The sequence below is a fragment of the Coregonus lavaretus genome (assembly GCF_964263955.1).
Source record: "Coregonus lavaretus genome assembly, chromosome: 1".
In the NCBI taxonomy this organism is placed as follows: Eukaryota; Metazoa; Chordata; class Actinopteri; order Salmoniformes; family Salmonidae; genus Coregonus; species Coregonus lavaretus.
In genome coordinates this window covers 13,878,470-13,986,185 of record NC_139988.1, presented here as the reverse complement: position 1 = coordinate 13,986,185, position 107,716 = coordinate 13,878,470, and the positions used below count along the sequence as shown (strand labels likewise).

The following is a 107,716-nucleotide window of genomic DNA, read 5'->3' as shown; positions in this document are numbered from 1 at the left end:
TTGAGAAAAAAATATCCGTATTTTTCCCAAATGTTTTTCACCGTGCGCTGTGTAGTAGTCCTGTGTGCTGTTCAGTTTATGTCGTGTGAAACCAGTGAATACCTTACTGCTGCACTCTCTCTCTCTCTCTCTCTCTCTCTGTCTCTCTCTCTCTCTCTCACACACACACACACACACACACACACACACATACACACACACACACATGCTCACACTCACACTCACAATCATGAGGAAACACAGGGGTTAAGGGGATCGGGTTACAGACAGTCAACTCTGTCCTATGTCAGTCTGCTGAGGCCACCTCGAGCTGATAATCTGTCACAGTGCAGTCTGTGTACAGTGGGTCTGAGTAGTCTTTATCCTGTGCTGTTTTTGCAGTTGACCATGATCATTATAATAATGAATAATACATTATTCAACCCAAAGCTGCTATAAAAGTGTATCCTGGGACCTTAGGTTTGATCAGTTCTTTGTCTTGTCTTTGTCACTCTCTCAGGTCTTGAACCAGAATGGTGGTGGGTGACTCCATGCTCCTATTATCTGGGACCCTGCTCTGTGGGCTACTGTTCCATACTGTGAGCCAGAATGAAGCCAGAGACAGGACCAGCACCAGGAGACCCAACACTCTACTCAGCAAATTGGATGTAGTCTATCACAGTGCCATCCGTTTTGTCTCCAAAGCCCCATACACTACCCACCACTGTGACCTGTACGCTCTTGTTGGCTGGTCCTCACTACATGTTCGTCGTCAAACCCACTGGCTCCAGCCCATCTATAAATCACTGCTAGGCAAATCCCCGCCTTATCTTAGCTCATTGGTCACCATAGCAGTACCCACCCGTAGTCTGCGCTCCAGCAGGTATATCTCACTGGTCATTCCCAAAGCCAACACCTCCTTTGGCCGCCATTCCTTCCAGTTCTCTGCTGCCAATGACTGGAACGAACTGCAAAAATCTCTGAAGCTGGAGACTCTTATCTCCCTCACTAACTTTAAGCATCAGTTGTCAGAGCACCTTACCGATCACTGCACCTGTACACAGCCCATCTGAAATTAGCCCACCCAACTACCTCATCCCTATATTGTTATTTATTTTGCTCTTTTGCACCCCAGTATCTCTATTTGCACATAATCTCTTGCACATCTAGCATTCCAGTGTTAATACTATTGTAATTATTTTGCACTATAGCCTATTTATTGCCTTACCTCCATAACTTTCTACATTTGCACACACTGTATATATATTTTCTGTTGTATTTTTGACTTTATGTTTTTTTACCCCATATGTAACTCTGTGTTGTTTTTATTGCACTGCTTTGCTTTATCTTGGCCAGGTCGCAGTTGTAAATGAGAACCTGTTCTCAACTGGCTTACCTGGTTAAATAAAGGTGAAATAAAATAAATAAATAAACTTCATCATCATTCTGGGAGATGGTCTTGGTTGGGGAGACCTGGGAGCCAACCAGCAGGCGGGTCAGAGGTCAAGCAAAACCCCTCATCTGGACGTGATGGGAATGAGGTCCAGCTCTTGGGACAGCTCTTGGTAGCCTGTTCACTAACCAACTAGCCTAATTTACATCAATATATAACTGTCATGGATAACTGCTACAGGAGGTTGAGGCTTTAGTTCCAGCCCTAGTGTCAAATACATTTTTCTTTTGTTGCAAGATTTTATTTTATATTTTATAAACAACACAAAACATACACATACCAACGACAACATCATACAAACATCAACTACATCACACCTGCCCAGACCCACTAGCACACACCCCCATCTCCAGCGCCTGCATCACTTTAAGCCACATGGCCTCACACTGCACCATTTTGTTTCTCTCCATAGCCCACACACTTACATTTTTAGATAATTAGGCATTTGACCTTTCCATTGCGTTAATGACAGAGGATTGGTTGATTTCCAGTTTTTAAGTATACGTTTTTTTAAAGATGATTGACAAGAAAATTATCGTCCAACCCATCTTGTATCTCACTGCATCCTCATATGCCATGTCTTGATTATACTGCGATATTTCGGTTATTTTTCAGTTTATAAACAATTTATTGACCGACATCTGTTCAATTATTTGAATTCCATTTCCTTCTGGGTTTTTCTGTGAGCTGAATGCGCACATTGAGTAGTTTCTCTAGAGATAAATCAGATCAGCACGAACTGTGCGATTTACCACAGAGTTTAAGTTTCCAACAAGACAAAATTCTACATACTTTACCGCAGAAAACGGGGTAATTAACTACAATGACCATAATCCATTGCGTGCCGGTCTGTGTGTTTCGTTGATGCGTGCTACATTATGTTAGTGTCGGGCAGACAGAGAGAAGAGACAAAAGAAAGCAAGATCAAGAGAGATAGAAAGCTCTCTATAGAGATTAGATGATGGTTTGGAATGAAATAATAAAGTCATCTAATAAAAAAAGTAATATACAGAACAACTGAAATATTTTATGAAAGTAGGCCTAAAGTAATGTTAATAGGTGATAAACAGTAATGAGCAGTTACTTCCATCATGGGACTTTTATTAATTGTTTTATTCTGTGTTGTTACAGCATTCAACCCACATAAAACATAGTGCATTTAATGTTTAGAAAAATAATCGAAACCGAAAACATGATTATTATTTTTATAATCAAACCACCCTCAAAAAGCACTAATTTTTCAGCACTAGTATTGAAATATGCAGACAGATGTATTAAAAGTACATTTACATTGTAATACTTCTGACAGCCAACTTTCTAACTCTGCTCTTAACTTTTGGACTTTTTAACATTCCCAGAAGGCATGGATTATTTAGTCATTAGTTTTACACTTAAGACATGACTCTGCCTGCCATTGTGCTGTAGAATTTGTGAATTTTGTCTCTTGTAATAAATAATTTACATTAATTTATACTGGATTAAACTTGCATTTTCATTAACTGTAATCTTGTTAGTTATGTTCCAACATTCCCTCCATCTTGTGCCAATATCAGTTCTTTTTAAGTCTTGGTTTATATTTTCTTCTAAGAGATTGTCAGTTGGATAGGCTCTCTGCAAGGTTTTGTATAGCTTACCTATCATATGAATATTCTTCTCTGACTCAAATAGGATTCCCTCAAGATTGCTCTGATGTCCAAAAGATTTCAAATCGGAATGGAATGTTTCATAAGGTTGTATTTTTAGGGAGTGATATTGGTTCTTGTAGAATACCTTTCATTTTCTTCCATATTGTTATAGTGTTCTTAACTATGAAGTTATTCATCTTCTTAGCTTTATCCTTTGGAAATAGACACTGAACAATATTCTGGGGATGAGCATGTGCATCTTCAATATGTACCCATTGTTCCTCTTTAGGGCATTTAACTATATGTCACAAGTAAAAGCCTTGGGTAGCGATTTGATACATTTCCAAGTCTGGAAGGTTAAAACCACCCTCAAACGTTCCTTTTTATTCTATGAATTTTTAAAGAATGTCTTCGGTGAGGTAATTGGCATTACCGAAAATAAATACAAAAACTTTGGGATCCATGCCATTCTGAAGAGGTTTATTCTACCTGTAAGATTTATGGAAAGATGGTTCCATTAAATTAGATCTGTTTTCATATGGCTCAATTATGGAATAAAGTTATCTTTATATATGTGTTGTTTGTTGTCACGTATTAAGCATCCTAGGTGTTTAATATTTTTGTGGTCCACTTATTCTTTTTCATTTTGCCATTATTAATTTTTTTCCACGTTCATTTTATATCCTGATATTTTAGAGTATTCTGAAAATATTTTTTTGCAAAGGAGGGCATTGAGTTTTCAATATTGGGCAGGTATATCAGGAGATCATCTGCAAATTAGTTTACTTTATATTCATGTTTATCAATACTGATACCTGTTACATTTGGGTCCTGTCTAATTCTTTCAGCAAGCGATTCAATTGCCAGTGCAAACCGAAGTGTGGAGAGAGGACATCCCTGTCAATCACGACTTCCTCCGAAGCTGCCTCCTCTCCTTGTTCGGGCAGGCTTCGGCGTTCGTCATCACCGGCCTTCTAGCTACTGCCGCACCTCATCTCATCATTCCATTTGTTTTGTCTTGTTTTTCCACACACCTGGTTCATATCCCCTCATCAGTACCTGTATAAGTGTTCCCTCTGCCCCCATGTCTTTGTGTGTGATTGTTTATTGTGGAGGTGACTATTGCTCGGTGGAGCTATATTGTATTTTGTATCGCCGGGAAATTCACCCGTGTGCCTTGTTTTCTCCAGTGCGCCGTATTACCAGACTGGAGTGTTTTACGCATTGCTGCGTACCGCTGTATTGCCGAATAAACCATTTATTCTGTGACTTACCCTCCTGCGCCTGACTCCGTCCAAAATCACCCGCTACAGAATCATACACCCGAACAGCATGGAGTCAGCAGGAGCAGGGAAAATGTCTGGAGTTGTGGAGCGGGTCCGGGAGCATTCCAACATGTTAGCCAGCTTGGGCGAAGCAATGGATCGGGTTCTCCAGGTCATCCAACGCCTGGAGATGACCCGACCCTTCGGGACCAGCTGAAAGACCAGATCCAGCCACCCACACCCCAGCACCCAGAGGTATTCACCTATCCCGACCGAGGGAGTACGACGGCACAGCGGCCCGCTGCCAGGGATTCCTCCTGCAGCTGGACCTATATTTTTCCACCATCAGCCCGGCTCCATTGGAGCGGGAGAAGGTGTCCGTCCTCATCTCCTGCCTCTCTGGGAAAGCCCTGGAGTGGGCCTACGTGGTCTGGAGTGAAGGAGGAGATGCGTTGGACAACTACGGGGAGTTCGCTCGCCTCTTCCGGGCAGTCTTCGATCACCCTCCCAAAGGAAGAGAGGCAGGCAAGCGGCTGGTCCATCTGAGGCAGGGGATGAGGACCACGCAGGACTTTGCCCTGGAGTTTAGAACTCTAGCGGCTGGGTCCGGGTGGAACGAGCAGGCCCTCATCGACCGCTTCCGGTGCAGCCTGCGAGAGGACGTCCGAAGGGAGCTAGCCTGCCAGGATACCACGCTGACTTTCAACCAGCTGGTGGACATGGCCATCCGGTTGGACAACCTGCTGACTTCAAGAGGACGTCCTGGAAGGGGCCCGTTTCACCCCCCCTCAACCCGGATTACATTCCGATGGAGCTGGGTGGTACAGCGATCTGGGAGAACGGAGGACGACAGCTCCAGTGTCACTCTTGTGGCAAGAGAGGACACTCTGCTGCACGCTGTCGTCAGCGTACTTCTGGGTCTGGAGACGGCAGGCAGGGCACTCTCGCGTCACCCCAGGTAGCGCAAAACCACACTCGTTCAGAGCCCTCTGCTGCACACTTCCCCATACACGTCACCTTCCCTGATTACACATTAGTTCCCCAGTGTAAGGCGCTGGTCGATTCAGGCGCAGCTGGGAACTTCATGGACAGGTCTTTAGCTACTAGTCTATGTATTACATTGGTTCCCCTACCCATTCCATTGCCCATCAAAACACTTGACAGTCGACCATTAGGGTCAGGCTATGTTAGGGAGGTTACAGCACCCATTTTGATGATTATGCAGGAAACCCATAGGGAGCAAATTACCTTTTTTATTATTGAGTCCCCTGATTTCCCTGTTGTGTTGGGTCTTCCCTGGCTCTCACTACACGACCCCACCTTTTCATGGCCGCAGAGGGTTCTCAAGGAGTGGTCATGAGAGTGTCAGGGTAGGTGTCTAGCTGTTTCCGTTGGTGCAACCACGGTGGAAAGTCCAGACACTACCTCCACCGTGCGCATTCCCCCCGAATACCCAGAATTGGCGCACACGTTTTCCAAAACGCAGGCGACCAAATTACCACCCCATCGGGCGGGGGATTGCGTGATAAACCTCCGGCAATGGAGACATACATCTCTGAGTCCCTGCGCCAGGGGTTCATACGTCCCTCCACTTCGCCCGCCTCCTCAAGTTTTTTTGTGAAGAAGAAAGACGGAGGTCTGCGCCCTTGCATTGATTACCGGGCACTTAATCAAACCACCATTCGCTACAGTTACCCTCTACCCCTCATCTCCTCTGTTATCGAATCAATGCATGGGGCGCGCTTCTTCACGAAATTAGATCTCAGGAGTGCGTACAACCTGGTGCGTGTCCGGGAAGGGGACGAGTGGAAGACAGCCTTTAGCACAACCACGGGCCATTATGTATACCTGGTGATGCCGTACGGGTTGATGAATGCTCCATCAGTCTTCCAGTCCTTTGTGAACGAGGTGTTTCGGGACATGCTTGGTCGCGGTGTTGTGGTCTACATCGATGACGTTCTGGTGTATTCCGCTACGTGCGCCAAGCATGTGTCCCTTGTTCGCAGAGTGCTGGGCCGACTGTTGGAGCATGACCTATATGCCAAGGCAGAAAAGTGTCTGTTCTTCCAACAGTCCATCTCCTTCCTCGGATATCACATCACCACCTCAGGTGTGGAGATGGAGGGATACCACATTTCCGCAGTGCGGAATTGGCTGACCCCAACCACGGTGAAGGAGGTGCAGCGCTTCAGTTGGCTTTGCAAATTACTATCGGAGGTTTATCCGGGGCTTTGGCAAGGTCGCTGCTCCCATCACCTCTCTGATGAAGGGTGGGCCATCCCGGCTCCGCTGGTCTGCTGAGGCTGACAGGTCTTTCAGTAACCTGAGGGCTCTGTTCACCTCAGCCCCGGTACTGGCCTATCCCGATCCTACTGCCGTTTGTAGTGGAGGTGGACGCGTCCGAGGTAGGGGTAGGCGCTGTCCTATCCCAACGCTCGGGCATGCCACCCAAGCTCTGCCCCTGTGCCTTCTTCTCGAAGAAGCTCAGCCCGGCGGAGCAGAACTACGACGTTGGTGATCGGGAGCTGTTTGCTGTTGTCAGAGCCCTGACCGCGTGGAGGCACTGGCTCGAGCGGGCAAAACACCCTTTCCTCATCTGGACTGACCAACATAACCTGGAGTACATCCGGGCAGCGAGGAGGCTGAACCCTCGCCAGGCCAGGTGGGCCTGTTCTTCATCTGGTTTGATTTCACACTTTCCTACATACCAGGCACGTGAAGGCAGACGCACTGTCACGGCTGTATTACACAGAGGAGAGGCCCATAGACTTGGGCTCTCGAGTGGCACAGCGGTTCTAAGGCACTGCATGTCAGTGCTTGAGGCGTCACTACAGACCCCCAGGTTCGATTCCAGAATGTATCACAACCGGCCGTGATTGGGAGTCCCATAGGCCAGCGCACAATTGGCCCAGCGTCGTCCGGGTTTGGCCGGTGTAGGCCGTCATTGTAAATAAGAATTCCTTCTTAACTGACTTGCCTAGTTAAATAAAGGTTAAATAAAAAATTTAAATAAAATAGACAACACCCCTGTACTCCCGGCTTCCTGCATTGTGGTGCCAGTAGTGTGGGCGGTGGACGCAGACATAGAGCGGGCATTACGCACAGAGCCATCTCCACCTCAGTGCCTGGCTGGGCCGCGGTACGTGCCGTCTATTGTCCATGATCGTCTTATCTATTGGGCATACACGTCCCCCTCCTTTGGTCACCCAGGCATCGGCCGTACAGTGCGCTGCCTGACCGGGAAATACTGGTGGCCTAAGGCTAAGGACGCGAGGGTGTATGTCTCCTCCTGCTCGGTGTGCACCCAGAGAAAGGCACCTAGGCACCTTCCAGCGGGTAAGTTACACCCCTTACCAGTTCCACAACGGCCATGGTCCCACTTATCTTTTGACTTCCTAACCGATCTTCCCCTCTCTCAGGGTAACACCACCATCCTGGTCGTTGTGGACCGCTTTTCTAAAGCCTGCCGCCTCCTTCCTCTGCCTGGTCTCCCCACGGCCCTGCAAACTGCGGAGGCTCTGTTCACTCACGTCTTCCGGCACTATGGGGTGCCAGAGGACATCGTGTCTGACCGGGGTCCCCAATTTACATCCAGGGTCTGGAAGGCGTTCATGGAACGTCTGGGGGTCTCGGTCTGCCTGACCTCTGGGTTTCACCCCGAGTTTAATGGGCAGGTGGAACGGGTGATATGGGTAGGTTCCTGCAGTCCTACTGCCAGGACCGGCCGGGGGAGTGGTTGGTGTTCTTGCCGTGGGCCGAATATGCCCAGAACTCACTCAGCCACTCCTCCACTAACCTAACTCCCTTTCAATGTGTCTTAGGGTATCAGCCGGTTCTGGCACCGTGGCATCAGAGCCAGACCGAAGCTCCTGCAGTGGACGACTGGTTTCGGCGTGCGGAGGAGACGTGGAACGCTGCCCACGTCCACCTCCAGCGCACCGTGCGTCGCCAGAAAGCCAACGCTGACCGCCACCATAGTAAGGCCCCGGTCTTTGTACCGGGTGATCGGGTTTGGCTCTCGACCCGGAATCTGCCCCTCCGCCTGCCCTGCCGGAAGCTGAGCCTGCGGTTTATGGGACCGTTCAAAGTCCTGAGTTGAATAAACAAGGTTACGTATAGGTTACTACTCCCTCCTGATTACCATATTAACCCCTCATTTCACATGTCTCTCTTCAGGCCAGTGGTGGCTGGTCCACTCCAGGAGTCTGAGGTGCGGGAGGTCCCTCCACCCCCTCTGGACATCGAGGGGGCCCCGGCGTACTCCATCCGTTCCATCCTGGATTCGAGGTGTCGGGTGGGGGGCCTTCAGTACCTTGTGGAGTGGGAGGGGTAATGTCCGGAGGAGCGGTGCTGGGTCCTGGTGAGGGATGTCCTCGATCCCTGCCTGTTGCGGGATTTCCACCGTCGCCATCCGGCTCGCCCTGCTCCGTGTCCTCCTGGCCGTCCCCGAGGCCGGTGTAGGCGCGCTGCTGGAGCTGCGCGTCAAGCGGGGGGGGGGGGGGGGGGGGGGGGGTGCGTACTGTCAAGAATTCCTCCGAAGCTGCCTACTCTCCTTGTTCGGGCAGGCTTCGGCGTTCGTCGTCACCAGCCTTCTAGCTACTGCCACTCCTCATCTCATCATTCCATTTGTTTTGTCTTGTTTTTCCACACACCTGGTTCATATCCCCTCATCAGTACCTGTATAAGTGTTCCCTTTGCCCCCATGTCTTTGTGTGTGATTGTTTATTGTGGAGGTGACTATTGCTCGGTGGAGCTATATTGTATTTTGTATCGCCGGGATATTCACCCGTGTGCCTTGTTTTCTCCAGTGCGCCGTATTACCGCACTGGAGTGTTTGACGCATTGCTGCGTACCGCTGTATTGCAGAATAAACCATTTATTCTGTGACTTACCCTCCTGCGCCTGACTCCGTCCAAAATCACCCACTACACTGTCTTGTGCCCCTTTCTAAAGCAATCAAATAATGTATTATTTGTGTATATGTTTGCTTTAGGACATTATATAATATTTTTATAAAATGTATTATTTCAGCTGGAAAGTTGAAAGATTTCAAAGTTTTGAATAGAAAATGCCATTCAAGACGGTCGAAAGCCTTTTCGGTATCAACAGCCATTATTGATAAATCTATATCTTGTTTTTTTGCATATTGTATTAAACTGAAACATGTTCTTGTATTTGTTTGTAAGTATCTATTTTTAATAAACCCTGTTTGATTGATATGTATACCTTTATTGAATCATGAGCTACACATATCTTAATTATGTCCTGCAACAAGTATATGCTCACCCTGTAACTCTAGACCAGAACCAGGGTTGGGGACCACACTGACCAGTAACCACCACCACATTTGTTCAAAACCTATTTTGTCCTCCATAAGATAACCCCTCTCATCGGTATCCATCCTCCAGGTTGACAGATTTCCACTCTCCAGCCTCCACCTGCTCCCTGTCCCTCGCTGCTCTCCTCACAGGCTGACATGGCCTGAGCAACAGGGTCACACACAACTTCGCTGTGGGGTCCGTGGGGGGGCTACCCCTTTCTGAGACCACCCTGGCCGAGATACTGCACCAGGATGGATACTACACAGCCATGATCGGTGAGACGCAAAGAGACCAATTATATTCTATTTTATTATATTATATTCTGTTCTATTCTGTCCTGTCCTGTTGTGTTCTTTTCTGTCCTGTTCTATTCTGTCCTGTTCTATTCTGCCCTGTTCAATTCTGTCCTGTTCTATTCTGTTCTATTCTGTCCTGTTCTATTATATTCTGTTCTATTCTATTCTATTCTGTTCTATTCTAACCTGTTCTGTCCGGTGCTATTCTGTTCTATTCTGTCCTGTTCTGTTCTGTTCTATTCGGTCCTGTTCTATTCTATTCTGTTCTATTATATTCTGTTCTATTCTGTTCTGTTCTATTATATTCTGTTCTGTTCTATTATAATATATTATGTCCTGTTCTATTCTGTCCTGTTCTAATCTGTCCTGTTATATTCTATTCTGTCCTGTTATATTCTATTATATTCTGTTCTATTCTGTTCTGTTCCATTCTATTCTATTATATTCTATTATATTCTATTCTGTTCTGTTCTATTCTGTCCTGTTCTATTCTATTATATTATATTCTATTCTGTTCTGCCCTGTTCTGTTCTATTATATTATGTTCTATTATATTCTGTTCTGTCCGGTTCTATTCTGTTTTATTCTATTCTGTTCTGTTCTATTCTGTCCTGTTCTATTAAATTATATTCTATGCTGTTCTATTCTGTTCTGTTCTGTTCTGTTCTATTCTGTCCTGTTCTATTAAATTATATTCTATGCTGTTCTATTCTGTTCTGTTCTGTTCTGTTCTATTCTGTCCTGTTCTATAAAATTATATTACATGCTGTTCTATTCTGTTCTGTTCTGTTCTATTCTGTCCTGTTCTATTCTATTCTATTATTTTCTGTTCTATTCTGTCCTGTTCTATTCTATTCTGTCCTGTTCTATTCTATTCTATTCTATTCTATTCTGCCCTGTTCTATTCTATTATATTCTGATATATTATATTATGTTCTGTTCTATTCTGTTCTGTTCTATTATGTTCTGTTCTGTTCTATTATATTATTTTCTATTCTGTTCTATTCTATTCTGTTTTATTCTATTCTGTTCTAACCCGCTGTCCTTTCTCTGTTGTAAATGCAGATTACTAGTATCTAGGGTACAATGGTCCATACAGTCCCACCAACATAGGTAAGTGGCATTGACTTCTTGAGTTAAATGGTTGACATATTAAATGTACTATATCTATATACATCTGCATGAAGCCACAGTAGTGCAGATGTTACAGTGAATTTGAGGTCCAAAACAATGAGACTGTCTTATTGCTTTCTGTAGGCAGGTTTTGACAACTACCTGGGGATCCCCTACAGTAATGATATGGGCTGTACAGACCTGCCTGGTTACGACCTGACCTCCTGCCCTCCCCTTGACCCCGGACAACAGATACTACACAACAGATGGGGGCTGTTTGCTCGGTCTGGATCATAGGTACCGGAGGCCTTTGTTTCCTCTCATAGATAGATGAGTTTATACAGACTGGGCCAGATCCTAACTTAAGATCTGCGCATATAATTGTATGATTCATATAACTGCATAAATCATACATTTTCTTGTCAGAACTCTGTATTCTCCTAATACTGAAGATTTGTGTTGCCTACTGAACCAGATTGAAGAGGAGTGGTCACAGCAGCTCTTACACCAAGGTGGCTCCGCCTCTGTTTGAGAACAGGACCATCGTAGAGCAGACTCTGGACCTGTGGAGGCTAACACAGCGATACAACTCCAAAGCACTCAATATTATACACACAGCCAGGTAAAATATGCCCATAAAAAAATGACGGGGAAAAAGATAGACATTTAATAGAACACAACTCTCATGTACTTTAACTTGGGTTGCAGCTGTTGATATAGCCTACATACTCAGTGAGACAGTTGTATGTTGGTCATGGTGTGAGAAGTTTACAGGTTAGTGCAAGGGGAACATAGTTCTGAACAAATGTAGCCCTGATCATTAGAACAGAAATGTCAACATGTTTTTGTTAGTGGATGTGTGGTTCATTTTCAGGACCGCATTTCAGAACCTTCTTTCTGTGTCTGTGGCAACATTCTGATTCCCAAGGTGTTACGAACCCCGTGGCTTTAAAAGTCTAGGGTGGATGGAACAGAGACCCGTAACATAATTAATGCAAATTAGAATCATGACATGGAAACAGTGAGAACAAAAAATACACCGACAACCATAAACTACCGTCAAACACAATATGTTTATTTTGAACACACAGTAAAGGTTTGGGAAAAAGGGCTGAGCAGGACCCAAGAAATGAAACAATAGTGTAAAAAAACCCTAAACTGATCTTGCCTGCCTCAAGAACCGCTAAGCTACTGCTAATCATACAAAAATTACAGTGGGTGGTCCGCTCAGGTCTAACTAGTGTTTTTAGACAATTTTCTTCCTACGGGTAATGTATGCCCAGGGGCAACTTGCTTAAATCCCCCTTTTCCCAGAAACACACAACAAAGTTACCAAACAGAGTAACCAGCAAATGAGTGAGTACACAAAACACAGGACACCACAGTATCCATACTCACATACGGAAATAGTCTCTCCCAACAAACACAACTGACTGGCTTTTAAAACAATGGGAGGTGTAAGTGAAAAACCAGAAACAGGTGGTGCAATACAGAGGAATGTCCACTGATTGGTCCACCTGGGCAATCAGCAGCCAAACGGATGTCGGACAGGTGGGACACCCCAACGACCACCAATCAGGAACATAAAGGACACCTGTGATTAGGGCAGAAGGAGAGGAAAAACACAAAAACACACACAGGATACCTGTATCCGTAACACAAGGCAAAGATGGTGTTCAGTTCTCTCATGTCAGAGCAAAGCTGGCTCTAGACCCGGAATCATCAACTAGATTAAGCCTCGGGACGATTTCTTTTTGAGCGGATGATCAGTGGGCTGGAACATAATTACAAATAATTGGTAGACTACAAATTGACTGCAAGAAGCCCAAAACATAATAATTTCAAACCTTGCTTACATTTGTGTACGATCATATATATCTCTGTGTGGGAATACTTTGGAACAGATTTCCAAAATTAAAATCACTTGGAGCTGATTTGCTGGTGTTTTTACAGTCTTTTATGTCCAACAATAAATAAAGAAAATAACTTGTTGTTGTTGTTTTTGCTTAGAAAACTTAATAAAACCACCTGCTGGCCAAATTAGGCACACGGGCCGCCAGTTGGGGAACCCTGCTCTAGACAGTAAGAAATGTGTGTCTAAACCTAAAATGCTTGAGCAGAATTAGTAGGACCGCTAAACTGTCCATTCCTAGGGGTGTGAGGTGTTGGGGGGGGGGGCTGACCCATGTACTGTAAATCTGACCCTCTTGCACCTGTTTGAAGTGCCCATCGCATACAATATCAGGTCTCGTGACGGCTTTAATACACTCTGTCATAGAGAAGAGCATGCCCTTTCTCTAGCAAATGTGATTATCTATAGGCATATACAGTACAGTGAGGGAAAAAAGTATTTGATCCCCTGCTGATGTTGTACGTTTGCCCACTGACAAAGAAATGATCAGTCTATAATTTGAATGGTAGGTTTATTTGAACAGTGAGAGACAGAATAACAACAAGAAAATCCAGAAAAACGCATGTCAAAAATGTTATAAATTGATTTGCATTTTAATGAGGGAAATAAGTATTTGACCCCCTCTCAATCAGAAACATTTCTGGCTCCCAGGTGTCTTTTATACAGGTAACGAGCTGAGATTAGGAGCACACTCTTAAAGGGAGTGCTCCTAATCTCAGCTTGTTTCCTTTATAAAAGACACCTGTCCACAGAAGCAATCAATCAATCAGATTCCAAACTCTCCACCATGGCTAAGACCAAAGAGCTCTCCAAGGATGTCAGGGACAAGATTGTAGACCTACACAAGGCTGGAATGGGCTACAAGACCGTCGGCAAGCAGCTTGGTGAGAAGGTGACAACAGTTGGTGCGATTATTCGCAAATGGAAGAAACACAAAATAACTGTCTATCTCCCTCGGCCTGGGGCTCCATGCAAGATCTCACCTCGTGGAGTTGCAATGATCATGAGAACGGTGAGGAATCAGCCCAGAACTACACGGGAGGATCTTGTCAATGATCTCAAGGCAGCTGGGACCATAGTCACCAAGAAAACAATTGGTAACACACTACGCCGTCAAGGTCCCCCTGCTCAAGAAAGCACATATACAGGCCCGTCTGAAGTTTGCCAATTAACATCTGAATGATTCAGAGGAGAACTGGGTGAAAGTGTTGTGGTCAGATGAGACCAAAATCGAGCTCTTTGGCATCAACTCAACTCGCCGTGTTTGGAGGAGGAGGAATGCTGCCTATGACCCCAAGAACACCATCCCCACCGTCAAACATGGAGGTGGAAACATTATGCTTTGGGGGTGTTTTTCTGCTAAGGGGACAGGACAACTTCACCGCATCAAAGGGACAATGGACGACGCCATGTACCGTCAAATCTTGGGTGAGATTGGACCTCCTTCCCTCAGCCAGGGCATTAAAAATGGGTTGTGGATGGGTATTCCAGCATGACAATGACCCAAAACACACAGCCAAGGCAACAAAGGAGTGGCTCAAGAAGAAGCACATTAAGGTCCTGGAGTGGCCTAGCCAGTCTCCAGACCTTAATCCCATAGAAAATCTGTGGAGGAAGCTGAAGGTTCGAGTTGCCAAACGTCAGCCTCGAAACCTTAATGACTTGGAGAAGATCTGCAAAGAGGAGTGGGACAAAATCCCTCCTGAGATGTGTGCAAACCTGGTGGCCAACTACAAGAAACGTCTGATCTCTGTGATTGCCAACAAGGGCTTTGCCACCAAGTACTAAGTCATGTTTTGCAGAGGGGTCAAATACTTATTTCCCTCATTAAAATGCAAATCAATTTATAAAATTTTTGACATGCGTTTTTCTGGATTTTGTTGTTGTTATTCTGTCTCTCACTGTTCAAATAAACCTACCATTAAAATTATAGACTGATCATGTCTTTGTCAGTGGGTAAACGTACAAAATCAGCAGGGGATCAAATACTTTTTTCCCTCACTGTAGCCTACAATACTCGTAGCTCAAATCTACCTTTATTCTCAGTGCTCAAATGTTTAAGTGTAGGATCTTTTATGTTATCAATATCATGATGTCATGCTTTTTATAGGGAACGGGGGCAACCCTTTCTGCTCTATGTAGCTCTGACATATATGCATGTCTCCCTGTCACCCCCTTCCCATGCCCCCCTACCCCCTGCCCCTTAGAGGGCGATGTGTGCGCTAACAGTCTGCGGAAGATTGACGGCCTGCTGGGGGCAATAAAAAACACCTCTGATGCCTCAGACAAGGACAACACTCTCATCTGGTTCACTGGTGAGATCACTGACTACCAGTGATCTTGTTTCCGTTTGGATCATAGAACGTGGTGTTTCCGTTTGGATCGTTGAACATTGTGTTTATGTTTGGATCATAGAACATTGTGTTTCCATTTGGATCATAGAATATCGTGTTTCCATTTGGATCATAGAACATCATGTTTCCGTTGGATCATAGGTTATAATTGCCCCTGGGAGCAGAAGTGCCAGTATGCAGGAAGTGGCAGACCAGCAGACGTAAGTACTTCCTGGGTCAGCACTTGCATTCTAGTGCATTAGTTCACTAAACTAAATTATGAATCTTATTGATACTGACATCAGTGGTCCACGTATCTGTCTGTTACCTATCTGTCAGGTGGGGACCAACTGGTTTGGGGGGCACAGGGTGCCCACAGTGTCCTACTGGCCTGGTAGGGCACAAGCCACCAGCTCTGACCTGCTCAGCGTGGTCATTACAGTACAGATGTATCTGAAGCTACACCCAGCTCAGATCCAAAACACAGGTCTATATTAAAAAGAACTGCTAAAGTAAATGTACAGTCCCCAAATCCAGAACAAATTCAGGAAAGCGTAGTATTATATAGAGCCATTATTGCATGGAACTCCGTTCCATCTGATATTGCTCAAATGAACAGAAAACCTGGTTTCAAAAAATAGATAAAGCAACACCTCACGGCACAACGCCTCTCCCCTATTTGACCTAGATAGTTTGTGTGTATGTATTGGTATTGATATATGTAGGCTACGTGTGCCTTTTTTAAAATTTATTTTTAAATTGGTGTAGTTCTGTCCTTGAGCTGTTCTTGTCTATTAATGTTCTGTATTATGTCATGTTTCATGTTTTGTGTGGACCCCAGGAAGAGTAGCTGCTGCTTTTGCAACAGCTAATGGGGATCCTAATAAAATACCAAATAAGTAGGATGAAGTGGCCAATACACACTGATCTAAGACCAGTTTAGTTTGTACCACTAATAGTTAACCTTTCTTCCAAGGTTAACTTCACTTTAACCTGAGACATTTCAATGAAATGAAACACAGGAGACTTGTTTGATTCACATTCCCTTTAATTTGTGGTTTAAAATCTTCAAAATCAAAACTTCCAAAGAACATTAGTGTTCTCAAAGCTCCACCCTTTGACAAATCAGTCACAAGGTAATAACAATGGGCATACTGTTTACAAACGATATATACATGTATATATATACACACATTATACACAAACAATAAAAATCAAATTTCCGCCAAAACCTTCACTTAATTTAAGTACTTTAGGTCTAATGCATTGATGAATAATTCTAATTTCATATTCCAAAATAATATTTAATACAAGTCAACATAATTTTTTACAAAGTAGTAACATCTACGTAATGTCTGAAATTTTACAATATTCAACATTATTTAGTCAATGGTGTTAATAACATAATCACTGAAATAAAAGGACCTGTAAGAATCTATAATACAGTTCTCTCTATCAAGTTTTTCACATTTCAGTATTTTATTATTCTTCCCACATTTTTCTAGAGATAAAAAACCACCTCAAGACATATGATAGAAGGCCCTCTCTCTCTCCTTCTCTGTTCCACCATCCCCTCTCCCCCCCCCCCACTTTCAGCACTTCTCAATAGCTCTATATGAATGCAATTCAATATTAAAGTCCATTTTTAACCAGTTTAAATATTGGTTAATATTAGACTAGAGGTAGGCTACAACTTCATAGTCCAGACCTGCTTCCCTTCTGATAGTTAGGGAATGGATTTTAATTGTATTCATATTGACCTTTAGGGCCAGGTATAAGACAATGTACAGAGACAGGCCTACTGTCTAGCCATACTCTACTTCTGAATGGCACATGAGAGTAACCAATCACCACTGTGGCATCTACATTTCTCCCATCTGATTGGCTCGTTGGGGACATGGGGGGGGGGTTCTCATCACTGATATCCTTCCTTCTAGCGTGAATGGCTCTAGTTGATTGGTTCCTAGGAAGTGGTGGGTCAGAATGGCTCCAGTTGATTGGTTCCTGGGAAGTGGTGGATCAGTTGGTCTGGTTGCTGACAGGAGGAAACTCGTTCTCGTCATCCAGACAGACGGGTCCCTCTGCAAACTCATGTTCAGGGATCACATCTCCTTTCTCAGCCCCTCCATCCTCTGAGTAGCCTGGGAAGAGGATAGAATGAGAGGAGAAGAGAGATTACAGAAGGGCACGTAATCAGACTAAGCTGAAGAGTTACAAATTCCACGATAGACATTTAAAGGTCATTTCCCATTGAGCCGACATATGCAGCGTCTCCGCTAAAGTGGGAACATTGCCTTTAAATTTCAATCACGCTGTAAAGCTGAAATTCCGTGATGCGAATTGAATAGAGCCCTTAATCACACAAGGTAAGACACACTACATTCATAAAGCAAACCACACACAATACCTGTGAGAGTGGTAGAAGAGGGTGGGTTCGAGGGGAGGGCCACAGTGGCAGCGTATGATGGGCTGGTTGACGGTGGGAGGGACCTTCCATCCTCTGGCTCCTCCTCTTCCGGTTGTGCTTCCTGTGGCACCTCATCTCCTTCAAATAGCCTGGAGAAAACACAAAGAGAGCCTGATTACACACACACACACACACACACACACACACACACAAACATGCTTAAGCACACACATATGCTCACCGGGGTTGGGGTCAATTTAATTTAAATTCCAGTCAATTCATTTTCCTTATTGAAAAGCATTGAAAATAATTGGAATTGGAATGTCATTGTACTTCCTGAATTTACTGGAATTGAAATGGAATTGACCCCAACTCTGAGGCTCACACAAACAGAACACAGTCCCTCACCTGTGATTCCTGACCAGAACACAGTCCCTCACCTGTGTTTCCTGACCAGAACATAGTCCCTCACCTGTGTTTCCTGAACAGATCCCAGTCCCTCACCTGTGTTTCCTGAACAGATCCCAGCCCCTCACCTGTGTTTCCTGACCAGAACACACTCTCCTCCATCCTGTGGGTCGATGTTATAGATGTAGAGATGTCCATCTGATGAGGCCACCAGCAGACGAGGCAGCTTCTGAACCCTGAAAATATACCAAGTAATAGGACTGTAAAATAAAGAGACCCAACATTGAATCACACACAGACACACACCACCCCGCCCTGCATCCACCCGCAAACACACAAACGTACATGGACAAGGCGCAGACGTTCTTGAGTCCGAACATGTTGAGTCGTACGGTGGCGAAGGCCCGGTCTTGGTGCATCATGTCAGAGACCTGGGAGGGAAGGTAGGTGCTGGCTGCTGTGAACATCTTTCCCACGTACGCACCCCACGTAGGAGACTCACCCTCTCGACTACAGACAGGCAGAGGAGACAGGCAGGAGTCAATCGCACTGCTCTTCCTGACTGACTGACTTCAGAGACAAAACTGTAACACAAAGCATTTTACACTCCTGACAACTAGCCACTGAGGACCAGAAAGGGACAAGACGTAAGACGATCAACACAACAAAATCAGGACAGTAAACAGTGTGTACCTGGGGCTGTGTTGTAAACAGTGAGTACCTGGGGCTGTGTTGTAAACAGTGAGTACCTGGGGCTGTGCTGTACATAGTGAGTACCTGGGGCTGTGCTGTAAACAGTGAGTACCTGGGGCTGTGCTGTAAACAGTGAGTACCTGGGGCTGTGCTGTAAACAGTGAGTACCTGGGGGCTGTGCTGTAAACAGTGTGTACCTGGGGGCTGTGCTGTAAACAGTGAGTACCTGGGGCTGTGCTGTAAACAGTGTGTACCTGGGGCTGTGTTGTAAACAGTGAGTACCTGGGGCTGTGTTGTAAACAGTGAGTACCTGGGGCTGTGCTGTTCCAGTTTGAAGATATGGACCGTCTCTGTGTTGCTGGAAGCACAGAGGAACTGGGCGTCTGAACTAAAGGACAACGAGCTGATACTCACATACCTGAAACACAGACACACATGGTAAGAGTCATCATCCCCAAGATACCAAACCTACCCCTACAAAACCTTGGAATAGTTCTGTAGTCTGTCTACATATGTAGTGTCTGTAGTATATGTAGTGTCTGGTAGTGTCTGGTAGTATCTGTCGTGTCTGGTAGTGTCTGTAGTGTCTGTAGTGTCTGGTAGTGTCTGGTAGTGTCTGGTAGTGTCTGGTAGTGTCTGGTAGTGTCTGGTAGTGTCTGGTAGTGTCCGGTAGTGTCCGGTAGTGTCCGGTAGTGTCCGGTAGTGTCCGGTAGTGTCCGGTAGTGTCCGTAGTGTCTGTAGTGTCTGGTAGTGTCCGGTAGTGTCTGGTAGTGTCTAGTGTCTGTAGTGTCCGTGGTGTCCGTAGTGTCTGTAGTGTCTGTAGTGTCTGTAGTGTCTGTAGTCTGGTATAAACTGACCTCTTCATCCCTCTGCGGAACTCAAACAGCCTCTGTCCCTCTGGGATGGTGAACACTCTGATCACTGTACCCTGGAGTGGAGGAGGAGATGGTCAGACAGAACCGTTGTAGACAGAGATGTACACTGAGTGTACAAAACATTAGGAACACCTGCTCTTTCCATGACATATTGATGTCACCTGTTAAATCCACTTCAATCAGTATAGATAAAGGGGAGGAGACAGGTTAAAGAAGGATTGTTAAGCCTTGCTTGAGACAATTGAGAAATGGATTGTGTATGTGTGCCATTCAGAGGGTGAATGGGCAAGACAACAGATGTAAGTGTTCTTAATGTTTTCTACACTCAGTGTATATATAGTGAAGACAGTTGAAAGGCAGGAAGAGAGAGGGAGGAACAGTCAGACTCACCCTCTCAGAGGCGCTGGCCAGTTTGGTTCCTGAAGCGTTGAATGTGAGGGCTGCCAAGGGACTGTCATGGGCTGGGATCCTCGTCACCGTGCTCTAAGGAAAACACGGGTCACACATTTGTGACATCATCAACCTGCGACCACTTCAACAGCCGTGACATGCAATGACTGTACTTCATGTCCTCAAAGGTATTAAGGCAGTTCAACTACCACTCCAACCACTCTACTAGCTAACCCACAACCTGCCATTAGGATCAACATGAATATCCCTGCGTTGTGCTCTGTAGACAGTGGTTGAATAGCAGCGGTGGTAGAAGTCATTTCAATATCATGTCTTACCAGGTTGTTGGCGTCGTAGACAATGATCTCTCCGATGGTCTGACTGCCAGGGTACGCCAGGTAGGAGTTACCATGGTTCACAGAGAGGGCACAGAGACCTGACGGGTTGGAGGGTGTGTCTGTGTTTAAAAACTGAGCATAGTTGAGGGTATGATGAATTGTGTGTGTGTGTGTGTGTGTGTTATTGTGTGTGCGTATTCAGTACCTGAGGGGTTGTGGGGTGTGTTGAGCAGTGTCTTCAGCAGCTTCATGTCTTTGATGTTGTGGATGTAAACAGACTCCTCCAGACACACCACCAGCCTCTACAGAGGACAGAGAGGGAAACGTTGCAGCAGAGCTGAAAGGGGGGATAGGTATGGAATGGGAACTGACCTCAGGATAGGTGAGAGAGATTGGATTGGAATGGGGCCTCAATCTGACCTAAGGATACACTCTTAGAAAAAAGGGTTCCAAAAGGGCCCTTTGGCTGTCCTATAAGAACCCTTTAGATTCTAGATAGCAGTGAGGAATGGGTTTGGAATAGGGCCATTACCTGTCTGTTGAGACGGACTGAGAGGATGTTGTTGGAGTAGCTATAGTTGCAGATCTCTGTTCCCCTCTTGAAGTGGTAGACGTTCATACGTCGGGGCATGGAGAGACTGACCACCACCACCAGACTGCTGGAGAACAACCGCTCCACGACGTACACGTCTGGACACTCCGCTGGGAGAGAGAGAGGGAGGGAAGGAAGGGGGAGGGGGAGGGGAGGGGAGGGGAGAGGGAGGGAAAGAAGGGGAAGGGGAGGGGAGGGGAGAGGGAAGGAAGGGGGAGGGGAGAGGGAAGGAAGGGGGAGGAGGATGGGAGGGGAGGGGAGAGGGAGGGAAAGAAGGGGAAGGGGAGGGGAGGGGAGAGGGAGGGAAGGAAGGGGGAGGGGAGAGGGAAGGAAGGGGGAGGGGAGATGGAAGGAAGGGGGAGGGGAGAGGGAAGGAAGGGGGAGGGGATAGGGGGAGGGGTGGGGGAGGAAGTGGGGGGGAGGGAGGAAGCGGGGGGGAGGGGGAGGGATAGGGTTGAGGGAGGGAGGGGTTAAATCACATACATGTGCTAATATAAAACACACTGCATAGAATACACACACACACACACACATACACACACACAAACACACACAAACACACACACATACACACACATACACACACAAATACACACACACAAATACACACACACACAAATATACACACACACAAATATACACACACACCCACACAAATACACACACACACACACAGGTAAACATGTATATAGAGCACACATGCACAGACACCCAAACACACACACTCACGCAGGCACACATTCCATCATTCATTCATTCTATCATTCATTCCATCATTCATTCATTCTATCATTCATTCCATCATTCATTCATTCTATCATTCATTCATTCCATCATTCATTCATTCTATCATTTATTCCATCATTCATTCATTCTATCATTTATTCCATCATTCATTCCATTAATTCCATTCATTCCATTAATTCCATCATTCATTCATTCTATCATTCATTCCATCATTCATTCATTCTATCATTTATTCCATCATTCATTCATTGTATCATTTATTCCATCATTCATTCCTTCATTCATTCCATCATTCATTCCTTCATTCATTCATTCCTTCATTCATTCCTTCATTCATTCATTCCTTCTATCATTTATTCCATCATTCATTCATTCTATCATTTCTTCCTTCATTCATTCCATCATTCATTCCTTCATTCATTCATTCATTCATTCATTCATTATATCATTTATTCCATCATTCATTCATTCTATCATTAATTCCTTCATTCATTCCATCATTCATTCCATCATCATTCATTCCATCATTTATTCCATCATTTATTCCTTCATTCATTCCATCATTCATTCCATCATTCATTCCTTCATTCATTCCATCATTCATTCCATCATTCATTCCATCATTTATTCCATCATTCATTCCATCATTCATTCCATCATTCATTCCATCATTCATTCCTTCATTCATTCCATCATTCATTCCATCATTCATTCCATCATTCATTCCATCATTCATGCCATAATTCATTCCATACTCAAACTAAAACATTCATAGGCTCACACACTTTCTTCTCACTGTGATGTGAAACACTGATAATATACTTGCAGAATGCATCACTGGGAACAGGCTTGTGGTGTAACATACTACTCTCTACCATTGTTTACATATGTGGGAGAGGGAGGGCTATATCAGCTTAGAACAACTTGTTGTCTGGTTACAGACTACTGTTTAACCACGCTGGTTGACCTGACCGCAGCTTACTGGGTGTTTGTTTTGTCCCGGTGCTAGGATACCAGCTTAGTGTTTAACAGTAGCTACCAGTACACACAGGCTTTAAGGACACTCACTCACCTCCTTCGTGGATGCAGTCCATCTTGTCCACCGAGGTGACAGAGAAGAGTCTGTAGCCTGACTTAGTGCCCACTGATAGAGACCTGAAACACACAGAGACCCAACTGTTGTTAAACATCCAAGATGGCATCCACTACGTGTGTAGTCTATAACCCACTATAGGGGTGTAGTGTTGTAAACCGCCATAATGGTTTCATCATAATCCCCTCTCAAGGTTTGCTTGAAGGTTACAGTTTGTTAATATGATATAACCAAAGAGGCTGGATGTTCACTTGTTGTGCCATAATCTAAGTAATCATCTACCTCTTAAACTAAATGCACATACAATGGAAAAACCATACAATAAAATAGAATGAGTTCAGTTCCAAACAATCCAGGCAGTTGTAAAAACCTCTCCAGCATTTATCTTTTTGTTATCTGTGCGTCCAATATCAAAACCACACAAGTAATTCATGGAAATAAAATGGATTTTTGATTGGAGAAAATAAACGGAACCTCAAGCCTCCCTCCCTATCCTTGTTCTCTAACCAGGACACCTCTATCCCCTACTACCTTTACCCAGTGCATTCTTAAAATTACACTACGTTTATGAGTGGAAAGGCTGATTGGACCAAGGCTGATTGGACCACTAAAGGCAGAGGATGTTGTTTTCTAAGGAAAGCCTTAGTACACACTCCGCTTACCAGGAACTGTAGGGGATACATGCAATGCCTCACTACCCAGTGAGCTATATATAGCAGTCAGGGGAAATGAAGGATACAGTGTGCTGTATGGTCAACACAGCAAGAGTTGACTAAGGTCATGTGATCACCCTAAGAACTTCAAACAACACTGATAATCAAGCACACTATCTATGGACATATACAGATATACTGTGTAGAGAAAAGGAGGGGCAGGTGTCTGTCAACAGGTGGAATAGGATAGACTAGGAAGATATAGGATCATATTCATTCTAGAGTAGACACTGATCTAAGATCAGTTTAACATTCCCCCCCCCCCTTATGGTTTAGGTTATGCTATGTGGAGGGTGAGCTGATCCTAGATATGTGCCTGAGGGCAACCACTACCCAGTGTTGAACAGGTGTGTGGTTCAGTGGGATATAGGCCTAGCCCAGGTAACAAATAGCCTAACTGCTGCTTGTCTTATCATGTCTGAGGATGATTGAAAATGGGAGAGAGCTAACGTTAACATGTGTGTTTGACCATCTGGCTGTCACTACACCTTTAACCGACCTGTAGATCAACAGTGTCTGGCTGCTCCTCTATCACTCACACTCAAATGTTGCCTAGCATGGGATTCCATTCCCAAAGACCCTTTGTCATAATGCAATACATCCAACCGCCCCATGCATGCAGTGGTAATAGCCTAAGTGCTTCAAGAAATCATGACAGTTCGACAACTCATTCCATGTGTCATCATCTGAGACAAAAATCTGACTTGCACAATAGTCTGCTGTGCTGACCAGTATCTCTACTGTAGGTCAAATCTTGCCTGGATACTTTTCTCTGGCCATCTATCTATAAGCCTTCGTAGTGTGGTGGCTTACTTCACAAGGTACTAACCTATATTTTAGGAACTGTCTTGATGAGACACCATTTGACAATTGGACTAACATTGATAAACCACATGCACAAGTGGGTTAGGTAGGAAGATACAATTCATACATTAACATATATCTGCTACAGAACAGCAGACAGACCATATTACAGCTAGAAGCACGCATACAGATTTACTACCTAGATTATACAAGAAGAATCTATATAACAGTGCGACAAGTTGAATTCGCTAGAACTGCCCCGAGTTGGCAGACAGGGCGCTTGCTTACGTGGTGTCCTGGTTGAACGAGGCGCTGATCAAGCCTTGAGGCCCTCCCGGACCGTCGGATGTCTCCCGGTCCTCCATCCCGTCCACTGTGATTCTCCTGCTCCACTGCCCTAGTTCGGGGGCCTGTGTTCGGATCGATCACTCCGAAACCCAGCTTCTCAACACACGTATGCGCTCGAGATTAGTTATTACAATGTTATAAATACTATACAAATTAGAAACAGCTGGCTTGAATCCTGAAACTAAAATGATTAGTTGTTTCTTCTACTTTAGAACACGGCGCGTGTATTGTTCTGTTCTGTTAACCCTAACTTCTAGAGTTAACAGGAGACAGACAAAAACAAAAACAGCTGAGGGCTGGATGCGTCATTTTGTGCCATTTTCTATTGGCTGATTGGATCATTGGGAGACTACCCCTGCACCACTCAGATTGGCCAACCTTTTCAAAACCTGTATCTGATTGGGCGGATTCGATTATGCTGAGCCGCGCGGCACTGGGTAAAGGCCCTTACGTCATCGGGCGAAAGCGGGGAGGGAGGAGTAGGAGTGCACTTCTCAAATGGAACAGTAATCTGTGCTGCTCGGTCATTTTGTCAACAAGGCAGCATGGTTCATCGTCCAGAAACATACAACGTCTATTTAACATCAAATAAATGTTTTAATGTTCTAACTTGTTTTCATTGATATGGCAGATAAAGCTAAAAAGCGATCACTTTTGCATGTGAAAACACAGAATCTTACTCATTACGCCTCGTGCACACCTGTTGTGTTTACTGTCAGTGTTCAGGCAGAAATCCATTAATTTCATTGGGAGGCAATCAGCACCACTGCAACTCATCTGCAGGACTAGGTTGCGGTGCGTGGCACTGTGTGCAGTGTATCGCATGGTTGGATTTTTTCAATGTGTGCTTTGCTTTGCCTCCACGTGCTAAACGTCACTTTGTTTTGAGCCGACTTCGCTGTGGGTTTTGAATGGGGCAGGCTCACACCCCGGAGACAGTCCGGTTCCAAAACGAATGCAATCAACGTTCACCCCGTGCAAAATTAAACGATTGCGATTAGTTAATTTTCCTTCATTCTGGGCACGAGGAATTGTTTTGATCGTTTTGATTGGTTGGAGTGTGCTGCACCAAATGGATGGACCCATTGAATGTTTTGCTGACCATCTTTGCCACATCTTTCTATGTGAAGCTTTGCAAAGTAAAACATTTAAATAAATAAAAACCTTTGCAGAGTTTGCACAAAAGCTATGCATACAACAATGTACTTTACAACTTCCTTGGCTGATCAATCATGAAACACAAATCTAATCCAATGGCACTGCCATCTGCCATCTATTGTTTATTATAAGGCTAAACTGCTGAGGCATAGTGCGCAGAAATTAATCTTCCTAAAACAACAATCTCCTCCCAAAAATATTCCTATATTGAGTATTCTTTGAATAGAGGACGCTCCACTCACTGTTCATGGGAAATGTTGAATAGGAGACTATCGGGTCCTTCTATCTGCTATCACTTTAATCGATTTCCCATTGACGTCATGATTTCCATGCGTTCCCCTTTAATGTTGCCAAGGGTTACGGCTCACATGACAGAAGGAGGCGAATTGACGTCAATGACGGCTTGTGATTGGTCCTAAACCCGTATCCGGTGGGGCAGCCGTCCAAGGATTTGGAAAAATCGAAGCGAGAAATTTGGTAAGCTTGTGGAAATAACATCCAAAACCGAGTCAGTGTCGAAGGGCTCGGTAAGAATTCGCGGATTCTTGTAAGTATCTACATGCTTCATCGTTGAAAATTGATGCCCTTGCAATTGCGGGATATGTAGCCTCCGCCTCACATTTGTTTACGATAGAGCTCAAGATGGCGTCATTGGCAAGAGGGCTTTGCAGGCCAAATGCCAACTAGTTAGCTATATTTCATATCAATCAATACAGTTTTACCAAGCTAGCTTCGTCATGAGTATGTTTAAGTTAACTAACTAGCTAACGTACCAGTAATCTGCGATCAAACAGCGATGTGATGCGTACTACCTTTAGTACCTAGCTAACTACGTATTATAGGCCTAATTTAGCTAGCTAGCTAGCTAGGTCTTGAATGCTGTCAACTGTTATACTCCCAGTTGTTTTTGACGGCTATAGTTAATATAGCTAACTAGCATTGTAGCCAACCAGAGTTTGCCTTATAATTTACCCATCCAACTGGTAAACGTTACTGCTCCAATCAACGGTTTGAAAGCAAGGCCATTTTGAATGTTGTTTTTGTAATATGTAATCTCATATTATTCCAGGGGACAGTTCATAAGCAGTATTGAAAACGCCATAGTAATAAGTATCACAAGATAGCAGGAAATTCAGGAACTGTCTGAAATCCTAGTCAACATTATCTCGGCTAGATATTTAGTGTCTTGATGTAAATGGTTGTTTCTATCATTTATATCCCCATGATCTGTCTTTAGATTGATGCCACTGAGAACCATATGATCAGTACAATGTAACCCTTTGGTGGAGGACCTAACTTTACCAATGCACTAAATCCTGTCTTTAGTAGTAAAGCAGCATGGCATGCTTGCTATCTGGCTCCTTCTTTGATAAAGATTATTAAAATAATCTATTTTTGTTAGATTAGGAATGACATGGTCCTATATACTGCTTATGATATACAGTAATCCTGACCTCTGCATTATGAAACTGATAAGAAATGTCAGACGACATCAAACAAGGATACAGTTGGTTTACCACTTAGTAAGATGTAATCACATATGACCAAGTTTCCATGAAGCATCCCTGCAACACCTCTATTCTCTTTATTTCTGTCATACTCCCTTCCTCCCTCCTTTGTTCATTTTAGTCAGTCATCAGATGTTAGAAGACAATAACAACCACATTAGAAGAGCATTGTAACCCTTGATTTTTTTTTTTTGAAGTAACCATCCAAGTTGTCTCTCCATCTCTAGTTCAGAGGTCAGAGTTTGCGAGTTTACCAGGTGGTAGCGGAGCAGGAGCGCATCGTGAATCGTGATGGCGTCGAGCAGTACGAGCAGTGAGGAGGAGAGGAGTCTGAGGGAGTGTGAGCTCTACGTGCAGAAACACAACATCCAGCAGCTGCTGAAGGACTGCATCGTCCAGCTGTGTACCTCCAGGCCAGACAGACCCATGGCATTCCTCAGAGAGTATTTTGAGAGGCTGGAGAAGGTGAGTCTGGGCGGGTAGGGTGGTGTGTGTGTGTGCGTGCGTGTGTGTATGCGTACCGTCTAGCTGTGTACCTCCATTCTTGACTGACCCATGACCTTCCATGAAACTAGTTTTATCATTGTAGTGCCTTTATATTGTAAAGTGTTCCCCTGGCAGCTAATTGGATGTTTGTGACCTGTGACCCGTGCAGGAGGAGGCCAAGCAGATCCTGAACCAGCAGAAGGCCAGCAGCCGTTCTGACTCCCGGGATGAGGAGGTGTCTCCTCCTATGAACCCTGTTGTCAAGGGTCGCCGGCGGAGAGGAGCCATCAGCGCTGAGGTCTACACAGAGGAGGACGCTGCTTCCTATGTCAGAAAGGTGAGGACACACATAAAAAATTTAAAAAAGTAAATCACCTTGAAACACATGGCTCTACTAAAACAACAAAGCATCAGACAAAACAGTCAGTTAGACAAGCCCACAAAACAATGTCCTCTACTTACAGTCATATCTATGGGCTGACTGGAGATATTGTGAATACCTAGGGTGAAGTGCCTAATCTTGGATGCGTTTTGTTTTCAAGGTCATTCCTAAAGACTACAAAACAATGGCTGCCCTGGCTAAAGCTATCGAAAAGAATGTGCTTTTCTCTCACTTGGATGACAATGAGAGGAGGTATGTTGTTAACAGGCTATGATTTGTCTGTAAAGTTTGGTTGTCAATGTGAGTTTATCAATCCCACTGATCAAGCCACAAACTTGAAACTTTTTCAAAAACGTAACAAACACAATCTTTATTCACAGTGACATCTTTGACGCCATGTTTTCAGTTACCTACATCGCTGGAGAGACTATCATTATACAAGGTACTGTAGGCTGGGATTTTCCTTTAGATTCAGTAGAAATTCAATTAGACCTGAATGCCTTTTTATTCCAGAGAAAATATGAACAATATCCTCTCTTCCCCGTCAGGTGATGAGGGGGATAATTTCTACGTCATCGACCAAGGAGAGACGGATGTACGTCTCTTTGATGTATTTTAGGAACCAACAACAACTATTTTTGACTCTTGTGTTACACACACACACACACACACACACACACACAAGCTTGTCTTGATTTTTTCCTCCTGAATATGACAGGCTTATTTTTGCAACTCTCTTTTTAGACCGTTTATATCTTATTTTTTGTCATCTGTTACTTCCCTATTCAGATTCCTATTATCTGATACCTTAGCAATGCCTATTCTCATAGAAATAGGATTCTAATTAGATGGCTAAACCTCATTATTTCTGCACAATACAAGAAACAACATGCACGTAGACAGAAACAACAACATCTAATAGAGACAGTAACACACTGACCTTACCTGGTCTTCATGTCTAAACACCCCCTCCCTTCCTGCCAGGTGTATGTCAACAATGAGTGGGTGACCAATATCGGGGAGGGGGGCAGCTTTGGAGAGTTGGCCCTGATCTACGGGACCCCGAGGGCTGCCACCGTCCGAGCCAAGAGCAACGTCAAACTGTGGGGCATCGACAGAGACAGCTACAGGAGGATACTCATGGTGAGCCCTGCTCTGCTCTGCCACTTCCATCTGACTGACATGATTTGTTGAGTTACCTTCAATAATTTTGGAGTGATTAACGATGAGTAGGGACAGGTGGAATTGCTATGATTTTTGTAACTGCTGGATTTTATGAATTGAATATACAGACAACCCAATGTTCCCTCTAAGCTGCGCGCGTTTGCACGCAGTACCCCCAGGACGTGCCGCGCAGTACCCCCAGGACGTGCCGCGCAGCTCCCCCAGGACTGCCGTGCAGAAATATCAGCCCACAGAGAGAAGCACGAGATTGAACTTCACTCAACTTTTTAGAGCAGTGGTCACGTCGATCTCCAAGGCATTCCTAGTCGAACACCAAACATTTCTGTAAAAAACACAACAAGCCTTGTTCCTATATATTTTTTTATTAGTCTTGGGCTGTTGGCGGTAGGTGCACCCGATTCAGCTGTCCTGCGCGCAGGGTAGGCGAACTGTTGCCATTTTGAACCATTTCATGTGTCTGAAGGTACAAACTCTTTCTTCACGGTGGGCCCAGAGAGTAAATCAAGTGCACTATAGGCCTACCGCTGGCCAATCAGATGGCTCAGATGACCGTGTCTGCAGTAACGTAGCAGGCATAAAAGAAAGCCACAGCAAAGTTGATACTGTGAGATTTCAAAATGTTTAAAACCATGACTAGAGAGAGACTGTGGTCTAAGGCACTGCATCGCAGTGCTAGCTGTGCCACTAGAGATCCTGGTTCGAATCCAGGCTCTGTCGTAGCCGGCCGCGACCGGGAGACCCATGGGGCGGCGCACAATTGGCTCAGCGTCGTCCAGGGTAGGGGAGGGAATGGCCGGCAGGGATGTAGCTCAGTTGGTAGAGCATGGCGTTTGCAACGCCAGGGTTGTGGGTTTGATTCCCACGGGGGGCCAGAATGAAAAATACAAAAAATAATGTATGCACTCATTAACTGTAAGTCGCTCTGGATAAGAGCGTCTGCTAAATGACTAAAAATGTAAATGTAATGAATACAGCAAAGAGATGCTGTTTTTGAGTGAGTTCATGTTTGTTCTTACTCAGCACTGTCAACACTTTGTATTCAACACTTTTTTATAAGCCATAAAATGCGCTTTCTTCCCATTTCCACTCAGCGCTACAACAAGCAGTGCAGCAGTAATGAATGAGTAGGAAAGTGGATATATAGACTTGCGTCGTTATTATTAGCGGCTTGGGTCTTTTTTAAATAATGTAATAATTCACTTTTCTCATAGGAGTAACAACATGAATTGTGCATAAGGCAGAAATAATGTGGTGCGACTCGAGTTTGCCATCAGCTGGAAGACGGTGTCGCTTTTTGGTCAGTGTCAGTGGAGGAACGGGAGAGTAGAGGGATGTTGAGAGGCGGACCCTCAATCTGCTGCTCTCTCCCTCCGCTGAGACTGACCATCAGATGCAGGCACCATCAGCCCAGTAAAATAAAAAGCAAATTATTTAAATGTATGCTCACTCAGCTGTGCCTCACAAGTATCACATTTTGAAATATAATTTTAAAAAATGGCCTGAACAACAATGCATTGGCAAGGCAATTCAAGCAAAGCAAATATGCGGTGATAATGTATTGGGCCTATAGCTTACTGCACAAACCTCATTGCTACAGAACTGTTTTTAATTGGTTAATGTTGCATAGGCTTATGTTTTTTTAAGTAGTGTTAAAAAAAAATTCTGAGAGGTAGATCTCGGCTTGCATTTTGACTAAAAGTGATCTTACATTTACATTTAAGTCATTTAGCAGACGCTCTTATCCAGAGCGACTTACAAATTGGTGCGTTCAAGTTATAGCCGGTGGCACAACCACTCAAAGTTATTTTTTTTTTATGGCTCAGAAAAGTTGGTGACCACTGTTCTACAGTTTTCCCTGGTAACACTATTAACGTTTCCCTTTTACTGTGGCAATTGTGATTGGATCACCGCAATATTAGCCACTTTCAATGCAACAAAACGAATTATGCAAGAGATTTTGTTGTAGGCAGAACGCATCCGAGTAGGATTCTATTGCATTGACACACGACTCAGCCCGTACTTTACACAGACCGGTGTGGCATAACCAATCAGAGCTGCAGTAGGCCTATATGCAAATAGACCATTGCCGTATATGGATCTGTGCCATTTACTTTGAACTGGACTGTGTTTACAGCATGAGCGGTCGTGAGTAGATGCGCTTGTTTTGAGATCAAAGCGAGAATTTGTAAAGTGGTTTCTTGCATCAAACACAACAGCATTTTCAGTCACCTCATTGTCTGAAGGACAAGTGGATAAACAGGTTAATGTCAAGCCCTGCATGTTTTTTTCAAAAGTCATGGAATGTAGGCCTACATTGAACACCACACATTGGCTGCTACTGTAGCCTGAATGAAAGAACCACTACACTACTGGTCAAAAGTTTTAGAACACCTACTCATTCAAGGGTTTTTCTTTATTTTTTATTATTTTCTACATTGTAGAATAATAGTGAAGACATCAACACTATGAAATAACACAAGGAATCATGTAGTAACTAAAAAATTGTTAAACAAATCAAAATATACATTATATTTGAGATTCTTCAAATAGCCACCCTTTGCCTTGATGACAGCTTTGCACACTCTTGGCATTCTCTCAACCAGCTTCACCTGGAATGCTTTTCGAACAGTCTTGAAGGAGTTCCCACATGCTGAGCACTTGTTGGCTGCTTTTCCTTCACTCTGCAGTCCGACTCATCCCAAACCATCTAAATTTGGTTGAGGTCCGGAGATTGTGGAGGCCAGGTCATCTGATGCAGCACTCCATCACTCTCCTTCTTGGTATAATAGCCCTTACACAGCCTGGAGGTGTGTTGGATCATTGTCCTGTTGAAAAACAAATTATAGTCCCACTAAGCCCAAACCAGATGGGATGGCGTAAATAAATAAATCAGACAGCGTCCCCAGCAAAGCACCCCCACACCATAACACCTCCTCCATGCTTTACGGTGGGAAATACACATGCAGAGATCATCCGTTAACCAACACCGCGTCTCACAAAGACACGGCGGTTGGAACCAAAAATCTCCAATTTGGACTCCAGAACAAAGGACACATTTCCACCGGTCTAATGTCCATTGCTCGTGTTTCTTGGCCCAAGCAAGTCTCTTCTTATTGGTGTCCTTCAGTAGTGGTTTCTTTGCAGCAATTCGACCATGAAGGCCTGATTCACACCTGTTAATTGAAATGCATTCCAGGTGACTACATCATGAAGCTGGTTGAAAGAATGCAAAGAGTGTGCAAAGCTGTCATCAAGGCAAAGGGTGGCTATTTGAAGAATCTCAAATATAAAATATATTTTGATTTGTTTAACACTTTTTTTGGTTACTACATGATTCCATATGTGTTATTTCATAGTTTTGATGTCTTCACTATTATTATACAATGTAGAAAATAGTGAAAATAAAGAAAAACCCTTGAATGAGTAGGTGTTCTAAAACTTTTGACCGGTAGTGTTAAAATGCTATGGGATGCATTTTCTCCATTGTTTTTGATGGTAGGCCACTCCTGGTAGGCCTACATTATGATCAAATAGCCACAGTAGCCTATATGGCCACTGTTAAAACTGTAACTTAAAGGTGGTACAGCCTCAGTGTTAACAGTAAATGCGCGCTGAAAGTTGCAAAGAATTTTCACAATGGTCAAGTTTTAGCTCAGCAGACCTGAAATTTGCTCAGTGCCGGAAAAAATTAGAGGGAACATTGGAGACAACTACAAAAGATTAGCCCTATGAGCAGTAGATACATGATGATAGCAGTAGATACATGATGATAGCAGTAGATACATGATGATGTTTGAAGGCTTACAACAAATGTCAGAACTCGGGAATAAACATTAGGACTGTTGTTGTTTACAGGGCAGCACTTTGAGGAAGAGGAAGATGTACGAGGAGTTCCTCAGTAAAGTCTCCATCTTAGGTAAGGCTCACTGTTTCTTCTCATCTTTGACTTTTCCCCTGTAATAATAATGATTATAGCAACTTGCATACAGTGGCTTTCAAGACGCTGTTCATTGCCGGAGGGGTTAACAACTCTACTTCCACCACCTAGCTGTACTGTACAGTGGCTTCCTTTTGGTTCTGTATTGTGATGTCACTTACGCCCCTGCCTCGTGACTCCACCCCCTCAGAGTCTCTGGACAAATGGGAGCGTCTGACGGTGGCTGACTCTCTGGAGCCGGTGCAGTTTGATGACGGACAGAAGATCGTGGTGCAGGGAGAGCCTGGCGACGAGTTCTTCATCATACTGGAGGTATGTACATCACATTAGAGTACCTCCCCGTTTCTTTTTTTTTTTTTTCAAAACCTTTTCTCCCGACTGAACACTACCCTGATGTTGGTGTTCTTTGTTCTGTAGGGTTCTGCAGCTGTGTTGCAGCGTCGCTCTGAGAACGAGGAGTTTGTGGAGGTTGGGAGGTTACAACCGTCTGACTACTTTGGTAAGAAGAACCTCCTCAGGCATCAATCAATTTCAATCAATTTTATTTTATATAGCCCTTCTTACATCAGCTAATATCTCGAAGTGCTGTACAGAAACCCAGCCTAAAACCCCAAACAGCTAGTAATGCAGGTGTAGAAGCACGGTGGCTAGGAAAAACTCCCTAGAAAGGCGAAAACCTAGGAAGAAACCTAGAGAGGAACCAGGCTATGAGGCCTCTTCTTCTCATCAAGTTTCTTTCTCGATTCATTTTGTTTATATATGCACTATATAACCCTGAATCTCACATTTTTAAGGCGATATGATAAAAGCACGAAGCTCTAACCTGAGTTGTGAAGCCTCACATATGGAGGTTAGATTAGAATAAATGAACCAGATTTGTGATGCCTGTTTTGTATTGACCATGTATGCCGTTCCTCCAGGTGAGATTGCCCTGCTGATGAACCGTCCCCGTGCTGCCACTGTGGTCGCCCGCGGTCCTTTGAAGTGTGTGAAGCTGGACCGACCACGGTTCGAACGTGTCCTGGGACCCTGCTCGGACATTCTCAAACGCAACATCCAACAGTACAACAGCTTCGTGTCACTGTCTGTCTGAGGGGTTTCCCCCACCCCCTGTATCCCCCTACCCCCTATTCTCCTGTGTAACCCCATAACACCCCCTATGTAACCCCATAACACCCCCTCCCCCCAATCCCCTAATCCCCTATGTAACCCCATAACACCCCCTCCCACTGTACCCCCCCTACCCTCAATCCCCTATGTAACCCCATACCACCCCCTCCCCCTGTACCCCCCCTACCCTAATCCCCTATGTAACCCCATACCACCCCCTCCCCCTGTACCCCCCCCTACCCCAATCCCCTATGTAACCCCATAACACCCCCTCCCCCTGTACCCCCCCCTACCCTAATCCCCTATGTAACCCCATACCACCCCCTCCCCCTGTACCCCCCCTACCCCAATCCCCTATGTAACCCCATACCACCCCCTCCCCCTGAACCCCCCCCTACCCCAATCCCCTATGTAACCCCATACCACCCCCTCCCCCTGTACCCCCCCCTACCCTAATCCCCTATGTAACCCCATACCACCCCCTCCCCCTGTACCCCCCCCTACCCCAATCCCCTATGTAACCCCATAACACCCCCTCCCGCTGTTGTACCCCCCCCTACCCCAATCCCCTATGTAACCCCATAACACCCCTCCCCGTGTACCCACCCTATCCCCTAATCCCCTATGTAACCCCATAACACCCCCTCTTTTAAACCCAGGGTCCACCAATGCAATTTTGCTTCAATGTTACTTCATTTTATCTTCCATTTGCTTAGGCTTTTTTTTACTCATAAATGTTATGCTACCCGTCACAGTCATCTATACGAGCACAGTTATGTTACAGTTTATGTTACATGTACCTGCTTCATATGGTATGCTTTCACTGCATTCACTGAAATCTATAATTGTTTTACTCTAGTTTAAACACGAGCAGTGATTAGTAGGGGATTGGCCGAGGTTAGGACAGGCCAATGATAAGATGGGACAATCAAATGTAACATGGTGAAGTAAGTATCCATGCTCAATATTGTTCAGATATTTTTGAACTAGTTTGGTTCCAATAAAAATGTGTCAAAGTTGACATCCTCACAAAATAATTCATCAAATTTTACCTTTCAGAATTAAAAGAATGCTGGGAGCATAATGATTATGTAGCTTTCATGCTATGATAATCAATGGTTATCCTCCATTGTTACAGTACAGTCAATCGCAGACATTTTTTCATTTTCTCATATTGTTTCCATTGATTGGTCCATCAATCCAATTCACTATTATTTTATCTAGTTTGAGAGAGTTTGTACAACTTAATGCAACCAGAAAGTTTTCTGTTGGACAGCTACCAAACTAGTGCCAAATGTTGGTAATTGTTTTCACAACTCAGAACCCATAGAAGATTCTCATTCTGTCAGAAGCAGTGGAACTCAAAACAGGAAGTATCTATCGCCATGTTAACACTCACCTCTGATTGGTTGGTAAATTTTTGGCTACAATAGGGGGGGAAAACATGGAGTATTAAAGTGTGTTTCAGTATTCAGCATTTTTCAGTATACACCAAATAACTTCATCACTATACTGCTATGTTTTTTAAAAACATAATTATTATTACATAGTTCTGACAATTATTATCGAAGTTATTGTTCTCTTTATTGACTTAACGAACTAACGTTATGGGTTGGAGTGATGGTAAAGTTAAGTACGTTTAAATGTATTTTTGTAAATGCTTATTTTTCCATAAATTCTATTTTAGGTGTTCAGTGCCACGGCGTAAATAAATGCTTCTTCTTGTCAACCGACAAAACAGTATGTAGTTGTATTGTGACAAATGTCATGGGTTAACCTCTAAAAGTAGGCGAAAGGGCTTTAAAGTAATTAACATATAAATCTCAATTGTAGATGGTTTTATGGTTTTAAGACTTAATTATTTATGTATTTAAGCGCAAAAGTTAAAGCGTAACAAAGAATCCCAACGACTGGTGATTCAGACATCAGATTAAATTGTCATGAGTTTTAAGATGATATATTTATTTTAAAGCAGCTTCGCTGTTAAAGCGTTGTGAAAATTATTTGAATGTCTTTTTGAAACAATCTGTGATCTACTCTATGCTTACCTACAGCATAATGTAAAGTGATGAGATGGTGTGAATGAAATAGTATTCTCAAACTGCCCCTGTGTTGGTCAAACAACAGTTGGTCATTCGCTAACAGCTTCACCCCTTGAATCTTAAGAACACACGTCATTTTTTTTTTTTTACTACCTCCTGCAGAAATCTATATTCTCTAGGTCGTATTCCTGTTCATTCCTGCCTCACAGCTTGCCCCTCAGACCCTTACATACAGTAATGCTATTATCCCTTTCTGAGGTATTCTGTTTGTTTAGGCTCTGTCATGTTTCCAATGTTAATCTTATGTACAAAACAGTATGGCTGACTGGATGGATGGATTGACTTGTGTAACCGTATGTTTGTATGTTCAAAACCAATCAACATGATACTGAGTCGATTGCAGTGTTGCCTACTTGGTCCAAAACTTTTGTATTGCTTTCAGATTGTTGATGTTCTGGAATATTGCAGGTCTCTATTTGCTGACAGTTCATACCCCCACCAGTGGTTTGCTGGTGTTTCTTCACATAGAAGTATTGATATGGTAAAACACATCACAAGATTACTACTCACTAGTAGGCACACTGCAATCCACCCAGTTTGCCTTAGCTTATGTAACCCGGGCGTAGACGCTCCTGCTAGCCTGACCTTCAGCAAGTTTGCGGGGCCTGCAGCAGGCTCTGAGAGCTGCAGGTCATCTGAGGACCATTCTTTTTCTATTCTACCCAATGACTACTCTGTTTGACTTTCTGTATGTGCAAAGACGTTTATCCTTTTGGTATAGATTGTTCCAGATGGCAGTTTAAGCAATAAAAAGGTAAAATGACCTGTGAGTCCTATACGTCTTTACTCATTGTGTCTGAATATACCCGAACTATAATAATGGAGAAATAGTCCCAATTGTATTCTGTAGTAAATAAGGTGCAATATATTCTCTGAACTCTGGAGGGCAGTGCAGTACCTCTTCTCAATAGACTTCAGTGGTTTCTTTTAAGATTAAGGTCACTTTATTGGTCAATCGCCCACAAGGTCCAACTGAAATTTGACCCAACCCCTCTGAAAGACACACATATACAGGTTTTAGAGAGGTGTCTGGGGCTGGCACGCTGGGTGCCCGGGCAGCTGCTGTTGTGGGGGGTTAAGTGCCTTGCTCAAGGGCACAACTGCAGGCAATGGCATCTAGGATTTAATACCAGCAACCTGTCGGTTGCCAGCTCACTTCCTGCCAGATTTTGCCCATTATTCACTACACCCACATCAACCGAGAGAACAGGACAGGACAGGTGAAGGAAAATCCCCAGGAGGGCCTCACATTCTGTTTTATTGGTTCAGTGCATATGAAGGAAGGAGATGAGGAAAGGAAGCCCCTTTAGATTATTGAGATGCACCCCATTGATGGTGGTCACTGAAATGAGATGTTTAACTGTCGGTGGAATACTGTTTTGTATGAATAGTCTTTTGAACAATTACCAAGCATGATGGTGTTGGATGATGTGAGCAATGACCACAAAAAGGCTTGAAATAGGTTGAAAGAAAGCGACACACACTTCATCAGAGAGCTTATAAAGTTAGTAAACCCAGAACCCACTCCTGCATGTAGTTAAGATCAGTCACAGAGCCTTTATTGTTGCTGACACCTTATAAAACGGTCAAACATAAGCTCCATCCAGTAGTGTTGGACAGAATCCAAACTTCATTTGGGGTGATTTCACTTTACTCTTTAAAATAGTAGTGGTTTTTCTCCCTCTCTTCTAAAACATCAGGATGCCATGGATTTGTAGTCAGGACAACAATGAGAACAGCTCAGAGCAAAAGGTCCAGACATGTTGAGATGAAATGGCATCCAACAGAACGTTATTTGAAGACAAAGCTTTGATTCAGACTAGTTAGAACAAAGTATAGCTGGTGGTGACATGATAAGTTGCACGTCCTCATACAGTACTGTAGCTGTGATGAGGGGGTATCTACGTCAGGGTGTGTTATGGTTGGCTTGGTGTTGTGAAAGCACTTAAAGGGCTGACACATCCTGATGAGACAGTCAGACGGACACCTCCTGATGAGACAGACAGACAGATACCTCCTGTTGAGGCAGACAGTCAGACGGACACCTCCTGATGAGACAGACAGACAGACAGACAGTCACCTGATGAGACAGACAGACACTTCCTGATGAGACAGTCAGACAGACGGACACTTCCTGATGAGAGAGAGACAGCTCTTGATGAGACAGTCAGATAGACAGACAGATGGACAGACAGACAGACACCTCCTGATTAGACAGAAAGACACCTCCTGATGACACAGACAGACAGCTCTTGATGAGACAGACAGACAGACAGACAGACACCTCCTGATGAGACAGAAAGACAGACAGGTGAACAGACAGACAAACAGACAGGGATTAGATGCTGCCTTTCTCCACAACCCCTCACCCCCTCCTCTGTCACAACCTCTTTTAAATCGCTTTCTCTCTCTTCCCCCCAAAGATGACATGTCTTGTTTGTACTCCAAAGTACCCCGCGGCCCATGGTCAATGACTCCTCATCACTCACCTATTCACAGTCTAATGTGGATCTAGATCAACCAAAACAACAACACAACAGAAAGTGATCACTAAGTTCATCATATCAGAGTTTTCTTCAAACAATCACCCAAAATTAGAACTTTATTTAGTCATTTATATTTGATAAAACATCTGTTGGCACATTATTACTTTACCAAACCGATGTGAAATCATTCTTACATAGAACTCAAAGCAATTTAATTTCAAAAGCTGTCCCTAAATGTCTTTATTGATGTCACATGACTGTTGGATACTATAATAATAATAATAATAATATGCCATTTAGCAGACGCTTTTATCCAAAGCGACTTACAGTCATGCGTGCATACATTTTTTTTTGTGTATGGGTGGTCCCGGGGATCGAACCCACTACCTTGGCGTTACAAGCGCCGTGCTCTACCAGCTGAGCTACAGAGGACCACAGAAGGGCATGAGGCTGAAATCATCTTACATTATCCAGTGCTTCTTCCACAGTAATTTGGCTCATTGGATGCAGTCATACTGTAGGTCCATTTCAATGCACTGCAAGGCAGAGGGGATCTCCAGAGAGGGTGCAATGCCTGGGAGGACTGGGTGACATACGGGTGACCACATAGCCCAAGGCCACGGGTGACATTTTGACAGTGCAGGAAAGCAGTGCTGCTGTCTATTGACAAAACAGGCTGTATAATTTCAAAGGTTTGACTTGAAAGACTAGCAGTAGCAGTGTAAAATCACTGGGAAGCCAAGCCAAACCAGAATAAAAGCCATATTCCAATAAAATAAAATGTTATTTGTCGCATGTGCTGAACACAACAGGTGTAGTAGACCTTACTGTGAAATGCTTACTTACAAGCCCTTAACCAACAGTTCAAGAAATAGAGTTTTACTAAATAAACTAAAGTAAAAAATAAAATAAAATGTTACACAATAAAATAACAATAGCGAGGCTATATACAGGGGGTACCAGTACCGAGTCAATGTGCGGGGGTACAGGTAGTCGAGGTAATTTGTACATGTAGGTAGGGGTAAAGTGGTATAAGGGTAAACCTATATTGTGATAATTGCGTTGTTTGCTCTATAACCCATTAATTCATACGTCACCGTGATATACAATAAGGCCAAGGCCGTGACAACAAAAAGACAAGTCACACAGTGGCGGAATACATTTTACTACACAATCACAAAACCGGAGAGCAACATCTGTCTGGTGAAGTCCACAAAGCAAATATTGCATGTAAAAAACAGTTCTATGACCTGCAGCATGTTCAAGCAAGTTAATGTTTTCAATAGTTTACTAAACAACTACTGATTTAGAATCACTGAGTTACCGCAAGTCAGCACAAAGACAATGGGAGCACTGCCTCCCCTATTCCAGCACCATTTCAACTTAAACATGATCAAATCAACAAGGCTATATATGCTTAGTTTAATACACTGAAAACAAACTTAAAGATGCCAAAAACAATTTAGTCCAATCAATGTTGCTAAATATCATGTGGCTGTCCATGGTACTGATTTCTGTCCGTGTGTGAGTGCGTGCTTGCGTGCGCACGCAAGTAAAAAAAATGTTGGGGACTCACCCTACTTCTAGATTAGTTGAACGCTGTCCTCCTCTCTTTCATGTTGGCAAAACGGTCTACGGTTTTGTACGCTTTTAGTTTTAGTTTTCATAGGCTACCTAGCTAAAATGCTTGCTAGCCTAACTTGAACCAGCTAAGTTAGCTAGCTAGTTAACGTGAGCCTACTAGACTACATCTGGGCTACATATTGAACTCCAATCGTTTCAGGCCAGTGGCACAACATATGGATCTATGGTTAGATCAGAATTGCCGTCGTAACCAACTGGCCTGTAAAGAGAATAAAGTCATCACCACAAGTCCAAATCCCCATCTCCATCCATGGCTTAGGAAATGGCCGATTTAGCAAGCTAGCTACTGCAGGACATCAACACAAGCAGACCAGAAACAGACGTTTTTCTGACAGTAATGAAGTTTTGCTCAGGATGTGATTTGATTGGTGTGAACCCAAATCCAAACTGACCTCCCTTGGAGGCGTTTTGCTGCGCCAGGACAACCCACAGTTGAGCTCAGCTCAATGCTGATTGACTGATTATTTTATACTTTTTTATCAAGGGAGGTCAAATGCTTGCTGGCATCAATCAATCAAATGCTACGGCGGCAACATGTCATACACTTTTGGTCCAGACAGCATCAGATACATGGGCTACACATACTGAGACACAGTGTTAAACAAATCAAAATGTACTTTATATTTGAGATTCTTCAAATAGCCACCTTGATGACAGCTTTGCACACTCTTGGCATTCTTTTAACCAGCTTCATGAAGTAGTCACCTGGAATGCATTTCCATTAACATGTGTGCCTTCTTAAAAGTTAATTTGTGGAATTTCTTTCCTTCTTAATGTGTTTGAGCCAATCAGTTGTGTTGTGACAAGGTAGGGGGGGCTATACAGAAGATAGCCCTATTTGGTAAAATACCAAGTCTGTATTATGGCAAGAACAGCTCAAATAAGCAAAGAGAAACAACAGTCCATCATTACTTTAAGACATGAAGGTCAGTCAATACGGAACATTTCAAGAACTTCAAGTGCAGTCGCAAAAACCATCAAGTGCTATGATGAAACTGGCTCTCATGAGGACCGCCACAGGAATGGAAGACCCAGAGTTACCCCTGCTGCAGAGGATAAGTTCATTAGGGTTACCAGCCTCCGAAATTGCAGCCCAAATAAATGCTTCACAGAGTTCAAGTAACCGACAGATCTCAACATCAACTGTTCAGAGAAGACTGTGTGAATCAGGCCTTCATGGTCGAATTGCTGCAAAGAAACCACTACTAAAGGATACCAATAAGAAGAAGAGACTTGCTTGGGCCAAGAAACACAAGCAACGGACATTAGACCAGTGGAAATGTGTCCTTTGGTCTGGAGTCCAAATTAGAGATTTTTGGTTCCAACTGCTGTGTCTTTGTGAGACACGGTATGAGTGAATGGATGATCTCCGCATGTGTATTTCCCACCGAAAGCATGGAGTAGGAGGTGTTATGGTGTGGGGGTGCTTTGCTGGCTACCACAGCATTCTGCAGCGATACGCCATCCCATCTGGTTTGGGCTTAGTGGGACTATCATTTGTTTTTCAACAGGACAATGACCCAAAACACCTCCAGGCTGTGTAAGGTCTATTCACCAAGAAGGAGAGTGATGGAGTGCTGCATCAAATGACCTGGCCTCCACAATCCCCCAACCCCAACCCAGTTGAGATGGTTTGCAATGAGTCGGACCGCAGAGTGAAGGAAAAGCAGCCAACAAGTGCTCAGCATATGTGGGAACTACTTCAAGACTGTTGGAAAAGCATTCCAGGTGAAGCTGGTTGAGAGAATGCCAAGAGTGTGCAAAAGCTGTCATCAAGGCAAAGGGTGGCTATTTGAAGAATCTCAAATATAAAATATATTTTAATTTGTTTAACACTTTTTTGGTTAGTACATGATTCCATATGTGTTATTTCATAGTTTTGATGTCTTCACTATTATTCTGCAATGTAGAAAATAGTAAAAATAAAGAAAAACCCTTGAATGAGTATGTGTGTCCAAACTTTTGACTGGTACTGTATATATTTTTCTAATATTCTGGGAAGCTTGGCTTCCCTTGGCATCCATGAATACACGCCACTGAAAACTAGTGCAGAATGCATTACTCTGTGAGAGAGACCAGACCCTGTGCTTCCGGCTTTTACAGGACGGGGTGACCTGCCATCATGATCCTCAGGCTGTCCTTGGTCTATAGTTACCTTCCCTTGCAGGACTTGGGGATACCTCCAAAATGTCAACCTATTCCTCTATTATAGTGCACTTCTTTTGACCAGAGCCACATGCCTCAGTTTGGATTCCTTAGGAACCTTAGTTACCTCTCCTTGTTGGGCGTAGCCACTGGTTTGACAGACTCAGGCATGGTGGAGGTATCAATAAAGTCTGTCGTGATCACCTGAGCTTCTCCCAGCCTGCGGAAACACCTGTGGACTGTCTTCAGGACGCGGTGCAGCCGGCGGTCTAGGGCCTGCAGGTGGGGCTCAGCGAGAACCGGCTGCAGTGCGTCTCCTCCCAGGGATTCCCTCATCACGTCACTGAGCCTATAGTGGTCCTGTGAGAGGAGCTGCAGCCGCAGCAACGTGGAATGCTTTATACTGAGAGGTGAGGAGTGGCGGGAGAGGGGGTAGAGGGGGAGAGAGAATGTGGGAGAGATGGGCGGAGAGTGAGACTTGACTCGACAGTTGCCATGCCAAGTTTTTTCAATAAAGGTTAAATATTGGTGTCAGTTAATCTGTGTTAGTGACTAGTGTATGCTCTCCATATTTACATGCAGCACTGTGACAGTGGAGCCAGTATGGACATCTCATCATGAGAATGCTTCCCAAACCTGAAACACAGGAAGTGATGTCATCATAAGGGAACGACAAATATTCCATGGTAGAATGACTGAAGTTATATATAGCAACTCTAGTACCCACCCTTTGGCGTTGTCAAAGTGAAGAAGGAAACCTTCATCGCCAAACTTAGTGAAGATCTCATAATGATGCCTATCCATGTTACCTGAGGGAGAGTGCCAAGAACAAATATTCACTCACATAGGGCTACAGACAAAATTAGAGCACTGTAATTGGAAGTCATTTGGGACACAACATGATTATTCACTGTATAGACAAAGATAGTGCACTACATAGGTAATAGGGTGTCATATGGGATGAGGACAGGGGTCCATCAGGGGTGATGGGTGGTAGTACGTACCAATGAGGAAGTCAAAGATGGCCATGTCTATGATGTTGAGCAACCTGTTCCCTGAGTTGTAGGGATACAGCTGCTTTATGGTGTCACAGTAGAAGGGGTTCACCTCCCACCTGGTAGAGACAGACAGATTATAACAAGATATTATAACATTTACATTTACGTCATTTAGCAGACGCTCTTATCCAGAGCGACTTACATTATTATTTTTATTTTTCATACCCCCGTGGGAATCGAACCCACAACCCTGGCGTTGCAAACGCCATGCTCTACCAACTGAGCTACATCCCTGCCGGCCATTCCCTCCCCTACCCTAGACGACGCTGGGCCAATTGTGCGACAGAGCCTGGATTCGAACCAGGATCTCTAGTGGCACAGCTAGCACTGCGATGCAGTGCCTTAGACCACTGCGCCACTCGGGAGACCATAACAATATATTATAAGATATTATAAGATATTATAACAAGATAGTATAACAAGATATGAATTGTAACAATATGAATGTTCAGTCTGCAATATTGACTTATCATAAATGAACAGTAAAATGGAGATAGGAAGAGATGTGTAGGTCTCAGGGTTAAGGTCTCAGGGTTAAGGTCTCAGGTCTCAGGTTTAAGGGTTGAATGCTTACTCCTCCCTGCCAGTGAAGGTGTATGATCGTATCCAGGGGTTGGGGATGGAGATGCGAGGGGCGATGCTGAGACCGGGGAGGTAGGCAGACATGGAGCCCTCCAGCAGGTCAGGGTTCCCACACACAGCGTACTCTGTCTTACACACGTACAGACACTTGGCAAAGAAACAGGTGTTGTTCGCTGTTTGGAAGAGAATATACATAGATATAGATTAGTTTAAACCAGCATTACGCCGATTTCATCATCGCCTTTTAATCATAGACTGATTATTTAAGACCTAGGTAGCAAGGTAATGCATACATGGAGGGGTAATGCCTACCTGGAGAGGTAAAGAACACACTCCTTAGGTCCTCGTTGTGAGTGGTCAGGAGAATCTCCCCCGTTACGTTCACCAGCCTGCCCACCACCGGCGGTACCCTCCGGAAGTCCAGGATTCTAGAAGAGAGAAAGAGAAGAGTTCCATTCTGATGAACACAAACTCAAACATCTTCTACGACTCAGAGTTCTAGAAGAAAGAGTTCCATTCTGATGAACACAAACTCAAACATCTTCTACGACTCAGAGTTCTAGAAGAAAGAGTTCCATTCTGATGAACACAAACTCATACATCTTCTATGACTCAGAGTTCTAGAAGAAAGAGTTCCATTCTGATGAACACAAACTCATACATCTTCTACGACTCAGAGTTCTAGAAGAAAGAGTTCCATTCTGATGAACACAAACTCATACATCTTCTACGACTCAGAGTTCTAGAAGAAAGAGTTCCATTCTGATGAACACAAACTCAAACATCTTCTACGACTCAGAGTTCTAGAAGAAAGAGTTCCATTCTGATGAACACAAACTCATACATCTTCTATGACTCAGAGTTCTAGAAGAAAGAGTTCCATTCTGATGAACACAAACTCATACATCTTCTACGACTCAGAGTTCTAGAAGAAAGAGTTCCATTCTGATGAACACAAACTCATACATCTTCTACGACTCACAGTTCTAGAAGAAAGAGTTCCATTCTGAACAGAAGACACAATAGAAAGTTAGATGAACTCATAGCTCCTGCAATCTCTCACCTCAGTTGACACACACAAAGTCACAGGAAATTAATTAAACTTGAATTATTTGTATACATAATAACGCCTATGTGATTGTCTCTGTTCTCCGCTGTGTAATCTAGCAGGTGTTGATGTGTAGCAACAGCCACTTCCCCCAGGGCCATATTAACAGTCTGACAGGCCTGTGTGTCTCAATAACAGTCATCAGTCAGTATCTGAGGCTGGATAAAGAGATGTTATTGAGGTGCTGTCTGGGCTGGCGTATCTCACCTGCTGATTGGGTCTGATAATGATAAGGCCTCTGGCACAACACAGAGACAAAGAGACAGAGACACAGAGACAGAGACACAGCACAGAGACACAGAGACACAGAGACAGAGACAGAGACACAGCACAGAGACACAGAAACACAGAGACACAGAGACACAGACACAGAGACAGAGAGACAGGGACACAGCATAGAGACACAGCATAGAGACACAGAGACACAGAGACACAGACACAGATACAGAGAGACAGGGACACAGCACAGAGACACAGCACAGAGACACAGCACAGAGACACAGAGAGACAGAGAGACAGAGACACAGAGACACAGAGACAGAGACACAGAGACAGAGAGACAGAGAGACAGAGAGACAGAGACAGAGAGACAGAGAGACAGAGAGACAGAGACAGAGACACAGAGACAGAGACTGTGGTGGGAACACACAGACAGACCAGACATATTCAGTGCTAGACAGTACTGTAGTGTAGAGTCACAGTGTTCAATGAAGGTATGATAACAGAGCATGTAGTGTAGAGCCACAGTGTTCAATGAAGGAATGATAACAGAACATGTAGTGTAGAGCCACGGTGTTCAATGAAGGAATGATAACAGAACATGTAGTGTAGAGCCTCAGTGTTCAATGAAGGAATGATAACAGAACATTTACTCTTTGCTTTTCTTCTTTGCCACTTCATTAAAATGTGAATTTACAAAACGATATATTGTGAGTAGGGGTGTAACGATTCGTTTTAACAACGATTCGATTTGTATCACGATTCGTGGTTGTCGATACGATTCAAGGACGATATTGGTTCATTTAGAACGATACGATCCGAAACGATTCAGTGACTTGAAATCGATTCAGTAACCTTTTAGCCAAAAATTCAACCAGTGTGACTGAAATAAATACCTGGATACTGGACAGTGCAGGTGAAGTTTCCTAGATTCCTGTTTCTTGTAAGGACCGCAATGGTGGCTTGATAATTTCTCGCTCGTCGGCTTCTCCTCTGTCGTCCGCCATGCTATGTTTTGTTGTCTTTGCGCCTTTGCGCTGCTGCTGGCACGGGGCGATGACGTCACGGATAGGCAGACTGAATCGAGTAATGTTTAAAGCCTTTATCATTAAAAGTGCTAAGAAAAAACATCCATATAAAGTCTGACGTGCTTAAATCCAATGGGTTATTTCCTAGTATCGATACAATCGATTTATTACATTTTAAAACGATGTTAGATTGATATATGTTGTCCAAAAGGCCAACTCGCCGAGCACAGATCGATGTAGTTGGATCATAGGAATATAAATCGATACATCGATGTAGTAGATGGATCGTTACACCCCTAATTGTGAGGTAAAAATGTATTTGACGTAATAACTTAACTTATTTGAGCTTTATTGGTGGTTTTTAGCCTACACCCAGTTACACCCTTCCATGTTGTTGTTGTGTCCCAAGGTATAACAACCACATTGACTTGATGTCTCGTGTGGTTCTAGGTTGACAAGCTGTGACTGTAATGACTGTATTTGACTGATGACTCACTTGAGTTAATGTGCAGTAACCTGGAGGTATGGAGGTTAGAGAGACTTTACAGTAGACAGAAGTAATTACACCTATGTGTGTGGAAATCAAATGCCTTGCTGGGGAAGGAGACATGTTGAAATAGCGGAGAGACTATAATCTCCCAAGGACACTATCTTTCACAATCACAGAGATGGAGGTAGAAGTTTCAGGCTCTGTTTGTTGGAAGACCACTTGGCGTTACAATAGGGAATACAGTAGGAGTACAGTAGGGCCTACAGTAGGAGTTACAGTAGGAGATACAGTAGGCAATATAGTAGGAGATACAGTAGGGGATACAGTAGGAGATACAGTAGGAGATACAGTAGGGGATACAATAGGAGATACAGTAGAAGATACAGTAGCATATACAGTAGGGCTACAGTAGGAGTTACAGTAGGAGATACAGTATTCTTGAAAATCATTCCATTTGAAGGGTTCTTATGCTTTTCCATAACTGAATGGAAAAGGAATGTCTTTGTCAAAAAATAGGTTCAATCCTTGAGAGATTTCCTGGTAAGATAAAGGTTGAATAGAACAAAGTAAATATGAGGAGAGTACAGGTTGCCAAGGTTACCTGTCCAGGTGAAAAGCAGCAATCTCAGCGTTGTGTCTCTGGAAGTCGACAAAGTAGAACACATCATCAGGAGTCTCCTGGTCTCTCTGCTGTCTGAGGAACAAATGATTCATAGAACTACAGTACTGTTCAAAATATCACTACAAACCAGAGCACTCCCCCTGATTGATTTCCCCAGAAACATTCACCTCATGGGTTTGAACATGGCCTTGCCAAAGTTCTGCATCTTCAGGGCCAGCTTGAGGTGGTGTCCACTGGGCTTTACCACTAAGAGACAGGGAAAGAGAGAGAGAGAGAGCAAGAGAGAGAGAGAGAAACAGAGAGAAACAGAGAGAGAGACAGAGAGAGACAGAGAGAGAGAAAGAAATAAAGAGAGAGAGAAACAGAGAGAGAAACAGAGAGAGACAGAGAGAGAGATAGAGAGCGATAGACAGAGAGAGAAAGAGAGAGAAAGAGAGAGAAACAGAGAGAGAGAGAGAAAGTGAGAGACAGAGAGAGCGAGAGAAAGAAAGAGAGAGAAACAGAGAGAGAGATAGAGAGCGATAGACAGAGAGAGAAAGAGAGAGAAACAGAAAGAGAGAGAGAGAGCGATAGACAGAGCGCGAAAGAGAGAGAGAAATAGAGAGAGAGAGATAGACAGAGAGAGAAAGAGAGAGAAAGAGAGAGAAACAGAGAGAGAGAGAGAAAGTGAGAGACAGAGAGAGCGAGAGAAAGAAAGAGAGAGAAACAGAGAGAGAGAGAGAGAGATAGACAGAGAGAGAAACAGAGAGAGCGAGAGAGAGAGAGAGAGAGAGAGAGAGAGAGAGAGAGAGAGAGAGAGAGAGAGAGAGAGAGAGAGAGAGAGAGAGAGAGAGAGAGAAAGACGTTTACGGATCAGACAGGAAATGAACTAAATTAATCATTTTGTCTAACCGACCACTCCGCCAACCACCTGCCCTCAGCTGCTGTGTCTGGCGTGTTGGCCAACCTTAGCTCACTAAAAAAACTATCCAAAAAACACATAGTTGGTCAGGAATCTGACCCAAGTTTATTTTGAAACTCCAATCCTTGGGGTTTATTGTTGACTCTGTTCGATATTATTTTCTCTGCTCTACATCTGTTTCAGCCTGGACCTGTTCCCAATGATAAGATAATGACAGAGGCTGTAATGGTTCTACAGATGGAGGACTACCCTCAGCAGGGTTTCTTCATGCCTAACCAGTATCCATAAAGACACACGCTTCTCCTCCTGATTCCAGCTGATTCAGCTCAGTCTTCTGAAGCTGTATCTTATTAATAGTTTACAATCTCTCTCTGCTGTGTTTAACTGGAGGGGAATCAAACAGACAAAAACAAGCTTTGAAGAGCAATGGGCACATTGTTGCTTTTCAGCAGTTCAAGAATAATTGGTTGAAAAAGCCATATAATAATAAAAGTAGGACGGAGGAATAGAGGATTTGTGTGTGTTGTTGCTGAGGTTGGAGCCATCAGTGTGTTTTCAGAGAGTGTGGTTGAAGGAGCTACAAATCTTAGAATGCATCCGGCTGCTGTTAGGCGAGATTGGTGTGTGTGTGTGTGTGTGTGTGTGTGTGTGTCTGTGTGTCTGTCTGTCTGTCTGTCTGTTTGTCTGTTTGTCTGTGAGCGTGTGTGTGTGTGTCCATATTCTGAGTTGTTTGTTGCTTGAAGGTATAGCTATGCTGTGGAGACTGCCGGTGTGTAGGATTCTGTGGCATCACCCCACTCTCTGGTGTGTAGGATTCTGTGGCATCACCCCACTCTCTGGTGTGTAGGATTCTGTGGCATCACCCCACTCTCTGGTGTGTAGGATTCTGTGGCATCACCCCACTCTCTGGTGTGTAGGATTCTGTGGCATCACCCCACTCTCTGGTGTGTAGGATTCTGTGGCATCACCCCACTCTCTGGTGTGTAGGATTCTGTGGCATCACCCCACTCCTGCTCTCTGAGATAAAGCTTTTTAAAGAACACTAAATGAGCCTCTCTCTGCCTCCAAGGATGTGACTTATGAAGATCCGGAGAGTCTGAGAAATTAAAACGATGCTAATTTATGGGGCTTGGATGAAAACAAATGTATTGTCAGTGGTGCAACAGGGTGTTCGGCTCTGATAGCACGACTGAGGAGCAAAAAACAGGGAGAAAAAACTACAAAAGAAGCAGTCATGAAGAGGACTGTGTCAACTGATTCTCTCTTCCCTCTCATTTTCTCCCGGTCCTCCTCAAAACAACCATTGACACGCCAGAGCATAATGGAAAACATTTGAAAAGGAATGTATGTTAAACACAAAACACACAAATCATGCAGACACAAAACAGAGCAGATACGTAGACAAGACAGGACCTTACCCTGGGTACAGTCACACGCTCCTTTGAGGGCCTTTTCATCTTGAGTGTAATCTGCATAAAGACATTTCTGCAATGAATACCTATAACAATTATATAGATGGCTAATTATTAAAGCATGAGGTCCTATAGCACCTACATGCACTGTTGACAGTGACTTTAATGCTCATATGAATTGTTATAACGCTCATATGAATACCGCTTATATGAATGGTTATAACGCCCATACAACAAGTCATACCTGCGCTGATGACAGTGGTGGCCTGCATGTCTTGTAGCAGGCGGGTGATGGCGGGGTTGTCACGGGCGTACAGGGCATAGCGGTTGATGCCCAGGTGGAACTTCAGCCAGCTGGCCTCAGGGTCAAAGGTCACCTGGTGTTCCAGCATTGTCATGTTGAGGGCTGCCGCAGCCTTGCTGTACAGCTTCATATGCCTGAGGGGAAGGGACGGGGGTGGGGAGGGGGAAGATGGGGAGAGAGAAAGGGAGAGCGTGGGAGTGGGTTTAGGGTTATGCATAGCCTTGCACTTGCTGTACGACGTCATATTGTATGCCTGAGGGGGAGAGAGAGGTGGTCAAAACGAGGTCATAGTTAGGGTATGCCAAACAGAGTTATCCTTGAAAATCTGCGATACACACTGTGAAACTCATACAGTATCAAATCAAATCAAACTTGATTGAAAGCACCTTTAAAAATCGAACTCCCATGGTCAGGACAAGTGTTGCTTCAAAGGACCAACAATCATCCAAACCTTTAGGATATTTCCACAGAGGCGAACAGACTGAGAGGAGAACAGACTGAGAGGAGAACAGACAGAGGAGAACAGACTGAGAGGGGAACAGACTGAGAGGAGAACAGACAGAGGAGAACAGACTGAGAGGAGAGCAGACTGACAGGAGAACAGACTGAGAGGAGAACAGACTGAGAGGAGAACAGACTGAGAGGAGAACAGACTCACAGGAGAACAGACTGAGGAGAAAAGATTCACAGGAGAACAGACTGAGGAGAACAGATTCACAGGAGAACAGACTCACAGGAGAACAGACTCAGAGGAGAACAGACTGAGAGGAGAACAGACTGAGAGGAGAACAGACAGAAGAGAACAGACTGAGAGGAGAACAGACTGAGAGGAGAACAGACTCACAGGAGAACAGACTGAGGAGAACAGATTCACAGGAGAACAGACTCACAGGAGAACAGATTCAGAGGAGAACAGACTGAGAGGAGAACAGACAGAAGAGAACAGACTGAGAGGAGAACAGACTCACAGGAGAACAGACTGAGGAGAACAGATTCACAGGAGAAAAGACTCACAGGAGAACAGACTCAGAGGAGAACAGACTGAGAGGAGAACAGACTGAGAGGAGAACAGACTCAGAGGAGAACAGACTGAGAGGAGAACAGACAGAAGAGAACAGACTGAGAGGAGAACAGACTGAGAGGAGAACAGACTCAGAGGAGAACAGACTGAGAGGAGAACAGACAGAAGAGAACAGACTGAGAGGAGAACAGACTGAGAGGAGAACAGACTCAGAGGAGAACAGACTGAGAGGAGAACAGACAGAAGAGAACAGACTGAGAGGAGAACAGACTGAGAGGAGAACAGACTCAGAGGAGAACAGACTGAGAGGAGAACAGACAGAAGAGAACAGACTGAGAGGAGAACAGACTCACAGGAGAACAGACTGAGGAGAACAGATTCACAGGAGAACAGACTCACAGGAGAACAGACTGAGAAGAGAACAGACTGAGAGGAGAACAGACTCACAGGAGAACAGACTCACAGGAGAACAGACTCAGAGAAGAACAGACTGAGAGGAGAACAGACTGAGAGGAGAACAGACTGAGAAGAGAACAGACTCACAGGAGAACAGACTCACAGGAGAACAGACTCAGAGAAGAACAGACTGAGAGGAGAACAGACTGAGAGGAGAACAGACTGAGAAGAGAACATACTGAGAGGAGAACAGACTCACAGGAGAACAGACTGAGAGGAGAACAGACTGAGAAGAGAACAGACTGAGAGGAGAACAGACTCACAGGAGAACAGACTGAGAGGAGAACAGACAGAAGAGAACAGACTGAGAGGAGAACAGACTGAGAGGAGAACAGACACAGAGGAAAACAGACTGAGAGGAGAACAGACAGAAGAGAACAGACTGAGAGGAGAGCAGACTGAGAGGAGAACAGACTGAGAGGAGAACAGACTCACAGGAGAACAGACTCACAGGAGAACAGACTGAGAGGAGAACAGACTGAGAGGAGAACAGACTGAGAAGAGAACATACTGAGAGGAGAACAGACTCACAGGAGAACAGACTGAGAGGAGAACAGACTGAGAAGAGAACAGACTGAGAGGAGAACAGACTGAGAGGAGAACAGACTCACAGGAGAACAGACTGAGGAGAACAGATTCACAGGAGAACAGACTCACAGGAGAACAGACTCAGAGGAGAACAGACTGAGAGGAGAACAGACAGAAGAGAACAGACTGAGAGGAGAACAGACTCACAGGAGAACAGACTGAGGAGAACAGATTCACAGGAGAAAAGACTCACAGGAGAACAGACTGAGAGGAGAACAGACTGAGAGGAGAACAGACTGAGAGGAGAACAGACTCAGAGGAGAACAGACTGAGAGGAGAACAGACAGAAGAGAACAGACTGAGAGGAGAACAGACTGAGAGGAGAACAGACTCAGAGGAGAACAGACTGAGAGGAGAACAGACAGAAGAGAACAGACTGAGAGGTGAACAGACTGAGAGGAGAACAGACTGAGAGGAGAGCAGACTGAGAGGAGAACAGACTCACAGGAGAACAGACTGAGAAGAGAACAGACTGAGAGGAGAACAGACTCACAGGAGAACAGACTCACAGGAGAACAGACTCAGAGAAGAACAGACTGAGAGGAGAACAGACTGAGAAGAGAACATACTGAAAGGAGAACAGACTCACAGGAGAACAGACTGAGAGGAGAACAGACTGAGAAGAGAACAGACTGAGAGGAGAACAGACTCACAGGAGAACAGACTGAGAGGAGAACAGACAGAAGAGAACAGACTGAGAGGAGAACAGACTGAGAGGAGAACAGACTCAGAGGAGAACAGACTGAGAGGAGAACAGACAGAAGAGAACAGACTGAGAGGAGAACAGACTGAGAGGAGAACAGACTGAGAAGAGAACATACTGAGAGGAGAACAGACTCACAGGAGAACAGACTGAGAGGAGAACAGACTGAGAGGAGAACAGACTGAGAGGAGAACAGACAGAGAAGAGAACAGACTGAGAGGAGAACAGACTCACAGGAGAACAGACTGAGGAGAACAGACTCACAGGAGAACAGACTCACAGGAGAACAGACTCAGAGATGAACAGACTGAGAGGAGAACAGACTGAGAGGAGAACAGACTGAGAGGAGAGCAGACTGAGAAGAGAACAGACTGAGAGGAGAACAGACTCACAGGAGAACAGACTGAAAGGAGAACAGACTCACAGGAGAACAGACTGAGAGGAGAACAGACTGAGAGGAGAACATACAGAAGAGAGAACAGACTGAGAAGAGAACAGACTCACATGAGAACAGACTGAGGGGAGAACAGACTCACAGGAGAACAGACTGAGAGGAGAACAGACTGAGAGGAGAACAGACTGAGTGGAGAACAGACAGAAGATAACAGACTGAGAGGAGAACAGACAGAGGAGAGAACATACTGAGAATAGAACAGACTCACAGGTGAACAGACTGAGGAGAACAGACTCACAGGAGAACAGACTCACAGGAGAACAGACTCACAGGAGAACAGACTGAGAGGAGAACAGACTGAGAGGAGAACAGACAGAAGATAACAGACTGAGAGGAGAACAAACAGAGGAGAGAACAGACTGAGAAGAGAACAGACTCACAGGAGAACAGACTGAGAGGAGAACAGACTCACAGGAGAACAGATTCACAGGAGAACAGACTGAGAGGAGAACAGACTGAGAGGAGAACAGACTGAGAGGAGAACAGACTGAGAGGAGAACAGACTGAGAAGAGAACAGACTGAGAAGAGAACAGACTCACAGGAGAACAGACTGAGAGGAGAACAGACTCACAGGAGAACAGACACACAGGAGAACAGACTGAGAGGAGAACAGACAGAAGAGAAGAGACTGAGAGGAGAACAGACTGAGAGGAGAACAGACTAAGAGGAGAACAGACTCACAGGAGAACAGACTGAGAGGAGAACAGACTGAGAGGAGAACAGACTGAGAGGAGAACAGACTCACAGGAGAACAGACTGAGAAGAGGACAGACTGAGAAGAGAACAGACTGAGAGGAGAACAGACTGAGAGGAGAACAGACTCACAGGAGAACAGACTGAGAGGAGAACAGACTCACAGGAGAACAGACTGAGAGGAGAACAGACTGAGAGGAGAACAGACTCACAGGAGAACAGACTGAGAAGATAACAGACTGAGAAGAGAACAGACTGAGAGGAGAACAGACTCACAGGAGAACAGACTGAGAGGAGAACAGACTGAGAGGAGAACAGACTCACAGGAGAACAGACTGAGAGGAGAACAGACTGAGAGGAGAACAGACCGAGATGAGAACAGACTTAGAGGAGAACAGACTGAGAGGAGAACAGACTGAGAGGAGAACAGACTGAGAGGAGAACAGACTGAGAGGAGAACAGACTCACAGGAGGACAGACTGAGAGGAGAACAGACTGAGAGGAGAACAGACTGAGAGGAGAACAGATTCACAGGAGAACCGTCAAAGACAAATGCAGATTATTCTGGAAAACATTTGTAGTGGCAAAGCCTACACACTGTTACCACCTCCCTCTTGGACTCTCTGACTCCCTCTCGGAGGTTCCGAGCTGTTCACCCTACCTTCTTCTCCTCCTTTTCTGACACCTCTGTATACATATCTCCACAGAAACATACAGTATGGGCAGGAATCACTCTGGATCCAAAGCAAACATTCAGACCATTGAGGAGGCTGGGGAAGCATGTGGCATTGTTGCACCGTTGTGCCAGTTCTGAATGTGGTAAGTGGGAGGGTTGATTGTTTCACTGTGTTTAAGCATCATCAGCTGCTGTGGTCAGATGATATGAGGGGTCGTCAAAGCAAGTACATTCATTCAGAGTATTCCTGACCTAACTGGCCCACAGTGACAGTTCTGTATAATCAGGAAGGCTCACCACAGACCACAACCAGAGACCACAAACCCACAGACCAGAGACCAGGGAGCAAGCAGCTGGCTGCAAAACCACATCACCCTCCTCTTTCAGTGCTCTTGATTCAGACTATTGATAATGTATACCACGCACGCACATATGCACACACACACACATCATAAACCATAGTGATTGACCTGTAAACCCCACAGTATACTATAACTGCCTATTTTCATCCTCCAGATTAAACAGTCCAAACTGTCCCCAGAAGTCCCCCTAAAAACCATCCATCCTCTTCTGTTAACAGGCTGTTGCAAGATTTTGCAAGACACTCCCACTAAGCCCTGGAGTAACCATTGTTATGTGCATATTTAGAACGTAGCCAAGGGGGAGAAATCTCCTCTCTTCATATTTCTTGTGTTTTTCCACCATTGGAGCCCAAACAGGATCTCTCTGAGGGGAATGCACTGGGCTGTGATTGACAGGGTAAGACAGGAGCCAAGACAGCTACAGTCTGTTCAGCTCTCACAGGTTTAAAGGGTTTGATCAGGTTTGAGAGTCTTGTTTACCTAGCACAGCGAGATCCAGACATAGGCTCTCAATGACGTGTGAGTGTTGGTTGCAGCCCTCCATTAAATGCTGTTTATGACATCGACTTTAAAGACAGTTCATAGGATTAGTCTTTATGGGAAAATTGCTTGCCTAAGAGAAATAGTTTTGAGTTGTTGACGTGCTTATGCTTGAGTGTCTGTGCGTGTGTGTGAGACAGAGAATGCGAATCAGAAGAAGAGTGAAAATGGCGTGTTTATGCATGTGTCAGGGATCCACGGCCGTGATGTCAGTGACCCATACGTGTCTCTTCAAATGTCTAGTCCCACCAAAACTAAATCACAACCATAAAACATTGAGAAAGGTCTAAACTCAGGGCTGTGTGTACTGTACTCACCTCTCCCAGCGCGAGACCTTCCTCCTGTAATACTCCATTAGCTCTTCAGACTGCATCAGTCTCTCTTCCAGCCCGAGCTCCGGTGTCTGAATGTTATACAGGGGGTGAGCAAACAGCCTCCCCAGCTTCGAGCCCCAATCTGTGGAGTCGTCCGTAGCTCCGACCCCCTTACCCTGGAGGTCTACGGAGGTGGTGTTGGAGAACCAGGGGGTGGTGAGGCCACTGTACCCAGCAAGGGTGAAGTTAGTCCCCCTGGAGGAGGGACAGAGGCAGCCTCCATCCGCTGGTCCTGGTTGTCTGTGGCGGAGCTTGGGGACCAGGACGAAGTAGAGGTCAGCGGCAAAAATGGCTGTGAGGGTCACAGCTAGGAGCAGACGATCTCTCCTCATCATCATACTGGAGGATGGAAGGGTGAGGAGACAGAGAGAGACAGCGAGAGAGATGGAGGGGAGAGACAGAGACAGAGAGAGAGATGGAGGGGAGAGACAGAGAGAGAGGTGGAGGGGAGAGACAGAGAGAGACAGAGAGAGAGGAGGAGGGGAGAGACAGAGAGAGACAGAGAGAGAGGAGGAGGGGAGAGACAGAGAGAGAGGTGGAGGGGAGAGACAGAGAGAGACAGAGAGAGAGGAGGAGGGGAGAGACAGAGAGAGAGGTGGAGGGGAGAGACAGAGAGAGACAGAGAGAGAGGTGGAGGGGAGAGACAGAGAGAGACAGAGAGAGAGGTGGAGGGGAGAGACAGAGAGAGAGGTGGAGGGGAGAGACAGAGAGAGAGGTGGAGGGGAGAGACAGAGAGAGACAGAGAGAGAGGTGGAGGGGAGAGACAAAGGTCAGATCCGGGTCTCTATCTGTGTGTAATCCTCCTGGATGAAGGTGGTCAAAGCCCCAAACGTGTTGGACACAGTCAATTTTCCAGGTTCCAGGTGCTTGGTTCTGTTCTGGCTCAGACCAGATGAGAGACAGTGTGTTGCTCACTCCAAGTGATAGGTTGCAATTTGGCTCCAAGCAGAGGTCCGCTTGGCTTTGTGAAGAGAGTGAGTCCACCTCCTGTCACAGCAGTATGTAGAGCGCAGTTCAGTTGGCTTCTGTCTTCCTGGTCTTGCCTTGACGGTGTGTGTGTGTGTTTGTTGCAGGTTGTCAGTGGGAGGTGGCAGGTCTAAGTCCAGTGTGTGTGTGTTTGTTGCAGGCTGTCAGTGGGAGGTGGCAGGTCTAAGTCCAGTGTGTGTGTCCTGGCTGCCTTTCGTCCTCCTGAACACATTCCTCTTCATCTGGAACTGGCTCTGGCGAACAGTGTTCTCTGAGAAAAGAAGTCTGAGTGTGTGTTTGTGTTTGGTTGTACATGTGTCAACAGATTTACAAGTGTTTGTGCATGTGTCTGAGTTGGTCTCTTTGTGTGTGTGTGTGTGTGTGTGTGTGTGTGTGTGTGTGTGTGTGCGTGCGTGTGTGGGGTGTGGTGTGTGGGGTGTGGGGTGTGGTGTGTGGTGTGTGGGGTGTGGTGTGTGGGGTGTGGGGTGTGGTGTGTGGGGTGTGGTGTGTGGTGTGTGGTGTGTGGTGTGTGGTGTGTGGGGTGTGGGGTGTGGTGTGTGGTGTGTGTGTGCTAGGTCATCCGTCTCATTGTGATTTCCTCTCAACACCCTCTCAACACCCTCTCTTCTTCTGTCTTCTCCTCTCCTCCATTCTCTCTCCACTCCTCCCCCTTTCCACTTCCTTCCACCTCCTCTATTTTATTATTCTCCTGTAATCTCTCACCTGTTCCTCAATCAGATTCACTCTCTCATCTCATCTCCGCTCTGCTCTGTTCAGCTCCCAGGCACTGTTCCAACAGCACTTTCCTTCCCGTCCCACTTCCCATACAGACACACACACACACCTCCCCTACTCCGTTAACACTTGCCAGAGGGAGAGAGGGAGACAGAGAGAGAGAGAGAGAGAGAGAGAGAGGGAGCGAGAGCATGGTAAAGAGATCTAGAACAAGTAACACCCATGCACAGAGTCAGACAGTGTCTACAGACAGACACTCAGCCTTTCTTCTACTGTTTCAGTGACAAGGTCCTTCAATGGCACTACTAAAAGTCACTGTAGACTGCATTTGTTATTCTAATTCCCTGAGCAGCAAGAAACTCAGAGGGTATTTCCCAGACTCCATCTGTGTTGTTGTTACCGTGGTATTTTAGAAACATCGGTCATGTGTTTGGGTGTGTGTAAGGAACTCTGGCAAAGCTACGCAACGATGTCTCCAACTCATTCTCAGGGGTTCTCTCTCTCTCTCTCTCTCAGAAGGAGAAAATGGACCCAGACATTCCTTGATTGATGTTGGAAATTAGCGAAAGGCGTCCATAACCTGACCTTTTAGCTGTTAAAGTGCTTCTGTGTGAAGACACTCAAAAGTGAGTGAAGTGAACACGCCCTAGAATGGCTAGGAATACCACAACTATGGCAGTTAAGAGCATTGGGCCAGTAACCGAAAGGTTGCTGGTTCGAATCCCCAAGCCTACTAGGTGAAAAATCTGTTGATATGCCCTTGAGCAAGGGACTTAACCCTAATTCCTCCTGTAAGTGGCTCTGAATAAGAGCATCTGCAAAAAAAATATTAAATATGAGCAGCTATTGATCTAACAACATAAATGCTTGATGTAAAAATATGCATTTTATTTAGACAGGCGACGACCACACTTTTTCACAACTGTCGTTTGCATGTGGCTCCTTAAAATGCCGTTATCACAGTGTTCATTTAGCGAAGACAAAGTCGGCCTATTCTAAACGCCCCCCCGAAAAACAACCTTGGTAGGCTAACACTGATAGAGAGAAATAATTTTTTAAAATTATAATACAAATTCAATCCATAATTCCTCCAGATTATCTGATGTCTGTGTTATGAACCATGAGTTGTTTACTTTACATTTACATTTACATTTTAGTCATTTAGCAGACGCTCTTAACCAGAGCGACTTACAGGAGCAATTAGGGTTAAGTGCCTTGCTCAAGGGCACATTAACGTCATTTAGCAGACGCTCTTAGCCAGAGCGACTCACAAATTGGTGCGTTCACCCTATAGCCAGTGGGATAACCACTTTACAATTTGGGGGGGGGGGGGGGGGGGGGGGGGTTAGAAGGAATACTTTAGCCTATCCCAGGTATTCCTTAAAGAGGTGGGGTTTCAAATGTCTCCGGAAGGTGGTGAGTGACTCCGCTGTCCTGGCGTCGTGAGGGAGCTTGTTCCACCATTGGGGTGCCAGAGCAGCGAACAGTTTTGACTGGGCTGAGGGGGAGCTGTGCTTCCGCAGAGGAAGGGGAGCCAGCAGGCCAGAGGTGGATGAACGCAATGTCCTCGTTTGGGTGTAGGGACTGATCAGAGCCTGAAGGTACAGGGGTGCCGCTGTGAGCTAACCCCACGGGGGTTGTGTGTTGTAAAAAATAATGTATGCACTCACTAACTGTAAGTCGCTCTGGATAAGAGCATCTGCTAAATGACTAAAATGTTAAATTTAAAAATGTTGTCCTATTGGTGGGAAGGCAGGCAGTCCGCTTATCGCTGTATTCCAGCGTGGACAGATTTTGACAGGAGTAGACCGTCTCGCTTTGCCTCTTTCTCTATGGCACAGGCAATCACCATGACACCATGTCCCTCACTGCTAACTCTCTGGCAGGCGAACAGAGTGAGTCCCTCACTGCTAACTCTCTGGCAGGCGAACAGATTGAGTACCTCACTGCTAACTCTCTGGCAGGCGAACAGAGTGAGTCCCTCACTGCTAACTCTCTGGCAGGCGAACAGAGTGAGTCCCTCACTGCTAACTCTCTGGCAGGCGAACAGATTGAGTCCCTCACTGCTAACTCTCTGGCAGGCGAACAGAGTGAGTACTTACCTGTCCACTTGTCTTTAAACGTCATTACCAATTAATACTTTTTACCCAGACTTTTGCACATCTTGGACAGTTACTTTTGCTTTGTGGACGTAAGGAAAGGGAATTAGTTTTTGTGTCAGTGTAGCTTGGGGATTCAAAACCGACCTAGTGAAAAGGTTAAACTAATATATCTTACTAGATATAAAGTGATATGTTGTGTTTGCTATTTAGTTCTAAATACACTACATGACCAAAAGTATGTGGACACCTTCTCTTTGAACATCTCATTCCAAACTCATGGGCATTAATATGGAGTTGGTCCCCCCTTTGCTGCTATAACAGCTTCCACTCTTCTGGGAAGGCTTTCCACTAGATGTTGGAACATTGCTGCGGGGACTTGTTTCCATTCAGCCACAAGAGCATTAGTGAGGTCGCTCCTGATAATTAGATTCATCACTCCTGAGAACACGTTTCCACTGCTCCAGAGTCCAATGGCGGTGAGCTTTACACCACTCCAGCCGACGCTTGGCATTGCGCATGGTGATCTTAGGCTTGTGTGCGGCTGCTCGGCCATGGAAACCCATTTCATGAAGCTCCAGACGAACAGTTATTGTGCTGACATTGCTTCCAGAGGCAGTTTGGAACTCAGTAGTGAGTGTTGCAACCAAGGACAGACGATTTTTCGCGCTACGCGCTTCAGCACTCGGCGGTCCCGTTCTGTGAGCTTGTGTGGCCTACTTCTTTGCGGCTGAGACGTTGTTGCTCCTAGACGTTTCCACTTCACAATAACAGCACTTACAGTTTACCGGGGCAGCTCTAGCAGGGCAGAAGACTCAAGGCTGTAATCGCTGCCAAAGGTGCTTCAACAAAGTACTGAGTAAAGGGTCTGAATACTCATGTAAATGTGATATTTCAGTTTTTTATTTTCAATACATTTGCAAACATTTCTACAAACCTGTTTTTGCTTGGTCATTATGGGGTACTGTGTGTAGATTGATGAGAGAAAAAAACTATTTAATCCATTTTAGAATAAGGCTGTAACGTAACAAAATGTGGAAAAGGTCAAAGGGTCTGAATACTTTCCGAATGCACTGTAGGTCTGATATCTGATTGGAGGTTAACTTTACAGTAATGCTATTCGTCAACAACTCAGATTTTGAGTTCAAACAACTCAGATGCTTATAAAAGGGTATTAGATTAATTGTTCATTCTCTTATGTTCCTGACCTGCTTCTCTTTCTTTCTCTCTCTCTCTCTCTCTCTCTCTCTCTCTCTCTCTCTCTCTCTCTCTCTCTCTCTCTCTCTCTCTCTCTCTCTCTCTCTCTCTCTCTCTCTCTCTCTCTCTCTCTCTATAATGCCTTGTAATGCTTGTTAATGCTTTGTAACTTAAGCTTTATGCCTTGTATAATGTTATCATTCATTTTACAAAGTTATTAACTAATACTTTTATTTAGAATTACATTCTCATGACCATTCCTTGATCAATCAGTTAAACGCATAATACTTGTTTGCACATGGTTTAACTATAGTGTTCTTGCAAATTGTTATTGATCTTATGGAGTCAGATAATTCATTTAATGGGCTAATTGCTTAGTTTTATTATGAGTCGCATGTGAGGTATAAATAATATCATGCATGTTAGATATTATTACACTACAATCTGATAGGAGAAGAGGAGGAGGAGGAGGAGGTGGAGGAGAAGGAAGATGATGGCGGAGAGGAAGAGGCGGAGGTGGAGAAGGAGGAGGATGAGGAAGATGAGGAAGAGGAGAAGGAGGAGGAGGAGGCTGGTCAGGTGGCTTCCTGTTCTTGCTCTGAGCTGTTGATTGACAGCTGTAGGGAGCTAAGCCCTGCATCACTCACACAACTCAGAGCCTGACGCTGCATCCAGGGGCTCATGGGTAAATCATCCAGCAGGAACACCTCCTGACAGTCCTGGGAGAGGGGGAGAGGGAGAAAAGGAGACCAGAGGAGAGGAGGGTCAAGGAGGTGAATAGTGATGTGGGGATGAGAGGGAATGGAAGAGTTAAAGGAAGAGTGTGAGGTTCAAAGTTCAGGTTGAGAATACATTTCTCATGCAGACTTCCGACTGATGCTCCAAGAACAAAACATTTCTGACGTTCTTTGTGAAAATAATTCCCTCAAGGCCTGAGACTCTTTTAGACCTCTTTCTTTATCATGCTCTTTCCATCCCTTCCTCTCTCCCTCTCCAACCATCACTGAGTCAGCAGGCCAAAATCCCTCACTTCAGGCAGAGCATGGCAACAAACTCACTACAAAAACAGGGAGACAGACAGAGAGAGGGATTTTAGTGGAAGAGAGCGGGAAATAGAGAAAGAGAGAGGGAAATAGAGGAAGAGACAGGGAAATAGAGGAAGAGACAGGGAAATACAGGAAGAGACAGGGAAATACAGGAAGAGACAGGGAAATACAGGAAGAGAGGGAAATACAGGAAGAGAGGGAAATAGAGGAAGAGACAGGGAAATACAGGAAGAGACTGGGAAATAGAGGAAGAGACAGGGAAATACAGGAAGAGACAGGGAAATAGAGGAAGAGAATTAAAAAGAGATAATGAGAGAGAAGAAGAGAAACTGCATCCAGACTATCGCTATGTAACCGTGCAGACAAATACATTTCTCCCCATAAACCTCTCTGAAATAGAACAGCAATATTCCTCCTGCTCTGCTTTTATTCCTCTTCCCTATCCATCATGTATTTTCTTGGACTACTCCAGTCCTTCCGACCATGGAATGTTGCAGCCACACTGTCTTTGCCTAAAGGATGTAGAGTTAAGCTGTATAAGTCATTCTGCATTGATCACTGTTCTTTTTCAGTTATATTTACTGGCAATTACTATTATAATACTGGTGTAAGAAACACAGATTTGAAGGTCAAGTTCCTTAGCAACCAAATGTGTATAAACCCAGTAACAATACAATGCAATACAGTGCGTGCATCAACAGTAGTTTAAATCGTTGTGTAATTTTTATTTATTTTTTATTTCCTTTTTTTTAATCCTTTTTTTGTTTGTTTATTTTTTTTTTTTTTTGGGGGGGGGGATGGATCAGCTTAATATTGCAGATAGATTGTATCTTCTATCAATGTAATTGTCTGCATCACTTCCAATCCCCCATGTTTTTTTTTTTTTTATATATATACTCCCCTTTATTACTTTTCAACCCCACCATCCTTTCCCTACTTGGAGTAAATTAGTGAACAACAATGCCCAGGCCTCTACTTCCGGTCTATACTATATATACTTCTGGTCTATATTATATATATTTTTATTTCTTTTATTTTTTATTGCTCCTGAACTTCTTCTACTCTCAACCTCTCCGATCATTTTCATGATGTCCATCCGGTTTGCTTCTATATGCCATATCTTTCTAACTGTGCTCTTTCCCAAAAGCTCCCAACATACAACCTATATACTTATTATGGACACAGTATGCTTACATTATTAGCTATCTTTGTTATTATTTGTTGTTATTTGTTATTAGTCCCATCCTTCAACTCTATTCAATACCTCCCAACTATCTCTTAACACCATCCATATAGGATTTCTATTTGCCATATATATTTCAACCGTACTGTGATGTTTTACAAAAGTTCTGAACCTTTCTATTCTCATTGCTTCTACAGATTGTGAATTAAAAATAAACATTTTTGCTAAAAGTATTATTATATTATTGATTGATTGACTATGACTTTTCAGATCACCCAGTAATGCTATCTGCAAGGTTAGTTCCAGGTAAATATTGCAATACTTTAGCCATTCCTGGACCTGTGTCCAAAAACAAGCTACAAATGGACAGAACCAAAACAAATGATCTAATGATTCTGTCTCTTCACAGCAAAATCTGCAGAGCTGGGAAGATTGTATCCCCCATATAAATAACATTCTATTGGTAGCAAGAATGTTATATAATAATTTAAATTGAAAGATTCTAATTTTTGAATCCGGTGTCGTTTTGCGTGTCAGTTCATAAACACTATGCCATGGGATCGGAACGTCAAAGATCTCTTCCCAACTATTTTGCAATATATATGGGACGGCTGTCAATCCTTTGGTCCTTAAGTGAAACTGATATACTTTTTTATTTATCACAGTTTTCCTTAACCAATTATGTTCTTTAATGCAAGGCCGACAGACAAGGTCCTTACTTTCTCCCCCTTCCACTTTCCTCTTCCACTTTTGCGGTAAGGCTGCAATTATTTGCTTGTAATTTTGGATAGAGCAGACATTTCCATATGTTTTTGTCAGCTGCATGTGCGACATAACTCCACCAGTCCTACCGATGATATCATTTACGAAGATTATACCTTTTTTAAACATTCTGTCAAAAAATAAAGGTTTTTTGTCAATTAGTATATTTGAATTTAACCACAATATTTGTTGCATTATTTGTTCTGTCGTTTCTGGAGGATTAAATTGAAATTGCAGAGATTATTTCATTTTCAAACAACTGAAAGTGAGTGGTTGTAATCTGAATAAAGGGAAAAAGGCATTTCTTGAACATTGGGTGAGACAATCTTACTAATTTGCTTGAGAACCAGTTCGGATTTAAGTATAACTTTTGTATGACTGAAGCTTTTAGTGATAGGTCTAATGCTTTAATATTTAATAATTTCTGTCCTCCTAATTCATATTCATTATATAAATATGCTCTTTTAATTTTGTCTGGCTTGCCGTTCCAAATAAAATTGAATATTTTTTTCTCATATAATTTAAAAAACTGTTCGCTAGGCGTAGGCAAGACCATAAGCAAATAGGTAAACTGGGATAATACTAAAGAGTTAATCAGGGTGATTTTTCCACAAATTGACAGGTATTTTCCTTTCCATGGTAGTAAGATCTTATCTATTTTTGCTAACTTTCTATTAAAATTCATTGAAGTGAGATCATTTATTTCCTTTGGGATATGTATTCCGAGTATATCCACATCACCATCAGACCATTTTATTGGTAAACTACATGGTAATGTAAAAATTGTATTTTTTTGTGATCCAATACGTAATATAGTACATTTGTCATAATTTGGTTGTAATCCAGAGAGGTTAGAAAATGTATCTAGATCCTCTATGAGGCTGTGGAGGGATTCTAGTTGTGGATTTAAAAGAAAACATGAATCATCAGCGTACAATGACACCTTTGTTTTTAAGCCCTGTATTTCTAATCCTCTGATATTATTATTGGATCTGATTTTAATAGCTAACATCTCGATGGCCACAATAAATAGATATGCCGATAGTGGACAACCTTGTTTCACTCCTCTTGACAGTTTAAAACTTTCTGAGAAATAGCCATTATTTACTATTTTACACCTAGGGTTACTATACATGATTTCGACCCATTTTGTAAGAGATTCTCCAAAATTGAAATGCTCCAGGCATTTATATATAAACCCCAGTCGAACTTTATCAAATGCCTTTTCGAAGTCTGCTATGAATAGCAGGCCTGGTTTCCCATATTTTCCATAGTGTTCTATTGTTTCCAATACTTGCCTTATATTATCTCCAATGTATCTTCCATGTAAAAAACCTGTCTGATTAGAATGAATAATATCCGACAATACCTTTTTAATTCTATGCGCTATACATTTTGCTAGGATTTTTGCATCACAACACTGAAGTGTAAGGGGCCTCCAATTTTGTAAATGGACTGGATCTTTATATTTTCCACTTGTATCCTGTTTCAGTAATAATGAGATCAGACCTTCTTCTTGAGTGTCAGATAATCTACCATTTACATAGGAGTGGTTAAAACATGCTAATAACGGTCCTCTTAGTATATCAAAAAAGGTTTGGCATACCTCGACTGGTATGCCATCCAACCCTGGAGTTTTCCCAGACTTAAAGTCTTTAATTGCATCCAGAAGTTCCTCCTCTGTAATTTCACCTTCACATGAGTCTTTCTGTGTGGCTGTTAATTTGACATTATCAATAGGAAAAAAATCTCTACAATTAGCTTCAGTTAGAGGAGATGGAGGCGACTGAAAAGAAAACATATGCTTAAAGTACTTTGTTTCTTCCTTCAAAATATCATTTGGTGAATTATGGGTGACTCCGCCTATTGTAACCAGTTTCATTAAGTTATTTTTGGTAGCATTCCTATGTTGAAGATTAAAAAAGAATTTTGTGCATTTTTCCCCATATTCCATCCAGTTTGCTTTATTTTTATAATATATTACACTTGATCTTTCTTGAATAAGTTTCTCCATTTATTTTTGTTTTTCCTCTAATTTATTCTGAGCCTCTATGTTACAGTTTTTATTGCCATCTATCTGTTCTGTTAGACTTTCTATTTCCTTTCTTAGTATAAACTCTTTTGACCTAAATTGCTTTTGTTTTCGAGATGAGTACTGAATTACATGGCCTCTAAAGGCACATTTAAAGGTGTCCCATACAATAAGGGGATTCACTGTACCTATGTTATGTTGGAAAAAGTCAGTTATAAATTCCTTTGTTCTAATTATAAATAAATTATCATCCAATAGGCTTTGATTAAATTTCCAATATCCTCGCCCACGTGGAAATTCAGTAAGAGTAATGTATATGCCTATTATATGATGGTCCGACCGCATTCTGTCCCCTATCAACACTTTTTTTTACTTTTGGTGCCAACGAGAATGAGATAAGAAAGAAGTCAAGACGACTAGCTTGATTCAGTCTCCGCCATGTATATCTCACTAGATCAGTATATTTAAGCCTCCATATATCTACTAGTTCTAATGTATCCATGACATTCACAATTTCCTTAAGAGCATGTGGGTGATTGTTTGTGGTGTGATTTCCTTTACGGTCCATTGAGCTATTTAAAACAGTATTATAATCCCCCACCATAATAATATTGTCTTGAGTTGCTTGCAGGCTTGATAATTTATTATATATATTGTCAAAGAATTGTGGATCATCATTATTTGGTCCGTAAAGGTTAATGAGCCATATCTGTTTATGGTCCAATAACATATTTAAAATAATCCATCTACCTTGTGTTTCTATTTGTACAATTTGCACATTCGGATCGAAATTACTATTATTTAATATCATCACCCCTTTTGAATTTCTTTGCCCATGGGAGAAGTATATTTCCCCCCCCATTCTTTTTTCCACGCTACTTCATCTCGAATTGTTGAATGAGTTTCCTGTAAACAATAGATATTATATTCCTTCTCTTTGAGCCATGTAAATATTGTTCTTCTTTTGTTATTATCAGCTATGCCATTATAATTATAACTGGCTATACTTATTTCACCATACACCATAATGAGATACAAGTTTCAAGTCTATTTATCATTATATATGTTTGTAAATTTACCAATAAAAAATTGCGTAATGATTGAGTGTCCATATAGCTGTACCGTGATATTCGCACTGCTACGGAGCAACCCTTCAATTGTTCTCCACTAATTCCCCCGCTAAAGCCCCTCCCCATCCCAAGTTGAGCCGTCATCCCAGTGATCAGCATCCCACCCACGTCCCTCCGCATCCCTAAGGCCCCGAGAGGCCAGGACCCATCCATCAAAAACAGCACACAGTACCACCCACAAAACAGAAGCAGATTAACCGCCAAAAGCATTTCCAATGCTTTCACCTCTATATATGTATATAACTATTTTTTTTTTAAATTATGCATATCCTATTTCCCATCATTATCAATTAATATGCGTAATAATGTCGGCAGTTCACGCGTAGGATTCTAACATATAACCCGGATTGCCATTGTATTACATTTAATTCATTGACAAGCAATTATGATCCTAGTTCGTTGTGTTAGTGTTGGGCTGCAACAAAAGCCTGTACACGCTCTGATGGACACATGTTTGTTGACCTTTGACCTACACTCACCTGCACAGCCAGGGCCTGGAAGGGCGTGCACACGCCCCCGATGGGGAAGATCTTATTGACGTTGATGTCACCAAACACCTGCCTCCTCTCGCTCCTCACTGCCATCTTCCTCTGGATGCCCGCATACAGCTGGTGACACTGAGACACCTGGGGAAGAGGGGAGGGAGGGAGGGAGATTAGCTTCTGGTAGTAAATGGGTAACAATTGTGCCGCCAGGTCTAGTGTGTGTCTGTGTGTCTGTGTGAGAGAGGGAGAAAGAGAGAGGGAGAGAGAGAGGGGAGAGAGAGAGAGAGAGAGAGAGAGAGAGAGAGAGAGAGAGAGAGAGAGAGAGAGAGAGAGAGAGAGAGAGAGAGAGAGAGAGAGAGAGAGAGAGAGAGAGAGAGACTTACAGTTATTGCATTCATCTTAAAATAGCTAGGTGAGACAACCACATATCACAGTCATAGCAAGTCACCTGTTATTGTTTGTTATTGTTTGAGACTAGTGTCAGTGTCAGACATCTGACCATGTCTGGTAGTCAATGATTATCTCCCTCCTGTCAACTGAACAGTCTGAACAGGCTGAACAGGCTGAAAGTCTGAACATTCTGAACAGTCTGAACAGGCTCTGAGTTTACATGACCTGAAAGCAGAATTCTGCAGAGTGTGAGTGTGTGTTGGAGTGTGTGTTGCTGTGTATTGGAGTGTGTGTTGCTGTGTGTTGGAGTGTGTGTTGCTGTGTGTTGGAGTGTGTGTTGCTGTGTGTTGGAGTGTGTATTGCTGTGTGTTGGAGTGTGTGTTGCTGTGTGTTGGAGTGTGTGTTGGGGTTTGTGTTGGGGTGTGTTTTAGGGTGTGTGTGTTGGAATGTGTGTTGGAGTGTGTGTCTGTGTGTTGGGGTGTGTGTTGGAGTGTGTTGGAATGTGTGTGTGTGTGTTGCGGTGTGTGTTGGGATGTGTGTTGGAGTGTGTGTTGGAGTGTGTGTTGGAGTGTGTGTCTGTGTGTTGGGGTGTGTGTTGGAGTGTGTTGGAATGTGTGTGTGACTGTTGGAATGAGTTGGAATGTGTGTGTTGGAGTGTGTGTTGGAGTGTGTGTTGGAGTGTGTGTTGGAGTGTGTGTTGGAGCGTGTGTTGGAGTGTGTGTTGGAGCGTGTGTTGGAGTGTGTGTTGGAGCATGTCAGCCTTACCTTGGTGTGTTGAGTATGACTTGGAGCACGGCTCTCCTGTGTGCCAACAGGCCCTGTCTGGTTCTCTGGTGTTTGGGCTTCCTCTACAGGCCCTGTCTGGTTCTCTGGTGTTGGGGCTTCCTCTACAGGCCCTGTCTGGTTCTCTGGTGTTGGGGCTTCCTCTACAGGCCCTGTCTGGTTCTCTGGTGTTGGGACTTCCTCTACAGGCCCTGTCTGGTTCTCTGGTGTTGGGGCTTCCTCTACAGGCCCTGTCTGGTTCTCTGGTGTTGGGACTTCCTCTACAGGCCCTGTCTGGTTCTCTGGTGTTGGGGCTTCCTCTACAGGCCCTGCAGGGAGGAAACTGCTTAATGTGTGTTTATACCTCTGTGCGTGTGTGGGTGCGTGTGTGGGTGCGTGTGCGTGTGTGTGTGTTTGTGTGTGTGTGTGGGTGCGGCTTGAAAGGGGAGTACAGCTAATCAATTATTTTGACAGGGACAAGGACATAGGCAGACTGGGAGAGGAACCTGCTCAGTTCTGCACTTTAATTCTAGCCTCTGAGTCCAGACTAGGACGTTTGCCAAACCTACTAACCTACTGCTCCAATTCTACTGTTCTAGAATGTCAAGAATGTCCAGAGTCCTTTTATAACGCAGTTAAATTGAATTATAGTGTCAGGTTTTATTGGGTCTGGCTATGACCTGTCTGGCTTTACAGTGACCTTTCACCTTCCTCAACACTGCCACTGTGTGTCAGATTCCTGTCGTAGGGCCACTGTGTGTCAGATTCCTGTCGTAGGGCCACTGTGTGTCAGACTCCTGTCATAGGGCCACTGTGTGTCAGACTCCTGTCGTAGGGCCACTGTGTGTCAGACTCCTGTCATAGGGCCACTGTGTGTCAGACTCCTGTCGTAGGGCCACTGGGTGTCAGACTCCTGTCGTAGGGCCACTGTGTGTCAGACTCCTGTCATAGGGCCACTGTGTGTCAGACTCCTGTCGTAGGGCCACTGTGTGTCAGACTCCTGTCATAGGGCCACTGTGTGTCAGACTCCTGTCGTAGGGCCACTGTGTGTCAGACTCCTGTCGTAGGGCCACTGTGTGTCAGACTCCTGTCGTAGGGCCACTGTGTGTCAGACTCCTGTCGTAGGGCCACTGTGTGTCAGACTCCTGTCGTAGGGCCACTGTGTGTCAGACTCCTGTTGTAGGGGCACTGTGTGTCCGACTCCTGTTGTAGGGACCCATGGGGCGGCGCACAATTGGCCCAGCGTCGTCCAGGGTAGGGGAGGGAATGTCCGGCAGGGATGTAGCTCAGTTGGTAGAACATGGCGTTTGCAACGCCAGGGTTGTGGGTTCGATTCCCACGGGGGGCCAGTATGAAAAAAATAAAAATAATGTATGCACTCACTAACTGTAAGTCGCTCTGGATAAGAGCGTCTGCTAAATGACTAAAATGTAAATGTAAAATGTAAAAATGTAAAATGTAGGGCCACTGTGTGTCAGACTCCTGTCGTAGGGCCACTGTGTGTCAGACTCCTGTCGTAGGGCCACTGTGAGTCAGACTCCTGTCGTAGGGCCACTGTGTGTCAGATTCCTGTCGTAGGGCCACTGTGAGTCAGACTCCTGTCGTAGGGCCACTGTGTGTCAGACTCCTGTCGTAGGGCCACTGTGAGTCAGACTCCTGTCGTAGGGCCACTGTGTGTCAGATTCCTGTAGTAGGGCCACTGTGTGTCAGATTCCTGTCGTAGGGCCACTCTGAGTCGTCGTTGTAGGGCCGTCTTCGTTGTCGTCGTCGGGTGAGGTTGTGTCTCTCTCTGGCGGGCTTATATGGCTTATATGGCTTATATGGCTTATATACATAGTTTGGGCTTTGTCGAGTAAAGCTTAAACTATGTATTTAGATTGTAGTTAGGTATTGTAGGTAGTTATCGTGGGTTGTTGTATGTAATTATTGTAGGTTAGTATTGTATTCGGCTGAGCCCGGTGAAGCACGAAGCTAGCTAACCCACTACCTGGACTAGCTAGCGGGTAGCTAAGGGTAACTATTAGCAACTGTGGATAGTTGTTTCACGCCTGAGAGTACCTGTAATTACGCCAGCTAGCTGCCTACAATAATTACATACAATAATGCCTACCATTCAGCTGTTTTTCTAACCTCATTGTCTGAAGCGTTAACGTTAGGTAGTAAGTGGCTACTGTGCTTGAAATTTAGCTAGCTTGTTGCTACCTGGATGGCTACTAAACAATAGCTGGAACGACCTAGCGAACAGACGCGAACTGGCTGAGTCAATTCAGTGGCTAGCTTTGCACTTGGCTAGCTAACAGTAGCTGCTAGGGGTAAGTTATAACCTACATTTGTGTTTTGTTTTTACATACTGGTAGCCAGAGTCATTCAAGGGAATTCGGGACATGGGTGACTAGTTAACGTTAGCTTGGCTCTCTCTGTGTGTTCTTGCCGTGGGAGGAGGGGTTTCTTCGTTGTCTGAAAGCAATGGCTAGCTAGTATGCTAACAATTCTAGCTAACTAACTGGCTGAATAACTTGACGACGGACTCGCTCAAGCTGTCGGGACTAACCCACAACGTTAGACATGGACACGAATTATCTGCTTGGCGTGTTGACACACTGGTGGTTTGTTGTGGCCGAGTATTGGTGCTAAACCGTGTTGTTGGAGTCCGGCATGCTAGTTGGCTGTGGCGTCATATGACTAGGTGCCCTGGACGATTTTCACGGAAGAATACTGTACCAAGTTAGCTAGCTGAATAAACTAAGTTAGTATATTCCTAGAAAACATTGAACTGCTGTAGTTTACAACAATTATAGTTTCTGAGGTGGAAGTTGGGAGAGTCATATTTGGGTGTTTCAGTGAAACGTAAGTGAGGGAGGCCCCGCTCTCGCCTTTCCCAGATGTTTAGTTCATTTCATTCCGATCTCCTTTGCATTATTGTAGCCATTTTCTGTAGCCTGTCAACTATGCCTCTGTCTATCTCTGTTCTCTCCTCTCCGCACAGGCTATACAAACGCCTCACACCGCGTGGCTGCTGCCTCTCTAACCTGGTGGTCCCTGCACGCACCACCCATGTGGAGTTCCAGGTCTCAGGCAGCCTCTGGAACTGCCGTTCTGCTGCCAACAAGGCAGAGTTCATCTCAGCCTATGCTACCCTCCAGTCCCTCGACTTCTTGGCACTGACGGAAACATGGATTACCACTGAAAACACTGCTACTCCTACTGCTCTCTCCTCGTCTGACCATGTGTTCTCGCATACCCCGAGAGCATCTGGTCAGCGGGGTGGTGGCACAGGAATCCTCATCTCTCCCAAGTGGACATTCTCTCTTTTTCCCCTGACCCATCTGTCTATCTCCTCATTTGAATTCCATGCTGTCACAGTCACTAGCCCATTCAAGCTTAACATCCTTGTCATTTATCGCCCTCCAGGTTCCCTTGGAGAGTTCATCAATGAGCTTGACGCCTTGATAAGTTCCTTTCCTGAGGATGGCTCACCCCTCACAGTTCTGGGTGACTTCAACCTCCCTACGTCTACCTTTGACTCATTTCTCTCTGCCTCCTTCTTTCCACTCCTCTCCTCTTTTGACCTCACCCTCTCACCGTCCCCCCCTACTCACAAGGCAGGCAATACGCTTGACCTCATCTTTACTAGATGCTGTTCTTTTACTAATCTCACTGCAACTCCCCTCCATGTCTCCGACCACTACTTTGTATCCTTTTCTCTCTCGCTCTCCTCCAACACTACTCACTCTGCCCCTACTCAGATGGTAATGCGCCGTCGCAACCTTCAATCTCTCTCTCCCGCTACTCTCTCCTCTTCCATCCTATCATCTCTTCCCTCTGCTCAATCCTTCTCCCTCCAATCTCCTGATTCTGCCTCCTCAACCCTCCTCTCCTCCCTTTCTGCATCCTTTGACTCTCTATGTCCCCTATCCTCCCGGCCAGCTCGGTCCTCCCCTCCTGCTCCGTGGCTTGATGACTCATTGCGAGCTCACAGAACAGGGCTCTGGGCAGCCGAGCGGAAATGGAGGAAAACTAGACTCCCTGCGGACCTGGCATCTTTTCACTCACTCCTCTCTACATTTTCTTCATCTGTTTCTGCTGATAAAGCCACTTTCTACCACTCTAAATTCCAAGCATCTGCCTCTAACCCTAGGAAGCTCTTTGCCACCTTCTCCTCCCTGCTGAATCCTCCTCCCCCTCCCCCCTCTTCTCTCTCTGTGGATGACTTCGTCAACCATTTTGAAAAGAAGGTTGACGACATCCGATCCTCGTTTGTTAAGTCAAATGACACTGCTGGTCCTGCTCACACTGCCCTACCTGGTCCTGCTCACACTGCCACTGTGTGTCCGACTCCTGTCGTAGGGCCACTGTGTGTCAGATTCCTGTTGTAGGGCCACTGTGTGTCAGACTCCTGTCATAGGGCCACTGTGTGTCAGACTCCTGTCATAGGGCCACTGTGTGTCAGACTCTTGTCGTAGGACCACTGTATCTAGGACTCCTGTCGTAGGGCCACTGTGTCTAGGACTCCTGTCATAGGGCCACTGTGTGTCAGACTCCTGTCGTAGGGCCACTGTATCTAGGACTCCTGTTGTAGGGCCACTGTGTCTAGGACTCCTGTCATAGTGCCACTGTGAGTCAGACTCCTGTCATAGGGCCACTGTGTGTCAGACTCCTGTCGTAGGGCCACTGTGTGTCAGACTCCTGTTGTAGGGCCACTGTGTGTCAGATTCCTGTTGTAGGGCCACTGTGTGTCAGATTCCTGTTGTAGGGCCACTGTGTGTCAGACTCCTGTCATAGGGCCACTGTGTGTCAGACTCTTGTCGTAGGGCCACTGTATCTAGGACTCCTGTCATAGGGCCACTGTGAGTCAGACTCCTGTCATAGGGCCACTGTGTGTCAGACTCCTGTCGTAGGGCCACTGTGTGTAGGATTCCTGTCGTAGGGCCACCGTGTGTCAGACTCCTGTCATAGGGCCACTGTGTGTCAGACTCCTGTCGTAGGGCCACTGTGTGTCTGACTCCTGTCGTAGGGCCACCGTGTGTCAGACTCCTGTCGTAGGGCCACTGGGTGTCAGATTCCTGTTGTAGGGCCACTGTGTGTCAGACTCCTGTCATAGGGCCACTGTGTGTCTGTGCTAGTGCGTGTGTTGAGGCGTGAGGAAACATAACCAGCTAACCCTTGGAGGTCAGTCTCAGCTTTCAACAGGTCTCACAGAGTGTAGAAATAATCACTATTGTAATGTGGTAGTGATTTTCCTTGTGGTTCTGGATTCATCCACTTTTCAGTCCGTGGCCTGTATCAAGGGTTGGAACGGTTCAAGGAACAGAACCGAAAACAACAAAATTATTTGAGGAACAGAGCCCAAACCGAAAGTGATCTATACTTTTCCGGAAAAGAACCGTTATTTTTAAAAACATGGGAACCGGTTAATAACTGCATTTTTTCCCTTTCCCACAAAAATCGCAACAAAGAGCCTATTGCAAAGCCCTCACTCTATCACTCAGAAAGTTATTCCATCGTCTGCCTGCCAGCTGGAACTCTCTGCCAGTGGAGATCGCCGCTTCATTTGGCAAGGGCGTTCACTTCAACACGTTCGGTGGTAATCCTGTGGCTTGTGCCATCGCCTCATCTGTTCTGGATACCATGGAGGAGGACGGCACGCAGCAGATCAGCCATGACGTGGGGACCTATCTGCTGACAGAGCTGGCCAAGATGAGGGACAAGTATGAGATCATTGGGGATGTCAGAGGGAAAGGACTGCAGATCGGAGTGGAGATGGTGAAAGATAAGGCGAGCCGCAAACCTCTTCCACCAGCAGCCATGAGCGAGATCTTCGAAGACACCAAAGACATGGGTGTTCTGATCGGGAAGGGAGGAGTGTATGGACAGACGTTCCGGATCAAGCCCCCTATGTGTATCACCAGGGACGATGCAGACTTCTTCTTGGCTGTGTTTAACCAGGCCCTACACAACTACATGGAAGATCATCATTAGGATGGCTTTCACCTGGTCACTTCTTTCACATAGATCAAAGGAGGAGGAGGGAACTGGTTTTTAGACAATTGAGACAGGCACTTCAATCACCATCTATCTGTCCATCCATGTGAGTAAGATGATTTACTAAGAAAGACTCTGGACTGGAGGACCCTCATCTCTCCCACACGATGCACAATATCATCAACACTCAAAGAGTCCTACATGCATAATACATGAAGATAGCGTTGATGTAGCCTGACCCCAGGTCTGTTTGTCTTGCATGACCACGATCATTTGGAGTTTGTTTTACAGCACCAACAGATCTGGGACCAGGCTAGCGTTGGCGTGTCAGTCCACTGGATATGAGCACAGCCTTAACCAGAGTTTGATATTGCACCATGCCTTCTGTTAAAATTGACTACATGGGGATGTAGCTCAGTTGGTAGAGCATGGCGTTTGCAACGCCAGGGTTGTGGGTTCGATAAAATAATGTATGCGCTAACTGTAAGTCGCTCTGGATAAGAGCGTCTGCTAAATGACTAAAATGTAAATATGTAATGTGTGTCAGACTCTTGTCGTAGGGCCACTGTATCTAGGACTCCTGTCGTAGGGCCACTGTGTGTCAGACTCCTGTCATAGGGCCACTGTGTGTCAGACTCCTGTCATAGGGCCACTGTGTGTCAGACTCCTGTCATAGGGCCAATGTGTGTCAGACTCCTGTCGTAGGGCCACTGTGTGTCAGACTCCTGTCGTAGGGCCACTGTGTGTCAGACTCCTGTCGTAGGGCCACTGTGTGTCAGACTCCTGTTGTAGGGCCACTGTGTGTCAGACTCCTGTCGTAGGGCCACTGTGTGTCAGACTCCTGTCGTAGGGCCACTGTGTGTCAGACTCCTGTCGTAGGGCCACTGTGTGTCAGACTCCTGTCGTAGGGCCACTGTGTGTAGGACTCCTGTCGTAGGGCCAGTGTGTAGGACTCCTGTCGTAGGGCCACTGTGTGTGCAGGTTTTTGTTGTATTTATGTTTGTATGTGTGTGTGTGTTTGTGTCCATGCGTGTGGGCCTGTGTGTGTGAGCACACCTGTTTGTTGCTAATAGTTACCTTCATAAAGACATTGCGCTGGTGAACCATGACCCCCGCTGAAAATAGCAGATTTTTGACCTGTGACCTCGCTGCTCTGTGATTGGTCACTTTCACTCTCACTCTTCTCCTCCCTTTCTTCCTTCTCCCCATCAGCCAGGTCATTTAGCTGGTCTCTGTATAGAAAACAACTAGGTCATTTAGTTGGTCTCTGTATAGAAAACAACTAGGTCATTTAGTTGGTCTCTGTATAGAAAACAGCCAGGCCGTTTAGTTGGTCGGTGTATAGAAAACAGCCAGGTCATTTAGTTGGTCTATGTATAGAAAACAGCCAGATCATTTAGCTGGTCTCTGTATAGAAAACAGCCAGGTCATTTACATGGTCTTTGTATAGAAAACAGCCAGGTCATTTAGCTGGTCTCCGTATAGAAAACAGCCAGCTCGTTTAACTGGTCTCTGCATAGAAAAAAACAGCCGTTTACCTGGTTCTGTATAGAAAACAGCCAGGTCGTTTAGTTGGTCTCTGTATAGAAAACATTCTGGTCGTTTAGTTGGTCTCTGTATAGAAAACAGCCAGGTCATTTAGCTGGTCTCTGCATAGAAATCAGCCGTTTACCTGGTTCTGTATAGAAAACAGCCAGGTCGTTTAGTTGGTCTCTGTATAGAAAACAGCCAGGCCATTTAGATGATCTCTGTATAAAAAACAGCCAGGGCGTTTAGCTGGTCTCTGTATAGAAAACAGCCAGGTCGTTTAGTTGGTCTCTGTATAGAAAACAGCCGTTTACCTGGTTCTGTATAGAAAACAGCCAGGTCGTTTAGTTGATCTTTGTATAGAAAACAGCCAGGGCGTTTAGCTGGTCTCTGTATAGACAACAGCCAGGTCATTTAGTTGGTCTAAGTATGGAAAGCAGCCAAGTCATTTAGCTGGTCTCTGTATAGAAAACAGCCAGGCCATTTAGTTGGTCTCTGTATAGAAAACAGCCAAGTCATTTAGCTGGTCTCTGTATAGAAAACAGCCAGGCCATTTAGTTGGTCTCTGTATAGAAAACAGCCAGGTCATTTAGTTGGTCTCTGTATAGAAAACAGCCAGGTCGTTTAGTTAGTCTCTGTATATAAAACAGCCAGGTCATTTAGCTGGTCTCTGCATAGAAAACAGCCATATACCTGGTTCTGTATAGAAAACAGCCAGGTCGTTTAGTTGGTCTTTGTGTAGAAAACAGCCAGGCCATTTAGTTGGTCTCTGTATTAAAAACAGCCAGGTCGTTTAGCTGGTCTCTGTACAGAAAACAGCCAGGTCGTTTAGTTGGTCTAAGTATGGAAAGCAGCCGTTTAGCTGGTTCAGAATAGGGAACAGCCAGGTTGTTTAGCTGGTCTCTGTATAGAAAACAGCCAGGTCATTTAGTTGGTCTCAGAATAGAAAACAGTCAGGTAATTTAGTTGGTCTGTGTATAGAAAACAGACAGGTCGTTTAGCTGGTATCTGTACAGAAAACAGCCAGGCCAATTAGTTGGTCGGTGTATAGAAAACAGCCAGGTCATTTAGTTGGTCTATGTATAGAAAACAGCCAGATCATTTAGCTGGTCTCTGTATAGAAAACAGCCAGGTCATTTAGCTTGTCTCTGTATAGAAAACAGCCAGGTATTTAGTTGGTCTCTGTATAGAAAACAGCCAGGTCATTTAGTTGGTCTCTGTATAGAAAACAGCCAGGTAATTTAGCTGGTCTCTGTATAGAAAACAGCCAGGTCATTTAGTTGGTCTCTGTATAGAAAACAGCCAGGTCATTTAGTTAGTCTCTGTATATAAAACAGCCAGGTCATTTAGCTGGTCTCTGCATAGAAAACAGCCGTTTACCTGGTTCTGTATAGAGAACAGGCAGGTCGTTTAGTTGGTCTCTGTATAGAAAACAGCCAGGCCATTTAGTAGGTCTCTATATAGAAAACAGCCAGGTCGTTTAGTTGGTCTATGTATGGAAAGAAGCCATTTAGCTGGTTCTGTGTAGAGAACAGCCAGGTCGTTTAGTTGGTCTCTGTATAGAAAACAGCCAGGCCATTTAGTAGGTCTCTATATAGAAAACAGCCAGGTCGTTTAGTTGGTCTATGTATGGAAAGCAGCCATTTAGCTGGTTCTGTGTAGAGAACAGCCAGGGCGTTTAGCTGGTCTCTGTATAGAAAACAGCCAGCTCGTTTAGCTGGTATCTGTATAGAAAACAGCCAGGTCATTTAGGGTTGGTCTCAGAATAGAAAACAGTCAGGTAATTTAGTTGGTCTATGTATAGAAAACAGCCAGATCGTTTAGTTGGTCTCTGTATAGAAAACAGCCAGGCCATTTAGTTGGTCGGTGTATAGAAAACAGCCAGGTCATTTAGTTGGTCTCTGTATAGAAAACTGCCAGGTCATTTAGTTGGTCTCTGTATAGAAAACAGCCAGGTCATTTAGCTGGTCTCTGTATAGAAAACAGCCAGGTCATTTAGTTGGTCTCTGTATAGAAAACAGCATATAGGTCATTTAGTTGGTCTCTGTATAGAAAACAGCCAGGCCATTTAGTTGGTCTCTGTATAGAAAACAGACAGGTCATTTAGCTGGTCTTTGCATAGAAAACAGCCGTTTACCTGGTTCTGTATAGAAAACAGCCAGGCCATTTAGTTGGTCTCTGTATAGAAAACAGCCTATAGGTCATTTATTTTGTCTCTGTATAGAAAACAGCCAGGTCATTTAGTTGGTCTCTGTATAGAAAACAGAATTGTCATTTAGTTGGTCTCTGTATAGAAAACAGCCAGGTCATTTAGCTGGTCTCTGTATAGAAAACAGCCAGGCCATTTAGTTGGTCTCTGTATATAAAACAGACAGGTCATTTAGCTGGTCTTTGCATAGAAAACAGCCGTTTACCTGGTTCTGTATAGAAAACAGCCAGGCCATTTAGTTGGTCTCTGTATAAAAAACAGCCAGGTCGTTTAGCTGGTCTCTGTATAGAAAACAGCCAGGTCGTTTAGTTGGTCTAAGTATGGAAAGCAGCCGTTTAGCTGGTTCAGTATAGAGAACAGCCAGGTTGTTTAGTTGGTCTCTGTATAGAAAACAGCCAGGGCGTTTAGCTGGTCTCTGTATAGAAAACAGCCAGGTCGTTTAGTTGGTCTCTGTATAGAAAACAGCCGTTTACCTGGTTCTGTATAGAAAACAGCCAGGTCGTTTAGTTGATCTTTGTATAGAAAACAGGCAGGTCGTTTAGTTGGTCTCTGTATAGAAAACAGCCTGGCCATTTAGTAGGTCTCTATATAGAAAACAGCCAGGTCGTTTAGTTGGTCTATGTATGGAAAGCAGCCATTTAGCTGGTTCTGTGTAGAGAACAGCCAGGTCGTTTAGTTGGTCTCTGTATAGAAAACAGCCAGGGCGTTTAGCTGGTCTCTGTATAGAAAACAGCCAGCTCGTTTAGCTGGTATCTGTATAGAAAACAGCTAGGTCATTTAGTTGGTCTCAGAATAGAAAACAGTCAGGTAATTTAGTTGGTCTATGTATAAAAAACAGCCAGGGCGTTTAGCTGGTCTCTGTATAGAAAACAGCCAGGTCGTTTAGTTGGTCTCTGTATAGAAAACAGCCGTTTACCTGGTTCTGTATAGAAAACAGCCATGTCGTTTAGTTGATCTCTGTATAGAAAACAGCCAGGTCATTTAGCTGGTCTCTGCATAGAAAACAGCCGTTTACCTGGTTCTGTATAGAAAACAGCCAGGTCATTTAGTTGGTCTCTGTATAGAAAACAGCCAGGTCATTTAGCTGGTCTCTGCATAGAAAACAGCCATTTACCTGGTTCTGTATAGAAAACAGCCAGGTCGTTTAGTTGGTCTTTGTATAGAAAACAGCCAGGTCGTTTAGTTGGTCTAAGTATGGAAAGCAGCCGTTTAGCTGGTTCTGTATAGAGAACAGCCAGGTCGTTTAGTTGGTCTCTGTATAGAAAACAGCCAGGGTGTTTAGCTGGTCTCTGTATAGAAAACAGCCAGGTCGTTTAGTTGGTCTAAGTATGGAAAGCAGCCGTTTAGCTGGTTCTGTATAGAGAACAGCCAGGTCGTTTAGTTGGTCTAAGTATGGAAAGCAGCCGTTTAGCTGGTTCTGTATAGAGAACAGCCAGGTTGTTTAGTTGGTCTCTGTATAGAAAACAGCCAGGTCATTTAGCTGGTGTCTGTATAGAAAACAGCCAGGTCATTTAGTTGGTCTCTGTATAGAAAACAGCCTTGTCATTTAGCTGGTCTCTGTATAGAATACAGCCAGGTTGTTTAGCTGGTCTCTGTATAGAAAACTGCCTTGTCATTTAGCTGGTCCCTGTATAGAAAACAGCCAGGTAATGTTGTTGGTGTCTGTATAGAAAACATCCTTGTCATTTAGCTGGTCTCTGTATAGAAAATAGCCAGGTGATTTTGTTGGTCTCTGTATAGAAAACAGAGATATCTGACCTTTACTTATCATTGATGTAAATCACTTTGTAGAGAGACTTTGTTGAGAACATTTGGATAATGATCTATTTTTTGAAAACCTATGTTTTCAGGGAGATTAATTGGCCAGTAAACATCTAATGACATGTTTTTGTGGTTTACACATTGTTTACTAGGTTTGTACCACAGTGACCTCATGTCCACTAAAACCAGTTCCACACACACTGTCACACACATCAGGTCTGTGAGTGTGATCTGTTCTCAAAGATGGTAGTTATCATGCCCTCAGAGAACATATTGATTAGTGTGTGTGAGTGTGTGTGTGTCTGTGTAAGGGTAACACACAGACACACACAGACACACACACACACACACACACACACACACACACACACACACACACACACACACACACACAGACAGACACACACAGACACAGACACAGACACACAGACACAGACACACAGACACAGACACACACAGACACAGACAAACACAGACACACACACACAGACACAGACACACCATGTATACATCGAGTCTTTACAGTTCAGCCTAGCCCTCTTCTATGCGTCCTACAAATCCTCTTCAACAGTTCAACATAATTCATTTGATGCAAATCTCTCATTTTGTGTGTTTTTCCCAGTGCCTAGAAATACACCCCGTTCTTACAGAAATACTCTCCAGCCCACAGCGACACGCCAGGCCAGACTGCTTAATTCTGTGGTAGCTTTAGATCTATAATGGGAGCCATTTTAGGGTTATACATAAAAGACTACAAAGGAGTAGATTGAGAAAGACTGCGGTAGGCCTAGAAGTTACATGAGGACAACAAAAAGAAGTTAGGAAAAGTCCCATAAAACAGTAGATGTTTAGAACTTTGTGATGTTGATCCAAGTGGACCACTTCTGGATTACTGACAGAAAAGGGACAGTAAAGATGACTTCAGTACCTGGAGGTGTGGTGAGTGGCTGGGTCAGTGAGGCTCCACTGTGGTTCCTGTCCAAAGGAACCTACATGCCCTCCCTCCCCTCCCTCAACCGTCCACATTCTGGTGGTCCCATCCACAGAGCCAGAGAGGAAGAAGAGTCTCTCTGTGTACACCAGAACCTCAACACTCACTATCGCCCCCTCATGGGCCCTCCAGGACTGCAGGAGAGGAGGGCGGCTGGAGGAGGGCTGGGGAGGTGAAACGTGAAGATAGAGTTCAGTGTAAAACACATAAAACAGAGATGAGTACAGAGATGTATCCTACATTAGCATATACTGTACTCAAAGACTCTCTCTCACAAACTCACATACACATACACATACACACACACACACACACTCACACACACAAACCCTCACCTCCTGTGTGATGTTGAGTGCGTACTGAGAGATGTCCCAGACCTGAACACACCCTGCTGTGTCTCCAGTGACCAGGATGTTGTTCTCTTGGTCTGAACTCAGCCCCAACACATACTCCTTCTCTCTATCAGGGGCATAGAACTGACCTGAGAGGGAGGGAGGGAGGGAGGGAGAGAGGGAGAGAGGGAGAGAGGGAGAGAGGGAGAGAGAGAGAGAGAGAGAGAGAGAGAGAGAGAGAGAGAGAGAGAGAGAGAGAGAGAGAGATGATAATACTGTATACTCAAGACAGAGAGATTATAATACTGTATATTCCAGACAGAGAGAGATGATAATACTGTATACTCCAGACAGAGAGAGATGATAATACTGTATACTCCAGACAGAGAGAGATGATAATACTGTATACTCCAGACAGTGAGAGATGATAATACTGTATACTCCAGACAGAGAGAGATGATAATACTGTATACTCCAGACAGAGAGAGATGATAATACTGTATACTCCAGACAGAGAGAGATGACAATACTGTATACTCCAGACAGAGAGATAATAATACTGTATACTCCAGACAGAGAGAGATGATAATACTGTATACTCCAGACAGAGAGAGATGATAATACTGTATACTCCAGACAGAGAGAGATGATAATACTGTATACTCCAGACAGAGAGAGATGATAATACTGTATACTCCAGACAGAGAGAGATGACAATACTGTATACTCCAGACAGAGAGATAATAATACTGTATACTCCAGACAGAGAGAGATGATAATACTGTATACTCCAGACAGAGAGATAATAATACTGTATAATCCAGACAGAGAGAGATGATAATACTGTATACTCCAGACAGAGAGATAATACTACTGTATACTCCAGACAGAGAGAGATGACAATACTGTATACTCCAGACAGAGAGATAATAATACTGTATACTCCAGACAGAGAGATAATAATACATTTACATTTACATTTTAGTCATTTAGCAGACGCTCTTATCCAGAGCGACTTACAGGAGCAATTAGGGTTAAGTGCCTTGCTCAAGGGCACATTTACGTCATTTAGCAGACGCTCTTATCCAGAGCGACTCACCAATTGGTGCGTTCACCCTATAGCCAGTGGGATAACCACTTTACAATTTTGGGGGGGGGGTAGAAGGATTACTTTATCCTATCCCAGGTATTCCTTAAAGAGGTGGGGTTTCAAATGCCTCCGGAAGGTGGTGAGTGACTCCGCTGTCCTGGCGTCGTGAGGGAGCTTGTTCCACCATTGGGGTGCCAGAGCAGCGAACAGTTTTGACTGGGCTGAGCGGGAACTATGCTTCCGCAGAGGAAGGGGAGCCAGCAGGCCAGAGGTGGATGAACGCAATGCCCTCGTTTGGGTGTAGGGACTGATCAGAGCCCGAAGGTACAGAGGTGCCGTTCCCCTCACTGCTCCATAGGCAAGCACCATGGTCTTGTAGCGGATGCGAGCTTCAACTGGAAGCCAGTGGAGTGTGCGGAGGAGGGGGGTGACGTGAGAGAACTTGGGAAGGTTGAACACCAGACGGGCTGCGGCATTCTGGATGAGTTGTAGGGGTTTAATGGCACAGGCAGGGAGGCCAGCCAACAGCGAGTTGCAGTAGTCCAGACGGGAGATGACAAGTGCCTGGATTAGGACCTGTGCCGCTTCCTGTGTAAGGCAGGGTCGTATACTCCAGACAGAGAGATAATAATACTGTGTACTCCAGACAGAGAGATATAATACAGTTTTTTACAATCACTTTGGCACTAATTTCAGAACCTTGACGTAATTTTTCAAAACTCTAGACACAAAACTCACAACCAATGATCAAAATGCAAATTTTTCAAAACTCTAACACTTTTTTTCAATTGCTTGGATACAATACACATAAAACTAAGATCATTTGTTCATTTAACAAAAATCACCTGTTCAATATGACACAACTTAACATCAAAGTACTACTCTTTCAAAAGGCAATTCACACATTACATTTCAGATGAGTGTCTATTCATTTCATTACAATTATCCAACTATCAATTGATACAACTGCTCAAAATGATAAGTAACTGTTGCATTACTCTTAATGCATAGTTGTATGGAAACAGACAAACAATATGCCATGTTTAGATCATGAAAGTTTCAAGATAATGAGATTCATTGTTACCAATTAGCGTGGAGCATGAACCAATTAGACTACATTATTTATGGATGTAATATTTCATCATCATTCTTTATCAGACACCGTTTCTATGGTCCCATGTACCATCTTTTCAGACTATTTACAGTATTGACAGTACTGCACTGTATGGATGCTTGTCCAATTCTGCCAACTCGTTACTGATGAGTTCATATTGTGGAACGAGTATATAAAGAATTGATTGGGATCCACTTGCAACAACATAGCGATACGTACTGTAACATGGAGCCGGCAGGTGATCCAGGTCACAATAGAGGTCAAGCAGTGGTGGGAGGAGGGCGAGGAAGACGTGTTGGTCAAAGGAATGGCAGGGGACAAGCACCCCTTCTGAGAGGGGGTCGTGAGGGAACGTGGTAGAGGACAAGGCCACGGACCAAGACAGCGGCAGCAACAGCAAAGAGTGTCCAATGAAATCATGGCATGACAATGACTGAGGCGGCTACAATGAAACAACCAAACCTCAAAAGGTCAACCGTGGCCTCAATAATTAGAACTTTCCGCAATGAGAACCGGTAAGTAGTCAGCATGCACTAAACATTATGCTTCTCTCAATTGTCAAATGACTGCATACCAATGTGTATCACAGAGTAGGTGATGTGACCAAGTGTCTTCTTACTGTAATGTTTCCTGTAGAATTGAGACTAGGCCAAATAGGGGAGTCAGAGGCAAAATTCTGACTGACCAACAAGAGCAGGCTGTGGTCAATTTGGTTCGGGCCAGAAATGATATTCGCCTTACAGACATTTGCCAGCATATCTTGGACAATGAAGACATGTTTAACAATGTGGAATCCATAAGTTTGCCGACTATTGCACGCATGCTGAAAAGGCACCAGGTGTCTTTAAAACAACTATACCGTGTGCCTTTTGAAAGAAATGCAGACAGAGTGAAGCAAATGAGGACTGAGTATGTTCAGGTATGTTCAGTTTCAAGATGGCTGTTGTAATAAAATTCCCTAATAATTCTACATTGTACAGTAATCAGTAAATATCTTTCAAAATGTATTTTTAGAGGGTGATGGAGCTGGATGCTGATGACAACCATCACCAATTCATATATTTGGATGAGGCAGGCTTTAACCTGGCCAAGACAAGGAGGAGAGGTCGGAATTTCATTGGCCAGCGGGCAACCATCCAAGTACCTGGACAACGTGGGGCCAACATTACAATGTGTGCGGCTATATCAGAAGATGGTGTGGTGGGACGCAGACCTCATATTGGGTCATATAATGCAGCTCTCCTTGTAACCTTCCTTGATGAGCTCGATCAGGTCTGTAGAGCTGATGGCGTGACCTATGTCATTGTGTGGGATAATGTCAGGTTCCACCATGCTCATATGGTGCAAGCATGGTTTCAGGCCCATGCACAATTTACCACCCTGTATTTACCCCCATACTCTCCTTTCCTTAACCTGATACTCAAGACAGAGAGATTATAATACTGTATAATCCAGACAGAGAGAGATGACAATACTGTATACTCCAGACAGAGAGATGACAATACTGTATACTCCAGACAGAGAGAGATTATAATACTCTATACTCCAGACAGAGAGATGATAATACTGTATACTCCAGACAGAGAGAGATGATAATAATGTATACTCCAGATAGAGAGAGATGATATTACGGTATACTCCAGACAGAGAGAGATGATAATACTGTATACTCCAGACAGAGAGATGATAATACTGTATACTCCAGACAGAGAGAGGTGATAATACTGTATACTCCAGACAAAGAGAGATGATAATACTGTATACTCCAGACAGAGAGAGATGATAATACTGTATACTCCAGACAGAGAGAGATGATAATACTGTATACTCATCAGCATAGTGGGAATGAATACAAACGTATCATCATCAGCATAGTGGGAATGAATACACACGTATTCACATCAGCGTAGTGGGAATGAATACACACGTATTCACAACAGCATAGTGGGAATGAATACAAATGTATCATCATCAGCATAGTGTGAATGTATACAAACGTATCATCATCAGCATAGTGGGAATGAATACAAACGTATCATCATCAGCATAGTGGGAATGAGTACAAACGTATCATCATCAGCATAGTGGGAATGAATACAAACGTATCATCATCAACATAGTGGGAATGAATACACACGTATTCACATCAGCATAGTGGGAATGAATACAAACGTATCATCATCAGCATAGTGGGAATGAATACAAACGTATCATCATCAACATAGTGGGAATGAATACAAACGTATCATCATCAGCATAGATGACACCACATTGCCACACAACTGTCATCATAAAGTCACCGTCAGATTTACTACAGTCCACCACATACACTCAGATTTACTACAGTCCACCACATGCACTCAGATTTACTACAGTCCACCACATACACTCAGATTTATTACAGCCCACCACATACACTCAGATTTACTACAGCCACCACATACACTCAGATGTATTACAGCCCACCACATACACTCAGATTTACTACAGTCCACCACATACACTCAGATTTACTACAGTCCACCACATGCACTCAGATTTACTACAGTCCACCACATGCACTCAGATTTATTACAGCCCACCACATACACTCAGATTTACTACAGCCACCACATACACTCAGATTTATTACAGCCCACCACATACACTCAGATTTACTACAGCCACCACATACACTCAGATGTATTACAGCCCACCACATACACTCAGATTTACTACAGTCCACCACATACACTCAGATTTACTACAGTCCACCACATGCACTCAGATTTACTACAGTCCACCACATGCACTCAGATTTATTACAGCCCACCACATGCACTCAGATTTACTACAGCCACCACATACACTCAGATTTATTACAGTCCACCACATACACTCAGATTTACTACAGCCACCACATACACTCAGATGTATTACAGCCCACCACATACACTCAGATTTACTACAGCCACCACATACACTCCCTCTCCCACTTTCATTCTCTCTCCTTCCTTAGCTACACTATGTGTGTCCTGTTTACCGTGTGTGTGTGTGTGTCCAGTGATGCTCCACCAATAGATCCCTCCAGCCTGTGAGGAGAGGAGGAGAGGTCTGTTCCTCCACTGTCTGTCCCCAGCCCTCCGCTGCAGGAACAGCAACGCGTCCACAGGGGGCGTTGTCCTACACATGCACGTGCGCAGGCACACACACAGGCATGCAGATGCAAACACACACACACAGTAAACACATGTTGAATACTTTATTTCAATTTGCAATAAAGCATTGATGTAAAAAAAGAACAACACACACACACAGAAGACTCACAGTGAGTGTGTGGCCCTCTGCAGGCGAACCAGGGGTCTCTGTGTGTCCAAGGTCCAGACGATGACCTCTCCATCATGGCTGCCAGTAGCAATGACCCCCAGGGCAGGGCAGTGGTCAACCACCAGGATGTCAGTTCTGTGTTGCTGACCTGACTTCCACGACATGTCAGCCCTCACAAACATATCCTACACCAACACACACAGGGCGCCATATTGGAACCAGACAATCACCAGAATAATATTCTCAATTGCATCTTGGTGCCAACATTGCATTATTTCAAATGTGAAAACAAACCAAGTTTTCCACTATATATCTACAGTGCCTTGCAAAGTATTCATCCCCTTGGCGTTTTTCCAATTTTGTTGCATTACAACCTGTAATTTAAATTGATTTTTATTTGGATTTAATGTAATGGACATACACAAAATAGTCCAAATTGGTGAAGTTAAATGAAAAAAACTACTTGTTTCAAAAAATTCTAAAAAATAAATAACGGAAAAGTGGTGTGTGCATATGTATTCACCCCCTTTGCTATGAAGCCCCTAAATAAGATCTGGTGCAACCAATTACCTTCAGAAGTCACAAAATTAGTTAAATAAAGTCCACCTGTGTGCAATCTAAGTGTCACATGATCTCAGTATATATACACCTGTTCTGAAAGGCCCCAGATTCTGCTACACCACTAAGCAAGGGGCACCACCAAGCAAGCGGCACCATGAAGACTAAGGAGCTCTCCAAACAGGTCAGGGACAAAGTTGTGGAGAAGTACAGATCAGGGTTGGGTTGTAAAAAAATATCTGAAACTTTGAACATCCCACAGAGCACCATTCAATCCATTATTAAAAAATGGAAAGAATATGGCACCACAACAAACCAGCCAAGAGAGGGCCGCCCACCAAAACTCACGGACCATGCAAGGAGGGCAATAATCAGAGAGACAACAAAGAGACCAAAGATAACCCTGAAGGAGCTGCAAAGCTCCACAGCGGAGATTGGAGTATCTGTCCATAGGACCACTTTAAGCCGTACACTCCACAGAGCTGGCCTTTACGGAAGAGTGGCAAGAAAAAAAGCCATTGCTTACAATGACGGTCCCATAGGGCAGCGCACAATTGGCCCAGCGTCGTCCGTGTTTGGCCGGTGTAGGCCGTCATTGTAAATAAGAATTTGTTCTTAACTGACTTGCCTAGTTAAATAAAGGTTAAAAAAATATATAATGCTGTGGGGATGTTTTTCATCGGCAGGGACTGGGAAACTGGTCAGAATTGAATGATGGATGGTGCTAAATACAGGGAAATTCTTTCAGTCTTCCAGAGATTTGAGACTGGGACCGAGGTTCACCTTCCAGCAGGACAATGACTCTAAGCATACTGCTAAAGCAACACTCAAGTGGTTTGAGGGGAAATATTTAAATGTCTTGGAATGGCCTAGTCAAAGCCCAGACCGCAATCCAATTGAGAATCTGTGGTATGACTTAAAGATTGCTGTACACCAGCGGAACCCATCCAACTTGAAGGAGCTGGAGCAGTTTTGCCTTGAAAAATTATAGAGACATACCCCAAGAGACTTGCAGCTGTAATTGCTGCAAAAGGTGGATCTACAAAGTACTGACTTTGGGGGGGTGAATAGTTATGCACGCTCAAGTTCTGTTTTTTTGTATTTTTTCTTGTTTGTTTCACAAAAAAAAGTATTTTGCATCTTCAAAGTGGTGTTGTGTAAATCAAATGATACAAACCCCCAAAAAATCAATTTTAATTCCATGTTGTAAGGCAACCAAATAGGAAAAATGCCAAGGGGGGTGAATACCCATGTACAAAATTCTAGTTCCAAATTGTAGTGACTGATACTGTGCGTATAACAAGACCCAGAGGTCGTACTTTGCAACAGTCACTGACATAATTTACATACACCCCCTCTTAGCCTAGTTGTTTTAGTAGTGTTCTCAAAACCCCACCAGGTTCCGCTGACGTCTTACAATAAGAAACTTCAGAGTAGATCTCTATGTACAGTATATAAATAGATATCATTCATGAAAGCTCTGTTGTAAGGAAGGCATGTGTCTGGTAGCTCTGAGTGTAACCACATGGAACAGACATGGTCTGGCGGTAGTGGAAGATATCACTGGGGTTGACGTGTGGTGGACTCTTTCACCTGAGAGTGCAGTGTAGGTGTTTATCCTGGCTGGCACACAATAACTTTTCATTGAAAAGGAAAGGGTGTATTTGTTTGTGTGTGTGTGTGTGTGTGTGTGTGTGCGTGTGTGTGTGTGTGTGTGTGTGCGTGCATTCATATGAGTGTGTTTTCTCACCTTAGCCCCTTTGATGTCATACTGAGCGACCTGCTGGCTCCACCCCATGGCCAGCAACTGGTTGTAATGAAGACAGATGACCCCTGTGACCTCTGAGAGGGTGACAGGCTCTAGCTTGTGTAGGTTGAGGCCATTCAGTAGGTTCCACACCTTTTAACAGAGAGAAACACCTCATCACAGTAAACTACATCTGTGTCCATCTAAAGTTGTTCTAACTGAATCATAGTGAAGGAGTTCTGAATCATAGTGAAGGAGGAGGTCTTAACAGATACTTGGAGAAGTACTGAATCATAGTAAAGGAGGAGGTCTTAACAGATACTTGGAGAAGTACTGAATCATAGCGAAGGAGGAGGTCTTAACAGATACTTGGAGAAGTACTGAATCATAGCGAAGGAGGAGGTCTTAACAGATACTTGGAGAAGTACTGAATCATAGTGAAGGAGGAGGTCTTAACAGATACTTGGAGAAGTACTAAATCATAGTGAAGGAGGAGGTCTTAACAGATACTTGGAGAAGTATGCTGCTTTTCTCATTTTCTGCAGCCTCAGACATCAGTAACATGATTGGATGGGTGAAAGCACAGGCTCCACTGCATAGGCTGCAGTAGCTTTTACCACAGGGTACCTTGATCGTTCCGTTGCGTGCACCAGTGATGAGTCGTCTGTGGGAGGAGTCTAGCGCCATGCAGGTAATCTCCTCCTCTCCATGAGCGCTGGTGATCTTCAGATGCAGCCTCCCTGTTTCTACGTCCCACACTGATACAGACGAGTCGTCACATCCGGCGATGACCTACACATATAAACACACACACACACACACGGATGTAAACATGCACACACACACAGACGTAAACACACACATGCAGTATGCACACCCTCATGGCTGTGACAGTGTATAAGATTCCATACCCACCTGTTTCAGTGTGGGGTTGTAGAGGGCACAGGAGAGGGGGGCACCATGGCATTGTCTCCCCCCTCCTCTCCCCCCTTCTCCCTTCTCCTCCCCCCTCCCCCCTTCCTCCAGCCTCAGCCTGGCCAGGTAGTCTCTACAGGACACGAGGATATGGGGCGGAGTCTGCGGCAGGAAGGGTGGGGACACCAACAGGAACGGGAAGTTGCCGTGCTCTGGGGTGCGCCCTGGCTGCAGACAGGGGAACTGCAGGTGGACGGTCCTCAGACAGCGATGGGAGGAGATGTCCCACACCCTCAGCTCCTGCACAGAGACAACCAGGTGGGTAAACAAACCCCTTCTGAACCCTCCTGCACAGAGACAACCAGGTGGGTAAACAAACAATTTCTGAAAGAAATCAAAGAGTGGAAAACAAAAAGCACCTGGGCCACAGCCAGAATACCTTGTGGTGTAGTACTGGTGGCCTGGACCACAGCCAGGACAGAATACATTGCGGTGTAGTACTGGTGGCCTGGACCACAGCCAGGACAGAATACATTGCGGTGTAGTACTGGTGGCCTGGACCACAGCCAGGACAGAATACCTTGTGGTGTAGTACTGGTGGCCTGGACCACAGCCAGGACAGAATACCTTGTGGTGTAGTACTGGTGGCCTGGACCACAGCCAGGACAGAATACCTTGTGGTGTAGTACTGGTGGCCTGGACCACAGCCAGGACAGAATACCTTGTGGTGTAGTACTGGTGGCCTGGACCACAGCCAGGACAGAATACATTGTGGTGTAGTACTGGTGGGCTTCAGTCTAGGGATAGGTTTGCCTCTCTTTAACTGTCTTAGGTGAGGGCTTACAGTTTACCCCTGAAGATATGGCCAGTGTTGTGTCTCTAGCCAAGCTATCTGGTGGTTATTGACTTACAGCATTTTTGGAGTAGCTGAGGACCTGTCCCAGTGGTTGGTAGATGAACACGTCCAGTACTGTGGTGCCGTGACCGTGCAGGACCGCGACTGGCCGAGTGGTAATGAAGCGGTTCCACAGTCTGACCGCAGGGTCCAGACCACCCGTCACCAACAGGTTGAGAGACCTGCTGAAATCAAAACACGTCACACCCTGCGGAGGAGGGAGAGAGGGGGTGAAGTGAGAGAGAGGGAAAGAGGTGAAAAGAGAGAAAGAGAACAGAGGAAGAGAGACAGACAGACAGGACAGCAGACAGACATAGAGAAAAGGAAGTTAGGATTTGTGGGTCACTTAATAAAATGTAGCGTGACTAAATATTCAAAAAATACTTCCTGTCTTTCCTATTAGTTTATAATGGGGATTTGTTGAGGACAGCTCCATTGCTCAACTGACCAAGCTAGAAAGTTTTATTGGAGCACAATATGAGCCCTCTCAGAACATAACGACCAATACAAAACACCCCACCCACTTTAATCACTTCCTCAGCAGGGCCAGTCACATTACTTGTTTTCTCCCCAGTAAACATTCATTCTATCCTTTGTGTGTGTGTGTGTGTGTGTGTGTGTGCGTGCATGCATGCGTGCACGTGCGTGCGTGTGTATTTATATTGGTTATAGGGTGGGACTCGGCGACAGTAAGCAAGATAAAACATGAGTTTCATCATTCTGCGGTGTGACTGTTGACCTCTGATGTTATTCAATATCCTCCATGACTATTTTGTTGAGATAGCTACCATGACATAATCTGATTGGGTCAGAGCTGACATTTCAACTTGACCTGGGTCAAGGTCACTCAGACCTTCTCTGTCTACTATCAAACCCAACCTTGAGTCCAAAGGCTGTATGGTACAATAACAGCTACCCTCTGCTTTTTGTAGAATCCCATATAAATGGTGGCCTCATTACGTACTCCATAGTAACAACACATGAAATACTCCTAACAGTGTAGATACTGTGTTATATTATTACCTTATTGATTTTCCAAACATAGGTTTTTCTCCTGAGTGACATGTGCATGATGACCACTGAGGAGGCGTCGCTTCCTGATGATGTCATGATGAGGTCAGTGTGGGGCTCGAACATGATCCTGTTGATTGGTTCCTGGTGGACTGCGGGGATGTGTTGATAGGAGACTAGGCGGCTGTGGTCACCAATATCCTGTTAGGAGACATGTTCTCACCATAATACCAGTAAACCAACCCTGGTCCAGCAGAGCTACAGGGAGCAGAAGCCTGAAGAACACACCCTACCTTTTGGTCCCAAGGAACACATGCTAACCACAGTGCCAAGACAAATAACTACCCTAGAAGTGCCCGTAACACATTTAGTAAGGTTATAGAATAGATACTGTACTTTACTGTCCGTTGGTTGGAACATAAATTTGTCTTGTGACTTTCCCAACACCCCCAGATACACATTAAGAGGCACAAGGTCAACCACACCGCAGCGCCCCTGGATGGAGAGCAATGGGGGGGATTAAGTGCCTTGCTCAAGGACAGAACGGCAGGACATGGAACATGGGATCCAGTTGCCAGTTCAGGCGCCTAGCCTGGGGCTTGACCCCCCAAACTTCAGGTTGCAGGTCCGTCTCTCTAACCTCTAAGCTACTGCCGCAGGCTATGGGCATTATAACTGTGTTCCAGTTTTTGTTCCAGCCCAGCACAGAGTGAATGGAGAGTGAATGAGGCCTACCTGCATGTAAATCCTCTGAGGGACATTGTCCTCAGTGAAGGGGCTCTCAAACAGCCCAATGTGGGGTTGGAGGAACCACAACAGATGGATCCCTCCCTTCTCATCTCCCCACAGCAGCAAAGAGCGCCGCCCTGGAGACTGGGAGGAATAACAACAGATATCAGGGGAAGACGATGTGAATATAACTGCCATAACTATAAAAACATCCATCATGGTTCATGAAAAGACAAGTAATTGAACGTTTAGAATGGGTCAAATGTACGTTCATTTATGACAGAGAACTGATGCCGTACCTTTGTATCATGCCAGTAGCAGAGAGAGGTTGGAACATTGGTGAACCCTGTTCAGAGATGGAAAAAAAACAAGGGACATAAAGTCAGAACCCTGTTTAGAGATGACAGATCAACAGGGACATAAAGTCAGAACCCTGTTTAGAGATGACAGAGAAACAGGGACATAAAGTCAGAACCCTGTTTAGAGATGACAGAACAAACAGGGACATAAAGTCAGAACCCTGTTTAGAGATGACAGAACAACAGGGACTTAAAGTCAGAACCCTGTTTAGAGATGACAGAGAAACAGGGACATAAAGTCAGAACCCTGTTTAGAGATGACAGAACAAACAGGGACATAAAGTCAGAACCCTGTTTAGAGATGACAGAACAACAGGGACTTAAAGTCAGAACCCTGTTTATAGATGACAGAACAACAGGGACAAAAGTCAGAACCCTGTTTAGAGATGACAGATCAACAGGGACATAAAGTCAGAACCCTGTTTAGAGATGACAGATCAACAGGGACATAAAGTCAGAACCCTGTTTAGAGATGACAGATCAACAGGGGCATAAAGTCAGAACCATGTTTAGAGATGACAGATCAACAGGGACATAAAGTCAGAAATTGAACTGATTGATCAAATTAAAGCAAAAGTTCTACTTTGAGTCTTTCTAACTTTTCAAAAACAGTTGGTTAAATACCAAACAAGTGGACGTCCTCAAAGCAGCTGGCCGTGGACACGTCAACAAAGTGGAGGTCCCTGCTGCTGGTTGCTATGGCGACCTTGTGGACTTTGGGCAGGTAGACAGCATCAGTGGTCCAGCCCCTGAACCTCCTTCTGTTAACCCCTTGCTCTGCAGGGTCTCCAGCCAGCTGAGGAGATACATGGAAGAGAGAGTGAGAGTGTGTGTGTCTGATTGTGTGCGTGTGTGGCTTATCAGCTCACGCACCTCCAGAGTCTTGAGGACATGTAGTCGGTTGTTCCACACAGTGAGCAGCCCCCCCTTACTGACACTGATGTAGCGGAGGGGGGGAGGATGGGGAACAGCCACTACACGGATAGTGGGCTCCTGCTGTAAGGGGGAAAAGAGAAAAGTTTAGAGGTGAAGTGAGAGAGTGACTGATGAGAGAAAGAGAAACGGGTCAATGGAGACTGCTGCATACTTATGAATTCCTTATTGCATACATATAACATAGGGTGTAAGCAATAACATACAGTATGAGCAATTAACTAATTATTACATAGTTATTACATAGTTATTAACACACTCTATAAGCAATGACTGGACAGGCGTCCCTCACCTTGTTGTGTGAGCAGCGTCTGATGAGTGGTTCAGTGTCCAGTAGAGCACTTCTAGGCCTGGAGGTGCGGTCTCTCTCTCTGCACTGCTGCAGCAGGTAGCTACACAGCTCCTCCCACTCCACATAGCCATCACGCGACACGTCAATCTATTGGAAATGAGAATGTGTAAACTAACAAACAAAGAGTTCAACTGTACGTAACAAAGGGGCATAGTTACCTCATTGAAGACCCTCTCCATCCATCCGCTCTGGCTGTCTGGACCAATCACAGCACTCAGAGCATTCTGGAACTCCTCTAGACTCATCCCTCCTTTACCTCCTCCCTTTCTCCGTGTACCTCTCCAACTCCGCCGGGACCCCCTGTCCGAGGGTGTGCGACTGGTAAATGCATCCCTCAGCAACAGCAGGTGTTCAAGTCTGAGTTCCTCCTGAGGACAGGCATTCTGGCCTGCATCACTGTGGAGTAGAGTAGAGTAGAGTGGAATAGCAGTTTACAGTCCCTATGCAGGCAGCAGGAGTAGACTCTAACTCACAAAACCGTCACATACAGATCGCAAACTGTATATTGGTTAGATATAGATTCACATACTGGCCATTATTGACAGTAATACTGCATAATATGAAAGGCTTACAGAATATGAACATATAGCCCACCCCTGTGGCAGCAGTGAGACTGCACACTTTGTGACCAATTTCAAAGACCACAAGGCATTTGTAACTCAAATACTTATAGTAAATTGAACTCAAAGTCAATGAAAAGTCATTATTACTTCAAATATGTATGTGGTACTGACTCAAATCTAAACGAGAAGTCAAATCAACTCAATTCCTTTTAAGTTATGATAACAAATACACTTTTTTTCCAGCATGCTTTACTGCAGGTTGATTTTTTTGGAATTGTTTTTAATATCTGTGTTTTTGCATGTACATTGATTGATTGATTAATCTTGTGCTACACAAATATAAATAAAATACATTTTTCTAAACAAATCCAATCATTCAGTTAGATTTTATGGTGCATAAAATCTAACTGAATGATTGGATTTGTTTAGAAAAATGTATTTTATTTATATTACTGAAATGGTAGTTCCGGTTGAAATGGCTTAGGTAGTCTCCACATACTGTTCCTAACCCTGACAGTCATTATGAGGCCTACAAGTAAGGTTGCAAAATTCTGGCAACTTTCCCAAAATTCCCAGGTTTTCCCAAAATCCTGGTTGAAGAATATCCAGGAATCTTCCAACCGGGATTTATGGGAAATTTACCAGAATTTTGCAAACCTACCTGCAAGTCACATTATACTGGCTTGCAAAGTGATGTGTAATTCCTATTGGAATCCAGCCAGAGTTATGATATCTAATAGTTGGAATTTTTATTCACCCGCAACCTGCATTCAGAATGACTGCCAGGGTTAGGAACAGTGTGAGGAGACTACCTAAGCCATTTAAACTGGAACAACCATTTCAGTAACGGGTGAAAAAAATGATCGTCTTTGTTTAGAATAAAATATGTTATTTATCTTTGTGTAGTTTAAGATTAATCACTCAATGAAATGCAAAAACAGATATTAAAAACTATTCAAAAAAATCTACCTACAGTAGAGCATCCTGGGGAAAAAGTTATATTGTTATTGTTATCATAATTTTAAAAAATTGAGTTGATGTGACTTCTCATTTAGTTTTGAGTAAGTTCCACATGAACCTTTTAAGTAATAATTACTTTTCATTTACTCTGAGTTCAATTTACTAGATGTATTTGAGTTAAAAATGCCTTGGGATTTACAGTGAACTAACCAAGCCCTTGATTTGATGTGGTAAGCTTGCTTGAAATTACTGTTTAAAAGATACCTTTTTTTTTGTATTTAAATGCTCTAAAAATCATTGCTGTATTGAGGTTGAAACTCTCAACTTTCCTTGTATTGTATGGATTTAAGGGGTTCTTGAAGAGAGATTTGAGGGGGTGAGGGAGACTGCTAGGCCCTAAACCCCCGTATCGTATGTTGCCAACCTTGATGAGGACAAGCCTTGTGTGGCCCTGTTGCCATGGGAAACCACAGGACAATCGGTCATGTCTCCACATTCTCCTCACTCTTCCTGGTTCATCAAGGCACGCATGAGTGATCCTTTTAGATCATGGTAGTTCTCGTGATCAACTCACCGCACAGCCGGGTAATCATTGATATGCAGTCAATGAGACAGTTTCTACTCCAAAAGGGTTTGGAAATAAGACTTGAATTATCTCTACTTAGAGAGCTATTTTCATATAGAAATGGTAAAAAAATGAATATATTTTGATAGCATTATTTGCTGTGGAATTGAAATAACAGGATCCAGACAAATTTAAGGGATTACAAAAGCTGACAGGTGTCAACTTCTACTTATGCTAAACATAAAATATGAATATAAACTTTATTTAAAATCTTGAGTTATTTGGTGTATAAAAAAAATAAGACACACTTACTATGGATTATAACGTATATCCTTCATATTGTTCTTAAAAATACAAAACTCACCAAGAGCTGCTGCTGGAGGTTTCCCTCTCGTAGACCTCCCATGGATCACTGCTGTCTCTTAGGGTATCCATTCCTTTACACCTAACCTCTCTGTCTGTCTTTTAAACTAGTCTAGAGCTAAGTCGATTATGTGCTGCTAGAGTGAAATTTCACTGAACCAAGCTCTAAAAACAACCTCACTCATAGCTTTAGCTCTTTTCTCTGGACTTTGCCTTAGATGGGTCCCTCAAAGCCTTGGGGCCCAAGTTCCTCTGTTTGTGTGTCAGAGAGTGAAGGATGCTGAAACACAAACTGACCTCATAACAGCCTAATCCCAATCTGATACCTCTCTCCCCTCCTTTAGGTTTAAAAAAGAGTCTTTGTCTCTCTCTCTCCCTCTGTCTTTCGAGACAAACCCAATTTCAGGTCAAACAAAGCTGATTCTTTTCAGACATGGGTGGAATGCTCAGGTCCACAGATAAATACACCATCCATCACAGGAGTTTGACCACAGGGAGAGAAAGTCAACACATCCTCAGTGGAGGACCAAGGAGACGAGACTATCCACAATCTACATGGGCACCAGGGTGTCAAGACAAGTAATCCTCTAGAAGTTAATGATTTGAAGGAAGAGGGAAAGAAGCCTCTCAGTCTGTAGCCTACCGATCCAGAAAGCTTTCCATGTGGAAGTCTTAGAAATCTCAACCAGGCTAAATAGATCAAAGATCAGGAGGTGCATGAGATCCTAAATGTTACTCAATGAGTGGAGGTGTGTACAGGTTTCTATCTGAGATTGTAATTCAAACAAAGGGACAGGCTCTGGCTAATGATAAACTACTAATGTATAAGTGACAGACTACTGAGCCATTAAACTAAAGCCATGGAGGAGAACCCAGGTCCCAGGTCACTTTATCATTAACTACCCCACTGAGACCATTCAACATGGTTTGGGTGTGTGGGGTGGTTTGTATGTGTATGTTTAGATTATAGCTTGTGTTCTCTGTATCTCATTCCAAGCTTGGTGTTTGAACACTGGAACCCATTCTACCGGTAGGCCTTTTGAGGAGGGGGCCCATATGAGAAAGAAAAATACATTTAAAATATATTTTTAGATGTTAAAAAAATTGGATACATGTGAAAGATTTTAAATTGGTCAAATAATGTATTAAAAACATTTTTATATACATTTGAACATATATTACGGAATGTATTTGTCAGGGTGACGTGTATGCGGTAAACGAAGTCAAGCGCAGGACACCGAGCTACTGGCAGACGTACTTTACTGAACACAGTAATTCAAAGTACAAATCAAATCTCCTAACAGGGAGGAACAATAACTCGCACACAAAAGCAAGTGCCGACCTAACGAAAAACAATCACACACAATACACAATGAGAGACAGGGGGTTATAAATCAAATCAAATCAAATTTTATTGGTCACATGCGCCAATGCAACATAATTGGAAACAGGTGTAAACAATAAAGACCAAACAAGACAAACACCGAAACATAGATCAGTAGCAGCTAGTACTCCGGGGACGAAGAACACCGAAGCCTGCCCGAGCAAGGAGGAGGAGCAGCCTCGGCTGAATCCTTGACAGTACCCCCCCCCCCCCCCACCCCCTTGACGCGCGGCTCCAGCCGTGCGCCGACCCCGGCCTCGGGGACGGCCAGGAAGAGGCAGAGCAGGGCGAGTCGGATGACTCCGGTGGAAATCCCTCAACATGGAGGGATCTAGGACGTCCCTCCTAGGGACCCAGCACCGTTCCTCCGGACCGTAACCCTCCCACTCCACGAGATACTGCAGGCCCCCCATCCGACGCCTCGAATCCAAGATGGAACGGACTGAGTACGCCGGAGCCCCCTCGATGTCCAGTGGGGGCGGAGAAGCCTCTCGTACCTCACTCTCCTGGAGTGGACCAGCTACTACCGGCCTGAGGAGAGACACATGGAACGAGGGGTTAATGCGGTAATTAATGGGCAGTTGTAACCTATAACATACCTCGTTCAATCTACTCAGGACTTTAAATGGCCCCACAAACTGCCGACCCAGCTTCCGGCAGGGCAGGCGAAGGGGCAGGTTACGGGTCAAGAGCCAGACACGATCTCCCGGTGCATACACCGGAGCCTCACTGCGGTGGCGATCGGCGCTCGCCTTTTGCCGCCTGATAGCCCGCTGCAGATGGACATGCGCAGCGTTCCAGGTTTCTTCCGAGCGCCGAAACCACTCGTCCACCGCAGGGGCTTCGATAACCGCAGGACCGGCTGATAACCTAGCACACACTGGAAAGGCGTAAGGTTAGTTGAGGAGTAGCGGAGTGAGTTTTGGGCTATCTCTGCCCAGGGGATAAATCCCGACCACTCCCCCTGCCGGTCCTGGCAATAGGACCTCAGAAACCTACCCACATCCTCTTCACTCTCTCCACCTGCCCATTACTCTCGGGGTGAAAACCCCCAGACGTTCCATAAACGCCCTCCAGACTCTAGAGATGAACTGGGGACCCCGATCAGACACTATATCACATTTACATTACATTTACCTCAGGTACCCCGTAGTGCCGGAAGACGTGTGTAAACAGGGCGTCAGCAGTTTGTAGGGCTGTAGGGAGACCTGGCATAGGAATGAGACGGAAGGCCTTCGAAAACCGATCCACAACGACCAAGATCGTCGTGTTCCCCTGGGAGGGGGGAAGGTCCGTGACAAAATCCACCGATAGGTGAGACCACGGCCGTTGTGGAACGGGTAGGGGTTGTAACTTCCCTCTGGGTTGGTGTCTAGGCGCCTTACACTGGGCGCACACCGAGCAGGAGGAAACATAAACCCTCACGTCCTTAGCTAAAGTGGGCCACCAGTACTTCCCACTAAAGCAGTGCACTGTCTGACCAATACCAGGATGACCAGAGAAGGGTGACATGTGAGCCCAATAAATCAATCGATCACGAACCTCGAGCGGCACGTACTTCCGACCCTCTGGACACTGGGGGGGAGTAGGATCGGTACGTAACGCCCGCTCGATGTCCGCATCAACCTCCCACACCACCAGTGCCACCAGACAAGACTCCGGAAGTATGGGAGTGGGCTCAATGGACCTCTCCTCTGTGTCATATAGTCGGGACAGGGCGTCTGCCTTAGCGTTCTGTGACCCTGGTCTATAGGTGAGCGTAAATACAAATCGGGTAAAAAACATAGCCCACCTTGCCTGGCGAGAGTTCAGCCTCCTCGCCGCCCTGATGTACTCCAGGTTACGATGGTCAGTCAAAATGAGAAAAGGGTGTTTAGCCCCCTCAAGCCAATGCCTCCACACCTTCAGGGCTTGAACCACAGCTAACAGCTCCCTGTCCCCCACGTCATAATTGCGATCCACCGGACTGAGCTTCTTAGAAAAGAAAGCACAGGGGCGGAGTTTTGGTGGTGTACCCGAGCGCTGAGACAGTACAGCACCGATCCCAGCCTCGGACGCATCCACTTCAACTTGGAACGCCAAAGAGGGATCCGGATGTGCCAGCACTGGAGCCGAGGTAAACAGGTCCTTCAGATGTCTAAAAGCCCTGTCCGCCTCAGCCGACCACTGCAGACGCACCGGACCCCCCTTTAGCAGGGAAGTAATGGGAGCTGCTACCTGTCCAAAGCCCCGGATAAACCTCCGGTAGTAATTGGCAAAACCCAAAAACCGCTGCACTTCCTTCACCGTGGTGGGAGTCTGCCAATTGCGCACGGCTGAAACGCGGTCAATCTCCATCTCCACCCCTGACGCGGACAACCGGTGTCCCAGGAAGGAGATGGACTCCTGGAAGAACAGACATTTCTCCGCCTTCACATACAGGTCATGCTCCAACAGTCTACCAAGCACCCGACGAACCAGGGACACATGCTCGGCTCGTGTAGCGGAGTATATTAGAATGTCATCAATATACACCACTACACCCTGTCCATGCAGGTCCCGGAAAATCTCGTCCACAAACGATTGGAAGACTGAAGGAGCATTCATTAAACCGTATGGCATGACGAGGTACTCATAGTGACCCGAGGTGGTACTGAATGCTGTCTTCCACTCATCTCCCTCCCTAATGCGCACCAGGTTGTACGCGCTCCTGAGATCCAATTTTGTGAAGAATCGCGCCCCGTGTAATGACTCCGTCATACTAGCAATCAGAGGGAGAGGATAGCTGTATTTGATTGTGATCTGATTGAGACCACGGTAGTCAATACACGGGCGTAAACCCCCATCCTTCTTCTTCACAAAAAAGAAACTCGATGACGCAGGGGAAGTGGACGGCCGTATCTCAGAGATTCGGTGACATATGTCTCCATAGCCGCTGTCTCCTCCTGAGACAGAGGATACACATGACTACGAGGAAGCGCAGCGCATACTTGGAGGTCTATCGCACAATCCCCCTGTCGATGGGGTGGTAATTGAGTCGCCTTCTTTTTACAGAAGGCGAGTGCCAAATCGGCATATTCAGGTGGAATGTGCATGGTGGGAACTTGGTTCGGACTTTCCACCATCGTTGCCCCTACGGAAACACCTACACACCGCCCAAAACACTGATCAGACCATCCCTTGAGAGCCCTCTGTTGCCATGAAATGTTGGGGTCATGAGATGTTTTTTCCTCCCGAGTGGCGCAGTGGTCTAAGGCACTGCATCGCAGTGCTAGCTGTGCCACTAGAGATCCTGGTTCAAATCCAGGCTCTGTCGTAGCCGGCCGCGACCTGGAGACCCATGGGGCGGCGCACAATTGGCCCAGCGTCGTCCAGGGTAGGGGAGGGAATGGCCGGCAGGGATGTAGCTCAGTTGGTAGAGCATGGCATTTGCAACGCCAGGGTTGTGGGTTCGATTCCAGTATAAAAAAATAAAAATAAAAAATAAATAAAAATGTATGCACTCACTAACTGTAAGTCGCTCTGGATAAGAGCGTCTGCTAAATGACTAAAATGTCAAATGTAAATGTTAACCAGGGAATCCCCAACACCACGGGAAATGCAGGAGAATCAATCAAATACAAACAAATTATCTCCTCATGGCCCTCCTGCGTTTTCATCCTGAGAGGCGCTGTGACCTCCCTAATCAATCCTGACCCCAAAGGGCGACTATCTAGGGCATGGATGGGGAAGGGCACATCAACTGGTACAATGGGAATCCCTAACTTATAGGTGAACTGGCGATCAATAAAATTCCCAGCTGCGCCTGAATCTACTAGCGCCTTATGCTGGGAATGAGCAGAAACCTTGGGAAACACAACTTTAATACACATATGCGCAACAGGGAGCTCTGGGTGAGTTGGGTGCCTACTCACCTGGAATGACTCATCAGTGCGCTGCCTACTGCCTCGATTCCTAGGAGACCCTCCCCAGCACCGACCAGCAGTGTGTCCTCTGTAGCCACAGCAGTGTGTCCTCTGTGGCCACAGTCTCCTGGTCTCCCTAGTACCAGCACCTCCGAGCTCCATAGGGGTCGGCTCGGAAGTGCTGGGGGATGGAATGGACGGCCCTGAATCCGGACGTCCGCGGGTAGCCAACAGGGTATCCAGGCGAATAGACATGTCCACCAGTTGATCGAAGCTGAGGTTGGTGTCCCTGCAGGCCAATTCCCGACGCACGTCCTCCCTCAGGCTACAGCGGTAGTGGTCGATGAGGGCCCTCTCATTCCATCCCGCGTTGGCAGCCAGCGTCCGGAAGTCCAGCGCGAACTCCTGTGCGCTCCTTCTCCCCTGCCTGAGGTGGAATAGACGCTCACCCGCCGCTTACCCTCTGGTGGATGATCGAAAACTGCCCTGAAGCGGCGGGTGAACTCTGCATAGTTGACATTAGCGGCGTCTATTCCCCCCCACTCGGCGTTGGCCCACTCCAGCGCCGAGTGGGGGGGTTGTATCCCGAGGGCACCGGGTGGATGGTTGCCAGGTAGAGTTCAACCTGGAGCAGGAAACCCTGACACCCGGCAGCTGTGCCATTATAAGCCCTCGGGAGCGAGAGCCGAATCCCACTGGACCCCGGAGGAGAAGCGATGGGTAATGCCGATGGTGGTGGTATCGTAGGAGGAGCTGTAGGCAGACCCCCTCTTTCCCATCGCTCCATAGTGCTCACCACCCATTCCATGGCGGTGCCGAGAGCCTGGATCATGGCCGCTTGTTGTTCAACGCGTTCCTCCACTGATCCAGCTGGCACCGCCGCTCCTGCTGACTCCATGGTGGTGTGTGATTCTGTCAGGATAAACGTGTATGCGGTGAACGAAGTCAAGCGCAGGACACCGAGAGACTGGCAGATGTACTTTACTAATAAACGTAATGAAAAGTACAAAACAACAAAAACCTCCAAAACAGGGAGGAACAATATTCGCAATACACAGTCCTGCCGAAAACAAATGGAGAACAATCACACACAACAAGCGAATGACAGACAGGGGTTATAAAGGGAAACCATCAACACTAATGGGAAACAGGTGTACACAAAGCAGACCAATCTAGAAGATGCTGAAACCTAGATCGGTGGCAGCTAGTACTCCGGGGACGACGAACGCCGAAGCCTGCCCGAGCAAGGAGGAGGAGCAGCCTCGGCTAAATCCGTGACAAATGGTTTGTCGAGATCGGTGTGGAAGCACTTGACTGGCCTGCACAGAGCCCAGACCTCAACCACATCGAAACACCTTTAGGTTGAATTGGAACTTCGACTGCGAGCCAGGCCTAGTCGCCCATCACCAGTGCCCAACCTCACTAATGCTCTTGTGGCTGAATGGAAGCATGTCCCGCAGCAATGTTCCAAGTTGAAAGCCTTCCCAGAAGAGTGGAGGCTGTTATAGCAACAAAGGGGGGACCAACTCCATATTAATGCCCATGATTTTGGAATGGGGGGGGGGGGGGGGGGGACAGAGTCAAGACCGAGACCAGAGAAATGCGAGTCCAATTCAAGACCATGAATAACATTTTGCCAAATCACCACCATAATAACAGTTCAAAATGTCCAGTATTTCTGTGTTCATATTTCAGAACAACCGTGCATTTGGACAATTAATAGACACTGCAGTAAATAAAACCAAATAGAAACATTTGTCTTGTCCAGGACCGAAGTCTACACATACTGGTGCGCTATAACCAATCAGCGCTACAGTAGACCTTTATACAAACAAGCCATTTGCCACACGGACCTGCCATCATTCACTTTGAACTGGACTGTGTGTTTACAGGCAGTAGCAATAAGCATAAGCGCGACTTTAGATCATTACAACACATTCGCCAAAAGCCAGAAAATACACCTGAATGGATTTCTGCAAATCCGTAAACACCACGGGAGTGCTCTTACATTTGGGAACTTTACAGTCCTATTGATCGAACAACCATGAAAAGGTAGGCTCTCTCTCCCTCAGTTATGCACATCAACAACAACAAGATCAACAACTAATGCTAGCCAGAGCAAGATGAGCTAAAATCTAACAAAAGAACATTAGATAAACCCTCTCAAACTTTTTAGCTAGTTGGCCGTCAAAATTGCACTGATAAACGATGGGGAATTGTAGCCTCCTCGTCCTTCTGCAGCTTGCCTGCCAATGCATGCTTGTCCCAACCAAGCACCCAAGCTAACTGGCTATACTTACTAGCTAGCTACTTCCAGACACAAATGAGAGAACACATCACTCTGACCATTTTACTCGCCGTAGCAGAGCTGGTTAGGCTGTTTACATGTTATCTAGAGCATTCTTGACTAACTATTACTATTTTTTTTTACGTATACTGACACCGGTCATATTCAGCGGGTGTTGCCGTTTGTAAATTGAGACGAGAGTGCTCTGAAATTGGAGTAGATAGCCAGAGTGAATTTGCGAACGCAAGAGATATGCTGACTGGATAAAAGTCGTTCAAGTTCTTGCTAGCTAACCAAATGACACCAGCGTTTCTAGCTGTGTATAGCCACCGAAAAACGATATGATTGGAAAAAGTCAGTCACTTACCCACTCCTCCAATGGCATGATATGACAGCCTCCTAGCAGCTAGTTAGCTATCTATCCAGCTAACGTTAGGCTCCGTGTTTTTAGCTTGCTACATAAATAGATACGCTAGCCTGTTAGCCACGTTATGATTGACTTGTGGTCATTGCCCTTGCTAGTTTGATTGTATTGACATTCCCAGCCTTAGTTACATTCGCCCATTTTTGTCCAGAATATTGAGTCATTGAAACTGAAACAGTGTATCCCGAATGCAGGCAGCAAACAATGTACCAGGCTAGCTGTGATTTACAACCTGATTTTTTGGGACTACCAATAAATGTATGGGTGAATTATATTAGTCATGCATTGAATTGCATCCATCTATTCTGCCAACAATGCCTTATTGTACGTCATGGAATGTTGAGTCAAATATAACCTATATTAAAACCTCATGTAAAGTTGGTTTTGTAGCATAAATTAGGAATTTGCTATTTTTGTACTGATATTATGATTGACTGTTTGTTTCATATCTGCAAAGTAGTTAAAACGATGTCAGTTCCACTTTAAACTTTAGGTCACAGGTTACTTTGTGTGCTAAAGGTTAAATGTTTTTTTACAATGGGAACTAATAGTTGTACATTTCTATTGGGAAATGCTTAATGGTTGTGTTTTTGTATTCTTATGATTGAGTTTATGGACCGCTTAACATCAACTTCGTGTGTGACTGCTTATCCTTTAACATCATGCTGTGTGTGACTGCTTATCCTTTAACATCATGCTGTGTGACTGCTTATCCTTTAACATCATGCTGTGTGTGACTGCTTATCCTTTAACATAATGCTGTGTGTGACTGCTTATCCTTTAACATCATGCTGTGTGTGACTGCTTATCCTTTAACATCATGCTGTGTGACTGCTTATCCTTTAACATCATGCTGTGTGTGACTGCTTATCCTTTAACATCATGCTGTGTGTGACTGCCTATCCTTTAACATAATGCTGTGTGTGACTGCTTATCCTTTAACATCACGCTGTGTGTGACTGCTGTCTTTCCATCAGCCCTATCCAGTGGTGTAGTGGTGCCTGGAGAAGTGGGTATACTCTAATTTTGTCAAAATGGCCGCCCAGTGAAGGAAAAGGCACCCTGTGTGAAAAATCCTATGTTTTGTTATGTTTCTTTTAATGAGTTTTCAAATATTTTTACTCTCAAAATCTATTTTTATATATATATATATATAAAAATACAAAAATGAGATGGTTTAAGTACACAGCAATGCTTAAATGACATCAATCTGATTGGGTGGGCGTGACAGGGCCTGGCTCCCCAGTGGGTGGGCCTCTGTCCACCCAGGCCCATCCATGTCTAAGCCCCTGATGCAAACAGTGCATGATGACAATTGCGCATCACAAATAGCCTACAAACCAACACTTCGGACTAAACTTTTTCAGTACCTGGTTTGCGTACCCATTGTTGCCTTAGTTAGCATTTACTGGTAGATGTCATAAATTGAAACGTATTTTCTACCCTACCAGCTACCGATGTCATTCTTCTGTGAGCTGCTCCATGTCAAAACCAGTTGAGAGCTGCAGATGATATTCCGCTGAAAGTAGGCTATGTGTGCGGCGCGCATGTGAACATATTCACGTGCTTTGCAATTGTGTAGGCTACAATTGTGGTCAAAAGTTTTGAGAATTAGATAAATATTAATTTTCACAAAGTCGGCTACCTCAGTTTTTATGATGGCAGTTTGCATATACTCCAGAATGTTATGACGAGTGATCAGATGAATTGCAATTAATTGCAAAGTCCCTCTTTGCCATGAAAATGAACTTAATCCCCAAAAAACATTTCCACTGCATTTCAGCCCTGCCACAAAAGGACCAGCTGACATCATGTCAGTGATTCTCTCATTAACACAGGTGAGAGTGTTGACGAGGACAAGGCTGGAGATCACTCTGTCATGCTGATTGAGTTAGAATAACAAACTGGAAGCTTTAAAAGGAAGGTAGTGCTTGAAATCATTGTTCTTCCTCTGTTAACCATGGTTACCTGCAAGGAAACACGTGCCGTCATCATTGCTTTGCACAAAAAGGGCTTCACAGGCAAGGATATTGCTGCTAGGAAGATTGCACCTAATCAACCATTTATCGGATCATCAAGAATTTCAAGGAGAGACGTTCAATTGTTGTGAAGAAGGCTTCAGGGCGCCCAAGAAAGTCCAGCAAGCGCCAGGACCGTCTCCTAAAGTTGATTCAGCTGCGGGATCGGGGCACTACCAGTGCAGAGCTTGCTCAGGAATGGCAGCAGGCAGGTGTGAGTGCATCTGCAC

The 107,716-nt window shown here is 44.7% G+C and overlaps 4 protein-coding genes and 1 pseudogene across 6 annotated transcripts; 2 read left to right on the top strand and 3 right to left on the bottom strand.

Annotated features, from left to right (window-relative positions):
• Positions 1–512: 512 nt before the first annotated feature.
• On the top strand, positions 513–15,795 carry LOC311121850 (arylsulfatase G-like; annotated as a pseudogene). The gene is made up of 9 exons: positions 513–626; positions 1,414–1,520; positions 9,731–9,918; positions 11,005–11,052; positions 11,201–11,318; positions 11,528–11,674; positions 15,075–15,279; positions 15,460–15,518; positions 15,637–15,795. The product of its transcript is annotated as an arylsulfatase G-like (transcript).
• A 535-nt stretch (positions 15,796–16,330) lies between these two features.
• On the bottom strand, positions 16,331–24,992 carry LOC311107164 (WD repeat domain phosphoinositide-interacting protein 1-like). The gene is made up of 12 exons (XM_084149657.1): positions 24,646–24,992; positions 22,820–22,902; positions 20,941–21,110; positions 20,614–20,710; positions 20,409–20,506; positions 20,071–20,163; positions 19,663–19,733; positions 19,116–19,223; positions 18,458–18,622; positions 18,241–18,348; positions 17,705–17,853; positions 16,331–17,438 (listed from the first exon to the last, which is right to left on the bottom strand). Exons 1-12 carry the CDS (start codon positions 24,720–24,722, stop codon positions 17,317–17,319), a joined length of 1,341 nt encoding a protein of 446 aa, XP_084005783.1. The 5' UTR covers positions 24,723–24,992; the 3' UTR covers positions 16,331–17,316.
• Positions 24,993–26,277: 1,285 nt separating this feature from the next.
• LOC311129669 (cAMP-dependent protein kinase type I-alpha regulatory subunit-like) lies at positions 26,278–37,336 on the top strand. Of its 2 annotated transcripts, none has more exons than XM_084162054.1 (11): positions 26,278–26,340; positions 27,599–27,836; positions 28,027–28,194; positions 28,400–28,491; positions 28,620–28,681; positions 28,788–28,834; positions 29,224–29,382; positions 33,280–33,340; positions 33,552–33,673; positions 33,779–33,860; positions 34,282–37,336. In XM_084162054.1, the coding sequence occupies exons 2-11, from the start codon at positions 27,663–27,665 to the stop codon at positions 34,452–34,454; spliced, it is 1,140 nt and encodes a 379-aa protein (XP_084018180.1). In that variant the 5' UTR covers positions 26,278–26,340; positions 27,599–27,662; the 3' UTR covers positions 34,455–37,336. The 2 variants fall into 2 exon arrangements, with proteins under 2 accessions (XP_084018180.1, XP_084018179.1); XM_084162053.1 differs by having other exon boundaries at positions 26,290–26,410.
• A 765-nt stretch (positions 37,337–38,101) lies between these two features.
• Positions 38,102–57,690, bottom strand: LOC311127815 (pseudokinase FAM20A-like). The gene is made up of 12 exons (XM_084159696.1): positions 56,384–57,690; positions 50,513–50,706; positions 50,275–50,325; positions 48,123–48,201; positions 47,935–48,027; positions 44,801–44,916; positions 44,481–44,661; positions 43,853–43,962; positions 43,576–43,657; positions 43,425–43,484; positions 42,976–43,251; positions 38,102–38,621 (listed from the first exon to the last, which is right to left on the bottom strand). The coding sequence occupies exons 1-12, from the start codon at positions 56,776–56,778 to the stop codon at positions 38,549–38,551; spliced, it is 1,710 nt and encodes a 569-aa protein (XP_084015822.1). The 5' UTR covers positions 56,779–57,690; the 3' UTR covers positions 38,102–38,548.
• A 2,438-nt stretch (positions 57,691–60,128) lies between these two features.
• On the bottom strand, positions 60,129–97,561 carry LOC311128673 (cilia- and flagella-associated protein 337-like; the record flags this gene model as incomplete). The annotated part of the gene is made up of 20 exons (XM_084160872.1): positions 60,129–62,156; positions 68,070–68,216; positions 69,231–69,322; positions 76,287–76,441; positions 81,635–81,861; positions 82,033–82,178; positions 87,256–87,395; positions 87,540–87,724; positions 89,848–89,997; positions 90,472–90,636; positions 90,760–91,059; positions 91,671–91,862; positions 92,678–92,866; positions 93,401–93,538; positions 93,694–93,740; positions 94,378–94,549; positions 94,627–94,749; positions 94,979–95,125; positions 95,197–95,434; positions 97,491–97,561. 20 exons carry the CDS (start codon positions 97,559–97,561, stop codon positions 62,013–62,015), a joined length of 3,168 nt encoding a protein of 1,055 aa, XP_084016998.1. The 3' UTR covers positions 60,129–62,012.
• Positions 97,562–107,716: the final 10,155 nt, after the last annotated feature.

Bases quoted from the DNA above. Each gene is read 5' to 3' on its own strand.
- LOC311127815 (XM_084159696.1), bottom strand. From the start codon at position 56,778: ATGATGATGAGGAGAGATCGTCTGCTCCTAGCTGTGACCCTCACAGCC. The intron at 43,658-43,852 runs GTACGTACTACC...ACTCTCCCTCAG, and splicing joins CATCTTTGACTTCCTCATTG to GTAACATGGATAGGCATCAT. The intron at 43,485-43,575 runs GTGGGTACTAGA...CCTGTGTTTCAG, and splicing joins CACTTTGACAACGCCAAAGG to GTTTGGGAAGCATTCTCATG.
- LOC311129669 (XM_084162054.1), top strand. From the start codon at position 27,663: ATGGCGTCGAGCAGTACGAGCAGTGAGGAGGAGAGGAGTCTGAGGGAG. The intron at 28,835-29,223 runs GTACGTCTCTTT...CCTTCCTGCCAG, and splicing joins TCGACCAAGGAGAGACGGAT to GTGTATGTCAACAATGAGTG. The intron at 33,861-34,281 runs GTAAGAAGAACC...CCGTTCCTCCAG, and splicing joins ACAACCGTCTGACTACTTTG to GTGAGATTGCCCTGCTGATG.
- LOC311107164 (XM_084149657.1), bottom strand. From the start codon at position 24,722: ATGGAGGACCGGGAGACATCCGACGGTCCGGGAGGGCCTCAAGGCTTG. The intron at 18,623-19,115 runs GTACTCACTGTT...GCCTGTCTGTAG, and splicing joins CTGGAACAGCACAGCCCCAG to TCGAGAGGGTGAGTCTCCTA. The intron at 18,349-18,457 runs GTACGTTTGTGT...GTATATTTTCAG, and splicing joins AACGTCTGCGCCTTGTCCAT to GGTTCAGAAGCTGCCTCGTC.